At 40.7% G+C, this 144,179-nt stretch overlaps 6 protein-coding genes, 1 long non-coding RNA gene and 1 pseudogene across 15 annotated transcripts in view; 5 read left to right on the top strand and 3 right to left on the bottom strand.

The window, feature by feature from the left end:
- The first annotated feature begins 6,630 nt into the window (after positions 1-6,630).
- Positions 6,631-12,529, top strand: LOC119893773 (annotated as a pseudogene).
- A 4,789-nt stretch (positions 12,530-17,318) lies between these two features.
- On the top strand, positions 17,319-26,197 carry zgc:101540 (hsFATP2a_ACSVL_like domain-containing protein). The gene is made up of 10 exons (XM_038706151.1): positions 17,319-17,861; positions 19,455-19,664; positions 20,616-20,774; positions 20,896-21,020; positions 21,139-21,333; positions 22,020-22,110; positions 22,227-22,425; positions 22,897-22,994; positions 23,133-23,263; positions 24,957-26,197. Exons 1-10 carry the CDS (start codon positions 17,384-17,386, stop codon positions 25,131-25,133), a joined length of 1,863 nt encoding a protein of 620 aa, XP_038562079.1. The 5' UTR covers positions 17,319-17,383; the 3' UTR covers positions 25,134-26,197.
- Positions 26,198-28,258: 2,061 nt separating this feature from the next.
- tjp1b (tight junction protein 1b) lies at positions 28,259-88,695 on the bottom strand. Of its 8 annotated transcripts, none has more exons than XM_038706143.1 (29): positions 88,240-88,695; positions 78,841-78,982; positions 47,470-47,526; positions 46,764-46,888; positions 46,544-46,646; positions 46,091-46,406; positions 45,624-45,727; positions 44,708-44,876; positions 44,447-44,591; positions 41,561-41,694; positions 40,809-40,914; positions 40,198-40,348; positions 39,372-39,480; positions 39,059-39,278; positions 38,607-38,791; positions 38,419-38,514; positions 38,249-38,331; positions 37,932-38,142; positions 37,739-37,839; positions 37,279-37,629; positions 36,704-36,934; positions 34,775-35,626; positions 34,491-34,582; positions 33,662-33,877; positions 33,399-33,535; positions 32,164-32,635; positions 31,771-31,988; positions 31,049-31,192; positions 28,259-28,818 (listed from the first exon to the last, which is right to left on the bottom strand). In XM_038706143.1, exons 1-29 carry the CDS (start codon positions 88,389-88,391, stop codon positions 28,724-28,726), a joined length of 5,517 nt encoding a protein of 1,838 aa, XP_038562071.1. In that variant the 5' UTR covers positions 88,392-88,695; the 3' UTR covers positions 28,259-28,723. The 8 variants fall into 8 exon arrangements, with proteins under 8 accessions (XP_038562071.1, XP_038562070.1, XP_038562078.1 ...); XM_038706142.1 differs by having other exon boundaries at positions 45,624-45,730; XM_038706150.1 differs by having other exon boundaries at positions 31,109-31,192; positions 88,240-88,694.
- Positions 88,696-88,810: 115 nt separating this feature from the next.
- On the top strand, positions 88,811-91,547 carry LOC119893806. The gene is made up of 2 exons (XR_005442839.1): positions 88,811-89,385; positions 91,088-91,547. It is a non-coding gene; the product is annotated as an uncharacterized LOC119893806 (long non-coding RNA).
- Positions 91,548-109,000: 17,453 nt separating this feature from the next.
- Positions 109,001-126,276, bottom strand: duox (dual oxidase). 2 transcript variants are annotated; one of them, XM_038706876.1, is made up of 34 exons: positions 126,113-126,276; positions 125,702-125,822; positions 125,512-125,595; positions 125,250-125,414; positions 124,777-124,964; positions 124,357-124,558; positions 123,253-123,419; positions 122,524-122,587; positions 122,078-122,174; positions 120,199-120,289; positions 119,440-119,542; positions 119,007-119,179; positions 118,707-118,882; positions 118,488-118,606; positions 118,265-118,402; positions 118,049-118,162; positions 117,408-117,610; positions 116,865-117,050; positions 116,379-116,604; positions 115,767-115,860; positions 115,507-115,682; positions 115,343-115,412; positions 115,126-115,167; positions 114,702-114,880; positions 114,317-114,547; positions 114,128-114,227; positions 113,986-114,035; positions 113,742-113,869; positions 113,474-113,627; positions 113,082-113,314; positions 112,830-112,988; positions 112,569-112,724; positions 110,049-110,177; positions 109,001-109,941 (listed from the first exon to the last, which is right to left on the bottom strand). In XM_038706876.1, the coding sequence occupies exons 2-34, from the start codon at positions 125,766-125,768 to the stop codon at positions 109,819-109,821; spliced, it is 4,587 nt and encodes a 1,528-aa protein (XP_038562804.1). In that variant the 5' UTR covers positions 125,769-125,822; positions 126,113-126,276; the 3' UTR covers positions 109,001-109,818. The 2 variants fall into 2 exon arrangements, with proteins under 2 accessions (XP_038562804.1, XP_038562803.1); XM_038706875.1 differs by lacking the exon at positions 126,113-126,276 and having other exon boundaries at positions 125,702-125,857.
- A 2-nt stretch (positions 126,277-126,278) lies between these two features.
- On the top strand, positions 126,279-129,544 carry duox2 (dual oxidase 2). The gene is made up of 8 exons (XM_038706878.1): positions 126,279-126,395; positions 126,783-126,969; positions 127,190-127,247; positions 127,340-127,474; positions 127,752-127,959; positions 128,064-128,278; positions 128,381-128,571; positions 128,942-129,544. The coding sequence occupies exons 2-8, from the start codon at positions 126,823-126,825 to the stop codon at positions 128,951-128,953; spliced, it is 966 nt and encodes a 321-aa protein (XP_038562806.1). The 5' UTR covers positions 126,279-126,395; positions 126,783-126,822; the 3' UTR covers positions 128,954-129,544.
- On the bottom strand, positions 129,533-137,106 carry apba2a (amyloid beta (A4) precursor protein-binding, family A, member 2a). Its single transcript, XM_038706877.1, is given in 14 exon segments — positions 129,533-130,318; positions 132,225-132,365; positions 132,522-132,641; positions 133,391-133,603; positions 133,771-133,950; positions 134,067-134,131; positions 134,134-134,251; positions 134,367-134,453; positions 134,990-135,135; positions 135,228-135,267; positions 135,519-135,623; positions 135,872-136,526; positions 136,528-137,002; positions 137,005-137,106. Coding segments are annotated over 14 exon segments (2,493 nt in total). The 5' UTR covers positions 137,081-137,106; the 3' UTR covers positions 129,533-130,246.
- Positions 137,107-140,312: 3,206 nt separating this feature from the next.
- The window catches only part of fan1 (FANCD2 and FANCI associated nuclease 1), a 6,221-nt gene continuing 2,354 nt past the window's right edge, over positions 140,313-144,179 (top strand). The window contains 9 exon segments of the mRNA XM_038706509.1: positions 140,313-141,749; positions 141,828-141,968; positions 142,634-142,835; positions 142,976-143,002; positions 143,004-143,207; positions 143,311-143,442; positions 143,530-143,638; positions 143,739-143,858; positions 143,994-144,158. Of these exon segments, the coding sequence (XP_038562437.1) occupies positions 140,504-141,749; positions 141,828-141,968; positions 142,634-142,835; positions 142,976-143,002; positions 143,004-143,207; positions 143,311-143,442; positions 143,530-143,638; positions 143,739-143,858; positions 143,994-144,158 (2,346 nt within the window). The 5' untranslated portion in view covers positions 140,313-140,503.

Raw genomic sequence — 144,179 nt, forward strand, 5'->3', positions numbered from 1 at the left:
AAACGATCATACAGTTGCAACAAAACTGAACATTATCATTTTTATGAAGGGAGGATTTATTGCAGAAATGTTCAATTAGATTGCATTAAATTTAGCTAAATGTACCAAATAAACTGGTATCTAATGCTTGAAGACTAAATATATTTATCACAACAATAAACTCTGCCCATATCACATGTTTGTGAGAAGTGTACTGTTTTAGAAAAGTGCATTAGTCCAGCTGTGACTGAGATTTTACAATGAATATGTATATTTAGCAATTTAAAATTCTCACAGATTTCTTTCAGAAATGATTGGCAGTGATCAAAAGCAGAGAAAACTGTAGATCTATTACAGCATTAAGTGTAAACATAAACTTAAACTATTTATTACCTGACTGAAATTCTGTCTCAACCCTGTTATGACCACTCAACAAACCCCCCAAGACCTGGGCTTTGATTCCGTGTGTATTTATATCAGTAGCATTGTCTTTGAACAGGGCGTACTTTTAGAAAAAAAAATGAGTATGTGTAACAAAGAAGAAACAGACATCAGAACATGGCTGGCAAGTGACCCTAGAGGGCACAGGCATGTGCCCACTAATGAGAACAATAGGTCTAAGTTGAGCAGAATGAAGTATATGGTGCATGGATCTCAAAACCTAAATTCCTAAAATCCTGTGTCCTATGAGAAGGCTAAGTTTAGTTGAAGCTGAATGAGGCTTAAGCAGACTAGTTAAAAAATTAAATGGATGTTGTTGTTTGGTCATTGTGTAGGTTTACTGTTGGAAGGAAGTATCCTACTACTGCAGCTCAGCAAGTAAACACACAAAGAATAACTTCTAAAAATATTTACAATATGTTTTGTGGCTTGTCTAAGTCAGACTGCTGAAGTCTCATAACTGTTTCTAATGGACTTAAGAATTTTGTCTTACAGTCATATTAAGAAAACATTATAGAGTCAGTATAGACCGAAGGAATCATAACAGCCACCAGTAACTTGTGAGTATTGTATCAAGACAGGCTTGGAAAAAATAAAAAATATGCTTTTAAGTGTGTGTGTGTGGGGGGGGGGCACCGATGAGCATGCAGTGCTAGCTTTCTTTTATAATTATCCTCATAATTGGATTGTGTGTATTTTTCAGTGCAAAGATGAACCAGACATTGCTGACACTCCTCACTGTGGACACTGACACTGACGCTCCTGGTGTGGTCCGCTTCAGCCAAAGTGAAAGGTGGCTGTGGATGGATTTGTCCGTTTCTGTGGGAGTGGTGATGGAACAGTGGAGAAGACACATGCTCACAGCACTGAATACAATACAAACTCCTGAAAGCACTTCTGAACTGGCTGTTCAGGCCAGCTGTGACGATGTCCACAAGATGAGGTATGCACGCGCACACACACTGACTGGTGACATCACTGCGGCAGCTGATGATATCACTTCCTCCTCCTGCAGGTTCAGCGACCTGTTTACCTGGGCGGAGGAGTACGATGATTCCTAGACCAAGGCTCCGGCCTCCTCGCCTCGCTCCCGGAAAGGAACGGCTCCGCCCACCAACAACGAGAAGGAGAGCGCCTCCAGCAGCGCCTCAGTACGTAGCCCCACCTCCACCTGCTCCTCTGTGTGAGGACAACCTGAATCTGCGTCTCGTTCTTTGATTGGTCTGTAAAATACAGCTGCTCGTTACTTTCTATAAATTGAACTAATAGACTTTCTGTTAGCTTCCTGCTCAGCTTCCAGTCTCAAGGGGAGATGTTTGTTAACCTGCTTCACTTCTCCAGCCGTAAACAATCTTTATTAGCTATCTTTATTTGCTTATGATTCCATAAAACTCCACATTCAAAGCTCCCTTTTATATTATTTAAGTAAAAGTGCTGCTCATGGAATAAAAGTATGCATAGTTGCTTTTTCCACAGTATAGTAAGTAGTAAAAGGAAATTTTATTTAGCTCAAGAGATTCAAGTTATTATCACTTAACACCAAAAAAATCTCATTAAGAATCTGGAAATTGTGCTGGCAATCTGCAAATGGCTCAGGCAAACACTTGTCTTTCTGTGATTTTTATTCAAGTCTTCTGCAGAAGGACTCGCAGCAACACACATATGCCATATAGGCCTACATGTATGCTCGGATGAGTGAGGAAAGCTGAGTGAGCCTGTTATTTATCCAGCTTTAGGGTCAATCATATCATCCCACAGAGACACGTTTTCCCTGAGGTCTGGATAACAAAGAGAACAGAGATATTTGGACTGTTACATTTAGACAGATTCAGTGCCACATCATACATTAGTCTCCCTGAGTCCAGAGTTACATGCAATATTTTTGGAATTTCCATTACAAAATAGAGAATGTTCAACATTATTGCAAAAAAGAATGAAAAGAAATAGGTTATCAAAATTGTTGCCGGTTAATTATCTGATCAAGCAGTCAGTTACTTCTATTCAGACTTCTATTGGTCTATTCAGCTTTATGCAAGATGTACCTTATTTTGTGTCTGTTAAATGTAGAAATGATGGAAGATGTGAGAAGATGATACTAATAAAGAGTACTTTAGTATTATTATTATATAGTATTTGAGTCTAGCACAATTAATTTCTTTGAGTAGATTTCCCTCAGAGTATAAGGTGTGCACAATTACATTTATTGAGTAAAGAATAAGTGGAATTTAATTTTAATAAGTATCAGTGAATCAATGTAATTTAATATGCGGAAATTAAAGTTTTTTTAAAGATGTATTATATTTCAGTTAAGGTTTACTCAAAAATATTATTACCACAACTTAAACCACTACACTGATTCCTTTTCTGTTTCCATGTTTGTAAACATTTTCTAATCCTTGACATCACTGCGTCTGCGCTCCTCATTACATATTTTAGCGCCTACCTCTTTTTCTCCAGAAGTATAAAACATGACTTGACACAGACTCCCACACGCTGGTGATTAAACCTTTTCACAGAGAAACATGCTTGCCTGTATATTTTTTGCCACTGCGTGTGCCACAATTGTTCTTGCCTGTTTTATTCCGCCATAGGCCTACTTACTTTTTCCAGGATGTCCAAGCCGTGTATAATAGATTAAAAATACTGTGCCATGTCATAAAATACGCACAGACTAATTACTTCATCCTGGACCGTTTTTTAGACGTGGTGAAGGCTCACCCGCACAAGCCGTTCATTCATTTTACCTACCAGGACGCGGACGATCTCCGCAACAAATCTGCAAGAGTTTTCCTGCAGAGTGGACTGGTTAAAGGAGGCGGCAGGGTCGCGCTGTTCCTCGGAAATGAGCCGATGTTTCTGTGACTAGGTTTGGTGAAGATCGGAGATGCTGAGAAAAGAGGTGGATGCAAATCTCGGCAGGTAGTCTACAACATCTGTTCTGCCGAATAATGTGTCCACCTCTTAGGTCCCCATTAGAAGCGTAAATATAACACCAAAATGTACATTTCTTCACGACGTTGGGTTTGAGTGTGGTATTTTTCTGTTATTTTGTTAAATACTTCTATTTTAACCATTGCCTCAGTGTTCTTGTTTAGGTTTTGTTAGTCATTGCTTCCTTGTTTTGTTGTATTTAGTTACATAATCCTTGTGCATTGTCTGTAGCTTTACTTCCTGTTTTATTTTGTAATTTTGGTGATTGGTGTTTTTGTCTAGCTTTGTTTCCTGTCTATCTTGATTCGTGTCTCACCTGTGATTAATTGACCTACCTGCTGCTTGTATGTGTGTGGTGTGCCCTTGTATACTGTATATTGTCCTCAGTTGTGTTCAGTCCTTGTGGTGCCATCGCCTTATGTTGAGTGTTTTGCCTTGTGCTCATTTTCCCTGGCTTTCCGGCTTGTTCCCTTATGTTTGGATTACCTTGCCTTTTGTTGGATTTAACCCGTGTTTGGATTCTTGCCTCATGCTCAGACGTAAGACTATTTTTGTTCAGGTAATATCATCATCATCATAAACTGCATTCTCCTCGTCAGTGTTTTCTCTTTGGGGGTCCACAACTCTGTTTCCCTGCTGTTGCACTCAGCCTTCCTGATACATTTGAACAAGTTCAATTATACATTTATCAATATTCATATGATTGCATAGTACTGTAATTGCATATATTTACACCAGTATATTTCCATAGAAAAATCCTTTAACATAACAGCATAACAATTAAAGTAGCTTATTTGATTATGAAACATTTTATTATAACATTTTTTAACACAAATGCGGGAAATGAGCTGATCTAAAAATAAACAAGAGCCAAGAAAGAAGTTTAAACTACAGAACCATAAAACAATACATATTATATTAACTATTTACATCAACAGCATCCTTGGCTATTCAAGCTTAATAGTCTTCCCACACAATTTCCACACACGGGTTTGCGGCATTTGCAGCAGGTGTCTTGTGTTTTATTTTTGATTGCAGCTTCTCCAAACCTGGCACTGCAGTGGATGCTTCAGCTGCTGACTGGAACCTTGTGCCAACTGCCATGCTGTGTCACGATCTGAGTCTGTTTTGTCTTTGTTTCTTTATTTTGGTCTGTCTGCTATATATTTTTACGTTGGTGATCCTTGGTTGGGGGGGGGGGGGGTCTACTTTGCCTCTGCCTGTTTTGCTATTTCATAATGGCCTGTATGTAATCTACCTGTCTGTATTCTGTCTGTTCCCCTGTCATTCAGCCTGCCTGCCTGCCCGTGTGTCTGTTCTGCCCTGATTTGTTTCATCTCTTTGTGATCCTGCCCTCCTCGTTTGCCAGTGTATATATCATTGTCATTTCTGTTCTGTCTTTCTGGTCCGTTGTTTGTAGTCTAATTGTGTGAAACTGTCTGCCATCCTGTCCTTATTATAACTGTCCTGTGGAGTTTTGGACTCTGATTCTGTTCTTGACACTTTACCTGTGTGGCATTATATGCTTTCTAACTGTGGATTTTGAGTTGCTCCTCTCTTGCCAGAACAAGGGTTATTGTTACTGCTTGTGTTTGTGGATTTTAAACTTTTAGTTGCCTCTGCAATTTCTCTGCCTTTTGGGTCTACTCGGTTTTGTGAACAGCTAAGTTTGGGATTTTGTTTGACACCGCCTGTAAGTTGTACACCTTGTTTTTGTTGGAATTTTCTACAAGGGACTTCCCCTGCTTACATATCTGCATTTTGGGTCCTAGATCTGAACCTGAGCACATGGCAAATGCTGCCCTTTTCCCCTCCATGAACTCTGCTCTCAGCTCCTCTGCCTGTTGCTCCATGATCTTCCTCTGGGCTATTTTGCTGCTGGTGCAGTCCTTGAAGACAATGTGGGCATAACTGATCTCACGCAGGTCGAGGATATCATAAAATACAGCCACTGGCCATCTACGTTTACTGTCTTTCACAGTACGCCCTTGCCATCTGATCTAGGACGTCCACGCCGTACTTAGTATTATTATAGTATGTAATTTATCACTCAGGCTTCACCTTCAGCCCATCGGTGATGCCCATGCTTGTGTGCACGGATCTCATAATGCACACATTCATCCTTGGCTTTCCCTGGCAGATGGCAAGTGTTAGCACATTTCGGCATCTTTGTGTTGAACAGCGCTGCTTGCTCTTTTGCAGAAGGGGGGCAACTCATGCTTTGATATTACCCAATGTGCCAACCAGGCTGGTTTTCTTGGCCTGTAAGGCAGTGGGCCAGCAGCTTCAGTCAGGACACTTTGGCTCCGCCTTCTCCCTGGACGTTTAGATGACTGAAGGACCGTCCACGTCGTCCCATCCTTCCCCTTGTCAACAGCCGTCTCCGGCCGAGATGACTTTAAGGGCAGGCTGACCCCTCCATTTGGCTCGAGCATGTACTGGTTCGGGATGGCCTAGAGCAATAATGGCATAATGAAAATAGCATCATCATAATAATAATAAATAATAATAATAATGGGACCAGCAGAATATGAATAGCTTGGCAGCACAACACAGCACAGGACAGGGCTGCGGAGCTCACCAGGAACACAAGCCTGAACGGTACATCTGGATCCATTGTCTGGGAACTCTCACCCACTCTTCGGTAAGGATGAAATGTTTCTGTTCACCCAGGAAAGGTCGCTGTCGCTTTCCAACTCTGATTCTGCATCAGAATCATCACTCTCCAAGTTCTGAAGCAACTCCAAGGCCATGGCAGCAGTCATGTTCCTCTTGACTCGCTCATTAATTTTAGACATTTTCTAACTCCAGCGTAGACATTATTTCTGATCACTGATTAGCCAATTTAATCTAATACTTTGTATATGTAAGCAACCTAGCATAGCCTATGCAAATAGTACTCAAGTACTCCGGTGACAATGAGAGAGGCAATGGTCAACCGCAGGAAATATGAACAAGAATAGTCTACTGCCAATGTCTGTGCAGTCAATATAACAATTTATGGCCTAACATTTAAATGAAAATACGCTTTTATGAAAGTCAGGTACCAGCAGGATTTTATTCTTTTTAATTCAACAAAGTTGCACAAATAAACGGTCACAATGATTGATAATTGTTCCTGATGTGAGAAATTTGATGTGTTACAACTGACCCGTGTTTCAACCATCACCCGGTCTCCCCTAACCAGTGGAATGTAACACTCCGCTCAATTATTGTAGCCTACTTAAAGGATCATTTCGGTATTTTTAAACCTGGGCCCTATTTTTGCATATTTTCAAAATGACCCTAGGTACAAAAAGAGTTTTGGAATCCGTGCAGCAGCAGAGCTTCAGCCAGCAGCCACAAACCGTCTATATTGGCTGCAACGTATTCCTTGGGGGCAATTATGGCCGTCAAAACTTTGTCCATAAAAAATGCTTCTTTTTACCACTGACAAGCTCAGACTGTTATATACATCATGAAAACATCCTGGTGACACTGTTTTGTTTTTAACAAGAAACTGAAGTTAGCCTAAAACCTTTGGCAGAGGCTTCCTGAAGCATGGAGATGAAAGCTCCCTAATGTGAAATGACTGAAGACTTAGTAATTTATATAGAATCAGAACAAAGCGGAAGGTGGTTGTTTTTCTGAGCTAATGGAAAGTGTGTGGGTGTGTGTGTAGTAAATTTTCTGCATCTCAGTTCTGGGACGACTGCAGAAAATATAATGTCACTGTCATACAGTACATAGGTGAAGTTATGCATTACCTCTGCAACACACCAAAGATATGAACCGACAGAAACTCAACGATCAAACCCACAAAATAAGACTGGCGTTAGGCAACGGGATCAGGGCAGATGTTTGGAGGGACTTCATAAGCAGGTTTGGAAACATTCAAATCAGAGTTTTTTTGGAGCAACAGAATCGAATTTGGTCTGAATTACAGCGGCAAGATGGGAGCTATTGGGTGAGACATCTTCCTCTACAGGGTAAATATCATTCCACATTATGTAAAGTGAGTAAATTAAAGCTATTAATCAACATTGTTTTGTTTTTATCTTTCAGAGGTATTTTTCATATGCTCTGATCAAATACAACGTAGATGAAGAAAAGCCTTTGAAGAATTCTTCTGGTTTCTGCATAGAGGCTGCCAAAGGTGCGTTATTACCAGGGCTGTGATGACCATTGAGGACACAGCTCTGCAGTGCAATTTACATTTTAAGATTTAAAGGTCCCAAATTACACTAATGCAGTTTTTTTCATGCCTTTAAACATAAGTATGTGTCCCTGATGTGTCTGAAGACCCACCGTCCTATTTGTTTAACACCAAGTGGCATTTCATCGCTGAGCTGTAATCACTGAGGCTTAGTCTTGCATAGCCAGACCTGTTTCTACACTTAGTTTCAGCACTATACTAGCTAGTTCCTGCCCCTCAGGAGGCTTCAGAGAAGTTGGCCAATCAAAAGAAAGCTGGCTTTTAGGGAGGGTGACCTTAAAGAGACAGGCGTTAAAACTGAGCGTTGAGACAGAGGATGAACAGAAGTGCTGAATGATAGTATGAGATAAATAATGTGTTTTCTGAACATTAAAGCATTAAAATATGACACATAGTAGGTTTTTGATTAACTTAATGTCCTGAAATATGACATTTAGGCCAAAAACACACAAATAAACAATTTAACAATTAAAGGATTCAGAGTGGAGTAAAGAAAAATCTTAGAAACAATCTTTAGATCATCATTCAGGGAAACTCCAGGACATACAACTGGCTATTGGTCACTGTTCTCCACAACACTGTCTTTACAATCATTGAACACAGTGAATGTTTTTAAGATGCTTGACGTATCTGCTGTACATTACACCATAAAACAGAAGTGGTTTCATTTGTATTTCAACACACTGGTGTCAGAGTGAGAACAGGATGAGCTTATGTTCAACTAAGCTATGCTCAACCACTGTATCTGACTGTTGTGAGAGTTCGAAAATCAAAAAAGCAAAACAATGGAAGGTGAAAAGCCTGATTATTTTTAACCCATTAGAGTTATGGGTGAACAAATGGGTATAACGGGTAAATTCATTTATTGATTCTTAAATTAAAAAAAAGTCTTTTCCCTATTTTGTTTTTGTATGGAGCACTTCGAATTGCCTTGTTATTGAAATGTGCTATACAAATAAACTTGCCTTGCCCCCAAAGATGACCTCTCCTCTATTAACTCTCCTCAGGTGAGCCTGGACTTCTGATATCTGAAATATCAGTGCACGCTCCATTACATGTTATGTGAGAGACCTGCAGCAAACTGAAAAGAAGAGGCTGCATAATGTCTTCAAGAAAGGAGAAACTCTGGTGGACCTGCTACATGTCGATGAAGATAATTTTGTTTACTTTCAGAATCGAGTTGGGAACACTTTCAGGTGAGTTCATCTTTAATTTCAGCCACTTAATTTAAAGTGAAGCTTAAAGTCCTGCGAATGCACATCTTTAAAGTTTTTAGAAATATTGTGAATAGATGTAAAGGAGAGAACATAGCTACAGCTGAGGTGGCTGACATCATCTTACTGGCTGACTGCATTAAAGAGGCCAATGTGTATTACTTGTGTGTAATTACTTTTACCATTAAACACTTATCAAAATCTCTGTCCCTCAACAAATTGACTAAACATTATTTTTTCTCTAAGGCCCAGAGCAAGGGAACGAGTCCAAACTGAACACCATGTTGATAGTGTCATTTACACTGATGTTGGATCACCTGTTAATGTGCTTTGATTATTTTATAAATGAAATGAACTGAGATAGAGTAGCTTAGAGAAACTGTAAGGTCTGGCGAATTTCTTAGACAAAGGAAATGCAGCCTTCTTTTGCCAAGATTTGAAGAACACACCCAGTCTCCCTTCAAAGCCTCAGTATCATATATAACATTGTGTCAGCCAGTTGTTTAATGGCGTGTTCAGGTGGTCCTCCAACTTAGTCCGTAAAGATCTCATATCTCCTTCATACTTCATATATTTGGCGCTGCTCTGTGGCTGCCTCGCTGCTTTCACGTTAGGCATTTGTTTTGTTTGTCTGTTTGCCACTTAGTATTAACATGGATTTTGTTTTATGGTATGTGATTGGACTGTTTGCTGTGATTTTAAACACATACTTTGCTCAAGGAAGCAACCTCGACAATGCTGCTGGCGGCGAACCCTGCTGTTCCGCAATCACATTCCCCCGGACTATCTGTGGACTTGATACCGAACTGTCTTAAATCAAATCCTAAAGAAGGGAATAATCGGTCGAAACGCGGACGTAAGGGTGGTTTTCGACTTCGATTAAAGAGGCTGAAAAACAAACTCCCTCTGCCTACTACACTGCTTATCAACGCGCAATCACTGAGAGCGAAGACAGAGGAGTTATCAGCTAACACCCGCTTCCTGTACGAGTATAGGAGCGCGTGTGTCTTGGCAATCACTGAGACTTGGCTGGATAGTAACATCGCGTCCAGTGAGGTGGAACCTTCAGGCTTCTCGGCGTTTAGGACCGACCCTAACATCACCGGGAAGGCTCGCGGAGGCGGAGTCTGTTTCCTCATCAGGGACGAGTGGTGTCGGGCAGTTACGGTGAGAGAGAAACTGTGTACTCCTGACATCGAGCTGCTGTGTGTCTCTCTGCGACCCTTCTATCTGCCAAGGGAGTTTCCTCAAATTTTCCTTACAGTGGTATATATATACACCCAAAGGCAAATGTCAACAAAGCTTCAGAGATTCTTTTTAACCTCTCACAGAATCTGGAGTCACTTTCACCTGATGCTCCTAAGTTCATTCTGGGAGATTTTAATAACTGTTCCCTTAAAAAACATCTGCGCACATACCATCAGTATGTTAATTGTTTTACTAGGAAAAACAAGTCTTTAGACATGTGTTATGGAACCGTCAAAGACGCCTACACAGCATCCCAGCTACCACCACTAGGGGGCGTCTGATCACAGTGTGGTTCATCTTCGGCCTGTTTATAAGAGGCTACTGGAGAGGGAGAAGCCTCAAAAAAGGTCTGTCAAAGTGTGGAACAATAACAGCATTATGGCTCTGCAGGGGTGTTTTGACTGTACAGCATGGGATGTCTTTAAGAGCCCTGATATCAATGATCATGTTGTAGCAGTGTCTGATTATATTAACTTTTGTGTAGACTCTGTGATACCTACTAAGTCCTTTTAAAGTATTTCCTAATGACAAGCCATGGGTGTCAAACAAACTAAAGAATCTTATAATTCAAAAGGAAAAAGCTTATAGAAATCAGGATGAAACAGCGAGAAGGGACTCACAGAGGCAGATTAAACGACAAATACAGCTGGATAAGTACAGCTATAAACAAAAGATAGAGGCCACTCTGGCATCTGGTAATCCTAGAGAGACATGGCAAGGAATTAAAATTATGACCAATGTTCCACATAAGGGCAGGGGAAATTCTCCTCTGGTTTTGCAGAGTGAGGAACCTGATCTGGCTAACCAGCTCAATACATTCTTTTGTCGTTTTGAGAGGGGCAATAGTACGGAAGCAACAACTGGGATACCCCTACCCCTCCCTCTCCTCCCCCTCTCATCTAACTTCACCATCAAGGAATCAGAAGTCCTCCAGCTTTTTAGGAAATGTAATTCTCGGAAAAGCTCAGGTCCAGATAACGTATGTGGAAGGGTCATAAAACACTGTGCTGAACAGCTAGCACCAGTGTTCACTGACCTTTTTAGATCTTCTTTTAACCTTCACAAGGTCCCAACGCTGTGGAAAACATCCATAATTATACCAGTGCCAAAAACTCAGCGACCCACTGGACCAAATGATTTTCGACCAATTGCACTAACATCGCTGGTCATGAAGTGCTTCAAGCGTTTAGTAAAGAGGTACATTGTATCTGAAACTCAGCACCTCATGGACCCCTTGCAATTTGCCTATCAGGCCTCCAGGGGAGTTGAAGATGCCATTGGGACACTATTGCACACTCACCTTGAGAAACCAAAGACCCATGCTAAGATTTTATTTGTGGACTTTTCCTCGGCTTTTAATACTATTCAGCCCAGTATTTTGGCGGATAGATTGGCCTCAGAATTTTCACTTGAACCTGGCTTGATCTTATGGATTGTTGATTTTCTTAGCTGTAGAATCCAGCAAGTCAGGGCAGGAACTTCTCTCTCTGATAAAATGTCTACTTGCACAGGCTCTCCTCAGGGATGCGTTTTATCTCCTTTTGTTGTTTATTTTATATACTAATTCTTGTACCAGCACTTTACCAAACAGGCACCTTATTAAGTATGCAGATGATACTGCCTTGTTAAGTCTACTATATGATGATGAGGAGGAGCATGGGCCAGTTCTTGACTATTTCTTAGAGTGGTGTGAAAAGTCAAGCCTCCTTCTAAACACCACCAAAACAAAAGAAATGTTTATTGATTTTAGAATGATCCAATCATCAAATTCAACTTTTATTAACGGGGAGGCTATACAATCAGTCACAAATTAAAAAATATCTTGGCATTGTGATTGACCATAAGCTTAAATGGGATCTGTGGTCTGACCTCATCAGTACTAAGACACAACAAAGAATGTACTTCTTAAAGAAATTATCCTTTTAATGTTCACAACAAAATGCTTCAGATGTTTTATTCTTCTTTTATTGAAAGTGTGTTGGCCTTCTGCATCATCTGCTGGTTTGGTAATGCTACTGAGGCACAGAAGAAGTCTGTAAGGAAAACAGTAACAATGGCCAGTAAACTATTAGGGATCAAGTTACCAAGTGTGGAATACATTTATAGGGAAAGGGTAAGTAACAAGGCAAAAACCATTGTGGGAGACAAGAGGCACCCCCTTGCCTCTTCATTCGAACTACTGCCTTCTGGGCGACGATATTGCCTCCCTCTATTTACCAAAAATAGATCAAAGTTTTCATTTGTGCCTCAAGCAATTAAGCTTTTAAATATGTAAGTTAATAGGTAGGATACTCAGCTGGTCTGGTATTGCCTAATCAAATAGGTAGTAAAAGTGCAGGGTATGGGGAAATATGTGTTAAGTGTATTAGTATGTGACTTTGTATATTTAAAGGTTCTCTTTTGGTGTATATGTATGATGTATGTTGTATGATGTATGTTTGTAATGCCTACTTGATTGCCATGCGAACAAATTTCCTTACGGGGACAAATAAATGTACTTACTTACTACTACTACTCATGATATTTGCACTCAGGTGGTCCGTCTGTTGAACTGTTTGCTCATGATTTCAGTCTGGATTTATTGGAAATCAAAGGTCATTAACAGGGGAACAAAAATTTGGATAGATCCATTTACCATTAACCAGACGCCGTGTTTATCAGTAGTCCACCATGTGTTTAAGTAAAATGGCATAGTTCGTACTGTCAACTCATGTATCATGCAACTCGTCCCCATTTCCCAGTGGTATTTGCACTTCGGCTGAAATATTCTCCTTTACGAATAGACAAGGTCTTTAGTTTTTGTCCCTGTGAGAGCAGACTGAGGAAGAGAAGCAGGTTTAAAGAGACTGCGTAAGGTGATAGAGACAGGGGCATGCAGGCATTCTGAAAACCGGAAGTCTGTTATTATAGTTTGTCCTGAAGATTGGCTCACACCAGTCAGCAGTATCAGCTGTGACACACAGTTCATGAAGGTAATGAAAATACTTTAACCTGATAGCCAATTTGTGTCAAAAATGTTACTACTTTTTCTTTGAGTCAAATCTTGACACAGAGACATGATATGTCATATATTTGATTTAATGTGACTTTATAAAAAGGGTGACCAACATTATTATTATTAATAAACTAAAGCCCATGGGGAATTTTAAACAAATAAAAAATAAACTAGAATATGACTTCAGCTTATTCCTAATAAATTGCACTGTTCAACGGTATTCGTCAGAATTTGCACACCCTTTTTAAAACCCCAGATGTCACTGTTATATTAAACTTTTCCTACAATGATGGATTATTAGTCGATGAAAGCATTTGTGTTTACATCCCCTCAAAGCCCCCAAATTATGAAAGCAGTTCTGTAATTACAGAACTTAGAAATGATTTTCCCCCTTACAGGTAAGACAAAGAAGAAGAAGAATAGTGGGAGTGGCAAACTCCATTAATAACCTTTTCGTGTTGTACTTATCAAATGTTTCGCTTCTCTCTGTGGTGGCAAGCTTTTCGTCCCTCCCTTCAAGTGAAGATATTCAGAGCAGCTTTGAGACCTTTTCTTTTGATTGTGGGCAGACTAAATGTTCTATGTGTTATTGTGAGCCAGGTTCAGGTGTGAAGAAGTTTTGGAGACTGATGAAGACTTAACATAGCATGGGTTATTGAGCCCGGCCGAGGAGATACAGTGCCAGCATACAACATGTAAACACGTCAAATGCCAACACCAGATCTGAAGGAGAACATCTTGTGGTCCCTTTTTATGTTTCTGTCTTCCCCCTAGTGCCTGTAGGTTTCTCTATTAGGTCACCTTTCACCTAGAACAACTATCTATCTGATATGTAGACTCCAATGCTTCATCATATTGGAATCTCTCACTATCCATTAGTTGTATTCTAATCTGTGGAGCCAGTTAGTTCTTGTAAACATTCTTGTATGGCTCAACCTTGTAAGACTCCCAGAGAACACTGATATCTGCTAGCCTGACGTCTGAGCTACTGTCTCTAACTAATCAGTCTATTGTTGTCTTCCTGATGAGGACAAGTACGTGTGAGAAATACCTAAAGCTATAATGTCAAATACTTATGGGATCAGCTACATTACTCTAACCTAGACCTGTCTTACCTTTCCCTGTTGCATCAATTAAGACACCTGAGAATATTTCTTAACACTATGAACTAGCTTGTTTCAAGCATACCCCAGCCTTAAGTCCCCAATATGTGTCAAACTCTGAAAACACTGGATCTTACATTTCCGATAGAAATTTGTATCTGAGGGTCTTTTAACATCTTTATAAGAAGAAGAAGACGTACTTTATTAATCCCACAAGGGAAAATTCAATGTTCTCACTCTATGACATCATCAGGGGGGAAAGCTGGAATGGCTGCTGTAACATTGAATGAAGGACAGAGGTTTGACTCTAAAGGTGTTTTTATACATGTCGTAATCTTCCTGCCGCCCTACGCAAGACCACATTTTGTGAGGATTCAGGTATGTTTACTCCAGTGATATTATATATTTACAAAGCATTTGACAGTTTCAGCCTTCGTGTTGAGAGCATTATTGTACTCTTCTGTGTTGGTTGTACCTTTTGTACTTCTGCCTCTGATTTCATTAATATCACCAGAAGATTTTAATTCTCCTCGAGAGAACATGTTGCACTGAGATGTGAGATTGACATAGACTCATGCAAACTACAGAAGTAGTATAGCTTCACTTAGCGCAAGAAAGCAAGTTTTTCCAGTTGAGGAAACTGGGAGCTCCTTGTTAAAACAACTTCTTGCTATTTGTCATTCTGGTCTATCAAAGCTCTTGTCTTTCTAGCGTAGGAGCTGAAATCTCTGCCTTGCACACAAAAGATTGCTTCTTGTCTGACTGTCGAATGACTGGTGTTACGCCCCTCCCTCTCTTCAGGGCTTAACTGTTTGAGGGGAATAATTGTTCTCAGATCAGATTTTCTGATCAATATATTAAATTTCTTATGTTATATAAAATGAATACAAGACTTTCATTAGTGATCTACATAGTTTTAAACAAATTAATCTTTCTACTTAAATAAAATAAGTAAAGTATTGCAGTTGCTTGTTAGAGCAACTTGAGGTCTTTTGGAGATGGCGGCTAAAATCAGTGGTTGCTATCTAAACCCACAGCTTGTTAAGGCATTGTTAAATATGTACAGTTCAAAGTTCAATTCAAATTGTAGCTTCTAAAAAAATCACAGAAGTATTTTACTGCAAATAACACTTGACAAGTTTGTTATTACATGGTGAATAGTGATGTGCACAAAAAGCTGTTCTTCATGTGCCGTAAATAAATCTTCATCTGTGTCCTTTTAAAACGCAGCATAGTGTTTCCGATCAATATGACCCACCAGCTCCTGGGATAGAAGCTCTCCTTTCACCCTCTGTTTGGGTGCAGGGTGACCTGGCTGTGTTGCCCCTAGAGCTCATCAACAGCATTGAGGATACCTTGAAAAACATGAGGACTGAGGTCAGGTGACCATAGGGTCACTGATGTTGACAAGAGCATCTGAAAGTTTGTAGTTTTATTATTAAAAAAATGTGCAACCTAATGGTATATGAACCAAACACCATTATTACGTTCAGGTGTTTTTTAATGGACATCTCTGGTGCAGCTTTCTCCCCCTCGTGTGGGTTTAACTTCATTGTCACTTTGAGGCCATAGTTTGTGATGTTAACCAAATATCTTGTATCTTGCTGGCAGTGTTGTTGAGTATCTACTTGTAATTTGCCTCTTGGCTTTTGCAGTTTCCCTGTGTGTGATTTAGACTTGCCAGTGGTATAGCTTTAGAGATGTCAGATAGACAGATAAGTATGATGATCAGTCCAGAGTGAGAGATATGTATGATGCACTGACAATTTAGGCACTGAATAACTGAAACCTCTAATACAAACACAGCTTTACAGGTGTCATGAGTCTAAGTTAACTACCGATGTTTTTATTTTCTTTTAAGTGAAATATCAGAGCATCATAAAGCAACAAGCAAATCTAGAAACCCTTGGTGCGCCACAAAAAAACATTATGTAATGTGGCAAAAGGGCAACAACTCAAACACTTTTGATCATCATGTTGTTATGTGAAAAAAAAGTGATATCTCAAGTCCTTAAGGGCAAGTGACCACTAACTTGCAAGTGTTTCTGACCACTAACTTGACATGGCATTTGAACATTTTGATTTCAAATCTGTGTTGAGTGTTTTTATTTAGCCGAGACCAAACATGAGGGCCTAATAATTATATATTTGGGGTGTGTGGCTGTGCCAGGCCTACCTGTTGTTACATCTATTATTTTGGGATTTCACCAGGTCAAAACTCAAGACTTTCATGTTCTCTTTTTATTCTCAAGTCAGGTCAAGTCTTTGGGGTATAGTTAAGTCTCCACTAATCAAGTCTCACAGCAGTCAAGTTCAAATCAAGTCAGGCAAACCAAAGACAGTGGGCTGTTCTGAGAAACCATAATGGGCATTTTCCCCACAATATTTTGACATTTTGTAAACTTAACACTTAATTGATTTATTAAAAAACTAAAACTGATTTCATAGTAATGAAGATGATCATTAGTTTCCGCCCTTTTCCAACCATGGGACACCTATGTCAAAAAGGAATCTCAAGAACATTAGACCTTCGATCACCACATTATGAGACACTAAATTATTGCATTAAAAATGACTACACCGTTAGATAAATAACAGCTCTGGCAGTCTCTCAAAAACTGAACATAAAGTGCTTCAGCATAGAAATAAAAGGGGTGTGTGGCGTGTGCATAGACTTTATATGAAAAGGGTGTGTTGTAGCTATGCCCCTCCCCATAAATCAGCAGACAAATACAGTCCAGTTTTAGGAGTGCACGCCCACCACATTATGGGATTTATAATAACAGCTTCCATTTGCAGAGTTTCTGTAAGGGTTTAGGCTGTTACTTTTGTCAATCTTCATGTTCATATTGGCACTTTGTCCTTTAAAAAAAAAAGGGACAAGAAAATAAACTGCAGTTAACTGTCACAACCTGGAGGTGTCGCAGGTTGAAACGCATTGGCCCTCCATTCATGTTTTTCTTGTTTACACACTTGTTCTCACTGTTTCAAGATCTTGCGCAATAGAAGCAGGTTGTGCAGTGTAACAGGAGGATAACAACACGAGAATCGCATAATTATGAATGGAAATGATCGTAAAAAGCAGAGTGCGTGTGGAAATACCGGATCTGGCAACTGGAAAACCTTCGACAGGAATGAAGGAGGGGTGAGCGGGTCAGAGCTGAGCACCGCCCCGAGCTGAGGGGGTGAACATTGTCATAAGTAGCACTGGGCTGCATTTTTCCTACCTCCTGTGACACACTCTGATAGATGCCACCTGCGTAGTGCGCTCTGCAACATGTTCATCTGGTTCACCGTTGTAGTCGGGCTGGCTATTCTGTCCTTCCCATTCCTCAAAACACTTTTCCCCTACTTGGTCGAGGACTGCGTCTACATCCTGACCAGCATTAAACTCGGCGCCAGGCTCACCAAATACAAGAAAATCAAGCCCTTTTACAGCATCTTGGACTGCTTCTTAGATAAGGCGAAGAGGCATCCCAGTAAGACCTTTCTGCACTTTGAAGGTGGAGAATATTCTTATGGCGAAGTGGATAAACAGAGCAACAGGGTGGCCAGAGCTCTGCAGGCTGAAGCCCGTCTGAAGGAAGGGGACGCGGTCGCCCTGTTCCTGCCCAACGAGCCCAGTTTCGTGTGGACTTGGCTCGGTTTGGCCAAGCTGGGCTGTCCGGCTGCTCTGCTCAACTTCAACATCAGATCCAAGTCTCTGTTGCACTGTTTTTCCTGCTGCGGGGCCAAAGTGATCATCGCCTCTCCAGGTAAGATCCTGTGAGATATTAAATACATGTGTGAGAGAAAAAGAGCAGGGGGTCTTCAGTTCTCTGTCCTTTTGGTGTCCACCATTATTCCATGAGCATGCTGACTGCTAGTGAAATACGAAGTTCAAAGTACAATTTTCAGACAGGGGTACTTGGAATTTGCCATTTTGTGCAACCAGTTGGTAAAGGGACATTTACTTAAATACTATACTTGTGTACTACTTTGAGGTACATGTACATTACTTAAGTATTTATATATTGCACTGTTTTTATTATTCTCGTTCACTACAATTCAGAGGGAAATATTTTACTCCACTAGATTAGTTTGACAGGTGTAGTTACTGGTTATCTTTCAAATGTAATATTTTGCATGAACATCAGCTTATAAAACACAGTATAGAATAAACCAGTGGTTCCCACACTTTTGGGCTTTTTATTTAAAGAAGCAGTGTCCAGTCCTTTTCATGTCTAAATGTCTGAGTTGTTAGCAATTCCATCGAAGAGAAATTTGTCCTTAACTTCTCAGATGGTTTCATTTAAAGAGCATGGTGCTTCACTATCAGAGCTGGAGTGACCTGCTTAGGGGCCATAATATGGACTTTTGCCCTTATGACGCCGGTTCCTCCCACTTTTCTGTGCATCATTTACATACACATTCACCTTCAGGAGCCCTTACAGTGAACCTGGGCCCGGGGAGGGTTGCCCAATGCCCATGTTGCCTGGATTGGTGATCCAACCCTGGTTGCAGTAGATTAAACTACTCAATACTACTAAAAGTAGTTATTTAGCATCACTTATACCAGCTACAACATTAAAACCACCACTAGATTACAACACAAACAAACAAAGCTGCATTTTAATTTTCAGATCAAATATCAGGCCACATATTGCTAGCAAGTATAGGTTAGTGGGGGTGAATAAATCTTACCACTGATTAAAGGGGGTTAATGACTGAATGAATGTTAATTTTTGTTGTATCATTTCACTTCTCAAACATTTACACATGAGAAGCATGAACCACAATATCTTGATAGGAAAATTTCATCTAAGTATTATTGTTTCGCAGCGTAATTATTATATAGAAAGACAACAACTGATCATATTGAATCATCTCCTGGTCCTAAACTCCACATGATAAAAAGGATTCATTCCAACTTGTTTCAGTCTGTCTTAGATAACGCAACAGTTAACACAATAAAATATGTTTTAATTCTTATCTGTTGTGTCGATTCTAACTAAACTCTGTTTTGAAAGAAGAACAATTTTAGGAGTCATATGGCGTCATTATCCAACAGTTTCCCCAGCAAATGTTGGATGAGGAACAAAGTTTTAACAACTTCTGTTCTGACATGGTGTCAATATGCTCTACCATTACTCCTGAGTTTTTGAGGAAACACTGCAGAATGAAAACATGTTTTTCTATACTAATTTTGAAGCTTCACTACTGAGTAATGCATACATTTGGCCTGGACTGGCTGCACCATGTGCTCGTATACTGGTGAGGTAACATGACACAGGGCCTACATGTGCTGCATTGCTCAACAGAGGGCTCTGACATGTTGTACAGAGCTGAATGCTTTTCTATACTTGCAGAGCTGCAGGATGCTTTGGAGGAGGTTTTACCAACGCTGAGAGAGCAGGGTATCAGTGTGTACCTCCTGTCAGAGGCCTGCAGCGTCCAGGGCATCAAGACTTTGTCTGACAAGATCTCCCAGGCCTCAGATCAGCCGCTGTCCCGGGACCTCAGAGCCAATGTCAACATCAGGAGCACTGCTCTGTACATCTACACGTCAGGCACCACAGGTACACCGGGAAACTGAAACTGAAACTGACAAAGTGAAAGTCTACACTCATAGCCGTGGAAAATACACTCAGTTGTTTATTAGGTACAACTAGCAAAAACTGATACAGTCTATTACAACAGTCCTGCAATAAATTCTACCTTCATGAAGGTTAGGACTGGACAATAAAACAATAACAAATGGTCAATAAATATTCAATACATGTTTGATTTTATTCACTTAAATCATACATGACATAGGATGTAATTTTCTTATTGAGATGTTTATTTTGCTGAAACAAAAATGACAAACAATTTCTTAACAATTTTTCTCATAGATATTTGTTGACAAAGATTTTATCATAAGTGTTTTGAATGTTCCACCTCATATTTGTGAAGTGATCCACTGTTTGGCCTCAAGTGTTGACCATAAAGAAGAGTTTAAACCACAATTAACCATCAAGTTTCTTCAACTTTCACTCAGGAGCAAAAATCAGCCTTCAAGCTCGAAAGAAATAGCGATTCGATACTTGACACACTTTTGATTTCTCTTCTCAGCCTACTCAATGGGAGCGGACACTCTGCTTATGAACATCACGGTTCTGTGAAGTGTTCATACTATATGTGAAATAGTAAGATTGTCAGATGTTTTAACTAGCTTTTCTATTGTTTTGACATAACGATAAATACTTGCAGGTTAGGAAAAAGGCACGGCAGAGTTGTGTGAGAATTCTGTGTGGGACGTCCCACAAGCAACCCCTTTCATAGTACACAAATATTAGAGCAGCTTTAAAGGGAGTATGCCTGTTAGAACATATGTCTATGAATGGACCGCAAAGTGGATCTTATTGCAGAGAGTGGGTTGAGAAGTCTCTGTTTTGAAACCCCCTTTTCCTTTAAAAACTGCATGTATCTAATACTAACCTGCTGTATTAAAGAAACTGAGTTGATTTATTATTCTTTGACCTTTGAAGGTTTGCCTAAAGCAGCCGTTGTCACTCATGAGAGGGTTTGGGCCGCCTCCTTTATCCAGGCAATATGTGGTGTCACATCAGAGGACATCTTCTACGTCAATCTGCCTCTCTATCACAGTGCAGGCCTCCTCATCGGGATGGCCGGAGCCATCGAGAGAGGTAATATCTCTTAATTGTTTCATGAGAACAAAAGCATTTACACACCTGGTTTGGGCACTTAAGAATTTAATATATACGTTCACAGTAAGATAAAGGCTGTGTTATATGATGTTAAATGCAGGTTTAACCGTTTTTCTGAGAAGAAAGTTCTCTGCCTCTCAGTTCTGGGCCGACTGCAGGAAGTATAATGTGACAGTGATGCAGTACATTGGTGAAACGATGCGTTACCTCTGCAACACGCCCAAGGTAAAAGGAATCTTGATCAACTAATGAACTAATTAAATTAATAAAATATTGTTCTGATTGAAGATGTAAAGCGTTGCATGCCTCTGTTTTATATGTGAGTCAACTTCATTCTATGTAGAAAGACAATGAGAAGAACCACAGAGTGAGGATTGCCATCGGTAACGGAGTCCGAACTGACATTTGGTCTGAGTTTCTGAATCGGTTCGGGGACATAAAAGTCAGAGAGTTGTACGCTGCCACAGAAGGAAACATCGGCTTCATCAATTACACGTCCAAGATTGGTGCAGTGGGTCGAGTCAATTTAGTCCACAAGGTGAGCAGAGGAACATGCACGGTATTTTAAGCCACACTAGCAGCACTCCTCTAGGGTTGGCAAGGATCCGTCAGTCATTCCACCACTTTGTTCCAGACTGAAATATCTTTAATTATTGGATACATTTTCATGAAATGTGGTATAGAGATTCTTGGTTTCCAGAGGAGGGATCCTAATAACATTGGTGATCCTCTGCCTTTTGCTCTACCGCCAGCATGAGGTTGGCATTTTTGTTTTTATATGAAATGTTTCACAACTATTGGATGGATTACCTTGGAATTTGGTAAATTCATGTTTCCCCTCAAGATGAGTTGTAATTATTTTTGATTCTTCAAATTTCCTCCTCCATCCGGTTAGTTTGTCCAAAACTTTGGTTTATGACCAGATAATACCCACATAACTAATGACATTCAAGTCAGCTGCAGCTGTGCTTTGTGTTTTGTACTTCCTAGCAAATGTTAACATGTTAATACGCTAAATTAAGATGGTGAACATGGTACACATTACATAGTATTGTCATTTGAGCATTTAGCTAAAATCCCGGCTGTAAGTACAGACTCGCAGAGCTGCTGGCATGACTGTAGATTAGTCTTGTTAAATCAGCAAAGCTAAACTCAGCTCAATAGTAGGCTGTTAAGCGTATCCACAAACAATACACATTTAAATGTTTTCTGTCTTCTCTCCAGTTTTTCTTCCCCTACACTTTGATCAAGTTTGACATTGAGAAAGAGGAGCCTGTCAGGAACTCTGAGGGTCTGTGCATCAAGGCAGCCAGAGGTGAGTCAATATTACAGGTGGAAACTTGTCGGCTTGTCTGTTGGACAAAACAAGCAACCTCAAGACGTGGGTCTATGGGGAAATTGTGATGGACACGTCATGTGTCTTTTTGTCAGGCGAGACGGGACTTTTGGTGGGAAGGATCACTCAGAGGTCTCCCTTTGTTGGGTATGCTGGCAACCAACAACAGACTGAGAAGAAGAGGCTTCGTGACGTATTGAAAAAGGGTGACCTGTACTTCAACACTGGAGATTTGCTTCGGTTTGATCACGACAACTTTGTGTACTTTCAAGATCGAGTTGGCGACACTTTCAGGCAAGTGGTGACTCATTTTGTGTTGACCTGTCAGTTCTGTTGTTTTAATTTTAGATTAAATCAATATTTTACGCTTTTCTGACATCAGTAACAGAAGAATATGTAGATGTGAACTACTAGTTTTATGATGGTGAGTTTGGCTTTATTAAAAGGGTACAGAGCTGAGATTTAACCTGCTGAGACACCAAATGAGAGAAAACTGTTGTCCTTTTGTTCAGGTGTTTCAGTATGAATGGATCAGATTAAGACAGCGGACATACTCTAGAAATTCAAAGCGGCAAATGATCTTATTTTCACATTATAAAATAGTTATAGTTAAACTTCATAATATCAATTTTGGATTAACTGATACATAATATGCTCAGTTCTTTGCAAACAAAGCTGTCTAACTTTGGTGCTAGTCAGTGTGTTAAGGGGGATGATGTGTTGCATAAGATTTCCGTTTGACTTTTATGTGTTTGTATGTTACAGATGGAAAGGAGAGAACGTTGCCACGTCAGAGGTTGCTGACATTCTCACAATGGCTCATTGCATTTTAGAGGCAAACGTCTATGGTGTTAAAGTTGAAGGTAGGAACACTGATGTCAGAAATGGTCCTAAACCACATTGTACAGATTTTACAGTAAGGTTGCGGACGATGAACGCAAAAACTGCATTCTGTGCTTTTTAATATTTTCTATATGTATATAATTGAATTGTCTGATCAGGTCATGAGGGGCGAATCGGCATGGCAGCTGTCATTTTAAAAGAAGGACAAGATTTTGACTGTTCTGGCACCTACAAGCAGGTTGTCAACTACCTCCCAGCTTACGCGAGACCCAGATTCATCAGGATCCAGGTGAAAAAGAAAAAAACAAAAACAACGTGCTCTGCCCTTCTGTTACTTCATGCACCTGCAGCATTGTGGCACTCAGGTGTCAGGTGGAACATGGAACTGAGCATTATTGTCCCCCTCACTCTCAGCATTTAAGCTGTACAAGCATTAGCAAGTGATTTACAGACTTTCTTGCCCTGGATTTGCACTTCAGGCATCAGGATTGTTGGGGCTGCCTGAAAAAGGTCCCCAAAATACAGATAATTCTCTGACAATCAATCAAAGATCATGCCGTAAAAGACGGAGGTCTTTGTTGTAAAGACAGAAATCAAATATTTGAGTTTAAAAGTTCACATTTTTATATAACATAGCATATAATTTATCAAAAAGTATCATGTCTCTATCAAGGAAATTATTGGTAATTATTGGGTTGGTGCATTGTAAAGCAGCAATTGATAGCTTTGTTTGCATACCCCCATTATGGAAAGCATGATAACCAATTTAATCATTGATAAATGATACACACTTATATAAATTAACGAAATAACATTTATATTACTTTTAAATACTTTTATTTTTTTGTTGAAGAACCTTTGACTTCATTGTGTCACCCCACTTCCAAAACTGCACACATGTTGATACTGACTCAGTACCTTAAATGAGGATATCTGCTGATATAGATTACTGATCTGATAGCAGTGCTCTTCGCTTCCCAAATTTAAAACCTTACAGCTCACTGTGTGGAACTGACTCGGATTATTTTATATAAATTAACATGAGGCCATTGAGGGATTGCTGTGGCATTTAAAAACTGAGTCAGCTGCCTGAAAGTGACTGATTGAATGCACTGTAGTGGAAAGACTGAATTTAAAAGGCCACTATTAAATCCAACGAAGGTTAAAATGAAGGGCAACTGGACTTGGTTGAAGCTACTGGAAGACGTTTCGTCCCTTATCCAAAGGACTTCTTCAGTTCTGACTGACTGGCAGGGAAACTCAGGTCACCGGGTCATCGATACCGCTGGTTCGTTAGTGTTCCTTGTTGCTGTGACGACAGTCGTTACAGTCGTTGAGACTACCTGTGGCCAAGACTGAACGACCATCGTTGGTATCTTCACCTGAGGCCAATAGGTTACGTTTGTTGACCTATTGGCCTCAGGTGAAGATACCAACGATGGTCGTTCAGTCCAGTTGCCCTTCATTTTAACCTTCGTTGGATAACTATGACCTGGATGACTGAGAATCTTCATAGACATCGCCACTATTAAAGAAAATAATGTTGTTCCGTGATGGTGCAGCCCTAGTGTGTTGTTCTGCTGTTTCTAAAAGTTGAGCATAGCATTAGTTCAGACAGGCACCACAATCAAGCTCAGCTCACAATCCCAGTCACATCAGCTGACAGCTCAGCTGATTCCCCTCTTAGCATTCATTGGCAATTCCATACAAGACGCCAGCCTACTGTTGCTGCTTACTTTGCAAGCTGCATGTAACCGGTTGCCACCCCAGCTCCTCCTTTCAGGCTCTAAAATTATGCATGTCATTTTTGTTGTATTGATGCCTGTTCTGTTTTGTACCCTGGGGGAGGGGGTGTCTTTCATGCTGCTCTCTCTGCCTCAGGCTTTGCATGTCTGCACATGGATGGTCAGGGAGGTGTGCTCTCCTAACTGAGCTTAAGTTGGCCAAAAGTGATTTCTAAAAATTCACTATGTGTTTTGTAGCCCTGCTTGGAGATGACGGGGACATTCAAGATGAAGAAAGTGAAGTTGGTGGAGGAGGGATTCAGCCCAGCTCACATCAAAGATCCTTTATACTTTTTAGATCCTGAGAAAAAGACCTACGTTCCCCTGACTGAGGAGATTTACAGAGCAATCACTTCTAGGGAAATAAAACTCTAACACAGAAACTTATAGTAGTCAGTGTTGAAGTAGCAGCGCATTCATGGACCTTTTTAACAGTCAACTAATCTCAGGGACTCTGACTCTGAAACATTACATAATGATTAAAGAGACCACTTTTTTTATAATTAACAGAACTACTGTGAACCTCTTCAATGTTTGTATTCCATAATGCTGACAGTATGTGATACACAGGTACAGTATGTCTTATTTGCACTGGACTAAAGTCACAATGTACAAATCGTTGGGTTTATCAGTGAACCTTTGCACAGATGTTAAGTACATGCAGTCTTATCGGCTTGTGTGCGCTACTAACACATACTGTTAGACTACAGCTATGGTGACAGTATTTGGGTGCTGTTGCCCTAGTAGGCTCCATAATGTGCTCTTGTTACAGCAACCTTCTGACTGGTGGGGTGAATGGCACAGCAGAACCTTTGACATAAAATGATACTGACTTAGTCACACGCTGAGTCACATGACAAATGTTGCGAAAATGTCGAAACCTAGTAAATCAGCTGGTTTCAGAAAACCAAATAAGATCGACATGTCTTATTGTAATGTCACTTGGATGTTTGACTTTCACTGTGCAGAATGATGTATGAGCAGAGTTTGACGCCAGAAGGCTGTTTCCATCTTCATTTGCTGACAATGTTTTTTCTGTGCTAATCTTAAATCTCAGTTAAACACGTAAGTACGAACATGATTTTGTGAGGTCCAGTATGCAACTTACACATGCAATGTGGAAACTTTTAAACCTCCAGCAAACACATACTGAGAATGTGTGAAGTAAGATATTTTCTATCTAATGACATGAGTATTTTCATATTCAGATTTTAAGATTTAAAGGGAGGAGTAGATGTGACTTAAGAATTTTTAACCAGATGACTGAACTTATATTTTTGTTTCAAAAACCATATCAGACACATTATTTAAAGATTAACTTTATACATTCAGCTGTCAACGATGAAGGTTATAATGTTCAGCCTTTGTTGTTTTAAAGGTGTATTGACTCAACTGTTTGAATTGTATTGCATTATAATAAAAGGTGTTGCTATCATAAAGTCCATCCCATTTATATCAGTGAAGGTAGGCTAAATAACAAACACCTGTCAGCAGGGTACAAAATTAGCACCAGCCAAATGCTGGTAAATATGCAAGAGGCTGGTAGATTTCCTTCATTCACCAGCCAAAGAAACGATGGTATTGAGTACTTAACATTCACTAGCCATTAAGTGGGTGGAGAAAATAGTTAATTTTGTACCCTGCCTGTATAAAGCAATTCACTTCAGCAGCACCAGAGACAGCATCCTCCACAATGACTACGGTTGTGCCTCTCTAAAACAACTGATTATAACCTTCACAAAGGGATGATTTATTGCAGGACTGTTGTATTAGACTTCTTTAGTTTTAGCTAGTTGTACCTAATAAACTGTTAAGTGAGTGTCTTAAAACATGTCTGGAGGGGATCTTTCAGGAAAAGGAATTTATTTCACCCACGACCCTGTATGCAGGATAAGCGGTTGACGATGGATGGAATTTATTTCAGATTTAATGAAGCCGGTGAACCAGAAAAGGTCGGATTAAGAAAAACCACACTAGGAAATTCATTTGTAAGGAACATAAAGTGCAGTTGTGGTTAGCAAAGCAACAAGATGCATTCCACTGTAAATTTTTAAGACTGTCTGTGCTGGATTTACATTTGTGTATGCAGAGTAATCCACTTCATTTCATGGATTTTACATGTGGAAAAAGTTGGGAAGCAGCTGCGATTGGCAGAAAACTTAAATAAGGCATTGCATCATACTGACAATCCAGTCGGCAACTTGACAACCTACAAAGGAATCCTTTGGGCAGAAAAACAGTCTGGGTGTGTCGGTATGTAAAACATCTGGATGTTTAGATCAACACAGTACACTGATCCGAGGAGCAGTTACTTTAAAAATGAATTTATTTATTAATACAGTGGTATACTTAGAAATGTGTCGCAAAGGAATAACCAAAAGTTGAACTGAAGAAAAATAAAAATAAATAAAAATGTCAGCCACACGGGAAAATAAACTAGTGTTGGGTTGAAGCAGTGTTATCATATCAAAAGAAAATAGTACTGATGTGCCATATTAAATTGTCTATTAGTACAAAAATACATTTCAGGGCACACAATACAGCATCCAGTATCACAAATAAAGGAAGGGACTACTCTTCACAGCAGACCCCCTCAAGTACATCTTTTAAAATCGTTTAAACCAAGCACTTCTCTATTTTGTAAATAAGAATAAAAAGTTTTCTGACTGTTAAAAATGCCTTAAGTAGTTATGTGTATATGTTGGTAGAAAAGTCGGACTTATTACTGCTTATGTCAGTTCCAAGGCTCAGGAGTATAACCGGAATACAAACATAACCAATGTTACCGCTTTCTCTTTTTTAACAAACGTTTTATCTTTTATACAAAATAACAAAGATGTACAAAAGTTCATTTACAGAGAACCAAGGCCATATACTAGCAATATGTACAGCCACAATTTTAAACATCTTCTAGCTTTTTGTATTTCCTCAGACTTCATATGCATAGCAGTAAAAGAAAGCATACCTTTTCATCAGCCTCAATTATTCTCGTGTGCTAAATCCAAGTTCACTGTTTATGAGAAAATGCAGAGACAACTTTTTCTTCCGTAGTGATCGCTATAACTGAAGGATCCGATGTTTTAAAGTTTCACTGAAAAGTTAATATGCAGATAAGGCATCACTGCTTGCAGTGTACGATGGGATTTTCATGTGTTGAACTTAGTAGTAGCAGGCTTCTGGACCTGAGTCATAGCACATGCATAGATCTCTAGACAGCAGGAGTTTGTAAAATCAAGTCAGTATATTTATCTACGGTAAAACATTGCTACAAAACATCAGTTTTTAAAGAGAGAGCCCCATCAGAACAAACGGGTGTCCCATACTAATACTTAACCGTCATTCTTCAAATTTTTTTCATCTTTATGACACCTACTTCCTCCTTCATGAGTCAGCATTTCTTAAGTCCTCCGAGATCCTTCCCGAGTGAAACGCATGACCACAGAACTCACAAACAAAAGTTTTGCATATAACAACTTTGCTGTTTGTGAGTTTTTTTTTTTCATATATATATATATTATTATTTTTTTACAGTACGCAAAAAGTCCCATTGCAATATTAAACGAGTTTCCAAAATTATCCTTTTTCTTGCACAGCTCTGACCTTTTACAAAATTAGCTAAAAATGTCAAAACGAGATTATTCAGTCTGTGGCACTGGTCATGCATTCCAACTTCAGTTCCTGTTTAAATAACTTGTTTTAATCTTTATTTTTTGCAAGCCTTGAAAGCACCGAAAAAAACTAAAGAAAAAACAAGAGTACAGCCTTGGGGATGCTGGACTCTCCTTGTGTTTTATTATTTTTTTCTCCTCATTCTTTGAAATTGTGGGCACAGTAAACAACGTTGAGAGTATCAAGTTCATACTTCGTCGAGCATTGTGCACCCCGCTACGGTGGAGGGAGCACGGCAGGGGCAACTGTGGTCCCCTGTTTATCACATTCAGTTAACAGGCCAGCTGTTGCCCTCTTCAGAAGTGGTCAATGAGCACAGACACACAGTTTGCACCCACCAGGTAGTTTGGGTCTCCAGGGAGAGATTTGTTCTGCCAGGTTTTGGGATCACCTGCAGGAAATAGAGACATGACGTCAGCTGCTGGTGCTCCCTTCCTCTTGCAGAAAAACAACAATAGATGCTCAAAACACATGATTACATCTGATGATTGAATGCAAGAAATTAACAAATTTAGCGCACCATGAGTTTGTGATTAGTTAATGTTAATTTAATGAATGTTAATTAGTGATAACCCGATTTATTGGGCCGATTATCTGGCATTGTGAGATAATCGTCATCAGCCAGATGCCTGCGGTTACAAGATAAGCACAGAATGTAGGCAGCCTCATCTTTGAGGCTGCTGTGGAACGATGTAGCCCTTGTGAGTTTGGGCAGTTGCCCTTTAAATATCGGCAATAGAAAAACAGACTACTAATGTTAACTCAGTTATTTCGTAGATGAATTTATATTCCCCCAAAATAGCTGGAATCCAGTTCCATACAAAAGGGCATTCCAGACATGTGTCTGATCTGCGTCTCTGCCTGTTCTCATAGAAATAGTCTAAGTTTTTGGTGGTCAGATGTAAACTAGAGGCTGACAGTGGGATTCCTGGAGGGTGGGAGTCAATTTCCCTTTTCATCACAGGACAGGGGACAGGACAAAAATCAAAAATCAATGGGAGGGTGCAGGACGGGAATCATATCAGTTTTAACATATAAATATGCAGTTTTAATGTAAACTAGAGATGACCAGGGCTGATAAGTCTCACATATCCCCATCCTGTGAAGACAAAGCTTGCAATTTGTAATACCTGTAAGGCCAAAATAAGCAGTGTTACCCCAAACAGACTTGACGTGTGTGTGTGTGTGTGTGTGTGTGTGTGAGAGAAGGGAAAAGCAAGGTGAGCAGAACACTAAAATAAGCTGGAGAATTAAGTAGAATTAATATGGTGAGATAAAAATAACCAACTAGAAGTCAGGTAATGTATTCTATAAATATACCCCCCATGGCTCCACCACAGTTACACTGTCATTCATGGGAAACAGTGTTACATCACGTGTCTTGTGTAACTTACTTAATACTGCAGTATATTTTTAGTTGGACATTATTTATATAAGAAAGCTCTGTCCAGTAGCCTAACCTGGAGCACTTTCTTATTTTGAGATGTGTTTGAGTAAGAGAAGATCCTGTTCCCATTTTGGAGAAAATATAAAGGTTATTTGTTTATGTGTTTTATTATGAACACACAACCCAATGCACCTTAGGAAGAATAGCTAATGCGTATGCTGGTGCTAATGGGGATCCGAATGAAGGCAGGTCAGACCTTTTCAGAAATCATTTATTGAAATCGACCAAGAAAATTATAATCGTTGTTTGCTTTTCTGTCTTGTTTTTTTTTAAAATCGAGAAGGGGATGGGACGTCTTATTTACGGAGTGTAAATAAGACAGATACAATTACAGAAGTAACTGTGAATTAACATTCATTAATTGATAATTCAATCACATGCATCACTTTAGCATTAGTTTAGCATGTGTGCACTATAAAATGCTACCCGGTTATCTGACATCTTGACCGTTACCGGTTTATTATGGTGTCTGTCCTGTAACCATAATTTTAATCTATTAAGTTAAGATTCTTTATCCATTCATAAATAGAACCGTTTTCTAAAAAACTCAACTAAGTGAGTAAAAATAAACAGCATGACTTCTAAAACTCTATGTTCTGTTGAAAATACTTGACTGGCATATTTCACAATTAGAATTAATGGCAATGTCATTTAAGGCTGCAACTAATGATTATTTTCATTACAGATTACTCTGTTGATTATTGTCTCAGTTAATTGTTTGAACTATAAAAGGTTAGAAAATACATACTGAAAAAATATTTCTTAAAGCCCAATGTGATGTCTTAAAATTGCTTGTTTTGTCAGATTAACAGTCAAAAACCCAAAGATTACTATAACATAAGACAAAGAAAAGCAACAGCTTTTCTAGCAACAACTGAAGAGCTGGAACTAAGTAATGTTTGGCATTTCTGCATGAAAAAATACTTAATAACTTAATAATTACTATTAAGTACTATTCTGTGAAGACACTCATATCAATTTATCAACTTAATGTTTCAGCTCCAGTGGTGCAGGTCATATTAAGCATGAAAACAACATACATTTCCAAACAGCACACGCATAAAGAAGGAGAGGGAAATATTGAAAAACAGAAAAACAGACCCCAAGAAACTCTCCTCTCTAATCATCAAAGCCAGCCCACAGACCCCAAAAGGACAGAGAGGGGACAGCGTACCCGACGAGGAGTCGGAGGATTTTAGAGCAAAAGACCAACCATCAGGGGTCATAGACGCACAGTGAGGTAAGCGCAGCTCCACCGGCTTCAGGAACTTGAGTCCATGAGGGCCACACATCACCAGTGGACTTAGCAGCGTTTCTCCTGCACAGATAAAAAGATTTAGATTCCACAAATTGAACATGCAGGAATAAATCAGTACTCAGGATTATCTATTACCCAATCAAGAGACAAAATGAGTCTGCTGCCAGCTTTTCATAAGAACTGTTAACTGACCTGCAAGGTTAATTAAATTACCAGACTCCCCAGGTGCTAAATATAACTGCTGGCATGGATGTTATTTAAGAGCAGATTTCTACCTGTGTCGCCACCGTCTGGCCTGTAAATCAGCCATTTATTACCTGTTCTATCTCTTTAGGTCTTTAATACTTTACATAAAGATATGTAGTGTTCTTTGCTTGCTTTTCATTGTGCATCAACTCCAATGTGAAGTATAAACTGCACGTTTAAACAAATCTACAATTAAACTAACAAAAGTTTAGCAGAAACTTTCTCATGTTGTTGCAAATATTTTAAAAAGGTCACATATGCAGCTAAATCTTAGCTCTAAAAGAAGAAACTGCCTTGTTAACTTTGTCTCTACTTCAGCACTTTTTTCACCTTCTCTCTGACTGTTCCTTGACATTGACATATTTAGGATATAAAGAAACTCCGGGACTGACCTTTCTCCTTGTCGAGTGGGGGCAGGATGCTGTTGTCCCGGCACACCTTGAAGTAGATTTCCTGCTCCACACTCTCTGGGATGGCACCCTGGGGGATGATGATGCTGACACCTGTCTCGATGGAGCTCAGGACCCCTCCGTTACAGTTGAAGATCCCACGGGCAGTGGCCACCACCGTGTGCCCTTCATCCTCATCGTCATCGTCCAGCGTGCTGGGGCTGAGCACAGAAGTCAGCATCATCAGTCAAAATAGTGTGGGCAAAGAATAATGCAAAGAAGAGGACACAAGAACAACCCCCTGTGAACAAACAATTCTCTTTGTCTTTCAGCAGTTCAGTAATTACCATGAGACCCCTCACTGCTGCCGTTGGACGTGAAAATGTATGAGTTTACCTTACAGGGATGGCCTTGGGGATGGCGTTGATGTTATTGTGCTGGTATTTGGGCCTGTTGTCCATAGTGCGTGTGAAGGTGTCCAGGCCACTGTCGTGATCCAGGGGTTGCGGTGATAGCAGAGGCTTCCCACCGCTGTTGCTCACCACACTGGGCTTACTGAGGAGGTCCGTCTTCACCTGTGTGTCATTGGGCAGCAGGTTGTGATTGAACTTGGGGCTTTCAAACTTGCGCTCGTAGGGCCGGGCTGAGCTGGTGTACGGCTTGGGGACATAGCGGTTATAGCTAGTTGGAGTGGGAGTGCCCAGCGTCTTTGGGGGTGCTGCATCAGTGCCATTGACTGGGGATTTGTCAGGGAGGCGCATCGGAGGCAGATAGCCTCCTAGTGTAGGTTCATCCCTGCTGGCTGGCCTGAGAGCTACCAGCTCAGGTTTAGGATTGGGTGAGCTCAACGGCTCAGGTATGGAGTTACCTGCAAACGTATGAAGACTACAATCACTTAAAGACTTAGAGACTTATCAGCCCTGGTCATCTCTAGTTAACATTAAAACTGCATATTTATATGTTAAAACTGATATGATTCCCGTCCTGCACCCTCCCATTGATTTTTGATTTTTGTCCTGTCCCCTGTCCTGTGATGAAAAGGGAAATTGACTCCCACCCTCCAGGAATCCCACTGTCAGCCTCTAGTTTACATCTGACCACCAAAAACTTAGACTATTTCTATGAGAACAGGCAGAGACGCAGATCAGACACATGTCTGGAATGCCCTTTTGTATGGAACTGGATTCCAGCTATTTTGGGGGAATATAAATTCATCTACGAAATAACTGAGTTAACATTAGTAGTCTGTTTTTCTATTTGTCAAACTATTAAATCCTTGCACTTGTGTGGATAAGGCGTTCATTTTATTTACAGTTAGCACAATAAAACAGTATAGTTAGACTGACAACATGCCCAAGACGACAAAAGCAATGATTGTTTTGTCTAAGTTCCAATGATATTCAGTTCACAGTGATTATCAGTCAATTACTATTTTGATTTTTTAAGCAAAACAACCCCTTGTCCAAGCTCATTAAATTTGAGAATTTTTTCAGTATTTATTTATCTTATGTGATGGTAAATCTAAAACTATGAGTTTTGTGTTGATGCATGGACATGAAAAGCAACTTGGGATTTAGAAAATTGTGAAGAACAACTAATTGGCAGATTAGCATAATGTGCTGAGAGCTTACCGTCAATGGGGCTGAGCTTGGGCAGTGTGCTAGGTGGAATGCCGGGCGCGGGCGGCCCATACTGTGAGGATGGGCTGATTTGGGGCAGGGGCTCATATCTTTTCTCCACTGGACTCACCTTCTCTACAGACTCGACTCTGCAGGGGGTAGACACAAACAATACCGGTAAAAAAAACCAATTCTGATTCTGTAGCTGCTGTGACTTAAGAGCTCATGAATTCTGTACATCAGCCAACACTGCTGGCATGAGGTGTGGTAATAACCTAGTGTACGGGTAGGACAGCTGAGCTGGTTTGGGCAGATCATGGAAGCGGTTGATGCCAGGACTGGGTTGGCCCATGGCCTTGCTGTCGAAGCTACGGCGATCAAAGTAGGACAACTGTTTCCTGTAGTACTCCTCATCCTCATCTGGGTCATAGTGGTTGGAACGCACTACATCGTCCAGGGGTTTAGTATGGGGCTTCTGTGGCTCAGGAGCCCTGCAGAAAAAGCAAAAGTAAACATGTAAAACAGCTGCAGAGATTTAAAGAGCAGGGACAGGGACTGTGGGATTGGCCTAGAGCCTGCAGGACATGGTTTTGGAAGACATCTCATATATGATATTTGAAACAGTGTGCTCATTTGAAGACGAGTCAATGACATGAAATACGCATTTAAATTTGAAGGGTGGATTCTCCCCCGCTCTTCAGCCCTTTGTAGTATCTAAGCTAATGTCTACATGCAATATCGATACTATGTATGAATGTAAAATTAATGCATTTCCAAAACAAAATACAAAGATTACCAAAAAGAAATACACATTTCAACAATCCCAAGATATCCCAGGTAGGGTTAACAGCTCAGGGCGGCAATAAGCTCTCAAAGCAGGGAACAATGAGGTTCCTAATGACCCTACTAACATGCAGAACTGTTAGTTTTGGTTGACACTTTGCAAACCACACCCGAGTATGGCTTGCTTACACAGTGACTTGTGTCCACTAGGTGGAGCTCAAACAACAATATTTTAATTCCAAGACGCCTTTGCAAGGATCTGAGGGTTGTCCTTCACCCACCTACTCTGCAGCCTGCTGTGCTGTAATGAGGTCTACATACCTATAGGTGGACTTCTCCTGCTCCAGGTTGCTTAGGGAATTGGCTTTAAGGACTGGGCCAGGTGTACTCACAGGTTTAGGAAAATCTGCAGGCTGAAAAGCAAAGAGAGGGCGTCTTTTCTTGCATCTGATCCAAATTTTTGCTCACATGAATGGATTGCATGCACATACATATCTATGACCTGACATCTCGAAGCAGCTCCACCACCTAAATACAGTCACACCTGTGGCATAAAATGTTTGACCCATTGAGGTGATACCTGTGCACTTCTGTCAGGAACTTACCCTGAGTGCTGACGACTCTCCTTCTTTAGCCCTGTCCATAGAAACAGACCGTTTATTCTCAAACATCTTGACTCTGTTAAGCACCGACTGTGGTTTCATGGCCGGGTCCTCATCCAGGTCTTCCCGGGGCGGAGGTGGGAGGGGTTTGGAGCCCGGAGTGATTGCTGGCTCTCCTGGGGAGGGCAGGGTCTCTGGTTTAGGAGGTGGAATTATGGGTTCAGTGTTCATTATAGGCTCATGCATCCCTGGCTTATAGCCCCGGTTTGGAGGCCCAGGAATGTAGGCAGGCCTCAGACCAGAGTCACCGTAATACTGCTTTGGGGGCTCCGGCGATCGAGGTGAATTAATGGGGAAGCTGTGAGGTTCTGCCTCATAAGGTGAACGGGCATCATAGCCAGCTGGGGGCGGGGGTTCATCATAACGAATGGGCCCAGGTTTACTGTGGCGGGGCCTGCCATCGTAGCCCACTGGTGGGGCCTCATCGTAGCGTGGCTGAGGGGGGCTGTAGTCCCTCCCTGGTGCATCCTCGTAGGGGGACCGGGGGTTGTAGCCCATGGGTTGCTGGTGGCCCGGCTGGTACCCTGTGGGCTGGGAGGAAGAGGTCTGCTGGTCATATGGGGGCCACTGTTCGTCGTAATGAGGCACACGGTTGTCGTAGTGCAGGTGTGAGTCAGTGTTGTGAGGCTTTGGTTCTGTGTAGCCGCCTCCATCGTATCCGTAAGGCGGGTGGTCGTATTCGCGGTATGGCTGTTTGTCCTGATACGGTGGCTGGTGACTGTAGCTCATAGACGGCTTCAGGCCATGGTTGATTCGCACAGGGTCCTCCATGTTGTACAGATCTTTCTTGTACATCTGTGAAGAAACAACACTAAATCAATACATCTATCACACAGTCATCAGTTTGAGTTTTTAACAACCACCATGTTGAAGGACAGAAAGCAGTCTGGGAAAAACTCAACAACAAATTAAGAATAACTACAAGATTGAGTTTAGTACTGGGAAATAGACTGAAACCTTCAGGAATTGAACATGAGTCACATTCACCAAATCATTAGAAAATAAATCCTTTTACCATTTAATTAAACAAATGTCAATTCAAAGTGCAATTACACAAGCAAACCTTTGTCAAGTATTCAAAAACAGTTCTGAATGCCTGTTTGACAAGATGCCTCTCAAGAATGATAATAATCCATGAACACAACTGGGTTTTACACATGAACACATTTTATAAAAAGTGAACTAACCGCAGCAATTTGCACATTTCTGAAAGGCCTCATTTCAAACATATGATGTGTAGCCTGTAGACAGCAAATTTAGTTAGGGTACTTCCTATGGAAGAAGGTTGATATGTTGGCATCTACTCAGGACAAAACTACTAAACTGAAGACCCAATGCAGTGTGCTGATGTAAGTGTGTTTTTCCATGGGGAGAATTGCTTGATGGAAATCATTACAGAGAGTACTGTCTGCAGGTTAGCTTTCATCATGCAACCAACATTCAGTTTGCGTCTAATGCAACGTCAAACTACTGGCACTACAACAGACGACACATCTACCACTACGATGCCAATGTAAGTGCTACTATTGTTCTTCTACAGAAGAGAGTTAAAGCTGAAAGGAACCCAAAAAACATTAGGAGCCATGCAAAGGAAGTAAGAGGCAACAGTTAGGGCTGGTTGTGGATGTCTTCACCCTGGTCAAAGACTCAGATGTACCAGTCGTTCTGGTCTCCCAGCCCACTGTGGTGCATGTGGACTACTCTGTCGCACATTTTCTCTGGGAGCCAGAGGCACACAGTGGGCTCAGTGAGTCACACAGTGTGGGCATGTCATGCAGAGAGCGAGTGGAAAGCATGTGCGAGAAGACAGGCAGTTAAAACAGCAGGCTGGGGCCCAGGCCCGGTCCGAGTGGCTGGTGAAACAGCGGGTACCTTTGGTTCTGGACCAGGCGGTCCAGACGTGTGGGATTCATGTGGTGGTGGTGGGGGCTGAATAAGCTCAGGGGCAGAGCTGGGGCTGCTAAGTGAGTCAGCCTGAGGAGCTGCGGCTGCAGCAGGCGGCTCCTCTAGGTGCATACCCTCTAGCTGTACAGGCTGCTCAACAGCAGGGGGCGCTACCACCGTCGGAGGCAACGAGGGCATGGGCAGAGCAGCCTCATCTTGCTGTGAAGTATTGTTAAGAGACATTTATAACACAGCCTGCCAAGGGCACACAAAGTACAGCTCACCCCAACAGCATGATCTTCTTCCTTACAATCAGTTTTACACCAACCAGAGAATGCACTTGCCAAAATGTGGTTAGTTAGAATAGATAACATACCAGTAGCTTCTAAAACATATTTATTTACTTAGCAAAGGACATTTAAGCTTAATAAAGGTCAGGACACAACACTGAACACAAAAGGAGCTATTGCTCTGTTCTGCAGTCATATACTTTTAGCCATACATCCATCTCTGATGGGCACAGCCAGCAGTGGCCTGCATGCAACGCTAGGTATGAACTTTACCTGTTGCGGAACGGCCATCTTGAACCCAGCTGGGTCTATGCGATTGGCTGGATCAGGCTGCACAGGGTGCTGGTATCCAGGGTAACCAGGGGTGTCCTGAATTACAGGAGGGTCTTCTCGCACAGGCTCGGAAGAGCGGGTGATGGCAGGCTCCGTGGGCAGACCCACCTCGTCGTTCAAAGTCTCGTCTAGTTCCTGGTCTGTATAAGCTCCGCCCTCCGTGTCTGTGTCCTCATAGTCAGATGTGTGGCGGCTGTCCGTGCTATACATGGAGTATTCACTACCCGGCGCCGACAGGTAGGACAGGCGGTCATCGTGAATATCCAAGTCATCCTCTGTAGTGCCGTCCGCCTGGGCAGAGCAGAGAAATGATCTTTGTGTTGCTTGGTCAGACTAACAGGACTCAAAAGATATTGTTCTATGAAATGTAATGTAACAACCTAACAGGCCTGTCTCTCACCTTGCCCTCCGATACCCACACCAACTGGTTCTGCTGTTGCTGGATTGTTTCTTTAAGAGCGCCATACCAGCCGTCATTCATGTTGTTCAAGTTGATGGTGGCTAAGAGAGAATATTTTAAAGTCACAATCACTTCAACAAAAATAAAACATATAAAATAGGATATACATATTTAACACTCTCTGCCCACTCACTGGTGAACAGGTGGTGATTATTCTTCCTCAGTTTGATGGCTCTCTCATAGAGCTTCCTGGCGCTCTTCCTGGACTCTGGACACAGTCTGGTCCTCATGTTCTTCACACCCTGCTTATTATCGGGATTTAGGAAGACTACAATCGGATACCACTGAGCATAATTCAGCCTGTCCACAGCGTTTGGGGTGATGTCCAGCACAGCATGTTTGTCCTTCATGAGATAAAGACAGGAAAGATTAGGGATGAAAAATATACCTGTGATGAAATAACCTAAAAACCTACAATGCATTTTATTTGATGAAAGGAGACATACTCACTCTGTCAATGATCTGCTTGATGGTGTGAAGACGAATGATTCCTGAACTACGCTGGTCTGTTCCTGCATCTCTCGGTTCACTCTCTGGACACAAGGTTGGAGGGATTTATGTAGAAAACATTTCTGTGTGCTAACAGGATGCGGTCTTCAATATAATGCATACAAACATACTTGCAAGCTCAAAAAGATCTGGCTCTTCTCTGGAGAGTTTTTCTCGAGCAACATCGGCGATGGGCCCAAAAATCACCACAGGTCTCAGGAAACCAGCTGAACAACAACACAAAAATATTATCCGACTCACGACGCAGCTTTCATCTCATGTTGACATATAAGCTAGCAGACATGGTCAGATTCCTCACCTTCTCTCAGTACAACTCTTTCATAAGCTGGAAACTTTGTTTGGACTGGCTGGGAAGAGAGGTCCTCTCTACTCTTCCTCAGGTTCCTCTTCGAGCTGCGAAGACCACGAAATCTCCAGAAGTCAGCCCTGTCACCCCCTGCCGTTTTGGGGAGAGTGTATTGAACGCTGGAGAGCTGCTCCGCTCTGTTGACATTTGGCAGAAAGACAGACAGTTCTTAATGTAACCCCAGCTAATGGATACGTTATAAAGTTGGCATAGCCAACATCAACATTGCCAGAACCATAGGACACATGGGACTGATAACAAAAACAAAATGTATCTAAATATGGGACCTGACTGTCTACTGTTGTGACAAACATTTATCCAGCTACTCCCATGTCACCTTTTCTTTGAGATAACCAATGTAGGATTCAAGCCAAAGATACATAAGTCTGTCAGTGTGCCGTCACCTGTTTTTGTTGGGGATGATGCCCCTCTCCACCTCTTGGTGGTTCTTGCCGATGCGAATAGCCAGCCAGGAGCCCAGCTTGCCGTTGTAGAGGGTGTCTACCACACGGAACACCTCCCCCTTGTTAAAGCTTAACCCATATGGAGATTCCTTCTCATATTCGAAGTGTGTCCGGATGTAGAAGGAGTCGCCAACATCCGACTCCACGATCCGCCGATAAACTGAACAGGAAAGAGCAGTGACTCATTAACACCGGGCCAATGTGACCAATAGAAATTCATCACTTTCTTCATCTCCTTACTCACTTCACTTACCATCTTTCTTCTTCTGGGCCAGAATGGTGACCTCCTCACCCTTAGGAAGGTCAAGGAGAAACAGCACCGCCTCCTCTCGGATTATGTTTGCAAAATCTACATTATTTACCTGGAATTTGGGAACAGAGGTTACTGCTTTATGCTTTCCATAAAACACCTTTAAGGGCTTTTAAGTTTAAGTTAAAGAGTAGGCGTCATTGTTCTTAGAATACATGACATAGAGTGTAAATATCTCTGTTAAGATAAAGGTTTACATAGCTCTTCCTGTTCTCAGAATTGCCTGGGTAACTGCAGGTTTTACTGCACTACAAGAACTCAAGCCTCCTCATTATACTTGGAGAAAAGAAGAAGAGGCACAAACAGCAAGATATATTGCTTTGAGGAAATGGGACAAACACAGCAAGAGGAAACACAGTTTTTGTGTGTGCTCCCTTGGGGCCATTGCTAAGAGACCAACCTGGAGGTACAGGAATTTTGGAGCAGTCAGTGTGTAAAACCATGAATTAAAAAAAAGGCTAAATCTTGTTTTCAGACACTATCAGGTATCCATTGTTAAAAAACAATCCTTTATTATAAAGAAGAAGAACTCTAAGTTTTGGACATATATATTTTTGCGATCTCATTTTCAAAACAACTCAATTCATCCAAAGAAGGTTAAAGTCAAGGGCAACTGGACTTGGTTGAAGATACTAGATACTAGAATTTTTAACTTATTTGGATAACTATGACCTGGATGACTGAGAATCTTCACAGACAACTCTTCAATTCAAAAACAACCACTTGATTTCAGCAGTCAGGTTATACATTTGTGTTAAAAGTATCTCACCCTGAGAATTTGGTCGCCTTCCTCCAGGCCCTCCTTAGCAGCTGGGCTATCCTCCAGCACTCCGGCTACGAAGATGCCCACATCATTCCCCCCAGCCAGCCGCAGCCCCACACTCTCCCCCTTCTTGAACTTCACCAGCTTCATACTTGGCCTAAGGATGGGGAATAAAAGACAAAAGTTGAGCTGATTTTCTTTGACATAACACCATCTGATGACATTTCCCTCTTTCCAGTGCAACTTCCTTTTATGAACAGTTAAGTGACGCTTGGATGCCAGCCAGGTTTCTCTTTTGTTGGGACTAAACAAGTATGTGCCACAAAATACACGTTTCTTAACAGTACTGAAATCTCCAAAATGTCCTGCTTTGTATTTATAACTAAGAGCAGGATGTGCACAGGAGCATTTTGTTAACTGTCAACTGCTGTTCCAAGATGTACTGTTATTATGTGAACTGCGGTTTAAAAATCCCTCCCTTATGGCTATCTCCTCTTTTTTAAATAAAGAGAAATTATGGAGGGGGTTCACAAAAGGTCACATAGTAGTTTTGGTTTTGTAGTTTTTAAGAAGACTTTAATATTTGATGGTATGACATATTATACTATTAAGATTACCGTAGGATGCTATCGTCATGGGCAGCGCTTGGTACAGGGGCATCGGAGGGACTGACTGGCAGGTCTACATCTGGCTGTCCAGGCTGAGCATACACCGGCTTGGGCTCTGAACAAACCACGCGAACAAACTCATGTTATTAATGCAGACAGATCATGAACATGTAAAACTGCACTGAACATGTTTAAAAACAAAGACATACTGCCCTGAAACACTGTCACAACTTAACAAAATTGCGGATGCATATGTTAAACTGAGAACAAGTGCAATGAAAAAAAAAACAACTGTCACGCGCGCGCACACACACACACACACACACACACACACACACACACACACACACAGAGTCCTGAGCAGGGAGGTCAAAAAGAAAGACAGCATGGTGCTGCAGGCTGGAGAGGAACGTCAGACTCGATCAACTCATACGGTTTATTTTCACTTGGCTCCAGGCAAACTCAGCCAGGCTCAGCAGGCGTCTGGATCTAACTTTTTGGTAGTTGTGCTTTTAAAAAGGGCAAAAATTACTGGTTCAAACAAGATTTAATTTTACTATCATTAAGTCATTTAATGTTCTATTGCTATTCTATTATGATGGACAGGGAAACCCAAGCTAGCATGTGTTCTTTGCTCACAGGTATGAATACAAAGACACAAATTATGGGCGTGCATACATGTCTATGTGTAACCTTCTGATTGACAAATAAAATGTCTTGCACAGTGATCTGGTTTAATGGCTGATTGTTATATCACTGACCTGGGAGTGGTGGGAGCTGCTTCTCCTCTCTAGCAATAGCCGACTCCTTCGGTTTGGGCAGAGGAAGTTCCTCTCCTAGCTTCGCTGGTGTTGAAGACGGCTTCGAGATACGTTCGTCGTCACGACTTCTGTGACTGCAGACAAAAATAGATGCTCTTGTACGATTTATCTTTAGAAAAGGAATACATGAGATTATAAATAGTGTATTATGGAGATGTAGAGCTTGGAGGCAACTGGAGAGCTTTAAGTTTACAACATCTTGACTACACGCAACAATACCAAGGCCATACACCACTCAATACAAAGCGTAGACAGTATGAAACATCCTCCTGACTGCAGGGGACACACACACTGGATGAAAAAAGAAAAACACGTGAAAGAAACTGAGTCTGAGGCTGCATCTTGGTCCTGAAGGTCACCACTTTGTCTTTCCACTCTTTTGTGCTCTATTTTTAGAGCAGCTTATCTGAGGTGTCAGAGTGGATACTGTCCTCTATGTGAATTTCACTGTGTGGCTCTGGCTTTAGCCCAGCAAAGGTTTGACTTCGATGCCAGTTTTAAAACAGTTAAGCTGTGATACACTGTGACCCTGGCCAATTACGTGTCAGATAGTTGTAATGACAGAATTTCCCTGTGTTTTGATAAATGCCGATATTCCCGATGTGTTTTAAATGAGAAATCAAAAGGGAACAGAAGTAAGCAAAGCAGGCTGCCCAGTGGCACTGGTTTATGGCTCTAGCTCCAAACTCATGGTCACATGGCTGCTCACTGGCACAAGTTTACTGGCAAAACACAGCTTTATTCACAGACTGAGTGACCAAGTAACCATAAAAAAACCCAGTTTGAACAGGAGGAACAAATGTCTTTTTCAGCCTATCCTAGGGGAGGCCCTGCTTTTAACTGCCAACTTCCTGAACGGAGAGAAAAGGTCACAGGTCACAGATCAGATTCAGATAAACAATAACACCCTATATCCCAGCATCTCCTTCCTGTTAATTAAAATAAGTTCGTAAATTACTTACTTAAGCCTAGCCTAGATGGGTCATAAGTAAATTATTACACATTTTTCTTTTTGCCTCTTAACATACAAAACTGTGAATATTTCAAAAAAATATAATCTCTTCAAAAATGAAAAAGACAGCATAATCAAGCCAAGCATCCACATAAAGAGAGAAAGATCATAGCTCAGCCACATGTAAAAGGGAAGACAGCTGGCATTGATAGTTGGTGACGGCCTTTTGTTCCTTCAATGTTGCATCCATTTTGTACTTGAGCCAAACATGGGAGTTTGCCCACCAAAACATTCAAGGGGCACAGGGATCCTGTGACACTTTCACAGGACTCTGTCATCTCAAGTCAAAACAAGACGTGTCACTGAGTATAATGCCACTTCAGCAATGTTCCATAAGGTAATAATTTGTTGTTAGACAAAACACTGACACAAATTCACAATTTCTCTATTACAAAGATTAGTTTAGAGTTGTTTGCAAAAGTCCTAAGACCTAAAACTAGACATACTTGTCTATTAAACTACATTAAATCTATTCAGGGTCTCACTACCACTACTTTAAGTAACTATTCATGTGGGGTAATGGTGTCAAACTTACGGTATTCTCCAGCTGTTGAAGTATAAAGGGAATAAAAAGGGCAGACACATCTAATTAACAGTGAACAGCACTGCTGCTTTTTGCGACTGCAGTTTTCCTGCGTTTGGAGTACGAGATCATGTATAACACTTTTCCAGTTGCCACATTATATAATTTTGCAGTTTCTGAAACAAATGTATCAAAATACTTTGTTCAAAATGGAGGACACACAGTAATATAGGTTGAGCACTGAACAAAAACCAGAACAAAGTTTTGACCCGGTTCTCAACCCTAATTTTGACCAAGATTGACTCTTTTGCAGTTTAAACAGTTTACTTTTATTTTTTCTTGGGTCAATAAGCAGAGTGAAAGGGCAACAACTTTGGTGCTCTATTGAGTTTAAATGAAGAATTAATGAGGTACCTTCACACAAGATTACAGTCAAAGAAGTGCTGAATGGGCTGATGGCTGGTATTAACCCAAACATAAAATCGAAAGTCCTTCACAACCAAAAAAACAAAAACAAACAAGCCTGTCTTAACAAACTGAAAGATAGAAGCACAGATATTATGACAAGATCAGTAACATAGCAGCTGTTTTAATATTAATACAGGGCCGAAATTAACATCATTTTAACTATTGATCCCGATAACTTTCACGATTAATTTTTCTACCAAACAAAAACCATAAGAAGATAGTAAACAGTGCCCATCACAATTTCTAAAAGCCTACGGTGATGTTGTGAAATTGCTCGTTTTCCAAAACCAAAGACAAACAAAAAATCTCCAACCCAAAAATAAATCAGTTTAATATCAAATAAGACAACAAAAAAATAGCAAAAACTGGAAAAGATCTATCACATCTATGCTTGAAAGATTACTTAAACAATTAGTTGATTACGAGATTATTTTTCTGTTGATGGGGTAATTGATTAGTTTCAGCTCTTCCTTAATTTTATGTAAAACAATTCCTTTTCAATCACAGACATGGTTGTTTAAGTTAATCTAATCCTGTTTGTATTGGTTGGTGGTAACTGGCCACTACTGTGTTTCTGTTGAGTTTGGGGTTAAATAATATGAGCTCTACTGAGACGTGTATTTTCCAGTGGATGTTTATTTTTTGGTTGGAATCTGCATTATTGTTGGTGCTTAAATCAACTGGAGAGAAAGCAGCAGAAATAAAGTAACAAAACTGAATTAATCCACATGAAAATTACAAAGAATTAAATTTTACACTTGTTGTGTTTCTTTCATAGCAGCTAAAAGCCTAAAACATTACTTTTTGGATGAACAATCTGTACCTGCCATTGCTGATTTGTGGGGGCGAGTGTCTGGAGTGATCCGAGGGCTCAGATCGTCTGTCTGGAGAGCGGGAGCGGCTGCTACGATGTCTGTCATGCGATCGATTGGAATGGTCGGATGCCATAGAATGGATATCTGAAATGTCTGATCAAGATCAAGACCCACTGTTCAATGACTGCAGTCTCAAATAAACGCTGACAAATTTGGCTTTTAAGCTGCGCCCCATTTCAACTGAATCCAACACTTAACACTTCTCTCACCGTCCCTGTCGGAGGCGTTGGCTGAAGCAATGCTGTCATCCAGGTCAGGGATGTTCAGCAGGGTCGCCCTGTCGTCCCTCTGAACAACCATTTTTAGCTTGCCCTTTGACCTTTCTATCAGCTTCTTGGCATCTATTAGGGAGAGGTTCTCTGTCACTGTGCCATTGATCTGAGAGAATCAGAAACAGAAGCTACTAGCATGACATGACAAAGAACATCCAGATCATTTCAATTCAAAAGAAGAAAAATCGAATAAAGATGTTGTTGTTTCTATTAAATGTCATATGATAAGTTTAGGCTTCAAATGCATTATCTTGAAGGCACAAGATCAGATGCAATTTAACTGCAACACTGATTATGTTTGTCAGGGTGAAATCAATTTGTAAAGCTATGAGAGGCAGTCTAACAAGGAACAATTACACACAGCCACGCTTCAGAATAGGCAGTACAGTATTAACTTGTACCATTTTGACAATGCTTTCCTATAATCATTTGATTAACATTTAATTTCTTAAGTGCTGGCATTCAGAGAAAGTCACATGGCATGTGTGGGAAGGCTGGATGTGCAGAATGATTGATTCAGAATAGTTGTAGTTCTAAAAGCACCTGTTGTGCACACAGAGCTACTTTTCCCCAAAATGTGACAGAACTGAGATACATTCAAAGAGATCAAGCTGTAAGTGCTGTTCTGCAACATTTGTGTAAAAAACACAGGGGTTAGTACAGCAGTACAGTGAGTAAGCCCAGCACAGTATCAATTCTTCTCTCTATCTCCATCAAAGCAAAAGTAGAAAAAAAGAAAGTAACGCTACATTCTCATTATTTTCCTTTTTGTTTAATATTTTATGATATTTACATATCAAATATTCACCAGGCTTCTTGTCTCCCTCCCTCCCTCCCTCACCCTGTCCCTCACCTTCAGTACAACATCCCCTTCCTGGATGTTGCCGTCCCTGGCTGCCAGGCTCTCAGGTGAAATGTCCTTGACAAAGATGTGGCTGGCCAGGCGCAGGCCATATTCTGCTTACAAAGTGAACGACAGCAACAAAAACGATGTTAGCACAGAGTTCACGTGACCACACCACACTGACCACACTTTGCTGTCAAGCCGCTGCTCCCACTGGGATTAACAGTACTGATTAAAGAAGATTAATTGCTCTTTTACTTAGATTTACTTGAGTTAACTTGGATTTTGCTGTGGCTGGCAAGTTTTGTTGACTCTGGCAGTTGACCAATGCTGATCTCGGTGGCTTATTGTCTTCTAAAATTCTGGCTGTTTGGTAACAGCAGGGTAAATAAAATTGGCAGGTGCTTTCCTCAATTACCACAGAAAGAAACTTTCTTTCCACCCTCCTTTTTTATCCCCGACTTTGTGAGCCTCACCTTCATTTTTACGGGATTTGACAAGTGTGACCTTGGCCGGACGTGGGGGCAGGTTGTGTGAGCGGCGGTCTGAGCGCGGGGAGAGACTCCTCTCTCGCGAGCCGCTGCGTTCACGTTCCCTGTCCCTTCGCCCGCTGCTCCGCCCGCTGCGCCTGCCCATGGCCCCGCCCACACCACTGTAAGCGCCGCTGCGTCCACTCCGTGTCTCGTATATCTCTTCATCATAGCTGTCCTCCTCCTCGTCATGCTCCGACATAGTTTCCCTCTCCCCTAGGCGGCCCATGGGGACATGCACCTTCCTCTTCCGTCTGATTGTCTGGCCAAAGGAAATAAGATATGAGATCAGCCGGAGTTACAGTAAGATGAATCAATCACTCCCTTGATACTCAAAACCTGGATCCAAAAAATACTTAAGTTTTCTACTAGGATTCATAATGGGATGTTGACACTCACAATTTTGGCAATTTTCCCACTTTTACGAAGCTGCTGGACTGCATACGCGTGCTCCACATTGTCCATGGAGACAGCATTGACCATAACGACTCTGTCATTTTCCCTGGAGAGGGGACACAGAGATAACAGACATGTTGGAGTCTTTCTGTAGCAGGCGGGGTAATTTAATACTAATAACTAGAAATCTGACCCGGCTGCCAATAATGGAACTAAATCTTACTGCAGTAGGCCTTCCGCTGGGCCTCCTTTCAGTACATCCGAGATGACAATGGAAGTCTCGCCGCTCTGAAAATGAGGGTTATCCCGACCTCCTGATATGGCTATCCCGAAGCCAAACCCTGGTGCCTGCACACAGAGAAGCATAGATTAGGATGTTGATTAACCTGTCTGCATGGACCAAAATACCCAACATAAAATAAAAAGGTCTGGACAGAGATAGATAGGGCTGACAAATTAATTATCACCTGCTTATACATATGCCATTCGACCAGTTTGTTCAGACAGTTTCATAAACCTAATATACATTATTACAAAACATACATTAGTCATACATTGTTGCTTCTGTTCTCAACAGACATATAAAATTAAAGTAGTATCTTTTTCCATTGCCAGCAAGCATAGCTGAAGCGAGTTGGCTTCTTCTGTGTAGCTTGTTTGTAAAAACACGCACAAACTGCAGTTTTGTGGAGGTTATTTAGAGAATCCTGCAGAAGAAAAGCTCTGTAATAATGCTCTGTTTTGTCTGTTGCACCTGCAACTGTGTACACACTGAGCACACTTCCTACATGATGGGATCCTGAAATTAGGTGGGGTAAAATGCAGGGATGGAGGATGGAAGCAAAGACAGCAAAACAAGCAGGGTAGAGGGATACTGGTACTAGGACAAGTTGTAGCGGAGCATCAGAGAGAGGATGACAGATACCTACCCTGTGTAGTGTTACTGTGTGCTGTTCCCAAATGACAGTCTCCTCCATTGCTGCGCTCTGGAAGAGAGAGATACAGTATAATGTGATTAACGCAAGAGATCTAACCAAGTTTAAATCCAAATAGTCAGAACAAGGCCACAGGACATCCTGCCGGCCTCATCGTCTTATGACAAAAAGGGACACAAACAGATTCAGTCAACAAGAAAGTCATGTGTCCTGCCAAAGTTTCCTTGGGTAAAACACCAAATGCCCTTGGTCAAAGTCATTTAACATCTTCGCTACAGCTGCAAATCATTCTCAATCGATTTAACACTTACCCGAAGTCTAAAACCTTTTTCTGCTGTCAAGAAAACAATAACTCACAGACCATGCAAAAATAATGATTTCAAGGGTAAAAAGTTTTCAGTGTTCAATCCAGCTTTCTCCTGAAACAGACGTACACAGCAGGTTTCCACTGGAACTGTAAATTTAACCTAAAAGGATGTTAAGAACATACAAAACCAAGCTCTTCCAAAAAAGTACAAACATCACAATACACTTTTTGAAAGACAATAGTATTTGACTGAAGCCTATTTCCACTTCATTTCATTCCCGCTATTAGGCTAAGAGTTTCTATTAAAAGGAAGCAGTCACAGTGTTTCTGAGCTCCTCACAAAATGTAATAAGATTGCAAACTGTCACAGCCAGTATACACACACACACACACACACACACACACACACACACACACACACACACACACGGCTGCACCAAGCAGGTTAATGAGTTTGTTTCAAGTTTTACACTTATTTGCTTGGTTTTATTTGTAGTACACTCACACATTGCCAAACAGACCACACACTGTCAAAATACTCCCCTTTATAGTAGTAGTATGAGGTATGACGTCCCATGTTTACAGTGCTTTGAATGCAATGATAAAAACCCTGCTGGATACAACAAGGCCTCACTGACATTCAGTCTTTGAAATTAAAACACACCCTCCGTCACATTAACAACCAGAGAGGATAAGATGAAGGTCGACTCCTGCAGCTGTTAGGTCGGCACTGTCCGCTGTGCCCCCACTGCTCACTTCTTATCTTATCTCTTGTTCTATACCACTTCACCTCCACCACAATCTCACGACACATTAGACATTCAATGACTGCATATAAAATAGTCTTAGGTCCATTCCCTTTGGGGCAAATTACAACCCACATCACAGCATCTAGTGCAATAACCACCATTTGTCATGTAAAGTGATCCTAGGTTTTTGACCTTAATAGGTGAGACTGTCACACATTTCCCTCCTGCTTTGCTGGTAATTTCTTTGACACCTCCAACACTTACAGCACAGCCACTTAGGCAGAGAACTCATTGGGAAGACCGATCTCATGTTGCGGCACATTTAAGTGTGATGGCACATGAGCGAAGTGAGACGAATCGTGCATTAAAAGCAGCATCAGTTCCAGCGCATGGACCCTCAGCTGACATCTATCGAGTGTCACTCCTGATTCATTCTGAAGATTAATATGCGCCACGTCAGCATGACAACCTGCTAATGGTACTGCTATCAAGTTCCCAAAAGTGATAATGATGCTTAAATGTTCAGGCAAAATATTTATTATTTTTTTATTATTATTTATATTTAAAAAGTACAAAACAAACTTCTCATTTTAAAGGAAATTAGGTCCTTTTTGTTTTTGTATGATAGAAAAGCAGAGTCTGAGGTAGCAATTTAGCTGACTGTCTTTGCTGCCGTCCTGTTTACCGTTTTACCACCCAGGCTTCCTTCAACACATCGTCCTTATGTCAGTCGTAATCTGTCAGCCAAGTGCCAAACGTTAGCTAGTGTCTGGGAATACAGGCAGCTGAATAAGTGGCAGCAACAGTCACAGACTCCTCAAGCAACTTATGGTGGGACTCACACAAGGAGGGTGAACAAAAGTTTGAACAGGGGAACTCCCCCCGTGGCCTTTTACATTGAATACACTCGCACTTGAGTGAGAGAAAAAGACATCTGAATATTAACAAGACTGCTGAAAAAAGGAGGCATGAATTCTCACTGAAAACTTTGCTCTTTGGAGAGGAGGATTTATGCCCGTCTCTTCTTGATCAGCACCTGTGGAAACACTGATGTAAAAAACTGACATTTACGTTTGCCACTAAACTGCAAAGATACAGGAGGAGGCACTTGTTTCCAGTTGATATTCCTACTTTGAGAAATTTTTTACAGGCATTTACGCAGCATAACACAAACATGCGTGCACACACTCACACACGTGTATAATGTTTAGGCCCTGTGCTGCAGCGGGGTTGTGAAAAATGTGATTTTGTTGAATGGAAAATATGATTAGAGAATGCTTAATGTGTCTGCTCCAATACAAATAAATGACCATAAAAATTAATGGTATGTAAAATCCCAAATGGTGTGAAACAGGAGGAATGTAAAATGGAATTTACAGGGGGGTGGGGGGAGGGGTGCAAAACAGATTCAGCAAGGTCCTGCAGTGTGCATCTCATCCTCTCCCACCCTCCTTCACTTTAAAGGGATGTAATTTTGCTTTCTCCTCCTGCAGAGCTTGTTGCTCTGGTAACAGAGGGGGGAACAGTGTGGTGTTGTTCAAGTGGCCTGACATTTTCAGGCCGTGTCTGAAGGTTCTTCCCAACTGTGGGAGGTTTAAAAGAGACACAGCTGAATTAATTGAGAGAGAAAATCTTCATCCTCAGAAGTGCCGTTCTTTAAAGGAATTAAAGATAAACAACAAATGATTTGCACAACAATAAAACAAAAAATACTGTATGTACGTAGCATTTTGTATTTAGTCTCACAACCAAGCCAACATCAGAGCCCAAGACGCTACTCTCAAAAGTCACGTAAACATTAAAGAATGAAAAGAAAACAGTGTCTCATCGCTTGAGTTGACTTTGTGTTGGTCCTATGTACTAAAGTCGCTTCAGCATCTAGTGACTGATGAGTCTGTTGTGCACGCCCTTTATGGCCACAAACAACTGGTGCCAACAGAAGCTTCCACAAGCCAGAGCCAGGGCTGGCAGCCTGCTCCACAGCGGAGACACACCGCGTTGGTTGGGTCATGCTTGGGGGATTACAACCAGGCAACTTGGGAGCCAGCACTACAACACAGATGGATCACACAGCTGAGCTGAGAAAGGACAGGATAGCTGCGGTCAAAATGGACCGTGTGGAGTCAATACACAAATGGTAACGACGCAATTATTCAATAAGCCCACTGTGGTTCTGCATATCTCCAATTCAGGGCAGCAGCTAATGATTATTTTCCGGAGTAGAAACAATTATTCATTTAGTCGATCAACAGAAATGTAATCAGATACTATTTTGATTGATTATTCATTTATTGTAAATTATGTTTTGAACATTAATGTCAACAACTTGCTGCTTCCACCACAGTCCTTGTTGACCTCATCGAATGTATTGTTTTGTCCAAACCCAGAGATTTTCAGTTTTCAATTACATAAAAACAGACAAAACAAGCAAACACTCACATTGAAGACGCTGCAACCAGATAATTATTTGTATTTTTGCTTAAAAATGGCTTAAAACAATTCAATCATCAACTATCAAAATAGTTGCAGATTCATTTTCTCTCGACTGATCAAATGACTGACAAGTAACTACAGTTTTAACTGAAGACATCTCAAAGGGCTCTTTATTAGTATTTGCTTACATTTCATAGACCAAACAATTAATCACGAAAATAACTGGTAGATCCATCACAATTTTCCAGAGCCTAAGTTGACATACTGTCCAACCAACAGTTCAAAAAACACAAACAGATTTTCCATCATAGCTGAATATAATAATTAAAAAATATTCATATTTGAAAAGCCAGTAACAGTGACAAATATGGCCAACATTGCTGATCTTTGAGGTAGACATTGTAGCCAAAAATTAAACACATTTTATATATATATATATATATATATATATATAAATAAAAGCCAGTGAACTACAAAAGGAGCAATGACAAAAACAAGTACTCGTGTGACCTGGCAGCGCCATCTGAATCATATTAGCAAAGTTTGGCCACTGTTGGCAAGTCTACCAGTCACTTTGGCAGGGTACCTGTCTTCTGGCAGTTTTTTTCAATTCCAAATATCAATTTGGCTGGAAAAACAGTAAAAGGAGCTGATCTTTGGGGTTGCACTGCAAGCCAAGCCTCTCATCTCTGCCCTCTTTCTTCCCTTTCCAGATTTTGTACTGTAGTCACCACAAAAACAGAAAACTGCCAACCCCTCCACCTGAAATGTGAATTCTCTAACTGGTGTAGCCCACTGCCTTGTGATACAGGTTCCATAAAGCCATACATGTTGCAAAGCAGAATATCTTCATTTGGGCAAAAAAATCCTTAATATACAAGGAGTCATCACAGTACTAACCTTACACAACCCACACAGAGGGAAGCTAAGACGGTGTTTAATTTTGTATTCACTTTGGAGTATCATTAAAATTAAGAGTGCTGGCTCCCCAACTCTTTATTCAGCAGAAAAACAAAATCATATTTCTTTTAAAGAGGGAACTGAGGCAATATGGTGTTCAATTCTCTGACTAAGAGAAAAGATTTTGTGCTGTAGTATGGTTTAGGGCTGAGGCAGAACCGTATTCAATTTTGACCGCTCTGGGACAAGAGTAGCTAAAAATAGCTCTCATTAATTCTGCCGTTGTGATGCTGCAACAGAGTGATTTAAGAGAAACTTGCAGAATGAACACTGGAGAACATTTAATAACCTCTTGTTATATTAAATGCCAGGGACTGACTGAAACAAACGATGCAATACAGCATAGAAAATACATTTACTTTCTCTCTAGTCCCCATTTCGCTGGATTTGTCTATCAGAGAGTTAGATCATTTCCATAAAGCCTTTACAGTGCCAGTGCGGTGAAAATGTGGCTATTTAAACCAGTATTACAATAAAGGATGCTTAATGTTTTAGTAATGAATATAGCTGATAATTGTGCTGATTAGCTGAAACACAACCAACTCAGGAAAATTAGTTTTTAAGTGCATGATAATGGTATAATGCATTAAAGGATACAGAAAAACATTCATTCCTGCATTCTTTTCTTCTTCTTTTTATTTTTTATTTTATAAATTCTATTTCTAGTATCAGTTTGAGACAAGACACCATTTCCCCCCTAGAGCATCCTAATTTAGGACTCAAATGAGCTTCCACAGTCCAACTACAGATGGGTCCCCAAATAATAAGAGCAGCAATAAAGCCAAATGAGATTCAATCTCCAGCAGGAAAAGAAACATCTCTCATTTCCCTTACAATCGTTAAATCAAACCAGGAACGGCACTGACACAAAGACGAGCTTGCCAGCAATGAACAAACTGCTAAATCCAAACAAGGATGCTTTCAGGACACTGTCCAAGTTGCACTGCGGCCACAGACAGAAAACAACAACAGGATCGCACTCCACTGTGGCTGCTGGCAGTGAAGCAGCAAACAAGTAGAATACGATGATTGATCACTCCAAGAATTGAAAACGATGTGCTGGGTAGTGCTGACAACTGCTAAAACTCCACTGTCTCGGAGAACATGTTCATGCTAATGAGGGCCTATGCCTTAGCACCAGTCAGGGTCCCTTGAGAGATAAGTGACACTCTGCACATACAATATGGTTAGACACTGTACTGTGGATCTCTAATGGGGGGAGATAGCGGGAAAGATGCAGCAATGCACATGTGATAAGAAGGTCAAGACATGAAACCTATTAGCTCCGATATAATACTTAATTACCAACAATTACAACCACAAAAGACACATACATGCATTGTTTTAAGGCTACAGTAAAACAGACTTCCACCTCATTCCCTCAAACTGAATGCAAAGAAGATCAGAGCCACTTACATCAGTCCATCCTGGTCTCCACAGAGGACACAGACAAAAGCGTCTCTACCCTCCAGCTACTCCCTCAGTAAATCCAGCAGGAGATTCCTGCAGACACACATCAGCAGCCTCAGTGCATAACCGCACCAGTGCTGGGAGGGACTCGCCCCCACCTTCCTTTCCTTTCTCTTTCCTTAGCTCTGGAACCACCAAAATTACAACCACAGGTGAGGGGTGATGAAACACACACAGCAGCTACACCCTAACGCTTCCTCTGCCCTGCACAGGTCTGTGTCCTCTCCCAACATCTTCCTTCAAAATGTATGCCTCCCCTCCAACTCTCTCCTTACACGCTTGTGGGATCGAAGCAAATCCCCTCCAGCTTGGCAGCAATCTGTGTGGGATCTGCAGTTCCGCTACAGCATGGGACTCCTCTGTACTAGCGAAACATCCATCTGCAGTGTAAACTGCTGTATCGGACTTAACCCCTGAGGTGCCGTGTTGAACCAGAGCAGAATCCATCAATTCTCTTTGCATGTGGGACATAATTACGCCCCTCCTCACCAGGTGTGCTGCATTGCCTGCATAAATTATGCTCATGGTGGATTACTGACCATCAAACTGACAGTTAATCAAAGACAACGCATGACTACATTATACTTTGTATTTTCATACAGCAGCTGAAGATGTAATCTACACAATAACTGTTAAATCTCATCTCTAACACAAACTTTTGCTAAAATGAACAGGTTGCTAATAAAGCAGAAAAAAATAAAACCAAGGTGGAGGCATGCTGAGATGAAAGCAAAGAGGCAGACAGCTAAAATGTCACCAGCCTATTCATATATTTTGCAAAGAAGTTCAATAAGATCAACAATTTTAAGGAAAAGTTAACTCAACAGCCTGCACTTAACATCCCCTGCAGGAAGTGTTCATTATTACTACAGCCAAAATTATAATAGTGTTTTCAATTTGTGAACATGTGGGTGCATCAGATCATTTTTAACAAGTGGCAACCACTAAAATTATTCAGAAAATAGTTTACTAGAGTGCAGTTTGCGACAAAAAGGAAAACGAAAACCAAGGACAATGTTCTAGTGGTTTGTATACAATCAAGCATTTAGAGGACATGGTAAGACAACTGGTCAGAAGTGCTTATATTTGTTTTAGTAGTTGACTCATTTGACCACATTACTGTTAAGTAACAAACTGCATGGTTGCACAAACATGTGGATTCATCCTAAGGCAACATTAAGCATCTGCACTATGTGCTCAACCACCAACACTGTGGCAATCCTTGTTGTCTATGAAGGAATGCACTTTTCCTCTACTCCAACAGGGAATACATGGTAGACAGAGCTGTTTTTAAAGGACGAGGCTAGCCTTCTTTTTACAATACAACATTTGTTCCAGGTCACGTTGAGAAGACAGGTGAGACAATAACTACTGCACTTCTATATCCGACAAATATGTGGCAACATTTCACTGTGCACTTCATCCTATTGGCATAGCATAATTGGAAGGTTACCTCAGGGTGCTTAGTTCAACATTAAACTATAAACCATCTATTCAACATCATGCACCTAAACATCCTTTACTGCCTCTAAAAGACTGACTGTTCCTGACATTTATGAGACTGTTATCGCTGCGGATCCTGCTGCATGTAAGGGCATCATTTGCATACATCTGTCTTTTCCTGTTCTCTTTGAGCAGGTAAACCAGCAGTGACCACTAACATGGACGCACTGTGCATCCAGATAAAGTAAATGGGCGACTCAGTAGCGAATGGATTTAAATGTGTTGTTACAGATTTGTTTGCGACCGTGAAAGACAAAATGCCTCTCACCGAAAATATACAACAAATACACAAAATGCCATGAAGGAAGATAAAAATAAAAAAATACACCAAAACCAGAAACCACCCAGGTTTGCAAACCTGTGATATGGTGAACTCACAATCTGACAAAGAGAAGCATTCAAGGTTGAACGGAATTCACAATGTATTTTTACAAATAACTAGCCCAGATTCATGATCACGGTAGAACATAACACCAAACCAAGGCCATGCGGGTCATGACATCCCACTTATCAGTCAGGATAATGATCGAGTTGGACAAGCTTGACAGACACTCGGTCACTGCTGGCAAAGGGGACGAGGTACATTTACATCCCACAGAGCAGAGCCTAGGAGTGGTGACAGATTCCTCACATCGTTTGCTCTCTCCACCACCTTCTGACTACCAGCCTCCAAATTTATTATTTCTACATCAACAAAAAGAGGCATGTAAAGAACACGAGCTGCTAATCGCTAAAAGTCAGCAGTTCAGCCACTATGTCTTCTTTAAGAGTACTTTATTCATGACTATACAACGCAGAGGTGCGATTCCTCCTTAGTGTAATCCATCCTTCCTTTCCCCCGCACATTTTCCTACTTGACCACTTCAACTATCAAGAATATCCCAGTAATCATGCTTCAGACAGCTGGACTTAATAAGCTTTAAAGCTCATTCCACTGTTTCTACACACTTGTTTTAATGTTTATCATTTAAGGTTTAATTTTTAGCAGCACCTAAGTGAGAAATGGCCAAAAAGTCCAATAACTTGAAATCTTAGGCACGATTTGCTGACCCCAAATAGTCGATCGATGCTTCGATGGGCAGAGCCTGATTAGACTGTCAATCTCAGTCAAAGCTTCGCAGCAAAACAAGGATCATGCTATTTTGGTGATATGAGGGTGCTCAACGTCTGATTTTACATAGAACTACCAGTTTTCTCCCAATTAGTTAATATACAGCCTATTACAATATACATTTCAATGTTTAATGCTGTAAATAAACACGTAAAAAGAAAAAAAAAAAAAAAATCAATAAATGTTAGTATGTAAGTGTGTGAATAAATCCAAAATTGTAACCCTAACCCTGGGCTGTCAGTGCGCATGTGTAGGCGTAGTGTGTATGTGTGAAGGGGCAGAAGAGGAACACTTGCTGAAGAGACGGAGCCCCAGCTTCACTGGTGTTGTACGGAGTTGTCCACACCTCGCAGGACTTTTGGATAATTTAGCACCGTTAATTAACCACAAAAAGAATATTGTATAGTTTTATATAGATTTAAATAGCCGGCTGCTTGAAATAGACATAGACTATGCAAAAGACCGGTGAATGGCCCGCGCAAGAGCAAGAGAGCGAGCGAGAGAGCGAGAAAGGTCAACAATAAAGCCTCAGTTTAGCTGGAAATTTACAGTGTAAGTTGAATGAATAGAGACTGCAGCTCTGCAGCTTCTCAAGATTAAAGCGGAGCTACCGTGTGTTATTCTCCCCCCCTTGGGCTCGCAATCGCTGTGCACAAAAACACATGATTCGACAATAGGCAGGACTTGACGATTCTGATTCGACTATGTAAATCCTTATTCAGGGACAGCCCTAATAGACAGATTGAGACAATAGTGCAATGAGCAGAGTGCAAAGGATGCAGGAATAAATTATTATTATTATTATGTACATGTCAGAAGTGGATGAGATATACAAGTGCACATACACATACATGCATACATGTACACATGTACAAAGCACGATGGAGCATAGTGCAAAGAATGCTGGAATAAATAAGTATTATGTGCAGGTATTATGTACTGAGGTAGGTGGATTTGGTATACAGTATACAATATGAACGGTATGAACAGCTCTGAAATGGAGAACAGGGATGTCTATTTTGTTACAGCATTCTGTTACATTTTGTGTTTCATGGATACTTGAGCCATAGCTTGTCTGTTCAATTAAATAATGATATTTTTATTACTGAAATTGTAGTTGTAGCATATTTAAAATAGAAAAAATATCAGATATTTTTTGCAATTTTGCTTGTATTTTTTATTTCTATAACACAACACACATTTTGACCGGAAAATATATAAAAACTTTTGACTTGTATCTTTATATTCTTTGTCATTTCTTTAGTCTAAATAAATATTTAAATAACATTTAGAAGTTAAACAGTTATATTCACACATAAAGACTAGAAATAAAGTAAAGAGGTGAAAACTTCTGAGCAAGACGAGTCTCATAGGCAGTCCATGTAGCAAATGGTCATACAAGATTGAATAAAATGTCTCTGTGATGGCTTGAACACACTAGGGATGAAATGGTATGAACATTTCATTTCATGATTATAGTGACCAAAATTATCATGGTTATCAGTATTATCACGGTATTGTAAAAATGTGCCAAAAAATATTAAAATGTACTGATACACACACTGAAACCATTTCAACAAGTTTTATATTGAAAACTACTAATACAATTGCCATTTTGTTTGCATAAAAAATAAAACAGCAGCAAATACCTTTTGTAAACATATGAAAATCAAAGTGTGCATTATCAAGATTTTATATTATATAGGTAATACAATGACCCTGTGGACAATTACATTAAAACAAATAAGTCTTTAGAAGACAGTGATAGTAACTGCAATGAGCCCAAAAACTGAAATAAATACAGAGGAGTCTGTAGCGTTTCTAGATATGCTGGTTGGTTTACTAAACTGCGTAACGTGTTATCATGTGCAGTGGACGAATAGACTCTGCCGACACAAGACGCACACAGCAACAGAACAACGTGTAGAGTTTTTACAAGAGCAGCAACACTGAGAGCTTCAGTTTACACGCTGTTAGCAAGTCAGGCAGACAAACCAAAGCCATAAGTTAACTCACCCTGCATTCACTACATGGTTATTTTCTTCAATCAAGTTTCCCTCAGCCAATCATAAAAACTAAAATACAACCGGACTTCAGAGAGATGCTGGACAGTGTTTGCCGTGAGATTATAATAGCGCGGTTAACCGTACCAGTTATCATGGAAATTAAAATGTGTACGGTAAAAATAACCGTCGGGAATTTTGCCATGGTTTACCATTAAACCGGTAATCGTTTCATCCCTAGAACACACCTAATATAACCTGTTGAAGCTGCTTTGCATAGACATGAGAGCCAAGGCTGCCGAAGTACTTAAAACACCAATGATTGGGTTTCAGTTTCCAAAATGGAGGAAGCCAGCAGGCAAACCTTATTTGATGTGCTAAACATTGAGGCTGACTGTCAACACTATTATTAACAAGTGCTCAGATCAGATTTGTGTTTAGACGGTTTGATAATGAGCGGTTATTACAACATCCATCCATCTTCATCCGCTTATCCGGGATCAGGTCGCGGGGGGAGCAGCTCCAGCAGGGAACCACAAACTTCTCTTTCCCGAGCCACATTAACCAGCTCTGACTGGGGGATCCCGAGGCGTTCCCAGGCCAGTGTGGAGATATAATCTCTCCACCTAGTCCTGGGTCTTCCCCGAGGCCTCCTCCCAGCTGGACGTGCCTGGAACACCTCCCTAGGGAGGTGTCCGGGAGGAATCCTTACCAGATGCCCAAACCACCTCAACTGGCTCCTTTCAACGCAAAGGAGCAGCAGCTCTACTCTGAGCTCCTCGCGGATGGCCGAGCTTCTCACCCTATCTCTAAGGGAGACACCAGCCACCTGCCTGAGGAAACCCATTTCGGCCGCTTGTACCCGCGATCTCGTTCTTTCGGTCATGACCCAGCCTTCATGACCATAGGTGAGGGTAGGAGCGAAAATCGACCGGTAGATCGAGAGCTTTGCCTTACGGCTCAGCTCTCCCTTCGCCACAACAGTGCGGTAAAGCCAGTGCAACACCGCCCCCGCTGCTCAGATTCTCCGGCCAATCTCCTGCTACAGTCTCCCCTCACTCGTGAACAAGACCCCGAGGTACTTGAACTCCTTCACTTGGGGTAAGGACTCATTCCCTACCTGGAGTTGGCACTCCACCGGTTTCCTGCTGAGAACCATGGCCACAGATTTAGAGGTGCTAATCCTCATCCCAACCGCTTCGCACTCGGCTGCGAACCGATCCAGTGAGAGCTGAAGGTCACGGACCGATGATGCCATCAGGACCACATCATCCGCAAAAAGCAGTGACGAGATCCCAACATCCCCTGAACCGCAGCCCCTCCTCGCCATGACTACGCCTTGATATCCTGTCCATGAATATCACAAACAGGATAGGTGACAAAGCGCAGCCCTGGCGAAGGCCAACCCTCACCTGGAAAGAGTCCAACTTACTGCCGAGTACTCGGACACAGCTCTCGCTTTGGATGTACAGGGATTGGATAACCCTGAGAAGGGCCCCCCCTCACCCTATACTCCCGTAGCACCTCCCATAGTATCTCCCGGGGGACCCGGTCATACGCCTTCTCCAGATCTACAAAGCACATGTAGATGGGCATACTCCCAAGCCCACTCCAGGATCCTTATGAGAGTAAAGAGCTGGTCAGTTGTTCCACGACCGGGACGAAAACCGCATTGTTCCTCTTCGGTCTGAGGTTCGACAATCGGCCGAACCCTCCGTTCCAGCACCTTGGAGTAGATTTTACCGGGGAGGCTGAGAAGTGTGTTACCCCTGTAATTGGCACACACTCTCTGGTCCCCCTTTTTAAACAGGGGAACCACCACCCCAGTCTGCCACTCCTTGGGCACTGTACCCGACTTCCACGCAATGTTAAAGAGACATGTCATCCAAGACAGCCCCTCCACACCCAAAGCTTTTAGCATTTCTGGGCGGATCTCATCAATCCCTGGGGCTTTGCCACTGTGGAGTTGTTTGACTACCTCAGTGACTTCCACCAGGGAAATTGACGTCAATCCCCCATCAGTCTTGAGCTCTGCCTCTACTAAAGAGGGCGTGTCAGTTGGATTTAGGAGTTCCTCAAAGTGTTCCTTCCATCGCCCAATTACCTCCCCAGTTGAGGTCAACAGGGTCCCATCCTTACTGTACACAGCTTGGATGGTTCCCCGCTTCCCCCTCCTGAGATGGCGGACAGTTCTCCAGAAACGCTTTGGTGACGAGCGAAAGTCCTTCTCCATGTCTTCTCCGAACTTCTCCCACACCCGCTGCTTTCCATCTGCCACAGCAGAGGCTGCAGTCCTTTGGTACCTTGCAACCGCCTCCGGAGTCATCCGAGACAACAAATCCCGGCAGTTCACCCGCACTACCCGTTTGGGCTTACCAGGTCTGTCCAGAGTCTTCCCCCACCCCCTGACCCAACTCACCACCAGATGGTGATCAGTTGACAGCTCCACCCCTCTCTTCACCCGAGTGTCCGAAACATGCGGCCTCAAATCAGATGAAACGATTACAAAAATCGATCATTGATCTTCGGCCTAGGGTTCTCTGGTACCATGTACACTTATGAGCATCCTTATGCTCGAACATGGTGTTCGTTACAGACAATCCATGACTAGCACAGAAGTCTAACAACAAACACCCACTCGGGTTCAGATCAGGGGGGCCGTTCCTCCCAATCACGCCTTTCCAGGTATCTCCATCATTGCCCACATGCGCGTTGAAGTCTCCCAGCAGAACTATGGAGTCCCCTACTGGAGCCCCATACAGAACTCCATTCAGGGTCTCCAAGAAGGCCGAATACTCTAAACTGCTATTTGGTGCATATGCACAAACAACAGTCAGAGTTCCCCCCCCCAGTACCCGAAGGTGTAGGGAGGCGACCCTCTCGTTCACCGGAGTAAACTCCAACGTAGCGGTGCTCAGCCGGGGACATGTGAGCATCCCCACACCCGCCTTGTGCCTCACACCTTGAGCAACTCCAGAGAAGAATAGTGTCCATCCCCTATCAAGGAGTACGGTTCCAGAACCGAGACTGTGCGTGGAGGTCAGCCCCACCAGATCTAATTGGTAGCACTCCATCTCCCGCACAAGTTCCGGCTCCTTCCCCCACAGAGGGTGACGTTCCACGTCCCCAGAGCCAGCCTCTGCCGCCCGGGTCTGGTCCGTCGAGGTCCCTGACCTTCACTGCCACCCATGTGGCACATTACAACATTAGCTGTCATAATATTGACGATAATATTGATAATATATACGCTGAGACCTGAGAGAGAACCAAAACAGTAAAGCTGTGGGCCAGACAAGTAAACAATGAGCTGAAACTTACTCTAAAGCAACCCCTTGCACAAGGTCAGATATTTTTCCACACTGTCATTTGATACACTGTGATTATAAAAATACTGATTATTATCTAATTTCTTGTTTTTCTTAAGAAAAGTATACAAGTTATACCATAAAAATGAAAATAAAAGTTAAGAATCTGATTTGAGTTTTTCACTAAACAACATAATTGGGGGTAAAAGAGTTCAATTCAAACCTTTGATACTCGGTCTCAGGGACAGTGGCTCAGTGTGTCTATTTCCAGACTCCTCAGCTGGAGTCAGTGATCATAACCAGAGCCTGCGTGTGTTCTGAATACATGGACCAGGAAATCAGCTCCTGAACTCAATCAGCTCAGTGGAAGTTATCAGTGTCCCACACAGAGCACATAAGAGGGCAGGAATTTGCTGATAAGCTGAGCCACTGACCTGCACCTCGCCTCCTCCCCGTCACAGTGATTGAAATGAGGATGGCAGAGCCAATGAAAAGCAGTAATGATAAGGGACGTGTCTGCACTATAAGAAAAAGGAGGTTCACGCTGAAATGTGATAGATGACAGATTTTGCAAGCCTCTTCATCCTGATAATTCCACACCCCTTTCAAATAGGGATTTACGATGGACTTGATTTATCAATGCAAGCTTCAGTATAACTGGAGCTATAACAATAATGTAAAAGGTACAATTTGTTAGGACAGAGACTATGGGAACATGGACCATACAGGTGCTGGTCATATAATTAGAATATCATCAAAAAGTTGATTTATTTCAATAATGCCATTCAAAAAGTGAAACTTGTATAATGTATACATTCATTCCACACAGACTGATATATTTCAAGTGTTCATTCCTTTTAATTGTGATGACTATAATGATAACTAATGAAAACCCCAAAATCAGTATCTCAGAAAATTAGAATATTGTGAAAAGGTTCAATCACTCTAATCAGCTAATTAACCCAAAACACCTGAAAAGGCCTTTAAATGGTCTCTCAGTCTAGTTCTGTAGGCTACACAATCATGGGGAAGACTGCTGACTTCACAGCTGTCCAAAAGACAACCATTGACACCTTGCACAAGGAGGGCAAGACACAAAAGGTCATTGCTAAAGAGGCTGGCTGTTCACAGAGCTCTGTGTCCAAGCACATTAATAGAGAGGCAAAGGGAAGGAAAAGATGTGGTAGAAAAAGTGTACAAGCAATAGGAATAACCGCACCCTGGAGAGGATTGTGAAACAAAACCCATTCAAAAATGTGGGGGAGATTCACAAAGAGCATCAAGCTCAGTGCGTCAAGAACCACCACGCACAGACGTATGCAAGACATGGGTTTCAGCTGTCGCATTCCTTGTGCCAAGCCACTCTTGAACAAGACACAGCGTCAGAAGCGTCTCGCCTGGGCTAAAGACAAAAAGGACTGGACTGCTGCTGAGTGTTCCAAAGTTATGTTCTCTGATCCAGTAAATTTTGCATTTCCTTTGGAAATAAAGGACTCAGAGTCTGGAGGAAGAGAGGAGAGGCACAGAATCCATGTTGCTTGAAGTCCAGTGTAAAGTCTCCACAGTCAGTGAGGGTTTGGGGTGCCATGTCATCTGCTGGTGTTGGTCCACTGTGTTTACTGAGGTCCAAGTTCAACGCAGCCGTCTAACAGGAAGTTTTAGAGCACTTCATGCTTCCTGCTGCTGACCAACTTTATGGAGATGCAGATTTCATTTTCCAACACCTGCAACACCTGCACACTGTGCCAAAGCTACCAGTACCTGGTTTAAGGACCATGGTATCCTTGTTCTTAATTGGCCAGCAAACTCACCTGACCTTAACCCTATAGAAAATCTATGGGGTATTGTGAAGAGGAAGATGCGATACGCCAGACCCAACAATGCAGAAGAGCTGAAGGCCACTATCACAGCAACCTGGGCTCTCAGAGCAGTGCCACAGATTGATCGACTCCATGCCACGCCGCATTGCTGCAGTAATTCAGGCAAAAGGAGCCCCAACTAAGTATTGAGTGCTGTACATGCTCATACTTTTCATGTTCATACTTTTCAGTTGGCCAACATTTGAAAAATCCTTCTTTTGTATTGGTCTTAAGTAATATTCTAATTTTCGGGGATACTGAATTTGGGATTTTCATTAGTTGTCAGTTTTAATCATCACAATTAAATGAAATAAACATTTGAAATATATCAGTCTGTGTGTAATGAATGAATATAATATCCAAGTTTCACTTTTTGAATGGAATTACTGAAATAAATCAACTTTTTGATGATATTCTAATTATATGATCAGCACCTGTATTTTTAAGAGGTATTTGTTAGGAAGTCTTAGCTTGGCCATGTATCAGAGCAATGACCTTTCAATGGCCACAGCGCCCATCAATCAACTTCCCAACAACACACATTCTCTTAAAAGTAGCCTAAAACTTAGGTAGCAATATGTATGCAAAAAAAGTAATTGATGCCACATCAGTATGTGTAGGACAATCTACTTTTGAATTACATTTTGTCCATGGACACAGTTGGTTGTGAGGATTGACAAAAATTTAAATACAAAAATTATTACAGACGCCACATTACATTATGAGGTGTGAGTTTTAGGTTGGCATTAAAAAAACCACTCCAATGGCACCAGCTGCATTGTAGTTTATCTTGTGCTAATAAAGCCACACTAAATAACATGCAGAGTAACACTGGAGTGGACATAAAAAAGGGAGAAGGGATTAAACTGTGCTGCTATGCAGAACAGAAAATCCTTCTAAATTGAAAAAAGGACTAGATCCATTAGCTCAAAAGGGTGAAACAAGGAGAGTCAAAAGTCTGAAGTCACACCTCTCAGTGGATGAAAATATCACAATGATACTAATTATACAAAATAATCCATGGTATAAGCAGAGATGTAGTACTTAAGGACAGTGCAGGCTAACTCATTAAATTATTTTCCTTTTTAGTCGAGTGGCACCTTCAGGCTAGCACCGACTCTGAAACACATGCTATATCTTCACAGTCTCCCACCATTTTTTCAGCATTGTTTTCTCTCTCTCTCAATATAATGTAGCTTTATTGGCATGAATGTATAACAACAATATTGCCAAAGCATCTCTCTCTCTCTCTCTCTCTCTCCCATTAATCTCTTCAAAGAGGTATGTGAGGCCATCTACTTTGATCTTTTTTATATAAAGCCATTTGGTTGGGCATCACCACATTATGCAAAGCTAAGGTTTAAAAATATAGAAAGTTTAGTTTCTCCAAGGTGCACCATGTGTCAACACATCCTGTTAACAATACAGCAGGTATGTTATAACCAGTGACTAGATACATTTCTACAAACACACAGGACTACAAAACTGCAGTAAAATTTACCTTAGGTAGGCAAAATATCTGATACATTTGTCCTTCCAAAACCACAATGGCTCAGATGACTACCGTTCCCATGACAGCTTAGGGCAACATGATTTACAAGCCAACATGTATGGCTGCCCTTGAGCAGCTGGATGTTATCTTCGTCTCAGGCGACATGCTTGCCAGAAACATACCCTGCACAACACTGCCATATGAATTATTTTTTAAAAAACCCAGCCTGTTTAATTGTGCAATGAAAAATGTAACGGCTGCCACAAATATTATCTATATTGTGCCTCCACCACTTCATGTGACAAATCTGTTGCCTGTCCAGCTGCCATTTCATTTTATAATTCACATTACTATCATGAGGCCAGTGATGACATATTTAAGTCAAAGAGCCATGCTCTTAGTCAGTCCAATGCTGAGATGTGCAGTAATGAATCTTCAGACTTATGTTTAAAGATATACCAACTATACATGCTCCAGAAATTTAACATTTCTTTATGCTTTAAATAAGTCTTTTGGGAGCTACCTTTAATCCAATGCCTGTTATCCAAAAAAAAATCAGAGAAAACTAAAGGACAAATGAATCTATCTATGACTCTCATACAATCCCAAAACAAGTGAACAACATTAAGAACATATTTAACACCTGATATTTTGCCCATTAGTATTGATGACATACAAGATGCAATCTAAACAAATGTTGTGAGATGTGTTAGCCAACCATGAAGAGGCCTGTTTTGTTTATTTCCCGATACTATCTTCTACTTGTGTGTCTCTTTTTATATATTTTTATCTATACTTTTTGCACACCAGATAAACGAGAATGGACAGTGTACTATGTCCAAACAGGGTAACGTCACATGTCCATATACCAGCTGTACTTCTGACCAGTTTGCAGCAAATGTAAACTGACAAAACGATGCTGTCCAGCGATTTCAATATGCAACAGGTGATTTCAGTACATATCAGCAGCAGTCGATCCGTTGGTATGGAAATGAAAATAGTGACATAGTTTGCTTAGATGAGCTAAGCCAAACACCGATTGCAGCCCACGGGAAAGCCCCCACACACAGTTCACAACACATTACTATGACAGCTGGTCGAAATGTACAAGACAGGCAAGCAGGTATTCCAGCACCAAACTAAAGCCAGCTAACAAGCTAACGTTAGCCAACTGCTACCTAGCTTCCCCCAGGTTGGTTTTACAAGCGGACCATCAAAACAAGATGAGCCACCGCATGACCTTCCGTTTAATTTAGAGAACCGATGTGATATTTCTAGCTGCTGACCTCACCACACCACTCCCTCCTTGCCTCTTGCAGTCTGACACTCAATGAATCGTATGCCCCCTTTACACCTTGTTGGTCAAATCAACCCCTAGCTGGCCGACATTTTGTTCCAGCAGCTAGGCTAGCTCATCCCAGCTAACGGTACCTGGACGCTCCGCGCATTTGACGTGGGAACAACCCGCCCGCTTGATGACAGCTCGACCGCAAAGCACTTTGTGACTTAATATTACCGCTTACGCACACTCCCACAAAATGAGGGCAGCGGACATCGTTTTTCTTGCGTTCATCTTTCTTGCGAAGATAACGTTAGCAACCCACATAGCACAGATGCAGTTTGCTAGCAGTGAGGTAGCTAGGTTACCTCGGCTTGCACCGTTATCGTTCGCTCGTACCCGCAGAGGGACACACATCCAGTCAGCTCCTGCGGCTACAGCGAAACACACACTCCCAAATAACGTACTCAAGGATAAACCATTCACCTTCGCAATACAGCAATGGTCCTCACGGCGTGCTTGTGAAAATCTTACAGAACAGGAGTGGAAAGGTCTTCCTGGTGTGGCTCCAGAGCAGCAGCCGCCGCACTGCAATGGCAGGCTGTGGATGAAGCCTTTCCTTCTCCCCCCTCTGCTCTCACACTTCGGCTGCCGTCACCGCCGCGGTGACAGTGACAGGTTCGCCTGGAAGAAACCATTCCGGTTTGTCCGCGGGGGAGGAGATGAGGAGGGTCGGGGGGAGCAGGGATGCAGAGAGGCTGTCCACAGCAGCAGCAGCCGCATTAACAGCTATTTCACCGTACAGACAGAACAAACGGTCGTTGAAGAGGGTGAAAATACACCGATTAAACTGTAGCAGGTCCTGGTGAACATAGCAGGGGCCACTATAATAGGAAGGATGGATGGACCTGTTATCTGTTTCAAATACATCAATTAATAAGGAAAACACCCAAAATACTATTCCCCCCAAAAAAACTCTAGAGGTCTACTGCATTATTATTATAATATATATAAGTATATAAGTAATATAGTATATATATAAGTCCAAATACACGAATATCATCCAAACATTTTCTATTAACAATGTGATAGGGATTTTACAACGTTATTATTTATAAGGTATTATTAGTGTTCACAAAATAATTCGACCAATCTATTTTTAATTTATGTATTGATAAGGAATCAATTACGTTTAATACAGGCCTAATGCAAAGAAGAAATAGATGTCTATGATCTATGTATAATGGTATGCTTGTGTTTAGCTGCTAAAAGGAGGTTGTTGTTTTTTTATCGCTCCATTTTTAGCGTCCACAAAAAACACCAACAATAGGTAGCTAAATCTCAAAATGGATTTACATTTTTATTTAGGTCTAACAATTTTCATATAAATCTATATGCTCATAAAACAGATTTTACTGTTTAAGATAATCTGGTATTGCAGCAAGGGAATGTGGCAACATTCAAACACAATACCAACTTCAAAATAGTTATCTCTGTTTGAAATTTGTATGCTCTACCAAAACAACTTCCTGTTCCAGGTAGCATGATTTCCCTATTGCACCAGCGGCGCAGCAGACTTCTACAGGTAGACTGCAGTAGGCCTTACAGATCTTTGTACACACAATGCATTGTAAGCTTTACGTTCGCTGAATGTGACATAAGGAGTTACATTTTATCTTAAGAGCTTTTAACAAGCATCCTGATCAAACAGAGAGCTAATAAATCAATGAGAGGATGAGAGAGCTCTTGAGAGCTATGTTTGCACTGAGAGTTAAGCTGCCCATATCCACCTAAAGAGAGGGTTGTTTAAAATTGTTTTTTATATTATAATGTTAGCTTTATTTCATAAAGTAAAGGGACCAAATGTTGAGCAGTATTTACTTTTTAGTCTTTAAACCAAGACTTTCCAAGATACTTTTAAATTACTTTAAGCATACAGTATTTTCTTCACACATGTAATGTAAAAATTCAAAAGCCAGATACTATATACTGTATATCCTGTTGTGATTACCTATACACCCAGAACTTCACACACCGCTCTGTGTGTATATGTGTATCATCATGATAAACAGCTATTTATTTCAAATTGCTTTCTGCAAAATGTGCTTTCAAGGATGAAGATTAGAGGCCCTTGATGTGGAAGATATTTTACATCGATGTTATATTGCTCTGAATGCAAAAGACGGTGTGAAGAAATCTATTTGGGTAACACTTTTAACTACAGCAAACATAAACTCTTTACAGGGAAAGCTGAGGTAGGCTACTTAAGTAGTAATGACATGCTGCATAAAGCCATTTAAAATGCAGAGGATAGAACTAAAATCCACCCTCCACCACAGTCACGATGCTCAATACTCCTTCCCATGGGGTATACAGATTTAATCAATATACAGTAGAATGTAAATTGTGCACTGCACCAAACCCCACTCTTAAGACTCTATCGCCTGCAGTTTAGTTTTTGTGCTGTCTTTTCCATAAGTACGTTATTCTCTCCAACACCTTCTGTTGTGCATTTTTATCACTTTGAGATTGTGTGACCGCTCTTGTCACCTCTACCTCTGGCACTAATGAGCGCAGGAGAAGATAAGGGTTGGATGTAATGCTGGAGGAGCACAGAGGTCCCGCAATGTTGCTGACGTAAGGAGACGTGCTGCAGATTCCATTGGAGGATCAGAAAGAGAAGGGGGGGGGGTCATCTTCAATTGAAGAACATGAGTTGAACAAGGTCATAGGAATTATATAAAGAATGGCAGAAATGTATCTGTGACCTGCACATCTACAGTTTTGTCCATTTATAGCGATAACAGGCAAATATTTTAGGATAGTATATGTCACTGAGCATGAATGATGTCATCAGATGTCATCATTAGTTATCATCTTGCATTACCATATTAGCTAAAGTATTGAAGCAGAAACATGTAATCCCCCTCTGGAACTGCATGAATGTAAACTTTTTACAGCCTGCATCTTAATAAATTGGCTTTGACATGAGCTTATGCTGCTTAATGTATCGCTGTTGAAGCCCTTGAAATATCCTCTGTTAATGCTACGACAGTGTTTGCATCACTGGCTCCAACAGCACAGAGGGAGTTTCACATGCTGTGCAACAGAATTATGCAGCCCCTCTCTCCCATCAGCACATTTAGACACACAGACAGGATCCAAACTAGAGTATGACTGCAGGAACAAATCACGAAGAGTGGGAAAGCAAATTAGCAATTCACAGCAGGTTGGCTTTTAGAGTGCACTGCCCCTGACGGTGAGTGAGTCACCTCTCAGCCATACAGGTCAGGAAAACAGCCTACTAGGCAAAGGTTGGCGTGGATATCTATGAGCTTTAATGACTGCAGCTATCAAATGACATGACAGGCGTTAAACATAGCACTGCAGCAGAGGAAAATAAATGCATTTGTCCAATAGCAGCGTGATATTGATATTATATGACTCCATGTTGCCAAAGCTGCAATATGATACTCAAAACGTTATGCTTCTTATCTTGTTGTGCAGTTTTACAAATCATCAATGTGGTGCATCAGTGTAATCTTGAAATGAGGTGAGCTGGCTTATTGCACAGAGGCTTGTATTTCTGTGATTTCTTAGTTAGTATCACTGACCTCTAGCACGAGGAAGCAGCACACTGACTTGACAGCCAACCCATTATGTCAGGACAGAAATGCCTTACACAAGGTTTCATAACACCTCCACGATTATGTTGTGCAGCGAATTCGGTGCCGAAGAAAGAGATAGGGGTCCATGACGAAGCATGCATGAGGTATCTTGTAAAGTCAGCAGTTAAAAAAACACTTTAAAAGATGCTTTATAGAAGAGTGAAGTGTGACCTCTATGAGGCAGAGTGGAGGATGTACAGCAGTAAAATGCAGCTGAAACGTGCAGGAGAGCTGCAGCCTCCTGAACTTTGTCCAGTTTGTTACCAGCTGTTTTTACAGCATGTGATTGTACTACCTATCCTACAAATAAAATATCACATAAATAACATTTCATCTTGAGTATGACATTGAGATTCTGTATTAGAATAAATAAATCAATTTTGCTGATACTGATGCAGCCAGCTTTGCTCTTTGGGCTTTTCTGTATTCAGCTTTTATATAAGGGCCAACTAAAGCAATTAAACAACAGATTTTGCAGATGACTCATTTTGTCTTTTTGTGGTCTACTTCCCTGTAGTTCAAATTACATTCATAGTTTCTATATATTAATAACAAGTATATTGACAATGGCTTCCAGGAGGTGCTTGTTTGACATTTTTTGTATTGCACTGGCTACAGTGGAAATGCTGCAATGAAATAACTAAATCAGCCTAAAATGATCAAATTCAAAAATATCAGTCTACTGAAAGACCCAAACCATTTCAGTCTCATAACTATGTGTGCTTACAGTATTTATTTGTGCTTGCATTCATGCATTGTATTGCATTGTGACAAAAATGTTGTCCCGTAAATACCCAATTCCACAATCATCTTTAAAAATCAAAATGACACACCAACATTAATTAAATGGTAAGAAAAGTGACATAATGGTGTTGAGCTATAGGCAGTAGAGAAAAGGAGATAAACACCATCTGACACTGTGAGCACACAGGATGTGATTAACAAAGCACAAATCTGGATTTACTGATTCATAAATTTCAAAGCTAAAATCAGAACCCATGTACCAAGGAGGAAATACATATTTTTCAAGATCGCCCAAATGAACCTATAATCTCCAGCTCATTTTTCCCACTAACAGCTGAGAGCTCAGACATATCAGGTGACATGATGACCTCACATCCCCGGCCCTGTGGGTCATGCGACAGCACGCCACCAACATCCAAATCCTCTCTGGATCAAACTACAGCATCATGTACAGTTGCAAAGAAGCAATCGCCTAAGTATGTTTATCCCAGGAGGGGAGCCCTAATGCTAATAAAGATGAACAATTCCAATCAGTTAATGTGGACTTGTGTATGACAGAGAGGTCTTTAGCAGCAAAATGGTGAGTGAAATTATTGTGTTTTTGAACACCAGCTCATAGATTGCAGTGCTAACTGTGAAGCTGAACTCCTTCGGGGGAGTTAAAGCTTTTAAAGCAGCAGGATCCTGATCAATCCAATTGTGATTTCACAGACAGCTGGAAATGCCAACAGCAGATTATTTATCAATGTTAATTAACCAGAAATACTCTTGCCCAGGGAGCCATACTAAACGTACAGTGTTGTTCAAAACCACATCACATAAAATACCATTACAATCAGAGTGAAATCACAGTAGACACAGTGTGACACCTGATGAAAACTACCGGTTAAATTATTAATGAAGTTGCTGTTAATATTATTCAGACCTTTAAATTAGTTTTGATTCATAAGAAGTTATCTATTCATTATTATTATTTCCCAAGAGAGCAACCTCGCTCATGATGGGAGTAAAGCAATTAGAGGCCTTGGTGATGTGGGATCAGGTGCTCCCTTTGGACCAGACTGAAGGGGTATTGTGGAGGGCAGGTAACGGGGTAACAGAGACAGGAGAGAAAAAGGGAGAAAAATCACCCAGGGGTAATTTACCGCACTGCGGAAAGCCAAACATTACTATAAATCTCTGCTGCTTCTCAATTCAACTGGAAATTAATTTTATCGCAACTACAGGCTGACTCATTGATAAATCCAATCAGGAAAAAATACCAAACCACAATTTTTTTTTTTTAAAAGAGGAAATAGTGCAAGGTTGCCCCCTGTGCAATACATTAGATGAGTGGGGGGTTGAACTGTATGTTTGCCTGCTTTACTTCACCAATCCCATTAGCATCACTAGCCCTCCCAGTGGCTGCGCCGCCTATTGTTTTTAATAATAAAATATATCTTAGCAACTACTACAATATTTTCTATCACCACATATGAAAGTTAACCCAACATCCCAACTGCACATCCAACACCTCCTGTCTCTATTACGTCAGCTATGCAAACATGGATGTTTCACTGTGCTCATGTACGTTTAGGTAGTAAAACTCTGCCCTCTGCAGGACTTCAGCGGAACACTATTTTTCTGCGTCGAGCATGACTGTCTTGAGCCTTGCATGAGGAAATCTATATGAAGAATTGTTGTTTTTGATGGCGTGTCAACAAGCGTGTGAAGTGTGGATCTGCGTGATTTCAATCCATGCTGGCTGGTGATGCACTCATGAACGGCTGGAGGGAGACACAATAAGGAGTTGGGCTTGTTCACCCATGGGTCTACGTGATGGGAGGCTCCTAAGTCTAAACAGCATATGGTGCCTCCCTGGGCATCAACACACATCCTACCATGTCCAGCAACACGGCAGGCAGTATGACACACGCACACACGCACACGCACTCGCACACGCACACACACACACACACACACACAAACACACACACTTCTAAATACACAAAATGTACACACAATTCCACCTTTCATTCATTCTCAAATTAATATAATTATTTAATATGTTTGTGTCTTTTTCTCTGACCATATATGGTGCTCTCATTCGTTGTGGTAAATTCCACAAGCTTTGAATTGACAATTTTACAATAAGAATAAGCTTTCATACAGTACCGACTGCATGGTGCCTGATTTCAGCTCTCGTTGAATGAAGGATAGACTGTCACTGAATTATGGCATTATTATTGCTGATAAGTCAATTAATCCATTAGTCAATCGACAGAGAATAAATTCCAAACTATTTTGATGTCAAGTAATCGTTTGAGGCACTTTTCAAGCAAAAAAGACAAACATTTTCTTCTACCACTTTAAATTGAATAACTTTGGGTCTTGCACTTTCTTTCTTTCACAATTAAATTTTTTAATTAACATTTTATAGAGATTAATGAAATATTAATAGATAATGGAAAGAAAGGGCAGCGCTAATAAATAATTAATAATTACTGAACAACACAGTTCTTCAATGATTCTCAGAATGTTAACAAAGATGTGTCCATAACTGGATGTTTTCTTATATCAGAATTCAGATTTGAGGTGTTGAACAACGTCAGGTAAACCTGGCGTAAATCCAAAGCGTATTTGCTGCCTGTTAAATCTCATTTTAGTTACATTAGATAAATACAAAATATTGCCTCCAGGAAAACAGAATGTGTTCATCTTCTGATAATCAATCAGCAGACAGTGTAATCTACAGAGCGTCCACAACTGTGAACATCAAACCGTGTGATTGATTAAGTTGTCTTAGGACAACCTTCCCAGTTTTTCATTCTTAATGCTTGACTTCCCCACCAGGGGCACCATCTTGATTCCTACAAACATTACATCATCCTGGTGGTTGTCCTTCAGCTGACCTCACGCTCAAGTGCTTAAACAGGGAAAATAAGATGAACATCAAGCCCTCCTTGAAAATAAGCTGAAATTATAATGAAAGCTAGTTATGGTGGCATTAATAGATCCAGACTGTGTTTTTCGGATTGGAAAATACTGTATGTTTAGTGCTACATATTCACTCATCATCAGCTGCGGATGGTGCTTACTGTCCAGGCCTCCAGGTCCTCCTGTGATAAATCAGGCAGGAAAGTCAATAGAGTTGTTGGGATTTATGTGGGTTTGAGTCTTCTCTCTTTAAATGATTTGTCGTAGATGTGGGACACGAGCCTGGCCATAAAAACAATTCAGAAGCACAAGTCATATTCTTCAAATCTTCTACTGACAACCAAGGTCTCTGCTGTTTATAATCTTCACCCAGCATCCTTTAAGAATATACAAGACTGTTTTGTGATCCAATTGTGTTGCTGAGAACTACAGGAAATCCATTTTAGGTCATCTTGGCTTATCGATAGATTATAACAGTGGGACAGCTACCATGAAACACATTTAGTAATCATACATTATAGAGTAAATTAGTAGTACATTATACAAATGCATTATTAACATTTAACAACATCATTAATTATCCAGTTCAAAATATTTTCTGTGTACAAAGCTGTAATTTCAAAATCAAGCTGTAAAAATGTTACAAATCACTGCTGCAGAGGCTGTGAAGTCAACATATTGCTACAAGATGTGTGACATGATGGTACTAGATGCACACAGTGCAGAGTGCCTACAGTGACCTGCCATATGTCCCATGAGAGGACACAGAGGCAGGCCTTGCTCCTGAGTCACAGCCTCCAGAAACACACTCAACATCTGCCATGCCCTCCACGCAGCCTGTGGGACCACACACGCAACCTTCACACGCATCTCACATGGCTAACTCTGCCTCAGTGTCACATAACAAACCATCTCCATCATCTCCAACTATCCCCCAGTGCCTATCACCTACTGGACAAGAAAAATGCATCCATTCAACTCTGTTGTTACATAAGAGACCTGTCTCACCTAGAGAAAATCCGCTGCTGACCCAGTCACAGTGCTTCCCCTCTTCCACCCTCTTGTCCTTCCAATAAGGCCTCCTACAGTGTTAGTCGTGATAAATCTCCTCTGCCCACCCTCCACGCTCTGGTCCTCCCTCCCTCTGTTTCTTTCCACAGCCCTTGTGGTGCATCTCACTCAGGTTCGGTCCTCTGTGGACCTCCATACCTTCATCACATGGGAACAATCTCCCTCTAACAGGCCCTGAATATGCAGATTGGTTAATTCAGCTGCAGTTGCTCTCTCCGTAAATGCATCTGCAGCACTTTCTGAAGACTGAGCAGCGAATAAATGCTTACGCTGTTTTTTGGGTTTTTTTTGGTGGTGGTGGTTGGGATGGGAGTGCCTGTATCCACGACAGACTGCAGCCAAGGATGGGATTTTGGAGGTGGAATGGGGCAAGCAGAACTAATAAGAGATTAAGACTTTGACCAAGGCAAAGCTCAAGGCCCAGTTGGTGACTGATCCTGGTCTGTTAAGGAGTAATTAATTTAATTGCGCTTTTCATCTTGGCCTTGTTGAATCTGCTCCTGCTGATACACTCTCTGCAACTCACCTGGTTATTGCCTCTGCAGCAAACATTCCTTTAATATTTCCCAAAACAGCTGAGAGGGCAGGAAAAATACAGCATTAAAAACAACATATTTCCCAAAATCAAGGCACATGAAACAGAAACAGCAACCTCAGTTTAGCATCCACACTGCACCAGGGATACAGTGCAGGTTTTGTTGTGTGTAAAATAGGATTTCCCGTTGTCCTGATGAAATATCATGCACATAAGAATAAGCTGCATATTTAGAATCATCATATAAAACACGCATAGCCACCATCTCTTCTGGAAAAGGTGACCCCTTACTATTTCTTATCATTCATCCATGAGGTTGTCTTTTTTAGAAAAACAAATACAGGTCACAAAGTGGTTGGATACAAGAGATTATGGGTGTAAATAATAAAATTAATAAGACTTTGTGTAATACTAGAACAGATGGACTAATGCATCTCCCTAAAGCATTAAGAAATACTGTAAACGCTGCTGCTTTGAAATTGGATGAGGTGTTGTTGATGAACACAGAAAAATAAGTCATGCTATACACAAAGGCATCGGGTGCATAAAAGTCTGTGGTTTACCCCCCCCCCCCCCCATCTCTGTTGTGCTTTCTGCAGCCTTAGCACTAAAATCTGATTCAAGCTTTCTGTGAACAAGTGCGATGCTTGCCAACACAAATGACAGCGAGAGTGGGCCAGGGGCCAAAGTCCTCCCCTGACTATCAAGAGAGAAAAGCAATCAAAAGAAGCAATCGATATAAACAAAGTCTTAACTACTATTGATTATATAGCTACGCTAATGGGCATTGATAGTTATGGACCTAAATTCATACACTCAGTTGATTAATATGTTCAGTTTTCTGTTGAAACAGCCAATCAGGTGAGATTTTGTGTCAGACAGCGACTGCAGATCATCCAACAGCTCAGAGGCAGTGTTGTGTCTGTTGTGAGATTTTAGTAGGATGCAATGGAAACTGCTTTTCAGCTCAGCATCCTGCAGTCTCATCACTCACTGTAAGGCGGACCGTTACTTCCATCAGCTGCATTTGAGTTTGGGCAAGTCAGCAAGTTTTCCTCTAGTGCACACACAGCCTGTACAAAAGAAATATACCGTGGAAAGGCCAGGAACCCTTAGCACAGCTCTCAGTCTCTGGTGAGATAGTGGCCTCATGAGCCGGTGTAAGCGTCCTCTGAGTGGCAGGACATAAAGACAAATGACAGCGATGTGGTCAGTCACTCTCTGTGACTTACAGAGCAGGAGAGGATATGAGAATACAGCAACGCCACACTGCCTTTTCCATTCAGATGAAGGCTTATGATTGCTGTGTATGGCTCAAAATCAAGGCCACCACTAATCTGTCAATCACAGCCTAAAAGCACCCACCTCCAGCGTATCACTATAAGGTTTACTAGATGGGAACTGAATGGTGATTTTGTAATTACTTTTGAAATGTAGGTCTTTTGTTCAGTCAGTCATGACAATTCATTTTTTGACCGAGAAGATAAGAGTGGCCAAATTCTCTGAGCTGTAATATTTTCACAGTTTTTAGTCATGCGAGTTGCACAGCTTTAGGGATGGAAATGTTGGACACATCTGTTGGAAGGGTTTGCCATGAAATTTTTTACAGACTTAATGGTCTCCAGAGGATGAATCCTGCTGTAATTACTCTGGTGAGAATTATCTATCACCACCAGCAGGTTGACGTGTTTGCCTTTTTAATGAAATACTGTATCTCACCAACTAGAAGATGTGTTGCCATGGACTTTAATACAGTCATACATGTTGCTCAGAGGATAAATCTGAAAGATTTTTGTTATTCCCTAACTTTTCTTCATGTAAGTGGTTGACATGTATGGTTTTGAGTGAAATGTCTTGAAAACATGGATTGCCGTGAACTCATGTTCAGACATTGATGACACCCTCAACATGAACTCTAATCATTTTGGTGATCCTCTGACTTTTCATCTAGCATCCATCATAAAGTCCAAACGTTAACATTGTAAACACTACAATTGCTCAACATCAGCCTGTCAGCACTGTCATTGTGAGCATGTTAGCGTGCAGCCTCACAGAGCCGCAAGCATGTCTGTAGTCTCGTTAATAAATGGGCATGTATCAGACAGTGGCTCAAAGCTCTCTGACTGTGACACACAGCACAACTAAGCTGAGAGGCTTTATTTATGCATGAGTTAAAGATAAATGTATCTTAGAGGCATTTAAAATTCTCATGTTCTCAAAATGCCTATGTTACAATTGCATGCCAGCACCCATATCAATAATTCAACCGGCTCAATGGTTTTGTACTATCTTTTAAGGAGATGGGAGTGTTTGAGCTGAATTCATAGTCAGATCATGCCCGAGCTGTCAACACGATATAATTCCCCCGAGGCTGAGGCCCTCCAGCAGTCTACTGCTCTGTCTGGAAACTACACGGTACATGTGTGTGCATTACAACTGCCTCTGCTTTGATGTATGCACACCAGAGTCCTGAATTTAAAACACTACTTAGTGAACGAATATGCATTTGGTATCTAAAAACACTCAGCAAAGGGTATTTCATGATAGTTTAGTGTGACTATAAATACAAGAAGGAGTTTCACCTCCAGCATTTAGAACATTTTGAAGCATTTAACAGTTGAGAACCTTGTTCTCTGAATGTGAGGATGGATAAAATATGTATGAATAAAATGACGCTCAAGACAAATTTCTTCTTAGAAACTAATATGGTTAATTTGAACAGGTATCATTTGACATAATATTATTAAGTGTGGAAATCAATTGTTATTCATGGCTGCCGATGAATGCAAAACTTCATCTGCCTCCTTACCTTTTTTCATCTTAGAACAGATTGTAAATGGTCAAAATTAAAGGAGATTAAATATCAAACTCTGCTAGTGGTGAAATTCAGGATTTCCTTTTAGGGTTAAATGCGGAAGTAAACACATTTGTGTTACACATTAAAGTAATGGTTTGACATTTTGGGAAACTTTTTCCCTTTATTGAGTTTTATGAAATGATTGATACCACTCTCTGTTTGTGTGGCCAGAATGAAGCTACAGCCATCACCTGGTTAACTTACCTAACCCTAACCCTAACCACAAAGACTGGAAACAGGGGGAAACAGCTATCCTGGCACTGTCCAAAGGTAATCCGCCGTCCTGCACCCCTAAAATTCACACATTTGTACATTAAATCTCATTTGATTGGCCTGAACAAAAAACAGTGTTAAGTGTCAAATGTATTTCACAAAATGTCAATCAATTCCTTTAATCAAGAGAATATATTGACCTGACACAGGAACAAGTTCCTATAATGCAAGTGTAGATGATATTTTTAGACTATGGTGCAATAAGACCATTTCATGACTGCTCCAGAGACACTGATATAAACTGTAAATCTGAGTCGAGGGTCTGCTTCACCAAATTTGCAACATGCAAGCTGCAATTATCAACATTATTTTCTTATTCCTTTAATTTTTACACGTGACTTACATATGTCACAAAGTCCATACTTATAGCCCATGCATGAGAATGCAACAGCCCTGAAGGACTTGTTAAATGATCTTCAATTTGCAATCAATTCTGAAATGTTACTCTGCCACCGTTTGCGATCTGTGTGTGAGCAGTGCTTGCAATTTTTGCAAAGAGCCCCAGGTGCCAATCCCAAATATGTAGCATCTCTTCTAAAAGTGGTCTGCAGTGATTATGTTTTGTTATTGTGTCTTTTGTGTTTTTACCAGAAGACAAGAGAATCCTAACTTGCTTTGTGTAACTTTTTTGTGTTTGATGTGGTGAATGGTTGAATACATTTTTAGACATTTAAACAATGCAATGTCTGTAGTTTCTTTCACATATCAGTCACATACAGAGGCAGACACAGGCTTTTCATTGTCCTGTACAATACCTGCATAATTCCTACAAGATTCCTTTACAACTGAAAACTTTTTGCATACTATGGCCTTTCAGTCAGTTTACTTACATTGGAGTCAAGGAGATCAATGCTGTCCAGACTCTTGCTTCTGTGAATGCGGCCCTTGATGCGGCGGAGTGATGGTTTGCCCTGAATGGTGCTCACTGAGGAGGCTGCTGTGATGGAGCCAGCGGTCGGGCTGGGATGTATCCTGAGGGTCAGCACAGAGGGAGCCGGGGAAGGGGGACAAAGAAAAACAACAGCACCACATCAGGGCAAGTAAGTACACATCCAGCATGGTTGTATCACAGCAGGACAAAGTGCCACAGGAAAGACGAGGAGGAAGAACACAGTGGTCACGTTTCTGCTCTTCAAAAGGCCACAGTCTCCCGTTGGCATTTAAAGAAATCTATAATTGGATTTAATGTCACAGAGGGCCTGTAGGGGATCTGGTTCAAGCTCAGGAAACACTGCAGCTTCAAACACAGAGGGCCTGTGCAGCTCTGTGGGCCACAGCAGCCAAACTGTAGCTGGGTCATGGTGAGATGTGGGGAGGAGGCACACTTGGCTGACCCATCACCAATACTCTCAGGAAATGTTTCACCCTTCACAAATGACATACTTGATCAGCACCGTTGGAACCCTGCTGACCACATTTACACACTCCGCCTCTCATTTCTTTTGTGTTAGTATGTTCCTTGCTTAATTGCTGTGTAATGTGCTGTGTTTGCCACAAAAATAATTGTCCCCATAGGGATGAATAAAGCTGAACTGAACTGAATTTAGTTTATCAATCTAGTGGGTTACCTTTTCAGACCAGCTACTTCTAACTCCTATATGTTAAGCGTACATATTACATTGGCAACAATAAGGTACCCTTGTGACCAATGGCTTTATTAATGGTCAATAAGTCAATTTTTGCAGTTAAAAGCCTTTCTTAACCTCTTAACATTCAAAACGCCGTAAATTGAATGTAGTTCTTGAACCATTTGGAGTATATGCAGGGTTTTGGGCTTCTCTGAAAGATAACTGTGTCTAACCCAGAAATAACTCAGAATGATTCTAAGTTCTACTGGAAATGATATATGATATAAGTTTAAACACACTAAAACTAATATATTTTTCATTTCTGCTTGAAAATGCTTGCTAACAAATGCATGCAGACAACTATAGCTGGGACTTATTAGCTGGAAAACACTGTAGGACCACAGCATAAAGCCTTACCTAGCCCAAGTTTAAATTTCATACCAATACCATGAAAAAAGCTTGACGCAGATGTGCTTTTTTTGCTGGTAGATCATGAACTTCCTACTTAAAGCTGGATATCGTTATTTTCAGAATTTTATTGACTATACGAAGTGCCAGTCATCGAGACAATTGCTTTCAATTGGCTCGTCCTACCCACGAAAAAATAGGGGCTGGCCCTTCCTTACAGCGCGGGCTTTCGTTGGCTGTTGAAGGCTGTCAAAGGGACGTGTGAGCTCGTATTGGGTCGGATTTGGTGTCACTCGAAAGGTTAGAGTTTAGCGGCTAATTTGAATACTAGCTATCGTAGTTGTTTACATTCAAATCGGAGTTATTATGGTTATAATGACACACGCGCCACCTCTGCCGGCAAATATGAAACGATACCGCAGCAGTCCCTGGGGATTTTACTGGATTGGATCATCTGAACCTTTGACAACTAACAAGACCATTTTTGTTGGAATATAATCGATCGGTGGTTAGTTACTATGAGGCTTCATAGGTGAGTCGCGTCAAATGTGTTGTCCAGGCTGGTCTGACAGAAGCGCCGATTGTACCCGCTGTGGTGATTGTATCTTGAAATGCATTGGTCGAATCACGGGGATTTTATCTTTCAAGGTGTATCATATGATGACCGTTGGAATGTTAAGAGAATAACTTTTACACTACTAGGTTGTGAAATATCTCTCTGGCGGCGTGTTGAGTTCACACTTTCTAAGGAGTCATCAACTCTAGAGCTATAAATGTTAATAAGAAGATAATCAATTGATTTTGGTCTAAATATTTGTACATTTTTCCAGAAGGCAAGTCATCCATTAGCTAATTAAAGAACTATTTTAAAAGACAAAATAAGTGTCCTGCTGGAGGAAACACCAGCTGGTAACACAAAATTTATTCTTGATGGCTTATCACTGATTTAAAAAGTGTTAATAAATGAGTTATTAACCACAAATGCAGGCATTAGTTACAACTTATAAGCAATAAATGATGTATGATTTATGATGTATGATGAACAATAAAAATGTATTGGTATTAGCTTGTGAGTTGTTAAGGATTATCTGCATTCCTGTACGTTTTATCAGTGTAAACATAATGTTTTGGACGGCTGAACAAAAGACTTAACAAGCAATATGAAAATGATACCTTGGGCATTTTTCTTTATATTCTGACATTTTGTAGACCAAACGACAGCACTGAATTTTGCTGTCACCCACTTCCTTCTGGCTTAATTAAGCACAGAAGATGCTTCCTATGAATGTACAGAGCTCATAGAACACAGTGTTTGAGTTTCAGCTCAAATTGGTACTATTGTCACTGCGTCCTCTTCTTCTCTTTGGTCCTTTCTCTCAGTGACATGTAGGACAGTTGCTCTTAATGAGGATTTACCTAACACAATATTCGATGAGGAAAAATCCTGTTTACTCAGGGGAAGTAGATGTCCATTAACGTGCTCAGCAGCAAGCCCAGAGGAGCTCCCGAGGTTTGTAAACTCAGTATGGGAAATTAGGAGAGACTAGAACGAGCAAAGATGGGAGGAAAGAGAACATCACCTTCCACTTTCTCTTTGCATTAATTCAATAGTTGCCTGAAGCGGTGTAAGGTGCTTACTGGCTGGAAACGTAACGGCATTCTGCAATATGTGCAGTCAATTACAAGCGACCTCAGGTTGTTCTCATAAACAATAGAGCAAACATGACTAATGAGAAAAGCTGCTTGGACTGTATCACAGGCCCGGTGCAGCCCTGTGCATTCGTAGGCTCATTTCTTGGATGTTGATTCTGAAATGGATTTCAGCCAAAACACTTCAGGCCACAAAGGCAGAATGCAACATAGTGCCAGCAACTGTGCCGACTCAGATATTATGTGTGGTGAATGATTTCACATCGCTTGTGTGATGAATTCTTCTTCTCTATCAAATATGCAGGTAGCTTATAATGTGTTTCACTTGAGGTCTGAGACAATATATAAAACTGCACCATCTACTTTTTACTTTATCATAATCATACATTTTAAATTGTACATTTTAAACTAAGGATACTTTAGGCATTTGACCCTTGATTAGCCTAAAATTGCCATAGTTATTAAAAGTCAAACGATTTACCTTTCTACTTTTACATTTTGGGAAATGTGCTTATTAGCTTTCTTGCCGAGAGTTAGATGAGCAGATGTATACCACTTGCATGTCTGTACGCTAAATATGAAACTACATCTGTTCATGTACAGACATGAAGGGTACGATGAGATTAGATTTGATTAGAAACAGGGGGAAACAGCTGGCCTGGCTCTGAAAGGTAGCAAAGCCTTCATACCAGCACCTTCAACAACCCATTCTCACTCCCAAGTCGTCACATATGGACGCATGGCCAAGACCCCTTGGTGTCAATTTGTAGTGTACTGGGAAGCCCTTTAGGGTCATAGTTCAACGCACTGCGGGAAGACCTTTTGCATCATTTTTAAACAATAAAAGTAGGTGTAGTATATAAATAACAGAAGTCAACAGAAATTCTGAATAAGGTGGTAGTTGGCGTGTATGGGCAAGCAAGAAACTGGACTTTTACAAAGGAGACAGGTGTTTGTTTACCCTGTAAGACAAAAATTTAACATTGATTGTTTTTAGATAAGTTAGGTTATTTAAGTAGGTAATGTAGTTATTTGAAACCAAACCACAATGTTTTCCTCAACCTAACCAAGTAGTATTGTTGCCTCTATGTTTTGTTGCATATTTATTATTACAAAGTTGACTGTGGATACATGTGCAAAAACAACGCGAAAGGGCTACCCAGGGCATTGTAAAGTGACGGCAAGTGGTCTTGACCAAGGGTATATGACGAATTGTGAGTGAGGATGTGTTGCCTCTAAAGCATCACTGCTTTTACTGCCCCCAAGAATTATTTTCAGCAGTAACGCCCGTGTACTGTTTTTTGTACGAACTGAACAAATCATATGTAATTTGTAAATGTAAATGCTCCTTATTTGTATAGGGCCTTTCTAGTCTTTGACCACTCAAAGCGCTTTTACACTACATCTGCATTCACACACATCCATACACTGAGCCTAAGTGCTCAAACGGAAACTAACATTCACACACCGCTCTATCTCCTGAGCCACAGCCAAGTGGAGAATAAAATCTGAAATGCAAAATACTTACTGACTGAGCTAGTTATATGCCATATACACTATATCACTGAAAGGGCGGTGTATGATTATCTTATAATTTTTCTTCCATGTTGATTTCAGATAGCTGAGTAATGACATATAATAATACATTATCCTGATCGGTGATGGGCAAAATAGACGCCTCAATCCTTTACTTTCTCTTTTATTTTAGCAACCATTTCAGGTGTGTGGCGAGTTCACAATTCAGTGAGCGTCTGTTTGACCGTGATATGACTGTTTTGGAGTCAGGGACCTTTTGCGATCTTGTGAACAAAGAAAAATCCATTTCAAAAGCAAATGGAATAAGATCAATGCCAAAGTCCCTTGATGGCCCTCCCTGCCCACTACTGAGTGTGACCATGTAGGTCACATATAAGGTAAGGTCAAGCAGATGCATGATGCTATTACAAAGAAAGGACGAGGCACACAAAAACACGTTTCAGTTGCAGGACTTTATGCTGTCCCGCTGTTCCCCCATCTCTCAGTCACCTGGAGGTTCAAGCAATAATGGTTACTGCTTAATCAGCAGGTCAATAGGCAATGTTACGCTTCATTCCTCCCATCTTGGCCACTGCTATAGCACTTAACAAGGGAAGCAATCCCGACCAGTGTCCAGTGTACAGGCAATAAAACACATAAAGACACACATACACTGTAAAAGACACACAATCTAATTCAACATCATTATTACTACATAGTATTGCTACGCTGTAACCACACTATCCGTCTGCTTCCATTTTCTTTTTTGGAGGAAACATACAGGTTTAAAAATAACAAAACATTACATAAACACAATAGACTTGTTGTATTATCCCTGCGGGCCTGCAACAGAGTGTAAAGTTCATTAAGCCAGGTTAATGCTAATCTTATGCTGTGTGCAGGGGGGAATGGGTTTTTAAGACTGCAGGCAAGAGGAACATCTGTTTGCAAAAACTAATCCTAATTTAGAGAGCTGCTGCTGCTGCTGCTATTCAGTGGAGCTGTGCCTCCTCTAATTTGGGGAGAATGTGTGATGCACATGGCACTCACAGCCTCTACTCGGTGGATGGTGTAAGTGTTCAGGCAGAGCGGTGTGTAATCTCACCACCACACGCTGGGAGATCAGCAGAGCAGGAAGCAGCTCTGACCGTTTGACCAGAAATGGGACAGAATTAATGCTGCAATTACATAAAGAAGAACCTTAAAAACAGGATACTTATTTTCTGTATTCAAATGCAGTGAAGCCTTTTCTTCTGTTTAAACTGGTGTGTCTTTCAGTGATGTCACATCCTGTCATACATCTGTCTGCTAAATAATGTTTGAAGGGCGGAAATATGATCTGTAAATACTTAAAGTATCCTTAACAGGAAGTGTATAGAGCTGACAAATATGTAAAAAACATAACAATTGTATTTATGTAGGTGACTAAATATATTTTAAAAAGTCAATTAATCTATTGATTGTTTATTGATCAATTAATTGTTCCTTGCAGGATGTAAAAAATAAAGATAAGCGGTGATCACTAGTTACCAGATATGTAAGAGATTTTAATTTCATGAGAAAACCATTTCAAGAGAAAACCAGCTAATCATCACATTTTAGAAGCTTTAACTAGAAAATGATTGCAATTTCCACTTGATAAGGACTAATCAATGATCATGAATGCATTAATTTTCAAATAAGAGTTTCAGCTCCAGTAGTGTGTTTCTGGATTGTTTTTATAATGGATTGTTTTTTACATTCCTGAGAATGGGCATTCAGTGTTAATGAGCATAGAGCAGTATTGATCTGAAATGCCACTTTAATAAAGGTATCAATATCATTTTTGGGATAACGTTAAACTATCAGAGCATTTGTGTCCAAAATACTGGTAGAGAGAATATTTTCTCATAACAATGCCATGTAATTTAAGAATATGAATTACAACAAAAATAAGGTTGGGCCACACGTTTATCATTATAACAATCTTTTTTTTGTGCTTCATGTCTTATAGATAAATGTGATGTGTGTTTATTAGAATTGAGAAAACTTACTGCAGGATTCATTAGCCTGAAACTCATCTATTTTGTTGATTAAGTTAAGCTTTCTAGTTGACAATGTCACTATGCTGCATTTCAGTCAGGTGGACAGAAACTGGCATTATTTTACAGGGTCTATTTAGACAGAAATGTCTGATAAAATATCAAATGAGGACACTGCACACTACGTCACATTACATTACAGCACATTCATTAGGTGGACGCTTTTGTCCAAAGTGACTCCCAGGACAAAAACATCTGTAAACGCTTCTTGTGTGTTTTGTTGTATTTTCTTGTTTAATACACAGTCGAGAAGGATGAGAAAGGAATGGAATAACTGCATCACAAATTTACAACAAGTTCTGTAAACTGCATATGGCAGCTTGAGCCACAAGGTTTAATAGTATCACCACAAATACTGTTATGGTTATTACTACTATACTTGAAACTGCAGCTATTGTTTTTACTACTACTACTTTTGATGATGATCACAATAACAATGATGAATATCAATCCTGGAAACTGTATAGTGCATTGCATTACATTTAGCTGACGCTTTTATCCAAAGCGACTTACAATTGCTATACATCTCAGAGGTCGCACGCATCTGGAGCAACAAGGGGTTAAGTGTCTTGCTCAGGGACACAATTGTGGATGTCTCACAGTGGGAATTGAACCCAGGTCTCCAAACCAAAGGCAAGCATCTTATCTATGCGCCATCACCACCCTGTATAGGCTATGTTATGTACCTTATAATATTGAATTAATAGAATATAAGCCTGACAAAGGTTCCAAGCCTTTATGCATGTCATTCATTATTAGGAAAATACCTTTTCTGTTTTTTATAGAAGTGATGGTCTAATTTTTAAACTTAGAGGACCATGCCAGTAGTTTTGCAGGTTTTATCTCCTTCATAAATAATGTGCTGTAGGTCTACTTTACTGTTGACAATTTACAAATAGCTTTCATGACCTAGAGTCTCAGAATACATTTCTACATTACAGCTAGTATTTCCCCACCTATCCTGGCAACCTTTAGTTTTCATTTATTATAGCTTCTGTACAATATTACAGAATTAGTGAATTGGCAACAATACAAATTAGCAAACCCCTTAAAATTAACAGTGACATCACAGTGACTACCAAGTCTGCAGAATGGTTTGAGAAGTCTGCTCTGCATTGTCTCATAACAATAATTTGACTTTGACAAAAAATAATGAAGACATGCTATTCAGTTGGATAAATAACACGACTAGCACACATTTCAAGTGTAATTACAGTACGGGGATTAATGAAAGCTGAAGAAAACATAGCACAAGAGCATTCTGCTTTTTACTAGCAGGAAATGCAAGTTGGAAAGAATATTCAGTTAAACAAGGTCAGAGTTTTCTGTAAGAGTTACATAACTATTTTAGCTTTTTGTAGCAGTGCTCTGCTGTAGATGAGACAATAAGATCCCTCCAAAATGTGCTTAAATATGGAGATGTAAGTATCAAAACAACAATAACTGAAGAAACAGTGAAAAGAGTCCTTTGTCTCAGTGATATTCCTTATCTTTTCTTTGGGGGTCTATTAGGTTAATAAGAGGATGACTGAGGAATATGATAATCCAAAGAGACCAAGAGATAATAAAAAAGCTGCATGTGATAAGCGTCTGAGCCCTGATGATGTTACAGCAACACTTTGACTTCAGAGATGGTCGTCATGTTCTGTTTGATTTAAGATACAGTAAAAATGCCACATTAATAACTACAAACTGTAAAAACATCCTGTTGTACACATACTATTTTTCATTTCAAGGTGATTTCACATGTTATAAAATTCAGGTTGTGTGAATGTCTGTAAATCTCCTTTGATCATGATAATCTCTTTCCAGACAATATGAAGCTCGCAAATTTTCAGCATCAGCGTTTTGTCCTCACGTCAGTCACAGAAATGTTTCAGGAAATGGTTCAGGTTGGCTTTAAGGAGGTAATGATAATAGTTAAGCCTGTCCCACACTGGAGCCATGCCAATGTAACTGCATTATGTGGGTAAATGATCCACGCCGTGCGATACATCTCGGGTTTGTGTGAGACACTTGCTATCAGAGTGCCATTGAGCCTATTGACTCCTAATTAACCAGATTTGCTTTCAAACAAGATGGTAATCCGGCTGTAATTAGGGATACTATGTCACACACATTGCAGCTTCGGCAGCAATGTGCTTACAGCGAGGAAAAGGAATGAAAGAGGTAGGACTGTCTTGAAGTAAACAAATGAACAAGGCCGCAGGAGGAGAAACACACACAGAGAGTAAGATGTGGTCAATGCAATATACTGTAGCATACAGGCAGAGTAATGAGGACACTGAATGGGTGGAGAGACAAGATACAAACACATGCTGAGAGCAGAGTATGGGTAGAAAATGTTTAATAGATATGGCAATGAGAGGTGTACAGAGGCCTGAGTGCAGCACAGGAAATAAAAACAGGAGAGGATCATGTGTCATGCTTTACATTTTATTAATTAGTTATGACAGCGGTGGGTATAATAGAGAAGGGGTTTGAGGAGGAAAGATGATGGTTTACCACATGGTTAGCTTGAAGATGATATTTCCAGGGACAACAGCGGTGCAGTAGAGGCCACATAGTACATTAGAGTACATGAAGTTGGAGGCAAAGAAACAATGATGAGGCTATGACATCATCCCTATGCATTCAACTTTACAAACTGATGGAGAGGGGGAAGGATACAGCCAGAGAGCCACTGGACTTGGTGTCACACATTCGCGCGCACACTGGCACGCACGCACACAAACTCCCAGCATGCGGAGTTAGGCTACCTTCTTGTGTATCGACCACACTATAGGTTTGTGAGGGTTGCAACATGGTGCAGACTGGCTGCAGTGGCTGAAGGGAATAGCCTATTATGTCATTTTAGAGAGTGAGCGGTCGCACCGTGGCTCCGTGACCCGCTCATCATTTGAGAAGATGTGGGAGGCGGCAGCTCGCGCTCATAGCAGCCCCCCCTTTTTCCCCCCCAACCTGCATCATCATCACCATCATCATCCGCACCAAGATTCATACTCACCACATACGCTTCCTGGGTGGAAGACAATGTTCTTTGTTGGAGGCGGTCACCCCCAGAGCCAGCTGCATTACAGTAATGTATTTCTGGTAATTCACCATGGTACTGTCCACCGCTACAAAAAATCCAACCCAAAGAAAAGCACAGGTGATCATATATTTCTTTATTCCCTGGCATCCGCCTCCGCTGCGTCTTCCATGCTCAGCATCACAACGCCATTTCCAGCGCTGAAGAACTGACAGTGAAAACAGTCCCCAAGGAGCTGTGCGAAAGGTGCCGTACCGCTGCGACCCATGTCTGCAATGACACTCTGACCGTGTTTTAGCGCCCGCAAACAGATCGCCGATCCATTCGATTAGCAGTTTTTTTTTTCTGTGTGTCTGTTTTTTTCTTTTTAATACGGTCAGGATTTGGACAGGCTCTCCTTCCTCCTGCCTCCTCCCTCCTATCCGGGGCTGGAAACACTCTCTTAAAAACGCTGCAGCGTCCAGGCGTCCGTGTGTGTGAGGTAGGGGAGAGAGTGTGTGAACACTGTAGTCAGAGGGGAGCGACTGTGAGGGAAGGGAGGAGGGAGAAGCGAGGGGGAAGAGGGAGGAGGGGAGGGGAGGCAAGGGACCGCTTCATTTGGAGGTGCTCCGTTGTAGCATCTGTTTAGGAAGTCCACCGTTTCGCTTTAATTAGGCTACTTGTTAACGGTTATTAAGTTGAGTATCCTTGTGCTACACCGCCCTTCCTGGAAGCAGCCTAATGACTAACAGGGGCGTAACTAGAACCCCCAACTCCTTTTTGGGGGGTATTTTGTGGGCACATCCTGTTCTGCAAAAAGACATTTTGACATGTCACAGTAGGGAAAGCACAGGTGTAAATAATCAAATGAATCATGGTTTCGGTTCATTGACATTAACAGTTGGTGGCACTTTTTCTCTAGTTAGAACATTAAACCACAGAAGAAGAAGATTAAAAGAGCTGGTTAAACCTCAAACGAACCAAATCAAGAGAAATATGATGGAAATATGGCATTTATGTTTGTTTCATGTGTTAATTCAAAGAAGGCTGAAGTCTCCACACATATCTGATGTTTTCTCCAGCTGCCATTTTTCGTCACTCCACTGGAAGAGCTTCAGTGGAAATTTAAGTCACGCTCTTCATGTAAGTTATTCGCTAAGTCTCTTTTAACTTTGTCACATTTTGCTTTTAGCGATACACCAACTTTTTCACCTTACCCACTCGTCATGGCTTCCTGGGACACTTGAATGGAACTTAAAATGTATTTTAAAAAAAATAGAAACTTAAAAATATACTGTATAGTTTGAAAAATGTTTTTTTTATCCAGATCCACTTACTGCATATTTTCAGGAACTTTCAAACATATCTTGTGGCCTTCATCAGCAAATAGAGCAAACTCATCAATATCAATCCCAGATATTTTGTGTCTTTAGAGTAGGGATGGGGATCGTTAAATTTTATTAATATTGATACCCTTATTGAGACTGCTTAATGATCCAATCTTTATCGATACCACTATCAATACTTTACTATAGTTTGGTGATGGCTATTTAGTAAGACCGGACCCTATGGGCATGAGGTAGGCCTGCACGGTATGTGTGATAACATTGTTTGATATTGAAGTGACAAATCATTTGCGATGACTACAGAAATATTGAAGTTTCTGCCTGGTTGTTTTTAAATTATATATAGGAATAGAATTTAATATTTTAAATAGAGCTAAATTTTTGTTCTATAGCAGCAACATTAATGTCACGTCACTATATAAAGCAAATATGTGACATCACAATCCTGAGTGAAGTTTAGAAAGAATAAAAACTATGTATGTACTAAAGTATGTATCAGTTCCTCCTCCTCCTCTCTGCTGTTTTGCAGAGCGGCTGGTTTGTCTCAGCCAGCAGCTGAGTTTTTAACAATGTGCCAAATGTTAAGACTACAGACATGCTACAGACCAGTCTATGCTACAGACAGACAGCTTTTTATATAGCTTGTTTGTAACATTTGACAAATGCCAAGTTAACGTTAGCTGTGCTTGAATAAAACATACAGGATGACAGACTGAGGACAGAGATTATTAAATTAACCCTTTCTACATGTTTACCTTAAAGACAGATGTATTGATAAAGTATTGTCTTTTTACTCGCGAAGGTTTTATTTCACGTACTTACAGTAATGAGCGTAGCTGTCAGTAACTCGAATAGTTTGGATCTAACTTAACTTCACCGTCTCCACCGCGACGGTGCAGCCTCTCTCTGTGCTGGCAGCTGGGTGTGTGTGTAGGAGGCGACAGAGAGCAGCAACGGCAGCAGCCTGATGATAAACAGTCTCGGGCCGTTTAATAGCTCGTTTCGGTGCCATCATTTAAAACATTAGGTTTCTTATCTATCGCGTTTCAAGTAAAACCAGATTTGACGCTCGAGACATAAGGGTACATTATAGGACCCGCTATTTTGACAGGAGTATCGATAAGCTCAGACCTTATTGATTTTCGGGTTTTGAGAAATTTTGGAACCGGGTATCGATCCCCTCCCTACTTTGGAGTAAAAGATTTTTTCATCAAACTGATGTTTCTGAGGTCAATGATGAACCTCCAAGGGATTGATGTGGCCGAAGCAGGTTTTAATTCTATGCACGCAATACATCCAGTGCCCTGATGCGTTTTAAATAAACCAGATTTCATTGTTACATAGAAATTTGTTACACTCAGTTTTATTTTTAAGTTGCATCGTCAAATATATGTTCAAACGTGGCCTTTCTATTACAATGAATGAGATTGTCACAGGAATGATCAGAGCAAATGTAAATGTCCAGAATGAATGTATGAAATCACCTTTTTTCATTCTAGAAATCCCCTGGATGGGTGAGCAAGGATGAAAATGATGCCAAAATCACCAGCTTCATGCAGTTTACCCCTCCCTCCTCTATCTGGATGTGAACAGCTGCAATGGGACATATTAATTGGTTTATTTTATTGAACTAATTTCATTGGACTTTTCCACTGGCGATACCTTTTGTACGTATTTTATTGAACTTCTTTCAATAGATTTATTACATTTATATTGGATTTACTATAATTCCATCATGGGATTATATTGTCACTGTCTTTTTCCCACTTGTGCACTATCCACACGTGTCCTGAGGTTCCTTCCACCTTTTTGTCTTATTAGAGAGCTTAGGTTGTGTTAAAAACTGTTGATTTTTGTAGGCCTAAATATGACTTGTTAGAGGTTTTTAAGTTTTTTTGGTAGTGCTGACTAAATATCAGAAAGAATAAAATAGTAGTTTCTCAGTTTTGCTGCAGATTATATAGTGTCTGAGACTTAGTGTTTGTTTGTAGGTGCAGTACACAGCAGCTCTGTCTCAGTGAACTGTGCCCACACCACCTGTCATTAGCAGCAAACAGAGACTGGCGTGGGTTGTTTTTCAGTCAATAGACTGACACACTGGCGCCATTATAAGCTTCAGTAAGTCGATTAGTCTAGACTTTAAAGTATTAGAGGAAAGAGATGCCTTCTCACCTGAGTAGAGGAGTGCACTACTCACTCTCACTAGACCAGGCAGACTTAAACAAACACGTTAAACAGTACAAGAGGTCGGAGGAGGCCAGACAAAGGAGGATAAGGATGTTATATTTATCTTCCATGAGCACTACAAAAACACTACTAATAGAAAAAATTGTTGTTATGCATTATATGATAAAGGAATTATCAGGTGTGTGATTTTTGTGTGAAAAATCAGACTGAAGCACATCCTGAAAATGAACTTGAGCAACTGTTGTGTCCTATAAAGATTTCCAACATACAGCTGAACAGGCAGAGCATGGCGCTGACACTGCCAGTGTCAGGGGAGCGAATCCCTCTGTGGCCATTGTTGCTAAAAATGTATGCACCCACAACACTGTAATGCTCCATGGATGGAAGTATCCCCCACACAGTGTGTGCCTACAGTACTGACTGTGTAAACTTCTTCTTCTAGGGTAAACATTGAACTGCATTTTAAATACACTACAGTGTGAGGTTTTGTTAAATGAAAAATCTGATTAAATTAATTTGGAAGAGTCAATGATAAATGCCCCCATTTATAAAATAGATATCTATTAGGTATAGATAGGTATTTTATAAATTACATTTTCAACAAAGCATAATATAATACACAGAGAATGAACACCAGGCCTTTTCTGAAATTTACAACAGCTCTTTTTGTGGTTGCCAGTTAATTACTTCTGGGTGACTGGAAGCAGAAAACCCTTCAGGGCATTAAAGGAACCTTAATTCATCTAGTGCTCATATGTCCAAAAATACTTGCATGCACTACCTGAAGGTGTAAGAAGGTGTATAAAATGATCTGTGTACTGAAATTAAAAACATTTTTTAAATTTTGTGTACTGAAATTAAAAACATTTTTTAAATTTTGACATAAACAATAACAGTTCACTTTAAATACACATGTATACACTTAAAACAAGTGCAGAGTCTTTACCGATCTCTGGGTTCGAAACAGAATATGTATAAAGGAATCAGCACAGTTTAAAAAGCATATGCAATAAGCAGGGCAACAACAATTGAGGACACATTTTGTCTGGGAATTAGTAGCGGTTTCCTAACCTAAGTGTACATAACAATTAAACACATACACAGGGCTCTGGTTAGGTTAGTTGACAAAATTGAGTTTGTAAGCAGTTTTTTAATTTCTAGAGGGTTTTAAACTATTATTTTGGCCACCTGGGGGCAGCAGAAACAAGTTTTATTCACAGCATTGACATACCATCACATTACACTTTATATGGTCAACATTTTAGCAAACAATTGCTTAGTTTCACATCCAGCTGTTACGGAGCAATATTGTCACCTGATTAATGTAAGTCCAATACTCACTCTCTTTTACCTCTGTTTTTTGGTCTCCACTTACTCTTGAGAGAAATATCTGGATTTTTAGCTGCTGCTCTATGTTCACCAGCTATAGTCTCTGTGTTCTGTCTGCTGTTTGGTGCTGAGCCGGGATTGTACAGTGGGTTATTATAGCTTTTTCTCTGAAAACATCTGGTGCTGTTGAGAACTACACTATGAAAGCAGCGAGAGTTAATGAAAATCAGTTTTCATATACAGAAAATGTCTACATTGAGTCTTGGCTGTGACATTGCTGCTTCCTGTTAGCCTCTTGAATCAAGTCAACACTCAACTAATGCACCACAAATGCAATCATCAGAGCAGAGCTGCGCTACAACAATCCTACCAGCACCTCCCATTGACTAGGACGCCATTCAGATAGCGCTCCTGAATAATCAAACGCTACAGGTCATCATTATCAGGCATGTAAGACACAGCACTCACTAGTGGATGGAGAGGCTGCAACAGACACACACACACGTACACCAAGCCTTGTTCGCTCTCTCTCTTTCATAGACACACACATTATAAGGACTGTTTATGGGAACCAGTAGTAGTGTGTCAGTGGGGAAGCATTGAGACAGCAGTAGGTCAGTGGTTGTGCTGCAGTCTGAAGCCCACTGCATACCCATGCACACTCCTCTGCAGCACTTTGATTTCACATTGGCATCCCCCCCTCTGCATCTTCATGGTAATAGCTCAGAGCAGCCTGCCCCATCATTACCCTTCTCACATGAGAACCAACTGCTGACTTCTTTTATTGTACGCTGTACACTCACACACTCTAACACAAGCACGTTCACACAGAGACGCACAGGCACCCGTGTGCGCTAATAACACACTAAAGTACTTTTTTCCCAGCACATAAATAGGACAGACGGGGCTGCCCTTCTTTCTTGTGTCCTTAGACTCTCTCGTCCACTTTACTCTCTACAGCAAAATCAAAGCTCGTTTGTAGGACTCAGAGGCTGCTCCCAGAAGAGACAAACCTGGACGAAAGCCGTAAGAAACACTACTGCTGTAACACCGTGATTTATTACTTTTGCACCAAACAAAGAGGCGAAGTTCACAGAGAAGGTCCTCTTCCCATGAATGCACTGCACCAAGAAGAACAAGAGGAATGAAACACATGCACACACACGCACACACACACACACACACACACACACACACAGTCACACCTCAGTACTGTCGCAGTGCTTCCTCTATGTGCTGTGAGGTGAGTCATCAGCACAGAGAAGCATAACCTCACAGCTACAGCTAATCTCTCTACCACCTCCTTCTCAACCTGCCAGCATCTCATTTTCTCCACTTATGGATTAAGGCACCGTGACTTACATCATTGCTGCAGCCTCATATTCAAAACACAGATTCAAACACATGGCCAACACCTCCTCACACACACACACACACACACACACACACACACATCCTCAATGGGAGAAAGTGATATATCCTGCATTTGAAAAAAGCCAGTTATCCAATCAATATTTCTGCATAAGCATGCATTTAATGCACTTAAATCAGCCCTTTTATTTGAGACTCCAGACTGAGTTGACTGCTCGAAAGGTTTTATATTCTGCTTTAAAAAAACACAACAGTCCCGCTCTTACAGTGATACACAGGTCATTTGTGACCTTTAAACCCAGAGATGTGATTAAATGCTGCATGTTCACTCTCAGTCAGCAGGATACTGACCAGAGGCAGACACGAAAAGCCAAACTAATAAACACAGTGTCTCTTTGAACCCACACAGCTGTCAATCAATCCACTCTTCTCCTGTGGATCAGAGAAAGTGTGCAGATCAGAAGGGTGAAAAACAAACAAAAACAACACACATGACTTCGTGTGGAGATACAGTTCACCACAAGGAAAATATTACCCAGGTTGTTTCCACATATATATCAAGCACGGCTGCAAACATGCTTCACTCTGTCACACGGGGACACATGCTGGCACACAAATTCTGAAGCCAAGCATCCATGACTTGAGGCAGTTTCTGTCCTACTTCTCCTAAGAGTGAATAAACAAAAGATTACGGCATTTTTATCTAGATATACATGCAGTCAACCTTGCCCGACACTTGATTTACTCACAGCATCTGAATTAGCCTGTATTAACAGGTAATTCGTAAGCAGGAAATCAAGGATACATGAAAAACAAGAGGAACACATACATCCTCCCTATGTTTTGCATTTCCTAATGACAGATATATATGAGAGATGCTAGAATTGAATGAGCATCATCACATACAGCTGTACTCAAGAGTCCTTGGCACACAAATAAAGCATCTAACAGTAAAATTACATTTCAAGAGGACTTACATTGCCTTGTTAGCGTACTGCATCTCTTGTGGAAGCTCTGTGACCATTCTGGCTGTGTGTGCTGCTATGCTGTGTTGTGTGTGTTGGTCTGTTTCTGTCAGCCTGTCTGCGTGTGTGTCAGTGCCCAGGGCCAGACCACTGGGATGGCTGTCTCCATGCTGACTTAGCTGTCATACTTTTAAGAGGCCTTCTTAACGGTCTAGGGAGCATATCAGCTTATCTGTCCCATCACTTCAGGCACCACATCCAAGCAAACACCCACCCACTCTCTCACACACACACATATACACAATATCTACTGTTCCCTCTCTCTCCCCTCCCTCCCCGTGCTGTGTTAGCTGGGCCGAGGGTATTCTCCAGGGGTCCACACACACCCAGAAGGACACCATCACTCAGTCATGACGCATTCGCAGGCCCTGACACAGTGACAAAAGCAGCCTCGCAGGACTCTACACTAGTGAAGTCCGGTCCGGCCCGGTTCGGTCCGGTCCGGCTGCCCTCATACAAAAAAAGAACACAGCAGTTGTCATTTTATGCCCCTCTTTTCTGTATTTTGTACGTAGTTCAGTATCACCATTTTGAGCCATAAATGTAGTGCTGCAAAAGCCTTCATTTGGGTACAATAATCTTTGCCAGATTAGTTAAACTATGGGAAAAACCAATATACAGTAAAGTGTCTTAGTAAAGTGCCGGGGGAACCTGCTACTACTGTAATGCTCCTTGGCAGAGATTTTACAAGGCTCTGGAACCATTCTTCCAAAACATAATCCCCCTTTTGGTGTTTTGATAAGAAGGCTGTTTAATCACAATCATGTCCTCATTTCTTTATACATTTATAAGGACAACACAAATTAATCAACATTTCTGTAAATGTACCAGTGTTAGCCTGCCAGCTAATGTTCAGCTGCAGTCCTTTGGCCAAATGTTCTGAAACCAATGCAGTGTCAGGTTAAGACATACAAATATAATACATTTTGACACCAGTATGATAATAAATCAACGAAATAAGTATGCAGAAGTCATGCAGAGCAACAGGAAGCAGCTAAATATTTATGCAACGGCAACATCCAACATTCAGGACATGCAGCGATGCAAAGCGGCATAAAGCAGAACACAAATAAACAAACATTGTTAATGACCATATTTTGCATACAAAAACCATGCAACGCAATATGAAATAGATGTTGTTTTCTAAATGTAATCAACCACCATCAGAACAATAATTGGCTGTTTCTGTTGGCCCCAGGCCTTGTGATTGTCATCATAAGGGTCTAAAACATTTAGACTTATCAAAGACTCTTTAAAACACTTAAAGGGCAGTTTTGAAATTTAAATGAAAGCATATTTGTGCTGCTGGTAAAACCTCAGCTCTCCAATGAGCTCTCCAGAAGCCTCAGATTCATCACCAAGATTTAGTTTATCTAATGTTTGTCTAACGTTAAAGAACATTAAGTAACCCCACAGAAATCTAAAACTCTAGATGTGAGGCTCTTACACAGTTTCAGTGAAATGTAGTGGCTCTCACCTGGTGTCAAACACAGGGTCGGTGTACATGGGAGGGGAGAACAGAGGTTGTTCTCCTGGGCTGTTTGGGGGCACAGGGAGGCGCCCTTTCCTTCCCCTCCCTGGGGCACCATCTGTGGGAACAGGTTAATATATTAGCCACTTTTTTATGGCTCTGTTAATTTATGCAAGTTCTCAATTGTTGGATGTTACCCTCAGTTGAAAACACTCACTGCACTGTAAATGTCATTTTCTTGAGAGTACTCGGTTTTATGCAAATGTAAGTAAAGCACGTTGATTTAGAATAGTGCAGCACAGATAAGGCCCTGCAGACTGCAGACACGTTGAGGCCATATGTTGTCAGAGGCTAGTTAGGAGCGCTAGCAGCTCATAATCCCCTCAGCCATCCAGATTTAAGAAGCTATTTTTGCTGGCTCTTAGTCGGTGGAGCTGGTTTACTGCAAAGTAGTTTTCTTCCTTTTATATTGTTTTTTTTTGTCTTCAATTTCTCACAGAAAATTAAATGCAACACAAGATAGGTGAAAATACTGGACAAATAAGTGGAAAACACAGCTACAGATCAATGAGCTGTGACTGCTCTGTTCTTTGAAATGCACACTGAAACATTTTTCAAAGAGAACATTAGCACGGGAACACACAGCCTTCTATGACCTTTATTTTTTGTGTTAAATTAGTTATCAATGTAATTAGTGGATAATTAATGGCTGTACCTTCTACATCCAACAGAAAGCAGGTTAGCAAGTGGGGACACACTTCCTCCAAAACAGAGCAGAATGAGCAGAATGCGGCAGGCCCCTTCGAGGACAGATGGTCCAAGAATATCTCCGTCCGTTTCTTGCTGGACTCCTGTCCCAGTATTTCCTTGTACTCCCCCAATGAGAAAACCTTATCATACACTAGGTAGGGAAGTACGGTGTTGACGTCCAGCTCCCTCAAGATCTTTTGTCGGTGCTGTTTGAGTATCTTAGCTGCCCATCTCTTCTTCTTCCTCGTGCATGGCCTCCTGCCAGACCTCTGATGCTGCCTCTTCTGCTTCTTCACAAACCACTTCTTGGTGCCGCTGCCAAACATCTTCAGGTTTAGGAGACCCACCAAAACTTCTTCCACGGCCCTGTCAACACAGTTCCCGAAGGAGTGGAGGTGCATATTTTGTCAGCAAAACGACCATACCACATAGTTCCTCGAGCCTCACTTTGTTGATGTCTGGGTCGTTTATCTGGGGCAGGAAGAGACAATCTGGACAGTAGCTGGTTTCTAGCTGGGTACTTACTAACACTAAGAAGATTACTTAGACTCATAAGTACACCAATGCAAACTGCTCACCACTGCGCAAACATCCAGCAACATATATTTTGCCTGTCTTGTTGGAGGATCAAACGTTTGAGTCATCTAATCACCATATTCCCCCTTTAATTAAAAATGTGTCTAACTACTTTGCCTTTTCTGTGAGTTCCTTGAAGATCATTTAGAACAACCGTATTGCAGACTCTACAGTTATCTGGGGTAATGCTGACTTGCCTAAACATCATCAGTGAGTGTAAAATCCTTGTGATGTGTAAGAAACATACTTTTAAGCTGTCCCTGAGCAAGGCACTTCCAACTGCTCCATTTAGCAGTCCACTGCTCAGCTCTCCGACAACTCACCTTCCTGGTTATTGCTGTGAATGTGACACCTGATTAAAGCAAGATTGAAACCTTTTATCATTTAGCATTAACATATAATAGAATGGAACAAGGGCATTTAAAGGGGAGTTTAATGCACTGTGCTGAAAATCAATTTTGTAGCACAAACCAGCATGACCTTGAATCACATTTTATCCAGCTGCTGTAAAATGATGAGGATGGCCTACTCTTACTTACTACCAGAAGAGGGTGCCATTTGATCAGTGTCTATCACATATACATTAAATCATGTGGCTATAGTTTTATAAATGTGGCAGCTCACCAGAACCAGCAGTCAGCCTCAGAGCCACAGTCCGGTGAGAGCTGCTAATGGTCAGGTCCCATCAGAGAAATTCAACTGAAAGAACATCTGTAAAAAAGAAATCTGACTGAATGCAAAATCTTAAATGGACACAGAATTTTAAAATGCTTGTCCAGGCTTTACAACCCTACTTGCTGAAAGGAAAGACAGAGGGCAAATAACTCTTGTAATAAAATATCCATAAATGTAATGTATAAAATATTAATTTATTCGGTTTCTGGCTGGATTGTGTTTGTCCATTTTATGAACACATGAAGATAGGGTCTATAAGTCTCCAAGGCATAGAACGGTTTTCTTCAATGTTCACTGCTGATTATAATTTATTTATGTTAGAATTATTTTCTTCTTGTTTTTTATGCACTATTACAAATGCCATGCCAATAAAGCTTAAATACCAAAAATGGCGGTTCAGACAGTAAAGATTGCCACTGGGTTTACTTATTTCTCCTCCTAATGAAATTAACTCTGCTCAGTTGCTCCAAGCAGAAAAACTAAGAATTTATCCTATGCAGTCATATTATAATCATATACGGTAATTAAGACTGAATCATTCTGTTCATGTACAGTATTTTTACTGTGTTCCGAAACATTTTTCAATCCATGAAAATGAAAAGTACTGTTTTGAACCTATTCTTTAACTTTTTAAGTTTGTTAAACTTGATTATCTGTTATATATATTATATCGTGTTATGCTGTATTACTAAATATTATTCATAGAATATACAAAATTACATAACAGTGAGAGTGGAAGATTACAGCACCAATAATCCACATTGCATCACGTACATTCCACGAAACGTGCTGAATACAGAAGTTTAACTTAAATACATTCTTGTGATTCCCTGTGATTCATTGTTCTCTCATCAGTGTGCTACTATTAGCCCATATACAAAAAAATCTAACAAAAAAGGAAGTTTGTTTCCTGTTTCCATGTTAACCAAATATCCGTCATTGCCCAATTATTTCGTAATGTTGCAAACATTATGAAAACTGATTGTATGTTTCATTTAGCTGCAGGATTACTTATTTGAGAATTTAGATTTTTCAAGTGCTTGTTTAACACACATGAAAAAAACAGCTATTCCTTATTTATCCAATATTTTGTACACACCTGGTACCAAGGAAATATTTGCGTACTTACACCTGCATCATTTTTTTTCCACTGGCCAGAAGCCCTTTCTTAGTACAACGACCTCACTGAGCTAATAACTAGTGTGTACCACACTGTTTATAAGGGATTAATCATTATCATTTCTTTCCAACAGTCATTATAAACAACCTTGAGTCAGACCTATAGAGAATCTAAACCCCTTACCCTCTAAAGGGTGTGGCGCTGCTACTATGACTTCCTCTTTATTAACAAAGCACTGACTTTTAGTAGTTGGTCCCCCTTTGAATATCAGAATGAATAACATGGTTTGGATTCTCCTACCGAATAGGCCACTTACAGTTCAGAAAGAGTAAATATTTCTTGTGGGGTGCCCCAAGATTCAGCCCTACAAAGATCAGACAAAAAACATACAAGGATCAGACAAAAAACAAAAAAAGTACAAAAAATACAAAAATGTGACCAGTACTATTAAGTAGTAATAAAAACATAAAACAATCTCTGAAATGTGAGGTTACCTAAGTCGATTTAGCAGGGTGATTTGTACAAAGGAGTTTTTGCACCTCTTGCACTTGAATAGTGGCAATCTAAGACCTGAGGGAAGAGTTACAAACTTAGAATGAAGAAGATGGTTTTTGCAGACTTGCAGAGAACCGGCTGGTCAAATATACCAGTCAGGGAAGTCTGTGAGACAGAGATTCTTTCCTGCCTCTTGGTTCTGTCATCTGCAAACATGGCTAACATTTGTTTACACAGATGCAAAGTTCTCTATCTCTGCGTCAAAGCCCTGTTGTCCTTATAGCGTGAACAAAATTATTAGAAGAATTAGTAGAGGATCTTTGTTTCACACTAACCTCCAAATAAAAATATCATAAATTCAGCTCACAGTAGCTCGTCCGGAACTATTTAGCCTATAAAAACAATTGTCAAAATTATTTAAACAACACCAAGTTTTAAATTGGAGTAACTATTATTTCCCTTGTATGTAGATGGCAGCTGGGGATGGTTGGTCCTGAGCTGAAGATCTTATCTGAATATATATTCTGGTTTTCCAATAGTTTGCGATCATTTAAAAAAAACAGTCCTAATGCCAAAACCTGGTAGCCACACATTTGGGCTAATCTGCGTTAACACCGGAATCTGACCTTACCATAGAAATTATTATACCATAATATAAAATAAACCAGCATGAAGAATTCAAAAGAACTATAAAACAAGGTAATTAACAAATCGAGTGACTGCACTCTAGCTAGTTAACGCTAGCTGGAGAGATAGCTTAAGCTGAAACTAGTTTACCCTCATTTTCCTGTTTCCTGGAATTGACAGGAATTGAGTTTGTTATATATTGAACTGAATGTTTTATGTAAAGTTTGAGACAATGGTTAACCAGCATAAAGAGGTATTCCCAGCTTCAGTGTGTTTGTAACTTCTTCCTTCAGTAATAAAATAACCAAAGGAATTACCACTTGTCAGTAAAAGTTGTAATGTTTAATAACTTCTATACTAAATAACTAAAGTCAAGCCTAATAGTAGGCTATTTACTTGCCCATTATGCGCCTGACAAGGACATTATTGATCTTTCTGCTGATCATTTGTGCAATTATCAGTTTTCTCAATAGTGGCACATGAGCACTTACTGTAATATCACATTGTTTTTATTTCTTAGAAGTTGACTCATACTGTAATGTCAGCCAATTACTGACTTCATGACTCAACTTCTGTTTAACTTGCTTTCAGCACCATGCCAGATCATACAGTTATACACCTGTTGGCAAGCAGGTCAACGTGGTAAGGCAAGGAAATGGGCAATGAATGAGTTGTACGTGCCACGTAACGTGTGTCTGCTTCTATAATAATTACAATATAGTTGTGTAACAAAGAGAAAGAGAGTGAGCGAGAGAAAATGAATGTGATCACACTGTATGTCAGTCAGGGCCCCGAGGCTCTGGAACAGCCTGCCCGAGGAAATCAGGTCGGCTGAGTCAGTGAACTCTTTTAAGTCCCTTGTTAAAGCATACTTTTATAGGAGAGCCTTTCCCGATCTTATTTGACTTTATTTTATCCCTTTTATTTTATTCTATTTTACTTATTTTATATTTATCTTAAACGTGTATTTTAGTCTTTTCAATGTTTTCTTGCTTTTATCTTGTATTGTTTTTGTATTATTATCTTTTGGGTATTATTGTCTTTACACTTGTTAAAGCACTTTGTAACTTGTTTTTTAAAAGTGCTCTACAAATAAAGATTATTATTATTATTATTATGTGTGAATGGATGTCATCCAGATTTGAGCAAAAGACACTGCTAGTAATTGGTACTTCTGTGAACCATCTGAGCCACCACCCTGACCGAATCTTAACCTTAAGAGAACAAAAGTCATATTGATATCATATTGGATTAGATTGGTTTAATGAAATTATGATGATGGAAAATTGAGTGATTGCACGACATAATTATGTCATATGTATGTCATAATTATCATATGTAAGATTACAGAGTGTAGTGTTGTGTGTTCTGAAGAATAATTCTGATACGTTTACATTAACATGCCTCTTGTCTTGTGACGATGATTAACTGATTAGTGATGATCATTTGTTAAATATCTGCATGTCAGGTATGTATGCAGCAACAAGGAAGTAACCATGTATATTGTGACTTCCTGTAAGACTGTATTAATGCCACATTTTCCAAGGGAGATTACTATCAACACTTAAACAGTGTCTCTTTTGTCTTTTTCCGCTGAACAATAAACTCTCCTAAACTGAAACAGATTAGAATTGGCATTCAGCCCAGGTCTTCAAAAAAAGAAAGCTTCATTGTCAAGATTTATATCTACAACAAGGAATATGTGTCTATTGTATGAAGAAACCTGTCTGGCATGACCCACAGATGCCCTGCAATGCCAAACAAGCTAAAACTTAAGAAGATTTCCCTCAGACAGAGAACCATACCAATTGTGGATTACCAATCAGAAGAAACTTTAATGTATTAAGTGATTGGCTTTGTCTTAAAAAGAAACCCATCAATTTGACACAGCAAGGTATGTCTTCAGGTCTTAGGGACTACTACTGAATATGGGAAAAAATATTTATTAAGCAGTTGGTGCCTCCAGAAGGTGCTGTATAAAGTATTATAAATTGCCTCAAGTGATGTCACTTAAGGCAGCATCACTTTGGTTCCAAAGACTACAAGTTAGAAAATGGAAAAGAAAGTCTTGGTGTGGAGTTGGAAAGAACTCAGCTTACTAGGCCGCTGTAGCTTGACGCCACACGCAAGTTGATTTATGTAAGTAGGAAAACCAAGATTTATGCCTCTGGTCATTGTTAGCAATACCAGTTAATAACAACACAGTATATAGAACATACAAACACCTTATCAACATGTCTACAGATATAAGTTGGACAGGACTGTGTGTATGACAGAAGTGTGATAAACAGTCTACTGTTTCACTACTGTGCTGGGAGCAGACACCTTTGAGGTTGGGGTTGGTGAGGTTCTTCTGACTTTCCGAGTCAGAAATCTGACTGAAGAGGGTGTTCTACTTAGAAGTTGGATATTCCGACTTCCCATGTCAAATAGGATGAACCAAAATACCCTCAACCAGATTAGACTGGTTGAACTGGGCAGCTGCCAAGTCTATAAATTGAGCAGGGCATTCCAGTAGAACTACCCTGAGTAAATAAAGGTAATGGAGCAACTGTATTCTTTACATCAGCTCCATGTAAATGGCATGATATGTTTTGAGTTGGTTGTTTGATTGAATATCTCTGAAATGTGAGTGTGAGTGGTTGTGTTTTTCCTCATTAAATCAGTCATCTCACATGTTCCCTGTGATGGACTGGACCCCCTCACATACACACATGCAATTTCTGCATGTTTAAGCGGGTATAGATAATGGATGGATGGAGACTATTGGAGACTATTGAAGGATAGTTGGTAAAGAGGGGTAAACATAATGTTTCTATTAGTATGAAAGAACTGTGTGTTTTATCTAATTTCTTAGTGAGTGATTTGCTGTGTCTCACTTAGATAAGGTTGTGAAACATGGCGATTTAAGCATGCATCACACACAAACCCTGCCCCATTGCTTGTATAATTAATCATACCAGGAAACTGCTGGTTGAACAAGAAAAAGTCCCAGGCCAAAGGCCAATTCTTTCAAATTTGGGCACGTCTAAATGTAGACGTGATATAGAGCGATTTGTTACCCTGTTAGATATCAGCGTTTATGTAATAACCTGAGGGAGGGGTGATGGCTCTGATGACGGTAGATATATGATGATCTCAAGAAGGAGCCATATCTCAGACAGGACAATAAAAAGAAAAGATTAGGACTTAGTCTTTTCTTTTTATGACTTTTTATTTTCAACTCTACAGAGCACTACAGAGTCAACTCTTCACTGTTGAAGTTGAGACTGGTGTTTTTCTGGGTACTATTTAATGACACTGCCAGTTGAGGTCCTGTGAGGTGTCTGTTTCTCAAACTAGACGCTCTAATGTATTTGTCCTCTTGCTCAGTTGTGCACTGGGGCCTCCACTGATTTTTCTATTCTGCTTAGAGCCAGTTTGCATTGTTCTGTGAAGGTATTAGTATACAGCATTGTACGAATTCTTTGGTTTCTTGGCAATTTCCCACATGGAAAAGCCTTTATTTCTCAGAACAAGAATAGACTGACAAGTTTCAGAAGAAAGTTGCTTTAATCAGCACATCTGTTTTTAGCTGTGCTGCCATGATTGCAAAAAGGGTTTTCTTATGATCAATTAGCCTTTTAAAATGATAAACTTTGTTTAGCAAACACAACCTGCCATTTGAACACAAGGCTGATGATTGCTGATAATAGGCCTGTGTATGCCTATGTAGATTATCCATTACAAATCAGCTGTTTGCAGCAACAATAATCATTTAATATTGCTGAAAAACCAAACTTTGCCTTCAGACATGACACACAAGCCTGACATGACATGACACACACCAAAACACAGTTTTACACACTGGTGAGATAAATTCAAAAACATACTACAAAAACTGGTTATAAGTAATGTTGCTTGGGGTTCTTTCCCTCAAAAAACATTTTGACATGATGAACAAATCCTCCTCCTCCTCCCTACTCCTCTTCTTCCTCTCCCTACTCCTCCTCAAGGGGGTAAGTCAGAGGTCAGTGAGGTCGACCAAAGCCTGCATGGAGGGTTCCATTTTAGTCCAAAAATGACTTCAAAGCCCTGCAGCACACTGTCGCACATGAGAGATGTAACCATATTGGTTAGATTATAAACTCTCTGCGTATCTAAAAAAAACTATTCCTCCATCAGTGACGCTACGTTGGTGTTTGGCAGGGGGGCCTTGTAGGTGGGTGGATTAAACAGTGACGATCTGAGTCAGACGAATATACTGAGCCAGAAGACCTTTGTTTGTGCAGCCATGCAGCTACCAGAATTACAATGTTTCTGCCATTGCTCTATGCCATTACAGTTTTTCTCAATTGATTTGGTACATTTACTAAAACAAACTTACGACACTGTGGACCGGCCTAGATTAGGCTGCACTCTTCATACTTAGGCCATGGTTGATTACATGGACTATAGTTGTTGCCTGTATCTTATTATTTGATATTTATCAGTGTCTTTGCCTTTCTCTGGCTCTTCCTCGTACTCTGTGCCCCCCTCTCCCTCTTCCTCTCTTCCTCATTATACCACCCCGCACTCTAATGCACCTTCCACTTGCACGGGCAGTCTCTTGCCCATATCTTTCCTGCATGCTCCATATTCCACAGCTGTAACATTGATTCTTACCCTTGCAGTATATGTTTGAGAACTGATTAGTTATGAGAACTGATTAGTTATATGTTTTTTTTTGGACAGTTGCATTTGGTTGCTCTAAACTGTGAGGAAATTGAATTGTTCCCAATCTAGCCTATGTCTATCCATCTATTATGTACCTAATATAAGTGTGACAGGTTATTTCAATGTCTTGCTCAAAGACACTTCATCAGTACAGTGCTTTTTTGTCTGATAATACAGACACACTTGAATCTATGTATTTCAGCTAAAGTGGCGTCTTTCCTTTCCTATATATAGATACAAAAAGTACTTCTGTGGTCAAGTAAGCTTGTTGCTTTAATCCTGCTTGGGATGTTTTATTAGGCCACCATGATATTGACTCAGTTCATTTAATATTTGCATACACCCTTCATATTTATTTACAGTTTTTCTCAAATGCTTAAACACATTTCTTGAAATTATGCCTCAAATCCACAACTTCTCCAAACATCCTATTCAAAATGAAGCTCTCCACTCAAAACCATTCAATCTTGCTGAAAAACCAAACTTTGCTCTCAGACATGACACACAAGCCCTCAAAAACACACACACTACGACACAGTTTTGCACAGTTTTACAGTTTTACACACTGGTGAGATAAATTCAAAAACATACTACAAAAACTGGTTATAAGTAATGTTGCTTGGGGTTCTCTCCCTCAACACAAAAGAAATAACAAATTTATACATTTGCACACATATTTTATTCCTCTGAACAGTACAACACATCAAATAACAAATTATTCTGTCCCAGTGTCCTGTCATATTCTTGTTCTCCACCTCCTTCTCCACCTACCCCTCATCCCTCCACCCCCACCACCTCCTTCTTCACATCTCTCTCCTCCCTAGTCCTCCTTCCTTCCCCCCGGCCCTACTCCTGCTCCACCTCCTCCTCCTCCTCCTCCTCCTCCTCCTCTCTGGTGTCCCCTACCTCTTCCTTCAGATTTCTCTGGATCCATTGTTCCAAAACTGAATGAACTGACTCTGGCCCTTTTACAGTTTTTTCTGAATACTTAAACCCTAACCGTGATTCTCATAGCACAATTTCTAAAACTATTAATACTTATAGCAAAACCACTCACTGAGTTTGCAAAACTAAAAGCACAAACACTGCTTTGCACTCAGTTTGCAATTTTGTAACACACACTTTGCAAAACTGTAGGTACAATCCACTGCACAGCACTCTTTTTGCGGAACTGTAAACACAACTCACTGCTTTACACTCAATTTCCAAATGATCAACACACTCCTAGCAAAACTATACACATGTATGGCTATTATTTACACTATTTTGCCAACTGTCTGGCACACTGTCACATGTGAAAACTGTTTTAGATAATTAGTTCACTTTGCAATCAGCCTATAAATAAGCCACAGGTAAGCTGTCCGTGTGGAGTACAATGGAGGGAGCAGGACGAGTGAGAAGAGTGAGAATTAGAGGAGGCCGAGGCTGTGGAGGTGAAGAAGCGAGAGAGAGAGGACGACAAGGACAAGGAGGTGAAGTAAGAGGAAGAGGACAAGGAGGTGCAAGAGGATGACGAGGAGGGGGAAGAGGAAGGGTAAGAAGAGCAAGAAATAGAATTACTGATGACATCAGAGCTCCAATAGTGGACCATGAACCATGGAATGATCCTGAGGGAAGCTGGCCAATGGGTTCAGCCTAACTTGAGCCGCTACACTGTAGCAAGCATCATAAGGACATTTCGAAATGAGAATCGGTTAGTAAAGTCACTTTTCACTAAGTTTTGTAGCACTGCCATACTCTAATGAGAACAAAACATGTAAAAATACTGAAATTGTTACTTTACAGAATTGCTAGACGTCCAGATGCTGGGGGCAGAGGAAGAATGTTCACTGCAGAACAAGACCCATATAGTCAATATGGTGATTGCAAATAATTCCATAAGGCTACGAGAAATACAGCAGTGCATATTTGAGGATGACACCACCTTCCAAAACATACACAATGTGAGCATTTCTGTATTATGTCGTGTACTTGCCCACAACAGAATCCGAATGAAAAAAATCCCTTTTGAGAGTCCCTTTTGAAAGAAACAGTGAACGTGTAAAACAACTGCGATATGACTATGTGCAGGTAAGCTATAGTATCATTGGTACTGAATCTGGAAGTGCATAGTGCTGTGCATGGGCCTGATGTGCTGCATTTGTTTTGTCTTGTCCAGAGAGTGATGGGTCATGAGCAGCTTTCTGTGGATGAGGCAGGTTTTAACCTCACTAAAACAAGCAGATGTGGCAGGAACATTATTGGACACTGTGCCATAATCAATGTCCCAGGACAACGTGGTGGTAACATAACTATGTGCAGCTATAAGTCAAAATGGTGTTGTTCACCATCATGCAACCCTAGGCCCATATAACACTGCACAAATTATTACATTCCTGGACACCTTACATGACATGCTCACTAATGTTCAGAGACATCAGAGCAGACCGGATACATCATCATATGGGACAATGTTAGTTTCCATAGGGCTGCTTTGGTCCGCAACTGGTTTACAGATCACCCACTCTTCACTGTACTCAACCTCCCTCCATACTCTCCATTCTTGAATCCAATTGGAGAGTTCTTCTCTGCCTGGCGCTGGAAGGTCTATGACCGTCATCCCCATCAACGCATAGCCCTTTTACAGGCAATGGAGGAGGCATGTGGGGATATTGACCAGGAATCATGTCAGGCCTGGGTACGGCATTCCAGAAGATATTTTCCCCGGTGCCTTAGACTAGAGGACATTGCATGTGATGTAGATGAAATTTTGTGGCCAGACCCAGAGAGACGACACGATATAGACTGATTTAAAAAAAAAAATTACTATTACATGTGAAATTACTATTTTGTGTTTTGACTTGGAAAAAACCCACTGGTGTTTGTTTTGATGTGTGTAAATAAACACCAGTACTTGAAGTTTGGATCCCTGTATGTTTACAGAACTATGACAAAAGTATGACCTCAAACTGACATAGCCTACCTTGTGCACAGAGAAAGCAAAAGCCAGATGTGTTTTTTATTCATACCATCAGTGTGTAGTTGGCGCATTGTGTGCTTATTAATGTGATGGCTTGTGTTAACTGTTTGATACAAAAATACCATTTTTACGAAGGTTTGAAGAGTTAAGCAAGGTTTATTAGCTTTTGCAAGAGAATTACAATGTTTTGCTGATTTGGTGAAGGGTTTTCTTATTTATGTGTAGAGTTTTGCAAAAAATAGCCAATAGTTACAAAAAATGTGCTTAAGCCATCAGAAAAAACTGTAAAGTAGCAGTTGTGCAGACAGCACTCACTGAGAAGTGCAGTTTGTCACAGAATAATATTCAAGATAAATACTGATCAATAATAATAATAATAACAATATAATTCATAAATTCATGTGGCACCAAGGAAAATGTTTTTTATCTCTTAATCTTTCTCGAGGTGGAGAAGCTGTCTGTCTTGTCGCTCAGCCGACAAATCTGAAGCTAATGTAAGCTATGACTATGAGCTGAGTGTAGCACCTTTCTGGGTTTTAGGATGCTTACTACTGACATGACATTGATTGAATATAAAATCAATCCTACATTGTTATATAAAAAAATCACAATGACAGTTAATTCAAGTTACATCTCAGAGTCAAACAGCAAATAAAAACTCACATGATGCACAAGAATTAAAAAATATTTTATGAAATTATGTTAAATAAAATGTCTCCTTGTTAACTGATTTGATTTTAATGTAAACAATAATATTAATGATTATAGAATAATGATGTAAAGAAGAACACACATTAACATTTCAGGACATAAAATCAAAACTTCCTACACCGACTGTGATTTTGTGTAGAAAAGTATTTCTAATTAACTGCTGCAATAACTTGTATTCTCCAGCATAAAGTGGCTCATTGTTCCTTCTGTAACCATGATTTCCATTGCTCTGCAACAAATTAGAAGTTCTCATAGTGATGCATAAAATGGGCCTGATCCCTCTTGTTCATCTGCTGGCAAGCTTTCTCTACGTTCTTGGTCAGTCCTGGTGGTCCACAGCTGAATACACCAATTTTACCCACCTACAGAAAACAATGCACATTTAAGAGATTAATTTATTTTGTCCAGAGTGGTGTGCTGGGAAAAGTTTCAGAAAAACACAAGGTACGACGATGGAGGAAAGACTGACCTCAGGGTGAACTTCCTGCAGTGAGCTGAAAAAGGACACAAAGGGTGGACGGCCGAAGTGGGTGACGGACCGGAGGCCAGTGAAAAGACTGCGGTTCCACACCTTCTGAAAGTGTCGCTCACACACGTACTGTCAACACATTGCAAAGACAGTGGTGAGTGATCATTAGTCCTTTAAATTTAATTACAGTTTTTCTCAATTGTTTACACACAAATTCTGGTACTTGAGACACAATGACCACAACATGTAACTCATTCACCAACCCCCTGAACCAATTCTGCTAAACTACAAGCACAATTCCTGCTTTACACTCAAATTGCAGTTCTAAAACACACTTTTTTCAAAACACTACACACAATTCTCTGCTTTTGGCACAAGTTTCATGCAGAAAATATCTTGTTTTCACAAGGAACACACTGCCATTCAAATATGCACAATGACTCATCACAAGGGCAAACAACCGTCACACAGTTTTCCAATTAGCAATCAGAGCTTTAGCATAAAAGGGCAACAGGTGAGCTCTTCAATGGAGCAATGGATGCCAACATTGGAAACAGAGGCAGAGCCAGAGGACGGCCAAGGACCGTAATCTCTGATGAGATCCGAGCCACTTTGGTTGATCATGTGGTCAACCATGGTCTAACAATAAGGGAGGCTGGGCAAAGAGTACAGCCAAATCTGAGCAGGTACACTGTAGCATCCATCATCCGGACTTTCCGAAAAATAGGTAAGAAATATACTCTCACTAGCAAATTGCAGTACTGCATATCAATACAGTACTCAATGGGTACAGTAGTACAGTATTGCCTGTGGACTGTTCTGTAGGACTGTAAAAATACTGTAAAGTATGTTTCAAGTATTTAGGAAATGTATACCTACTTTGTATTTACAGTATTTTACTATTTGTTTGGCAGAACTGAAAAATTACCAACATAAGGTGGTCGGGAACGTCTTCTGTCTCCTGAACAGGAAACTGAAATCATAAACATGGTCCTAGAAAACAATGCCATAACATTACAGCAAATACAAAGAAAAATAATAGAAAACAATGACCTGGCCAGCGCGGAGGGAACATCACAATGTGTGCAGTGATTACCCACCACGGCGTCATCCATCACAATGCTACCCTTGGCCCCTACAACACCGCCCATCTGATCACATTCCTGGACACCCTACACAACACACTCATTCCACCAGATCAGGTAGATGGCCCAGAGCAGCTCAGGTACGTTGTCATTTGGGACAATGTAAGTTTCCACAGGGCTGCTCTGGTTCGTAACTGGCTCAGTGACCACCCACGCTTTTTAGTTGTTTATCTCCCTCCATATTCTCCATTCCTCAGTCCAGTTCTCCAAGCTATGGAGGATGCATGTGGAGATATAGCAGCTGATGCTTTCATGGCTGGAATCGCCATGCTAGGCGATATTTCCCCCACTGCTTGGCCAGGAAAAACATTGCTTGTGATGTGGATGAGGTGCTGTGGCCAGACCGCAACAGAAGAGAGGATGCAGCATAGTTTGTTTTTAGTTTTTTTACTGTAACTGTGTACGGTAAATTCTTCTGTTGTTTTGTATGTGGAACTTTGTGTTGGTTGGGAATGGGATGTACACTGTGTACTTTGTTTTTGTGGGACAAATAAAATATATTTGTTACCGTGTATAAAAACAACATTCTCAAATATTTTACAACACACTTATGTATGTACTGTCGTAAGTGTAACACTGAACAAAAAAAAAGGCCTAAGTCATTATGATGAATGGAGATGAAGTGTTTTCCATTCATCATAGTGTTTTACATTGAGCACATCAGTGTTCAACTGGTTCTTATATATCTATTCATATGATAGTTTGTGGGTTATTTGAAAACAAAATAACATTTTTGAGAAGAAGAAGTAATAACATTGTTTTGAATGTAAAGTTTCATTTTGCAGGAGAATTGAGGGGTTTTGCCGTGCATGTCTTTTGATTTGTGTGTAGCATTCTGAGAATATGACACATTCTTTCGGAAAATGTGTGTAAACAATCGAGAAACTGTAATATTAAAGGAATAGTTTGGGGAAATATGCTATTTGCTTTCTTTGTGAAAGTTAAATCAGAAGATCAAGAACACTCTCATATCCACATGCTAAATATTGAGCTATAACCAGCAGCCAGTTAGCTTACTGTAGCATGACATGAACACTGGACAAAATGGAAAAATACTAGTTTTTGTATGGATTACACAAACGAGACATAACCTGTAAATTGGTGACCTTTAGTGGTGCTAGTAGTTTTGTTATCTGTGGACAGAGCCAGGATAGCTGTTTCTCTGTTTTCAGTCTTTATGCTAAGCTCAACTAAACTAAGCTAATCCTGCTTTTAGCGGACTGTAGCTTCATATTTACCATACAGATGTGGCAGTGGTAATCTTCTCAACTAACGCCAAGCAAGAAAGCAAATGAATATATCTTATTATTATTCCTGTAAGGTAGTACATGCAACATATTTAGAAGTCAACATTAAAATTAACTGAAGATCTCACCAGCATGGTGGTGCGGAGGTCGAACTTTTCGGCCACCTGAGTGATGTAAGTGTGGACTGAGACCAGGTCCAGGGTGTCCAACTCCTCCACCTCCTTGATGATGTCTGACACCCACTCAAACTGACGTTGTGTCCGTGTCACCCAGATGAAGTACACCTTCAAGAGAGTGTTAGTAGAGTGAGCTTCTTCCACATATATAAAATGCTTCAGGCAGAGATTCAAGACAAAATGTACTGTTTTATTTTTTATTTTAAACAGCACCTTTTTACATTGAATCTTGGACTTGATGGAGGACTTGAACACCAGGTCTTTGAGGATGGAGGCAAATGGAGTGACTCCAATTCCTCCGCCCACCAGAACAGACACCTCAAAGTCAGTCCACTCCTGGTGGCCCTCACCAAACGGGCCATCCAAGTACAACTTATGAATGAATAAAATATCAAAGTCAGTGTCACGAAAAAAATTGAGAACCAGATGAAACAATTCACACACATAAATAATGCTTTAACCTGCCTTTGGATAGGCTCCGAGCTCAATCAGGCTTTCGTCAGTGTAGAGCTCTCTTAGCCGGCTTGTCCAGGGCCCAACAGCACGGATGTGTAGGCTCAAGGTCTCTTCGTGGGGGGCTGACGTCAGTGTGAATGGGTGGTACTCATCTGTCCCCAACATTAGGCACGCAATGCGAACCCACTGGCCTGAACGGTACACAAAGCCCTGTGGTCGCTTGAACTCCAGGTGTGTCACACCTACAGTCAGGACAGCCAAGGGATGTGTGAACTCAAATGCAAAGTGTGCACAAACATCAAGCTATTTCAGTGAAGACGGTGAATTTAATTAGCAAGGACTAAAATCAGGGAGACACAGAGAATAAGGAGACATTTAAAATACTCCATGGTGATTTTCACCTGAAGGCAGCAGCTCAGCTCTGACCACTGGGATCTCCAACTTCTTCCTGTTCAAACTGATAAGTTTGTCCAGCAGGAAGAGCAGTGCAGGTGGAATTAAGTAGATGTGGAAACGGGGCTCTTGGAGCAGGGCAAAACTGCCATGAACAACTGTCTGTTGGATGAAAACAAAGGCAACACCACACTTTTCATGAAACTGCCTCTCGTCATGAAAGCGACCTGACTGCAGAATGCACTTGGTGTATTTTGAAGTCAGAAAAGTACTCACTAGAATGTAAACAACAACGTAGAGGTAATGTGTGATCCAAAACCCACGAAAACTGATGCGACGGAAATAGTGTGTTGCAAAAACATACATAAATGCAAAAACAAAAAGAAGCAAGATACCAGTGATTCCTAGGAAAAGGAAGCAGAGCAAAAATAATTATAGTATAATACAATACAATAAAAAAAACAATAAAACAAGCAGTCCATGTAACACTCAAGGTCAAACATCTGTTTTCTTATGATACCTGGAACAGTTTGAAAGAACCACCACGACCATTTCTGAGGAAGTTCAGACCTAAAATGAAAACACTATAAATTAGCTGACATATCTCCTAGCAAAGTGTGTACAAATATCTGATCAAATCAGGCAGTTATTTCAAGCATTACCCATTGTTGGATAAGACTTTAGGGAACAGACAAGACAGGATGCTGAGGTCGCTGATGGAGAAGATGTAGACGTTGACCACATGGCCCAAACTATGAACAACTACAGTCAGAATAGAAATAGGAGTGAGCTTAAATAAAATGTAAACAGGTGAAGACATAGAAAATTAACTTTTCGTAATTTCTACCAACTTGTAAGGATGATGGCAGTCATGGCCATTATGCGATGGAAATCGACGGCTGCATCAAAGGGGATGTATTGGTTGAGGAAGGTCTCTCGGCACAGCGTGATGAGGTTGCGACACACAGTGAGGAGCATGTAGGGAAACAGAAAGGAGATGGCGGCCGCCGAGCCACGAGAAACTATGATGCCCACCAGTGAAGTCTCAGGGAAGCCTGTGGAGTCGGCGTGCAAACTGTAGTCTGCAAACAAGGGTTTTAATCAGTTCCAGAGGTTTGTTTCAGAAAAGGCTCACACTAACCAGGAAGGTATGATGCTAAAGGTAAAGAAGGACTATAATACGTGAACATGACACAGATAAGAATCAGAACAAGGAGAAGAATGATTTCTACTCACAGTAACATCTTTCAAGAGTCACGCCAGCTGTGATGCCGTAAACAATGAGGAAGCAGACGATATGACGGCGATAATTCTCAATGAAACGTTTGAACTGCTGGATCTTCTGCTGGATTGGGTTTCTTATGTACTGCTCACGCTTGGGCTTTACATAAACATTTGGAGTGTTGACAACTGACCTGAAAATATTCAGATCCATTAGACTTTATTCAGTAGATAGTCTTTGCTCTCTAGCTGTGGAGTTTTTGACCAGGAGGGTGTGATACTTTAACTTTCTACTGTAAAACCTTTATAGTTGGAGGGGCTAAAGAGCAGTTACATCATATAAAATGCATGCAAGGGGAACCTGAAGAGGGATAGTTTTCAATAAACACTGTTAATAAAGTAATTTACAGTAGCAGAAAAACTGAAACAAGGAACAAACTTTTTCCGTCTGCGTATCTCCTGTCCTTGTGTCTTGATGATGCTGCAAACAAAAAATTAATATGATTATAAGCTGGTCCACAATGGTCACTAGGGATATATAAATTAAAAGGATTAAATGAAAAAGCTACAGTGGATCACTGTTTTTAATTACACTGACAAGCAAGAGTTGTAATATTTGTGGTCTGGATGAGTGATCACAGCCCCTGTTCTCTTACCTGTTTGCTGGACAGATGAAGGACACTCTCTGATCTCGACTAATCTTCTTCTTCCCCTGTTTCTCCATCCCTACACACACAGCAGAGGCGCTAATTTATCAAATAAGGTCAGAGAAATGAGGATTTTACAAAAAAAGATCTTTTTAGGCAAAACTTTTTCCAACCTTTGACATTGAGTTGGGCAAACTGTAGCTCCTTCTCATGATCCCGCAGGAGGAAATGGAAGTCCTCCCATGTGATTTTCTCCTTGTCATCAAAGCCTGCGGCCTGCATCATGGCCTTGATGCCGTCCTCGACCTGGCTCTTTGACAGAGCACAGTTGGAGACTTCAATAAAAGACCTGCAACACATCAAAAAGATGAAGATGAACTTTCAGACAAAAAAAAAGACATACTGGGATGAAAAAAAGAAACACTGATCACACCTGAGCATCCTGGCAAATTCTTCTTTTGATAAGAAACCATTTCCACCAATGTCATTCATGGAGAACATCAGTTTGGATTTTTCCTCTGGAGACCCTGATTACACACACATATCACAATGACAAAATGTAAGAAGTTATTGGATAATGACATCAACTTTTTATTGGATATCAGATATGTTCTGTACTGAAGTCCATTGCTCATTCCAAGTTGTCTAGATCTACATAACTTCAATCTATGAAATCTTTCATGAAATGGAATTTTCTTTACTTGATTTACTTATTTATTTATATACTTGGATTTCATGGGGTGTTCAGTAAATGTATTTGCATTTGCAGCTGGACACTGCAGCTAGCTTATTATTACATTCAGTAGAAACATTTCCCATGATTGTCTAAATGCTTTTCTACTTTCCCTTAAGTTCTGGAAATGCAGTTTTTAGCAGAAAAAATACAAATATATGTACAAAATCACAAATATTTTAGCATTAGTTTTGTTCTGTTAATCAAACTGCAGCTGTTTTTTTATTTAGGCATTTTTTGATGTACATGTTATGTATTGCTTCGAGTGACAGCACACCTACAAAAGCCACAGTATTTTGTTGTGTATTGTACCTTTCATAAAGATAACCAAAACATCAAGAAACTCTTGGAAGGAGAGGTAACCGTTTCCGTCTTTATCAGCTAGTGTGAACATGGAGTCCACGAATAAGGAGTCAGACTTGAGGCCCAGTGCATCAGCAAACTCAGACGCTGTCAGCTCGCACTGGAGAACCTCTCTGGCTTTTTTGTGGGAAATGCCACTCATGTCCCCAGCGTCGCGCTTCTCTATTTCCAAGACCTGTGCACCAGAGGGACAGCGAGGGACAGCGTCATCATCACTATACCATATGTGTCATTAGTAATATCACTGACGTTAACTGAGGTTACTGTATGTCCATCACAGATGAGGTAACCATCAAGACCAACAATTAGTTCTTTTGGCTGGAGGTCGGACCTAATTTGACCTCAAACAAGGATTGACAACATTTTGTGACTGAGCTTTAAGCTGCTGCCGTAACAGAGCAGAGAATGAGGTAAACATCCAGAGGCTGAAAGTACCTTAGACAAAGCGTGTCGAATGAAAGTTTCCACAATCTGTGCCCTCTGCTCTTTGGTTAAAGCCTCCTTCAGCAGTTCCACCTCTCTGATCTCCTTCACTCTAATCTCCTGCCCGGTGTCTGTCACCCCCGAGTGCAGGTGCATGACAAATGCTGCACGTTTGCTCTCGTCATCAAAAAACAGTGTCTGGAGCCACAAAGAGGAAGAGGAAGCATCAGGAGGAGATTAACAGGATTGTAGGGAGATAAAAAGTGGTGTAGATAGGTACATCGGCAGAATCATGCTTGCATCAATGATTGGATAAGGAGAAATATAAGAGTAGAAGCAACTTCAGAGCATAAGTGAGAAAGATGGATGCGCTTAAACTGCAAACATTCTTAAATATGAACACAGAATTTGGTTGTAAATGCTTACACAAGATGCACCAGCAGCAACATTAAAAAAAAAAAGATTTCCCCTTACAACTTGAATCAGATTGCAGCTGCTTTTTCTCATCAAGAGCCTGAAGGTGTAAACCACCCACTCCGATTCCCCGCTACTCACCAGGTCATACTCTTTTGATACTTTGAGCAGCAGAGCTTTCTGGTGACGGTCGTTGGAGAGAAGGACATCGAGGTAGTCCTGGTTGCCCAGGTTGAGGCAGCGATTAGCGGACCCAGATCTATCGTAGACCTGCAGCATCCTTCTCTCATTGACTTCCACACTGACAGGATGCAGAGGTTTTTTATGGCCCTGCCACTCATAGGCTAGAGAGAAAAAGTAGAATTAGAAGAGGCGCAAAACTGGTTTCTGGTTGATGATCAGGACAAGTGTCAAATAACAGGAACTACCAGCAGTAAAGAAAACAAAAAGCCTTTTGGTTTCACTGTCACCTGTGAGTAACTGATTATCAATTGAGTTCAGTCTAGCGTTAACAATGTGTTTCATGTTTTGTAGCTGACATAATATAAATCATGTTACTATGAACCTGTCCCATATTCAAAGGCCATAAATTAATGTAATGAACTCAGTTACAACTGTGTTGATGCTTATGTGACAGACGTAATGTCACATTAGCTGAAGGCCAGCGTAGCAGTAAATCATAGCTGCTGACAGTCAGGTGATGTTTATGAACAACTGACATTGAGTCAGTTGTAAAGCCTGACTAACAGATATTATGTTATTAATCCCCTCAGATTTCATACCAGTGATTCCCACAGATGGCTGATCTGTTCTGTCACCAACTTGTCTTGCTCTCTGGAACTTCCTGTACCTGTACTTGCGGAAATACGCCACCATCCAGGCCACTAGTAAACTCACTGTGAAAGTAATAAAATCACCACTTATTGTCAGTTTTACAACAATACTGCTGATGTGTTTTTTGCTGCGCAAAGACATGGCTTTTTGAATATTATACTGACCAACAGGAAAGAGGAACAGAACAATGACAGATATCCCAAAACCAGCTTTACTCCCATCAAAGTAATTAAGTTTGGTAGCATTTGTGCAGGGATGGAGCATTGATGCATTCAGCTGTGTGGGTTGCGGACAAGGATCACCTAAGGCAATTGAGAGAACCATTTTTGTCAATAGTTTACATATTATTACATGTTTGTGATTTAAATATAAGAGACACATTTTTACCATCCTTCCAGAAGAACACGTTTTTCTGAATTTCAGTGGCTTCTGCGCTTGTGACTGCAACAAGGACGTCATGAAAGGTGACATTGCGGATCAACTGGATCTCCTCATCTGTGAACAAACTGGAAAACACACAGTAATATGAAATCCAGTACTTCACACAATAGGATTTGATACTCTGATGGCTATTTCTATTCAAAAATTCCTTTAGAGAGGAATTACCCATTCTGTTTGTTTTCAAACCAGAAGCGGTCTCCATTTCTGATGCGTTCAAACTGGTCCAGGATTATGGCGGAGAAAACTGGACCTGGACCATCGAGAGACTCCAGCAGTCCTCCAGGGAAGAGCTCCAGTTTTGAGATGTCTCTGTTATACAGTTCTGCAACATTGTGCAGCAACTGTTGGAGCAGAACACAAGATGCACTTCAACACACAGGACTACTGTTAAACCGTTTGATGCAGTTCAGGTTTGATCATTCTTTGCTTAAAGAAATGTTTTCTGCGTGGGAGACAAGTTTTTACCTGTGGATTGGTGCTCGTGAGCCCAGGATTTAAGTCTTCAAAAGTCTCGACCGGAGGCAGATCCAGAGCTTTTCTGACCTCAGTGTAACTACGAAGGCCAAAGTCTCTTCCTCTTTGGATGGTCATAGCCACCAGATCTGACCGGGTAAACCTTAGGGGTCCGTACATGAAGTCTGTCAGGGTGCGAATCAGATTAGAGCAGAGTCAGCATTTATGAGTGATATGTATTTAATATATATGTATATTATTTTATTGAACATTTCCATCTTATTTTCATGGTTGCTTGACTTTTTGTGTATTTTCTCTTACGTTGTATATATTTGACTGTTATGCACCACCACATCAAGGCATATTACTTACATGTGAAACCTACAAGGCAATAAACTTGTTTCTCATTTCTGATACAGGTAGTGAATAAGAAGGATTATCACACCTCTCAGGTCCTCCACAACAATATTGTCTTCTCTCTCTGCAATCTGGGAAGCCATGCCCATGAGGAGGGCATCTACATCCTGGCTAGTCTTCACATTAACTCTCTGGAAACACAATGATAGAAGCATATATTATACAGATTTATACATAACAGATATCTCTTCTCGCTAAAAGGTGGCCATTCAAAGTTCACAAGCACATTTTAGTCTTAAAGTAGAGGCATTCTAAAGTTATTCTTTGGAGAGGTAATTTGTAAAGAAACCATCATCATCCATCACACTAATATTCATTATGCAGGCACTAACTATACAATGAAACATAACTGAGAATTTATCAGAGAAATACTGTGTTAAAATATGCTAGTTTTAAACCTCACAATCTTTGCTTTTCTCTACAGAAATAGAGAATATGTGGTTTGCAATTAAAACAATGGCAGAACATTTCTACAAATGGCCTCATTTGTTCTTAGAGACACACACTGGTTTACTTTCCTGCCTCTGAAGCCATAAAGCTCAAATCCTGCAAGAGCTTCTCTGATGTTCTACTTCTGTACTTTTCCACTGTCTCCATAAATAAACAATTGTGTGACTTCGCCGCCTGCTCTCATTTTTTAAAAATCATTATACTACTTCTTAACAAGAAAGCAAATAAAAAGAAAGTAATCTGTATCAGTGGCTGAGTGTGGTGGAGAAAAGGTTTAAACACATACAGTATTTAAAAGAGCACACCAAAAATCTTCCTTGTAAAATTCATGATGTACCTGACGTTTCCAAAAGCTGTTACAAAGACGCATTGCTGGTGATAAGCTGCCATCTATGTTGACAACCTTCTGAAAATGGCAGGTTCTGTTTCTGGGGGAAAAAGGAGAGCCAATATGGAGGGTTGTATTTCAAACAGTTAGTATATACTCTAATTTAGATGGTGTCTGACTCTGTTCACAACTGACAATATTGCACTCAACTAAACATAATGAGCTTAGATTTGTTTTACAGGTGCTGGTCATATAATTAGAATATCATCAAAAAGTTGATTTATTTTAGTAATTCCATTCAAAAAGTGAAACTTGTATAATGTATACATTCATTCCACACAGACTGATATATTTCAAGTGTTCATTCCTTTTAATTTTGATGATTATAACTGACAACTAATGAAAACCCCAAAATCAATATCTCAGAAAATTAGAATATTGTGAAAAGGTTCAATATTGAAGACACCTGGTGCCACACACTAATCAGCTAATTAACTCAAAACACCTGCAAAGGCCTTTAAATGGTCTCTCAGTCTAGTTCTGTAGGCTACACAATCATGGGGAAGACTGCTGACTTCACAGCTGTCCAAAAGACGACCATTGACACCTTGCACAAGGAGGGCAAGACACAAAAGGTCATTGCTAAAGAGGCTGGCTGTTCACAGAGCTCTGTGTCCAAGCACATTAATAGAGAGGCGAAGGGAAGGAAAAGATGTGGTAGAAAAAAGTGTACAAGCAATAGGGATAACAGCACCCTGGAGAGGATTGTGAAACAAAACCCATTCAAAAATGTGGGGGAGATTCACAAAGAGCATCAAGCTCAGTGCGTCAAGAACCACCACGCACAGACGTATGCAAGACATGGGTTTCAGCAGTCGCATTCCTTGTGTCAAGCCACTCTTGAACAAGACACAGCGTCAGAAACGTCTCGCCTGGGCTAAAGACAAAAAGGACTGGACTGCTGCTGAGTGGTCCAAAGTTATGTTCTCTGATGAAAGCAAATTTTGCATTTCCTTTGGAAATCAAGGTCCCAGAGTCTGGAGGAAGAGAGGAGAGGCACAGACTCAACGTTGCTTGAAGTCCAGTGTAAAGTTTCCACAGTCAGTGATGGTTTGGGGTGCCATGTCATCTGCTGGTGTTGGTCCACTGTGTTCTCTGAGGTCCAAGGTCAACGCAGCCGTCTACCAGGAAGTTTTAGAGCACTTCATGCTTCCTGCTGCTGACCAACTTTATGGAGATGCAGATTTCATTTTCCAACAGGACTTGGCACCTGCACACAGTGCCAAAGCTACCAGTACCTGGTTTAAGGACCATGGTATCCCTGTTCTTAATTGGCCAGCAAACTCGCCTGACCTTAACCCTATAGAAAATCTATGGGGTATTGTGAAGAGGAAGATGCGATACGTCAGACCTAAAAATGCAGAAGAGCTGAAGGCCACTATCAGAGCAACCTGGGCTCTCATAACACCTGAGCAGTGCCACAGACTGATCGACTCCATGCCACGCCGCATTGCTGCAGTAATTCAGGCAAAAGGAGCCCCAACTAAGTACTGAGTGCTGTACATGCTCATACTTTTCATGTTCATACTTTTCAGTTGGCCAACATTTCTAAAAATCCTTTTTTTGTATTGGTCTTAAGTAATATTCAAATTTTCGGAGATACTGAATTAATGAATGAATTAGTTGTCAGTTTTAATCATCACAATTAAATGAAATAAACATTTGAAATATATCAGTCTGTGTGTAATGAATGAATATAATATCCAAGTTTCACTTTTTGAATGGAATTAATAAAATAAATGAACTTTTTGATGATATTCTAATTATATGACCAGCACCTGTACACTGTGCTGAGGGTGGGGAGGTGGGGGATAAAACATAAAAATACCTCATGTAAACACCAGGTGGGGCCATAGTGATGCCAAATCGTATGGCAGCAGTCTGAAACTCAGGAGAGATCCCCGGGTCAACAAACTTCTGGTAACCTGTAAACGCATAAATCAGAACATAACACGAAACAATAAAAGGAAAACAAAATAACAAAAAGTAAACTCAAAATCATCCAAATGGTCAAAGTGAGACAACAAACGCAGCACAACTATGAAAATAAAGAGTCATTATCGTGATGGGGTCATCAGATCATTGTCCCTTTAACTTTCTTCAGCTGCGGGTGCTTGTTCAGCAGAAAAAGGAGACTCAGGGTGATGCTTTGCTGACGGAGCACATATTTGTCAAAAACCACCAACGATAGCTCACCTCACCGCGGCTTGTGGTCACCAGTGCATTACCTGTTCCCCTCCACTTGTACGCACACGCACTCTGGCTGAGTCTTACCTGGGTAAGGAGGAAGAGTTTTGTTTCCAAGATATCCAGGCAGCCATTCGTAGAGAGCAATATTCTGTGTGGAAATATAGGAGGGATAAACATTATTGCAGCCTTTTTGAATCCACATGAAAACTGAACTTGTTGCATGGAGTTTGATGATAATACATCCTGCGAATATTATTTTTTAATTGTCTTTTCATCCTTTTTTTTTAATAGTTTCGATAGATAGAAAAAAAGTCTTTTTGAGATTTTTTGATATCACTAATATTTGATTCTAAAGCCTGCATGTTGAAGTGTCCTTGGGCAATCCCAGATTGTTCCTGCATGTAAGTGTGTGAGAATGATTAGTTTCCTTCCAATGAACAGTAGACACTTTGCATGGTAGCCACTGCCATCAGTGTGTGAATGTGAATGTGTGAAAGTGACATGTAAAGTGCTTTGAGTGGTCGGAAGACTAGAAATGCGCAATACATAAGTACAGTCCATTTACCAAATAGTTTCATTAGCTTTTGAAAGAGTAGAAGATAGTAGAAAAAGTCACTAATTGTTGTTCAAGACAGTTCTTGCAAACAGAATTGACTAATCAAACAATTAAGAGATGATGCATTTGCACTTAAACCATTAATTTCATCCATTAAACCACAACCACCTGGTGTTCATGCAACCTCGCTCTTTCCAGAGTGCAAATTAAATCAACGCCTGTGTAGCATGTGGATTACATGGAGACTTTCCTTCTACCTGGAATGTGGCCACAACGGTCTTCCTGGCGTTTTGAAACAGCTTTTCGTCTGCCCACTCTGGGTGTTCCTCATGCAGTTTGGAGGCTATATAATTGTGGTAGCGAAACCAGATAATCCCCTCAGCTGCCGTGAACATGTTCTCATTGGCCCAGGCATTTCCCAACTCTAGACACAGAAAATGGCACAAATTATAGGAAATTCTTCTATTCCATCGTGTGAATTAGCTGCAACTCAATAAACAGAGAATAGGCTATATGTGATGTTTTTTTGCACTGAAAGTAGTACCAAAATTCACAAATATTCTCCACAATATCTTTGTAGTGTCACAATCCCATTTCATTTATTGATGAGGATCTCTGACCACTAATGGAACGATAATTTGGTAATTTGGTTGATAATTTGTTTGTTTTTAAGGACATGACAACAGTGCAGTGACAACAGGAGAAGATCCTCCGCCTCCGCCCCAGATAATCAGATAATAACTAGACACCTTTAACAACACAAGCAACAAAACACTGGTTTCATGACTCCTGAACGGCATCCTCTATGCTATAGAGAGAGGGATTTACTGTGGTGAGTGTGACAAGCCATTTACACAATAATTAAAGAGTCACACGTCAGGCAGGACCTCTCGTGACTCAGACCTGCAAGCTGCAACCCTGATCAAAGCAGACCAGGGTAAAATAAGCCAAACACACACTAAAACATATTCAATCTTATATATTCAATATTATATATGATATATGCATTCAGATAGTTTTGGTGTGATTTGCTAAGATCTATTATGTTTATTGTTTATTACCATTATGTTTTGGGGCTTTAAAGGCCAAATATTTAATGTGATTGAGCTCCACTGCTTTGGGCCCCAGCCAACATCTCTTCAATAAATCACATTTAACTATGATTGTTGGTTGGATGTACTGCACTACAGGTAAGAAGGAAATTAATGTATGCGTGAATCGTGCTTTTCATTGAAATGTCCCTTTAATCAATGACATACTGTAGGAGTCAGATTAGTGCACCTGTCTGCAACTAACAGCTCCGCTGGCATATCTATAAAGGCCCCTGATGATATAAATCACCCCTGTCTGGTCTGTCTCACCATAAAGGCCATGGGGTCCATGATCGCCTGTAGAGGGGTCAGCGGCGCTCCACATGAAATTGCGTCCTGATTCCTGATTTGGCATGTTCAACTCAGAACCTGAAGACAACAGCCCACCAGAGAAGCTTCTCAGGGAGTCAGACCAGGATGTGGAGGGGCCATAGATGGAGCTGCCATCAATCCATGCTGTCACCAAGTTCACCTGCATGTGTTGTGTTAGTTTTTCTCATTTATCAATTATGGCACTTCAGGAAAAGGAAATGTAGGGTAACATAATGTAGGCTAATGCTTACCTCCAGAACTGCCTGAACTGTTATGGTACATACTGTTTACATTTACTGATTGTTTCTGGAGGCTGCAGTTTGGCAAAAACATTAACAAATGTGTTAATTTATATTGAAAACAGTCACTAATCAGCACCTGTGTGCGAGGGTTACTGGGACTCTGGCCGGACTCTTTGTCCCAAGGTCCTCTCTGGAAGGGCAGCAGGACCTTTCCGGTGGCAGTAGGGTCAAAGACCGGGTCACCTTCTGGGACCGGGATGTTCATGAACTCAGGTGGACACCCAGGAGTTCTTGAGTCAAAAATTTCAAAAGTCACATGATAACCTGAGAAGTAAAAATGATTAAAAGTCATTACTACAAAAACATTTACCAAGCAAGTTCAAATGGTTGTCTTGACATGTTAGTGTTTTAATGTCTCCTAATTGCAGCTTTAAAAGCAACATCTGACTTAATTTCACTTTTAATGATGATATTAAAATCGGTAAGATATAGTGGGAAAATAATCTTCCTCACAACAAAAGTTCAGTTTATGTCAGTTTGTATTTCACGTTTGGCCACTCATTCATTCATTGTTGCGCTTCACTGCAACAGCATGTATTATATATTTACCAAAGAACAGAGAGAGCACGGTCTGGTTACGTGCTGAGGGAAGACCGGAGGGCCCCGCGGTCAGCAGGCTGCTCAGTCCGCGGGGGTTTGGCAGCTGAGGCTCCTGGAGAGGGTGGTAGACTCCGTCCTGGTAATGCGCGGGCACGAGGCGCACAAGGTGAGAACCTGAGCAGGCACAAACACAGAGCGGTGTCCAGGTATGTTGGCATGCTGCGCTAATGCTGCTGACGCTGCTGCACACTTTGGCAGCTCTATGACTTACCAATAGCTCCGCGTCGGGGATATCCCAAACTGTTGTACCAGCCGTCAAATCGCGGAACCTCCCAGGTTATTTCACAGCGTGAATCTGTTCAACACATGTCGAGATTTAAACAGCGTTTCTTATTGTAAATGTCTCAGTTGACTCAGTTAAGTGACTCTGAGTATGAAGTTGCAAACTGCTGTCTACTTACGTTCACTGACACAGAGAAGCAAGCCAACCGCTGCACAGATACTCCAAATCCGTTTACGCAAATCCATTGATGCGAGAGATGCTCTTCGGTGCAGTCCGCAGCCAAGAGGAGCGAAGAACTTCTGGAAAGACGAGGTGAAGGTAACTGACATTTACTGTTGTATTTCTGTTAGATTCACAGTAATAAAGCCTACTTTGCGGTTTAGTAGTGATTAGAAAAAAAGTCTGGAAGTCTAACTCTACTGTAGCCTACAGGTGAAGCATTTTGTCTGCTTGAATGAACAGCAAAACTTTACAAAACTTTGGCACTGTTCCTATTTGTCATGAATGTAAACCGCAGACATTCGAAGACAATATCCTGTTTCCTCTATCACTTTGCATTTGATGAAAAGATGAATTAGTTTAGTCTTACCCACTGTAGAGGCTGAAATGCAGTGCAGAAGTGGTACAGGTGAGGGATGGTGAACTGCTAAAGCCAACATGTGATGCACACCTTATCACAAACTGTGTGTGACCTGTGTTGCCCAAATGAGAATGGCCATCATCTCTGGATCACACCTCTTTTCCACAGGATTCCAGTCAATGCATCCTCCTCCCCAGTGACAGAAAGGGGGCCAGGGTATAAAAGAAGTGTATGTTTCCTCAACATTAACAGTTCACTCTCACATCTTCACTCCTCGTCTTTCAACTGTTGGGTAAGAAAAATCTTTCGGATTTGAAATTTTCTCTGTTTGATTAATTGGTTTTATGTGAAACTTTTCTTCTCATTTAGATTCAAATTAATGCATTACAATCAAGACGGGGCTAAGTCAGGGGCACCTATTTACATTACACTGACTGAAGTGGATGTATAGTATTGCATGGCTTTGTGCTGTATACAGATGTATTTATATCTTGCAGGAAACGTAAAAGTGCCAGGGAATGTTGTATGACAAGTTAGATATGGTTTTGCTTAATCATGTGCCATGCTACACAGCAGTAAAATGCCCCATCCTTTATCTACTTTAAAGAACAAGAGCTGCTATCTGTACATCTGGAGGAAACTGAGAACCCAACCACTAACACTGTGTTCACTGTTGCAGTAGTCTAGTCTCAGCTGTGTCCGTAAGATCCGGAGCTAAGATGACTTTCTACGATGACATTTACCCATTCTACCCTCTACAAAGGACCTCCTTCATCTTCAATAGCAGCTTGCTAACTATTATCCTGGTATTCCTTGTGCTAGCAGTCAGTCTTCTTCTCATTCTGCCAGGGATACGAGGGAAGTCGGTGAGTGCAACCCATAAGATAAACTATTTACTCACTGCAGTCATGTCACAAAACGTCATAATTGTTGTCTCCTTATAGGGTTGACATTTTTTTAAACTGCAAAATAATGACAACATTTTATATACATATGTTATATATATAACATTTCATTTCAAGTGCTCACCTTTTTCATTCAATTCGTCTGAACTGATTTTGATTCTGCTCTTTTTCTTCCTTTCAGAGGCTGTTCTGGATGATTAGAATAATTATCAGTTTGTTCATAGGGGCGGTGATAGTGGGTGAGTTTTATATTCTTATCACTGTTGCTGAATAAATCACAAATTCTACTTTTCTTGCCAACATCATTCACCTCTGTGTGCCTCCTCTGTAGCACTCAACTTTACTGACAACTGGGCTGAGGCCAGAGTGACCACTAATGCCACCTACAAGTCTTTCAGCAATGCAGTGGTTAACGCTGAGATCGGCTTGCACGTTGGACTGTACGGCATTAATGTTACACTAAAAGGTGAGTCACTGTTGCTGTTGTCATGTGTAGATTTAATGTAACACACATTATACTGGCAGCTAGATCACTGATTTAGACGTTGACTTAATCGTTGATCAAATATTCTGGACAAAGTTCTGTCATAAATAGTAAAAACTACAATTCCAGTTTGTGGGATAACATGTCAGTATTCTTGCTCTGCAGTTATATATAGTATTTTTTTTAAATCTATCTTGTAAATTAATTTTCATTTTTTCATAATGCATGTACATACATTTTCCCCTCTTTTCTCTCTTAGGGAATCCTATTGTACAGTTCAATGAGACAATTGACTACAATGAGATGTTCAGCTGGCACAACACTATTGAAAAAGAGTATGAGGAAGCTCTGGAGAAAGGGTTACCTAACCCCATCCTGTACATTGCTGAGAAATTCACCCTCAGCAGCCCATGTGGACTCATCTTTCAGTACAGATACTCTGGACGATACGCTTCTGCAACACTCTGGTAACATCACTGCTTACAGTTTGGTATTAACATTAATAAACTGTCAATTTCAGAAGACGGTTGTTAAAAGTAACCAACATTAAATTGTCTGCACACTTTCACAGGACGGCATTTTGCTGCTGGATGCTCGCCAATATCCTCCTCTCCATGCCGGTCATTCTGTATGCTGGATACATGATGATGGCCACCGCTGCCTTCATCTTCTTCGCCATGGCCTCCTTCTCCACCATCATGAATGCGCCACAGTGTGTTTTCTCCATAGGAAGTGACTCCTTTGAAACTGATTACAGCCATTCATTCTGGCTGGCTCTGGCTACAGGTGAAGATAAGAGGCTGCACATTCAGTTCATATGTTTTGTTCATTAAACTGGCATACAAGACCTGAAGGGAGGTGATTTCTACTAACTGACATTTTGTCCAGGTGTGCTGTGCACCCTCATTGGGATTCTGGTGGTGATGTTAAACGTCATAATACCAGAGAAGATGAACGAGGCTTTCAGCATTGGTGTCGACAGTTATGAAGATGAGGACGGATCTTATGGGGAGGGGTACCTGAATTCAGTTTTCCTTAATGAAGTGACAACTTTACCAATGACATCAAATGTCAAGGCGGTAAGTTGGTGACACCCGAAGGGAAGTAATTCCTTTCAACCATCAAGTAACATTTTGCTGCTTGTAAATTGATTTGTCATTTATTTACAAGCAGCAACGGTACATTATTCATTGTCTTTTCATGAATTTGTTGGAAAACTTGACTTTGATATACATTTATTGTTTCAAATTACATATTCAGTTCTACTTTAGGACATTTGAGCAATGTGACCAATGCAGTATAAATAAGGATGCAAGACTATAATAAAATGGATCACTGATATACATCCTGAATCCAGAGTGCTGCACTTTTATGTCCATATATCATTTAAGGATATTATTCCTGCTGTTGCAGCTCATTGACATTTTATATTTTGTTTCTGTGTTTTAGGAACATATATGAAGCCGTCCAGGTTTCCCTCAGGGAGCTTTTCCAGAAAATACTTGAAGATATTTTTGCTGAATATGTTACAGATGAGTGTCTAATTTCACAATTGTTTATTATTAATGTTTATTATCTATGTGACCTTCTTAAGTGTTATAATTGATTTAACTGTAAATAGTTGTAAAGTTCATTGTCATGCTGCAGTAGTTGTAAGTACAATATATAAATGTATGGGATCCATACAGTATGTGTATATACACTGATCAATATGGAATATAGATCAGTCATTGTTCAACTCTTTTTTCATTAGCAATTAACAAATGTTATGTACTAACTGATATTGATTACTTTGATGTTTGATAGCCTCTTCAGGATTTCTTGCAATGCATGCATTTTGCCATAACAACAACATGTGGTTTAATTAGTATAGTTTCTGAGCGGTGTCATCGGTTGAAGTATCTATCTTTCACAGCTTTTGAGATCCAAATAAATGTGAAAACACGAGATGAAGAATGAATACCAAACTGCTTGGATAAGTACAACTGATTCATCTCTAATCCAGGCTAATGTACTTTATGTTTTACAAAATAAAAACAAAACAAACATCAAGCAGTGAGATAGCATTCTTAATGTTCTATAACATTACATTCATTCAGAAATGTATATTTTGATACATTCTTGTACTGTACGCTCTGGTAAAGGTACTGATCACCCATACTGTATGTCTTTGAAAAGTAGGTGTGTCTTTGGCCTTCAGCATCACCATAATACACATAGTTTGGTGCCTTTGTACAGCATATTGTCTTCATTTAATACTTATTGTAATAGATTATCGTCAGATTGAGAATGAATCCCTGGTAATTCTTCATAATAACATGCATATACTGTAGGAGTAATATGGCCTTCCCAACCAAGTCCTTGAGTAATCCAAAGTATTTACAGCAGAAGTACATTTTTAAACTCCATAGACATTATAAAAATGACTAAATAAAAAATAAATGTACTAATTTATCTCTTCATAAGAAAATAATCATGACCTTAAAGCTACTTCTCTTCACACACCAGAAACGCACATACAGTACTACAGACAGAGTATTCACATTGTAAGGCCATTATGACAATGTAATTCAAGATAAAACCTGAAAATGAGAACTGGATGTTCTTTACAGCATAGCAACAAGAGGCCGAAAAAAATAAAATGATAGAAAAATAAATTCTCCTCGTCCCACTGAGCCACTTGTCCATCATCTGTCCATCACCTCCACACGGTCAGACATGCAGAACTACAGTGGGCTGATCCATGCAGGGTCTCTATATGTAGATAGGCGTCTCCTGTCCTGTGAGCAGTCTGAACATCACAGCAGGCATTGTCTTCATGTTGATCTGGCAGACAGGCAGAGATCAGAGCAGCGGGCAAGATTACACAGTCAACTCAAAGAGCCAATTTATAGAGGTACATAAGCACATCACTTGAATCTAGTACTAATTTATTCCAGAGACAAACGACAAATAATTTTGAAAACTTTTTATGGATTTAATAGAAGTAGGAAGAAATTGGGAAAACACACAAATACAATTTCACACTATGTTAACAGCTGGTGAAATGTATAAGTAATGAAGCAGACCAAGAATGGTTGATAAAAAAGCTTTCCTTGGCCATAAATTAAGCAATTTGTATGCTAATAGTAAATTATCGACTGTAAGAAACACATTTATTACTTTGTCTTGAATCTACAAATTAAATTAATAGTTTGAAATTTTGGGAAATACATTCATTCACTCTCTTTCTGAGAGTTAGATAAGAAAATTTACACCAATCTTATATTTGTACAATAAAAATGAAGCTACAACAGGCAGCTGCTTAGCTTGGCATTAACACTGGAAACACGGGCAAACAGCTAGCTAGGCTCTGTCCAAAGTTAACAAAATGTTCTTACGAGAACACTGGTTAACACAAGACATCTTGTTTGTTTGACCAGCACAAAAAACGAAGTGTAAAAACAACACAATGTTGTTTTAGGGTTATGTGACAGACTATTTCCTTGCCCAGTAGAATTCCTACCACTACTTCCTTATAGTCATCCAGCAGAGGACACAAGGAAGTTACTGCTCTTGGAAAATAAATAATCCAGTGCATAAAACCCCACCCATCTACTCCACCCTCAGTATCAGCTTTTTTCCTTTGCTCCAGACCAGCGCAGGCTCAACCGGATGTTAAGAGCTCGTGTTCATCATAGCCATAAATTGCAAGTTAGACAAAGGCTAACTCCTGTAATGCTGCTTTCATTTTCAACTGTACACATGCACATTATATGATAACCATGTTAATGATGTTGCTTACTCGTACTGTGCATACTATGTACACCATTAGGATGGACAGGAATGTTGAATTGTGTGTCTGCATGTGTATGAGTGACAGATTGTCTATGTACTATGTTATAATATTTTAACAGCATACTGTATGTGTCAGACAAATTTACCTCACGACAATAAAGTCTATCTTATCTTACCTTATCTTCTAAAACTGAATCTTTCCTTTCCTGTGTCACGGAGCGCTTGTTCAAGGTGGGGTTGGGTTTGTTAAAAATATTACGAGTAAGCTCTAGACCTGCTCCACATGAAAAGTGCAATGAGATAACTTTTGTAATGAATTGGGGCTATGTAAATAAATACAATTGGATTTAATTGAGTTAGAAGTAATTTTTACATTCCAGTTTTTGTGCTGATTAAACAAACAAAATATAATGTGTTAATCAGTAAGTTTCAGGGGTGCTGGTAGGCAGCCGTTTCCCCCTGTTTGCAGCCTTTATGCTAAGCTAACAGCTACTGGTAGTAGCTTCATATTTATGGTACAGACATGACAGGGGTGTCTAACTTCTCATTTAATCCTCAAGAAGAAGGCGGATAAGTGTATTCCTCAGATGTCAAACTGTTCTTTTAAAACACAACATCCATTTTTGTGTCGGTAAGGATATGAACTGTAATTTGAAGAACTGACCAAAAGGAAATACGTTTTCTCAATCATCGTTCCTCTGCTATAGTTTATCTTCTTCTCCATAGAGATTTAAAATATTTAGCTTTTACCTTTTTACCAAGGTTTTATTGATTTTAGTTAGTGATTAAATGCATGCTGTAGTCCTGTATGTTTCCAATAATCTGGGCCTGGAACCACTCTACATAAAACTGGACTAATCTGTATGTATATCTTTAAAAGGCCTGCATGGTACAGTGATTTGTGTGGTGCAGTAATCAGTGAAAATTGCCATCTTGTAGCATGAGGAGTGCTTACCTCACCCACTGAGACAGACAGGGTTTGAACAATCTTCTCATGTGCCATGGCAACAACACTCTGACCATTTATTTCAATGATTCTGTGTCCAACACGAACACCGCCTCGCTCAGCTATGCCACCTCGCATCAGACTGCAGATCTGAGGATGTGAAAATGACACTTTATATGTCTCTGCGTAGTATACAGCACAATCCTCACTCTTTCAAAACAGTGGCGCTCTTCAGAAGTTGGCAACCGTTCATTTTGAGCCTCAACCTAAAGTTGTCGTGCTTCATACTAACAAGGGCTTACTCACAATGCCATTCTGCACACTGAAACCAAGCTGGAACTTGAGATCAGGTCTCTTGATGAGGACAGTGGTGACAGGAGGGCAGCTCACAATACTCAGCTTTACCTTCACCTGATTCTTCAGACCCTGAACCGTGTCCACAGAAAACAGAAAAGCATATTAGCATTGGTCATTTTAAATAAGTTTCTTACTTTCCAAAACAATGAATGTATCCCACTAACAAGTATTACCTGAAGCCACAAGCTTATTCCTCTGTGTCATAAAGCTTCATTGGTGTCCCAAAAAATATTAAAAACATGATGGGTGCAGTTTCTTTTCTTTTAATCCGACATACATCATCCTGCCTGTTTGAGAAGTGTTTGCTAACTAAAAGGAAATTAATTAGCCTATTTTTCAAACGAAAGTAATTTATTTATTTATTTATTTTATTTACTTACATCTTTCAGTAGCAACCAAAGGTTTTTGGGGACCACAGACTTCTGAGAGTCAAAAAGAACTGAGAGATGGACTAATGAAAATTTCCAGCCTTGTCCATTACTATTTTGTTATTAATGTATGTGGCGTTTCATCGTGTTATTGCATGATTGTGTGGATGGAATAACTCACTTAGGATGTTATATTTTCATGATTCACCCAAACATTTATTCATTCATGTGTTTTGTCCATCCACGTAATTCTTTTGAGGGTCATCTAAGGCTGTAGTCTCCCTCAGTGTGCAATGAGTAGAAAACAGGGGGACAACCTACAGGTCACCAGTCCATCATAGGTCTTATAAAGACACTCAGATCCATCTATTACCACCCACTGCCATTTTCTGATTAAAACATTTCCTTAGTGAGGACTGAATGATCACTGAACATGGAGGTGGCTGATACCTTGATGATGCCCTGACAGGTGGCAAGTGGCAGCCCTACTAGGCTGGTGTCATTTATGGACATAATCTGGTCCCCAACACTGAGTTTTCCGGAGCGAGCTGCAGGGCCACTGTTCAGCATACTGGCCAGGATGACGGTGGGCAGAATGGAGCCCCAACCAGACTCCACAATCACCACACCGAGGTTCTCCCCTTTCTGCTTCTCCACATACAGCTGGAACACAAAAAAAGAAAGGATTTCTTAATACTTCTCAAGCACATTTTAAATTTAAAAAGACATGTCAGTGTTATAGGATTTGTGGGATTCCGGTACAGCCATTTATGGTAAGGGAAATTTTTCATCATCCAGAATTTACCCGGTCAAATAAAAAAATGCCGCACCTCTTTACAATTGTCTGAGTTTGAGAAATGGATGAGGTCATCGTGGTACATTTCTTGTGAGTTGATGATGTCGCTGTATTGTTTCTGGCTCAAGTCAGTTGGGTTGATGCCATTGGCTCGTAGGAACTCTCTGTAGGCCACGCTAAACGCCTGACCGATGGACTGTGCAATGAGCTGTGCCTGTGGAAAGGGAAGTGTTTGGGGAAAACTACTCACAGTGGTTTAAGTGACCAGGAAAACAAATATCTAAAACAAAGCATAAATGCAAAACTAAAAATGTACAATTAAACACTTACATCCTCTGACTCAAAAACATAGCAGATCATCCTGTACTGACTCTTCCCTTCGCAGGCAGAGTCGGGGATTCTGAGAAATCCTCTGATGAGGCCTGACACATGCGCCTCCGTGCCATCAGAACCACAATACTGCCAATGTCAGCGATATAGGAGATTGTACGCAAGGCACTGTCCATCATTGTCTCCTACGTGGAGCAAAAATAATGTCAATCATTACTCACTATGTCTGTAGATAGATTCACTAAAAATGATTAAACACAGAAGGGGAACTGAATCAACACACAACGATCAGTTACTAACCTGTGTGTCAGCATTCAGCACTTTCACAGCTTTAGTGGAGATAAACAGGTCCACTTCTGTCATCATTTGAGAGTCTTCATCTTGGCTCTGTTAAATAAATAACAAATTGTTTTAATCAGATGTTTTATATATATATTTATATATTCTGTACTTAAATCACACTAACACAGGCAAGTGAGCAAAAAAAGGTATGCAACAGCTCCACTATGTGGTAAAGAAATGACACCGCTGTAGCCCAAGTCAGCTGCTAATACATGTACATGTACACTTAAAAATTCCATTCATTTGTTGAAATCCAAATCAAAAGGCACTGAGCTGAACAAGTGTCTTGCTCTTCTACCCAGAGACATCAATTTTGAGTCTTAAACCTGCAAAAAGTCAGTATCTCTGTTTGGTGGCTAGAGCGTTAAAAGCAACTTGATGTAAAGATCCAGGTAACCACCAAATCCTAAATGATTTCTCCAGGACACAAGGCTAATCTATTTGCCAGATTTCTTTGAAATTTGAAATTTTGAGACAAAGAAACGGGAAGAAATTGTACATTAACCTCTTTGGCAGATTTGAATATTCAAAAAATCAAATCAATAGATGCTAACAACCGCCTCTGTGAAGAGAAGGAGTACCTTAATATGACTAACAGCTTCATGGGCCTGGGACATGCGGACAGACTTGGATGGATTTTTATCAGACAACACCTGAGTGCAGCCAAGGTAGTTAGCAGCAAAGATGATCCCATCAATAAGATCTTCTGGCTCACAGGGACCTGGGACTAAGCAGCAGAACAAAAAGGCTCTCATTGAAAAAAACTGTAATGTGCTGCAAAGAAAACTATGAAATGTTAGAGTATTATGAGACAATTACCATCCTCAAAGCTGGGGAAAGCAGCGGCTTCTTGTGTTTTCTTTGAAATAAGTTGACATGTCAGTAAGTTCAACTCCAGTGGAAAACCTTTTTATGGTAATAATACTTGAGAAGACTTTCCGCCATTAATTATCACAGCAAATATTTGTGAGTATTGTGGCGCATATATATTACAAAAGCATTCTCCAAACTTTAGTGTGAATACTGAACAATGTAAAACAGCTGTTTCTAGTCACATCTTTGACTAATCAGATATTGGCTGAATCCTGCTGTTGTGTAATAAGTCTTTACCTTGGCTGTGTTGCTCTCCTCTGCAGGGACGAGCTCTGGAGATTGATGCCCCCTTGGCTGCTCTGGCACGTCCTCAGCTATCACAGCTGAGCTTGGCTTCTCACCCTGTTGTATACAAACATCTGCTTTAACTTAGGCAAGCCTTGTTTGAAATTTTTCTTGCTGTCCTTTGTAGATAATAATCCAATGGGAAAAAGGTGACAAAGACTATTTGTGGCAAAGCAGGTACTGCAATTCAAATCTTGCTTAATTCTCTCTGGAACACAGTGCTGGTAGACTGTATAGAAACACCAACAAACACAGGCCACAGGGGATGAGATCTGACAAAGACCTGGCCTTTTTGCATTGGTTACCTGCTGAGGTTTCTCTGGCCGTGTTTGCCTCTCCTCAAGAGGCTCCCTCTGTTGCTCCGGTGTGTGATGAGGAGCCAGGGATGGTTTGATAACCCTAGGTTCGCTCTCCAGGCTGTTAGCAGAGAGGGGAATGGGTCTGGGAACAGGAGGAGTCTCTATACGAGGCTGGGCTTTCTGGGTGTCGGCAAGCGACCGAGCATGGGAACGACGAGGTGGTGGAGGGGGATGTTGCTTACTGGAACCAGACCTAGCTTTGGTCCGCACAGCAGCTTTTTTGCCGTCCTTTGACGAGGTCTTTGGACGCTGTTCAGAGCTGTTGGTCGTGCATCCTTTCATGCCAGAGACAATCTGCTCAGTGTCCTCTCCTGTTCCCTTCCTCCCTCGGCCTTTACCCTGCCTTTCTTTCTCCTTTGGACCCATGTGAGACGACTCACACTTCTTATTGGCTCCTGGGATATTATGATTTATTGCGACTCGAGAGTCATCTTCTCTTTCCCTTTTTTCATCACCTCCCTTTCTAATTCTTTCATTCCCATTGTCCTGATAAAGGGCTTGAACACTGTTCTCTGTCTCCTCTAAATCCTCTATAAATTTAGCCCCATCCAGCACCTCTTCTATCTCGTCTCCGTCACTGAAGAAGAACCTGTTCTCCCCCTTTTCTAACTCCCTCTGCTTCATCCCCAGCAGTCGGAGCACAATGCGACCTAAAGCGACGGCCTGTCTTGTAAGGCTTAGTGTCTGATTGTGATCCCTCGAATATTTCTGTGCCATGATGAAGCCTGGGAGGCAACTGGTCAACAGCACTGCTGTTCTCATTAATATCATCACCTACTGCATGCTTTATATAGCCAGCATCCTCGGGACAGTACTGTTTGTAATACATCATGTCCACAACGCACTCCCTGTTTAAATGCAGCACCTGATCATAGTCCTGCTCAACATCAGAGCCCACGTTGTCATACTCAGAGCAGGTGTCTTCCATGTCTTCAGGACTACGGTCACAACTCATGTAAAAGTGGTTTGCAGGGTAAGGAGGAGTCAGCTGGTCATTGTTATCATCCTTCAAGGTACACGGTGGTTGCTCAGACGTCTCCTTCACCAAATCTTGCTGCTCTTCTTGGCTCTGTTTTATGAGTTCTGGACTGGGCAGGGTGGAGGGCTGGGAGCCAATATTTTGGAAATGGTTCCTGGCCTCTTTCCATGAGCCATAACCGGCCCTGTAAACCCACTACCCTCAACCCTGTGAACATTAATAGATAAACAAAATTAGATTTCTGAGATGCTTGCATTATGCTCTCTGTAAATTTTCACTTGATATCTTCAACAGCACATTCATACTCTGTTACTGCCTTTTATTCAAATAAATCACTTAACAAATATTACATTTTATAAGAGAATTCACACAAATCAAATTTCTTACTGGAACCAACATTATGTAAAACTAAACTGCCTCTCCTTCTATAAATACACACATCATTTAGCCAATACGATTCCTTTTCAGCTATAATACAAACTCTTTCCTTGTTTACTTTGCAAGCTTTAACAATACAACCCAACAACACATTCCCAGAGCATCTCTGAATCACTCCACACCATTCCAGATTCAAACAACATATGATCAAAGATTCTTTTGCACACTTACACAAACATTTAGAATGAGATTCCCTGTTATATCAGAGCAAATGTCTCTAGTTCACACGAACACAGAAACAATCCCTACTTCAAGGAAAAACTTATTAAAGTCATAATAATGTAATGTAATAATGTCTATTACTTCTACACCATCTAACACATGTGCCTTTTATCTGTGGTGACTGCTGATGTTGTTTGTTATCTGTCATCTTGTTTTGTTGTGTCTGCTCTAATTTCGCCTTGACATCCTGCAGAACTGCAAGTGAGTCAGGCCAGTAGCATGTGATGTTTTTCTTATGTAAAATCACTGTTACCTATTCCAGTCAAAGTGTACCCTCATTTACAAACTCATCCCTGAAACATTTATATAATGTGTTTAGTGTGGGAGCCACATTTATGACCCATGACTTGTGTCGTCTGAGGAGACCGTTTATGAAATAGTACATCATTCTTATGACATCTAAAAAGCATCCCTGATGGATGTTTGACCTGGACTTAGGCACAACACAACATCCTATGTACTGGCAAATGAACAGATAAGTTCCATAAGAATGTCAATGTAGCTTGTTGAAAATGTATTTGCACTCTTTGTCGCTTTCATGATTTCTTTTAGTTGTTTAAGGAGTCAAACAGCAACAAAAAAAGAAAAGATACAAATCACAACACAGTTACACTGAATCAAACAAGGTCATAAAGCACTATAGAGCTGAATTGATTCATTAATTAATCAGTTAGTTGATTGACAGAAAGTTTTCCTAAGTTTCTGTGATAGTCACTTGAACATCTTTGAGTTCTGGACTGTTAGTCAGACTGAAAAAGCAACTTAAAATTGTCAATGCTTGTGCTCTTGGAAAATGTGATTTCAAATTATTTTTATAAATATTCTGTAGACCAAACAATTAATTGATTAATCAAGACACACAAGATACGGGATGGCTGCCTCACTGTGTTGGTGCGCACTGTTTTGTCTTGTTTTGTTGGTGTTACATTAACGTAAAGTCTCCTCATCAGACTCACTGCATTTCTTATTGTCTCTGCTGATTGCACAAATTCTCTATACTTAATACTTTGAGCATTTAGACATTACATACTCTTCGTTTAAAATACTATCCAACTCTCTTGAAAAACAGATATATTTTACATATTTGTTTAAATATGTTTTGTACTGTAAATGTCTACTTTATGTATAATTCTTGACTTTAGCAGTACTTGTTATTTTTCTTCTTTCTTTTACAATAGTTAAACCTGATTCTGAAGAAAATAATTGTCAGATTGACTGAAATAATAGTTAGTGGCAGCCCTACAGCACTGCATACAGACAACATCAACAAATGGATATTAAGAGTGAGTCTATTCAACAAAATAAATACTAATCCTATGAATTTTACATACATTGTTACACACTGATCAATTGATTAGAGTCATATATTTGTTATTTTAAACAAATGAAAGGCAAATACCCCCCTAGATGTGATAGAGATCCACCCAGTCTAAACATGTCAACACCCTCATCTGAATATGACCCGTAAGCTTGTGGCTGAACTGGAAAAACGCTTCTGGATGTGATTTAGCTTTAACACACTAAACACAATAAATCCCCACTGTTCACAGATTTGATCAGATGATAATGCAACTGAGATTATTATGAGCACAAAAACCTAATCTCCCCCTATCCCCTCCGTAGTATAACAAGCGGACCTTATCTTGACCTCTCCATGGTGCTGAAGTGTTAATTAAAAACAATAAGGTTTATAATAGGCTTGGATTGAGGATCGGCATTTAAGATTTCACGCCCTGCCCTTGGCGTATTTGTGGTGGCATTTTATAAACGCATTACGCCGAACTTTTGCCGCAGCTGCAGGAGTGGTTGTTGTGGTTGCTCCGGTTTCCCCACAAGTGTACGTCGCATTCCCATCTGCCAACATAAAATAATCGGATGTTTTCCTGCGCATATAGCACGCGGTGATAGAACTGATTCCCTCCACACATGCACACACACACATACACACACACTGCTGTTTTCACCATCTGTAAGCAATATTATCCTGTTGGTGCAATTCACATCGACCTTGATTTGAAGCATCGAGATTGCACCATGCTGACAACCAGCTTAAAGGGCTGATGTAGTACCAGAGGAGCACATCTCAGCTTTGTCTTCAGCCCTGCTATCGGGAGCCACATCAGGCCTTTATGCATCTCTAGAAAATTTGTTTTTTTACATGTGGGCCCATACTTGGATAATTCCGCGTGGCACTTACCAACATCAGTCCTGTCGGCGCCCTCCTTGTAAAAATGCCCGTGTGCTGATCAGATCAGATTGCTCTCCGGAATGGTGATTTTTGAATAAAAGCCGCACAGCAGCCCAGGAACCTGTGTAGAAAATACACCCCCATCATGTGCTCACTGCTCTGTTCTCCCAACAAATAACAGTGAGAGGCATATTTGAGTACGTAGTAAAACATACGTCTAAATAACTTACCCACATCATTTTAATTTAAATCAGTTAAACAATATTTATTTCTTACAGCCCAGATATTTAAGCATGTGCCAAGGTGTCATTTGTAAATACGGTAAATCGTATTTGTTATCATTTACTTAAAAAAACATTTTTTTTAAAATATACACATAAATATTGTACATTTTAAACAACATTTTTGATTTATTTTACCTTGGCCTTAGGTAGGTTAGGTATAAATAATCGATGTAGTTGCGATCGATTACTTCACCCTAGAAGGCATTCTGCGCTCTGCTGGTTAAGCCTGGGAAGCGGGACCGTTGTTATCGTGCAGCCCTTCTGTCACCAGTAAGTTAGCTTATGTTTTGAACCGTTGGTTGTCTTTATATTAATGTATTTGACGATTTTCTAATGCAGGCGTGAAGCCACAAAAGCTACAAATATGTGACAGTTTAAAATGATTTTTTTCTTTCTTGGTTAAGTTAGCATTTAAGGTTAGCTAAACAGCATTATCGACCCTGTCCAAAGCTATAGTTCTCCTGAGTATGCAGCAAAGAAAAACGCGAAGGTTTTCATCGAGCAGCAGCTCTTCTGCCTGCACCATGTCCGAGAGAGCCACCAAAGACAAACTCAAGCGAAGTCTGTCTTTGTCCAAGACCAAGAAGAAAGCCGATGCCAAAACTGGGATTTCTGCCAGTGCAGCCACCACAACTCCAATCACGTCGTTCTTCAGCAGCCAGCCTCCACCCAAGCTGGCCTGCCCCCTGTGTGGCCAGTTGGTACCAAGATTCAAGATCAATGATCACATTGATTTGCAATGTCAGAACTTTGAGAGAGGAGACAGCAGTGCCGCAACAGCAAGTAATAGTGTTGTGGCAAGCATCCAGCTGTCACCCAGAAGGAATCCCCAGAAGTCCCCAGAGCCGGGTCCAAACAGAGAACAAGAGGTCAAAGAGACCAATACCAGCCCTTATTTCAAAAAGACTAACTTTCAGCAGGCACCACGGGAGATAAACCGTAAAGGCGTGGTCAGGACGATTGACCTGGGAAGCCTCTCCTCCAAGTTATCGAGGATATCTTATAAGGGACCTGAGAGGACACAGCCAGATAATAAACATGCACCAACGTATCCTGAAAAGGAGATCTATTCTTCTGAGACTCTCTGTAGCAGCTCACAGAAGGAAAATCTTCTGATTGATACTTTAGGAGATAAAAACGACTGTTTGACAACAACCAGTGCAGACCCTCCACTAGCTGTGGAAAATCTGTCATGTCCAGATAAAAGACACTATCTTGAACACAAAGCATCTAAATCAGAGACTGTGCAAAAACTGCTTACTCCAAAGCTGCATGCTTCTTCCTCCAAACTAGCAAAGAGAAAAAAGGAAACAACTTCCACCGGTAGGGGGTCTTATTTGAGAAAGAAAGCAAAATATGAGGGGAGCAGCAGAGAGACAGAGGAGGTGTTTTCTAATGAAAGTATAGCAGAGGCAACTGATACGGCCCAGCTTAAAGCTGAGGTACCTTCTACTACTACTTGTGACCCCCCCCTGAGTTCACAGGAAACATATGAGAAAAGTGATGCAGCGGTCAATAATGATTCACTGCCAGAGTCTGGTCACGAGAACGGCACTAGTGACCATGCTGCTGAGAGCTCACCCCCCCCACGGCTTCCCTACTACCTCCGTAACTTCCGGACCGTACTACAAGCTGTGCTGGAGAATGAGGACGACAGGGCATTGTTCGACCAGCATGATATGTCATTCGTACATGCATTTGAGAAGCTCTCAGGTATGCCAAAATATGACTCAGTCACTGTTATTAATGTAAGTAAAGCCTCATCACTCACATGTATTTTTCCTCTCAAAGTCATGGGGCAGAAGCTCTATGTGAGACTCTTTCAGAGGAAACTGAAGTGGCTCCAAGTAAATAAACTGGATTATGAAGAGATATGCAGTGATCTGGGACCTGTTGCTGAGGAGCTGGTTCGAGGTGGTTTTCTACAGACAGGTACATTACATATATTTTGACATTTTGTAGCATCTTTAGGAGAGTTAACGAAAAGCTCTTGAATTATTGACATAGTTATGCTGTTGAAGGCTGATATTCATGTTCCGATCCTCCGCTCTTCCTGTCCATTTGTCTAAGTGTCCTTGATCAAGACACTGAGCCCCAGGTTACTCCTGATGGGTATGCCAGCACCCTGCAGGGAGACTGAGAGGCAAAACTGTAAAGCACATTGTCAGTTACCTACCTCAGCTGCAGCAACAAACATACAGTCAACATAAATAAATGTAGAAATATATAAATATGGAATAGAAGAACAACGTTGCAGATATATATACATGTGCATTATTCTGGGTCTGTGCCATGCAGAAGTAACGTAACGGAAGAGAATATTGTGTACATATAAATATATAAACTGATAACATAAAAATATACAACAACAAAGATCAGCAATCAACAATAAGTGTGTGCAACATGCCAGGTCTGTGCCTGACACGAGTTGAAACAGTATTTACATGTGCAGAGACATTTGTATTTGTAACTTTGTTTTGAAAAGTGATATACAAATAAAGCATATATAATAAAATACGTATGTTATCCTGCTGAAACCACACCACATCACTCCAAGGTTTTCTTTTGTTCTCCTATGCTGTTTTTGTGTATCAAAGAAAATGACCTCCAGGAGTTAAGCGAGGCTCTGGATCTCCTGCCTGCTCCTGAACTCAAAGCTCTGGCTAAGACGTTCCATCTGGGCAATTCTGGGACTCAGAAACAGCAGCTAGTGGATGGACTTCTCCGTCTGAGCAGGCAAAAATCCCTCTTCTCTCTGACCTCTGCACAAAACAACATTGGGGCTGTCATTCTCAAAAGGTGCGATGATCAAACACATTGTGTTCATTCACAGTAGTAGCTATGGATAACTATGACCTTGATGGCTGAGAATCTTCACAGACATTCACAGTAATTGTTTCGCAGTAATGATCTCACCCCTGTTCTCTCTAACTTTAAAGGGCAAAGCAGCTTGCAGGTTTCTGTGTGTCTTTGTCTTGGTCCTCGGGCTGTCTTCTCTCGCATCCTTCTACTCTTCTCTCTGACGGACACCATGGATGAGGAGGAGACGGCAGCTGGTGGGCAGAACCAGCTCTTCACCATCCTGCTGGTCAACTCAGGACGCCTGGCCTTCCCAGACTACACAGTGCAGCGCGCATCCAAGGTGTTCAGGGACAGAGAGGATCTTATCAGGTGCGGGTCTGCCAAAGAATTCTGTTGAGTTTATATTTCATATATGCAGGACGGCCAGGAATGAATACTCTAATGATACTAATGATTCCATCCATCACACCAGATATGAAGCCTCCATGCGAGCCCTGCAAGAGGTAGTCTCAGCTATGCAGGGAGGTCAGTGGGAAGAGGCCATGCAGCTTTATAGTGCTGCCAAAAGTGCCTGGCAGGAACTGAGGAAAAAACATGACCTCAGGTGACATAAATCTACTAATTTGCTTCTGTCTAAACACTCAGTCTCTGAATATTGTTTAATGTTAATGTTATCATTGTGTTGGATTAGTCACCAGCAGGAGCTACCTGTGTTCCTGCGCAGCTTCACCACGGGATGGGCTTACACTCGCATCTTGTCCAGAGGAGTGGAGATCTTGCAGAGGCTACGTCGCTATGAGGTTTTCTGACCATATCCATTCACACTCTCACACAAATTCAAGTACTCATGAAGTTATGTCATAGTTAAAAATGTTAAAGGGGTTTACTTTTGTGTTACAGGAAGCAGTAGAGGAGCTGCGGTCCTTACTGTTACAGTCTGTTTACTGTCCTGACAGCCGTGGGCGATGGTGGGACAGACTGGCACTAAACCTTCACCAGCATCTGAAGAAACCCGAGCAAGTGAGCACCAGCATCTGAGGTGTCATTCACCTCTGTCTGACATCTTCAGCATTTATCTCTTCTTGTGACGTTGTGCTCAGTTGTAGCTGTTGTGTTTTCATTTGTTTGACGGCGGTCTTTGCCCATTGTTTCTAGGCTATTTGCGCTATCAGAGATGGGCTGTCAGACCCTCTGGTGCGGACTGGGCATAAGCTCTCTCTTCATCAGAGAGCGGTTAGGATGAAAGAGTCTGCCAGCTTCAAGAAGTATCGCCTGCAACTAAAAGACCTGCCCACTATTGAAGTCCAAGATGTCAAACATGTGAGTCCAACACAACACGTC

Source organism: Micropterus salmoides, unplaced genomic scaffold (genome assembly GCF_014851395.1).
Source record: "Micropterus salmoides isolate LMB-PRFRI ecotype aquatic unplaced genomic scaffold, ASM1485139v1 Ms_hic_scaffold_8, whole genome shotgun sequence".
Lineage (NCBI taxonomy): Eukaryota > Metazoa > Chordata > Actinopteri > Centrarchiformes > Centrarchidae > Micropterus > Micropterus salmoides.

What these genes read in the sequence shown, in the direction of transcription:
- duox2 (XM_038706878.1), top strand. Translation starts at nt 126,823, where the DNA reads ATGACTTTCTACGATGACATTTACCCATTCTACCCTCTACAAAGGACC. An exon ending in CATAGGGGCGGTGATAGTGG is followed by an intron (nt 127,248 to 127,339) that starts GTGAGTTTTATA and finishes CCTCCTCTGTAG; the next exon opens with CACTCAACTTTACTGACAAC. An exon ending in CTGGCTGGCTCTGGCTACAG is followed by an intron (nt 128,279 to 128,380) that starts GTGAAGATAAGA and finishes CATTTTGTCCAG; the next exon opens with GTGTGCTGTGCACCCTCATT.
- tjp1b (XM_038706142.1), bottom strand. Translation starts at nt 88,391, where the DNA reads ATGATCACCTGTGCTTTTCTTTGGGTTGGATTTTTTGTAGCGGTGGAC. An exon ending in CCACAAATCAGCAATGGCAG is followed by an intron (nt 41,695 to 44,446) that starts GTACAGATTGTT and finishes TTTTGTCTGCAG; the next exon opens with TCACAGAAGTCGTGACGACG. An exon ending in CTGTCCTACCCGTACACTAG is followed by an intron (nt 33,536 to 33,661) that starts GTTATTACCACA and finishes TACCCCCTGCAG; the next exon opens with AGTCGAGTCTGTAGAGAAGG.
- duox (XM_038706875.1), bottom strand. Translation starts at nt 125,852, where the DNA reads ATGTCAGTTACCTTCACCTCGTCTTTCCAGAAGTTCTTCGCTCCTCTT. An exon ending in ACAGCTTTTGGAAACGTCAG is followed by an intron (nt 119,543 to 120,198) that starts GTACATCATGAA and finishes TTGTGTTTCCAG; the next exon opens with AGAGTTAATGTGAAGACTAG. An exon ending in AGCTCGGAGCCTATCCAAAG is followed by an intron (nt 112,989 to 113,081) that starts GCAGGTTAAAGC and finishes TTCATTCATAAG; the next exon opens with TTGTACTTGGATGGCCCGTT.
- zgc:101540 (XM_038706151.1), top strand. Translation starts at nt 17,384, where the DNA reads ATGTTCATCTGGTTCACCGTTGTAGTCGGGCTGGCTATTCTGTCCTTC. An exon ending in CGAGTTGGCGACACTTTCAG is followed by an intron (nt 22,426 to 22,896) that starts GCAAGTGGTGAC and finishes TGTATGTTACAG; the next exon opens with ATGGAAAGGAGAGAACGTTG. An exon ending in CCAGATTCATCAGGATCCAG is followed by an intron (nt 23,264 to 24,956) that starts GTGAAAAAGAAA and finishes TGTGTTTTGTAG; the next exon opens with CCCTGCTTGGAGATGACGGG.